At 36.6% G+C, this 144,179-nt stretch overlaps 1 protein-coding gene across 6 annotated transcripts; it reads right to left on the bottom strand.

Annotated features, from left to right (window-relative positions):
• Window positions 1–35,050: 35,050 nt before the first annotated feature.
• On the bottom strand, window positions 35,051–133,576 carry Etv1 (ETS variant transcription factor 1). 6 transcript variants are annotated; one of them, XM_069996168.1, is made up of 13 exons: window positions 133,303–133,576; window positions 131,289–131,420; window positions 130,233–130,320; window positions 128,712–128,759; window positions 119,741–119,794; window positions 75,342–75,471; window positions 72,129–72,317; window positions 67,515–67,762; window positions 51,806–51,872; window positions 49,954–50,024; window positions 46,780–46,949; window positions 40,586–40,687; window positions 35,051–35,452 (listed from the first exon to the last, which is right to left on the bottom strand). In XM_069996168.1, the coding sequence occupies exons 2-13, from the start codon at window positions 131,331–131,333 to the stop codon at window positions 35,231–35,233; spliced, it is 1,434 nt and encodes a 477-aa protein (XP_069852269.1). In that variant the 5' UTR covers window positions 131,334–131,420; window positions 133,303–133,576; the 3' UTR covers window positions 35,051–35,230. The 6 variants fall into 6 exon arrangements, with proteins under 6 accessions (XP_069852269.1, XP_069852268.1, XP_069852270.1 ...); XM_069996167.1 differs by lacking the exon at window positions 133,303–133,576 and adding an exon at window positions 131,847–132,070; XM_069996169.1 differs by lacking the exon at window positions 133,303–133,576 and adding an exon at window positions 131,549–131,605.
• Between the last annotated feature and the right edge of the window lie 10,603 nt (window positions 133,577–144,179).

The raw sequence follows: 144,179 nt of genomic DNA, 5'->3' as shown, positions 1-144,179 counted from the left end.
ATTACTCAGCACCACATAAGCAGAAAAAAAAGCCGGAAGTGGCACTGTGGCTCAAGTGGTAGAACGCTAGCCTTGAGCTGAAGAGCTGAGGGACAGCGCCCAGGTCCAGAGTTCAGGCCCACGACCAGACCTAAAAAAAAAAAAAAGAAAAGAAAATCCAGGCGAGGGGTTGGGTTGGGGGAGAATGATGAAATGGGTGAGATCCATCAAAATTCATTGTACTTATAAACTGATTTGTTGAATAGTAACTCCTTTGTACTTAAAGACAATAGCAAATAAGTAATAATAAAAAAGAAGAAAATTGAAAAGTGAAACAAAAATAAGTTGGATTGAACAATTGCATAATAAGTCCTAAAGTTACATCTTCCAGGGCTATAAACTCAAGGAAGTCTTTAAAGCTGAATGATAACAGTAAATTATAATAAGGTTTACAATTGGTCCATTTTGGACCACAATTTACTCTGAATCACTTTAGGAAAAAGAAAGCATTTCTTTATTTTTTATTTGAAAATAAATCTTTTATGCCACAAAGACTGTAATAATATTACAAGAAACTCCCCTACTTTCTCCACTGAAATTCTCTAGCCACAAACATTTAGACACATTTGTTTTTGTCTGCATGTGTATGATGTATGTGTACATGTGTGAATTTATGCTCATACATGTGTTTCCAACCATCTCAAGGTAGGAATAGGAAAATCAGCATGACCTTTTACACAATTTAGTATTTATTTCCTTAATTACAGTGATAATGTTCCAACAAACTCCTTCATCTTCTTCACTGAAATTCTCTAGCCATTAACATCTAGACACATTTTTTTTTTTGGTTTTTTGCTGGCTAAATGAAAATAACAGCTCTCTGATTTGTCTGCCCAAGCTGGCTTTGGAACCATGACCCTCAGATCCCAGCCTCCTGAGTAGATAGAATTACAGGTGTGAGGCACTGGCATTCAAGGGCTAATCATTTTCCAAAGGCTTCCTTGAATGCATATATTCTATTGTCATTATTTGATGCAGGCTTTGCATTCTGGGCAGTAACACTACAGAATTAGGATTTCTTCTTAGGATATTCCAGTAAGAGGCAAATGACACAAACATCATTTTTCTTAGCTGGAATCTGCATCATTTTCTTCCACTCTTCCCTTTGTTCTTTCATATGTAGGGAAATATTTTGAAACCATAGAAAATCTCATTCTTCATTCAAATTTCATTCCTTAATTTTAGCATCATTGATAAATTTTGACTGAAATATCTGTGGCTCTATGAAAGTTGCAAAATATGAGGTATTCTCATCTGACATAGGTTTCACAACTGATGTAATAATATAGCCAACGATTGTCCTGCTCTTACTAAAAAGACTTGAAGGAGATATACCGCCCACCCAAAGAGATAAAATTAATGAGGCACCTGTGGTTTTTGTTTATAATCCTGGATTCTTAGAAGACTGAGATCTGAGAATCTCCTTTGAAAGCCAGCCCAGACAGGCAAATTTATTTCCAGTTAATTAGCAGAAAAGAAGAGTTGGACGTGGGAGATGAGCCTAAGATTGAAAGAAATAATCAAGTAAGAAGTTGTGAAACTCTGAGTTCACGCCCTATTATCAGTACAAAAATAGAAAAGAAAGAAAACAGGATTATAGACAGAATGGGAAAACACATCAGCACTGCCTCAATTCCTACTTGGCTACTTCAATAGCTCTCTGACACCCAGCTATAAAAGTATCACTTTGAATCCTAAAACAATGAATTAGTATATTCTTGTAACCTAAGGAAATCTCCATCTGTGTTTCTTTCTAATGTGATGATGGCCATTCGTGTTCACAAACTTAGCAGTGACTAAAAGGTTGATTCAATGGCTTTGAAAATCACATTTTAGGAAAAGTTACAAGCAGCCTACTTCGGCTACATTTCCTTGAGCTCCAACAATATTGTTCCACTGTCCATATTCTTCCAGGCACTATCTTTATCTGGAAAACAAGGCATTCCAAAGCTAGAGGCATAAACTATAAACAGGCTGTTTTCATCTTTTGACTCTGAAAGTTGGCTTGCTCAGGCAGTTTTGCTTGTAGTCTTTTGTGCAGTTAAAATAATCGGAGGGCTGGGGTCACATTTATCTCACAGGTGTTCATATTTAGTAAGTGCTATATCAGTCAAGAATGTGGAATCCATGCAACCAGAGAATCCCAAGGAAGCAAACTAAGTGTTGTCTTTGTCTCTGTGACTACAATTCACACGAAGCAGCACTTTTCAATACATTATTTGAAACAGTCAAAACCTTCCCTCATAAAAGAGAAGGGAACATTGAACTCTCAGCTCCTAAGAGGAAGAATGTCAAGGAAGTCTGCCGTTGGCAGTTTTAAATTGCCATAATTGACCAAAGATTCTGACCTTCAGATCTATCCTGTGTCATAAATTCTACTTTATAACTTATTCCACCTTTATCAGATGACACTCTGTTGTATATTAATCTCTAGTATCACCATAGAGTCTTAGTAGGAATGTGATAGGAGTACATAATGTTCTTGATATTCAACATATACGCTCATTAGTTCATTATGGATTGAAATATACTGACATCAAAATGCGGCCTTTCTTCATTTACTATCTGAAATATTTGTATAAGGCTAAATATTTTCTCTTCAATCAATACAAAAAATGATTCTTTTAGATATATTTCAAAATAATGAGTTGTTTCTGCAGTGTCGTGTGTGTGTGTGTGTGTGTGTGTGTGTGTGTGTTTGTGTGTGTGTGTATGTGCTGATACTAGGACTTGAACTTAGGGCCTAGGCATTGTCCCTTAGCTTTTTTACTCAAGGCTACCACTGTGAGCTACAGCTCCATTTTTAGTTGCTTTGTGTGTGTGTGTGTGTGTGTGTGTGTGTGTGTGTGTGTGTGTGTGTGTGTGTTGTTGTTGTTGTTGTTGTTGTTGTTAATTGGAGTCTCATGGACTTTCCTACCCTACCCTGCTGGCTTTCAACTATGATTTTCAGATTTTAGCCTCCCTAAGTAGCTAGGATTAGTGCTGTGAGCCATCAGTGTCCAAACACAATGTCTTTTAATAGTAACAAATTAACTTTATGTTTAATTTTTCCTTTTTTCCTTCTTTGTTTTAATTTATATCCCAAAGAACCCATGAGTACATATATTTATGCTTAATTGATTTACCAAAAATAAGCCAAAATATCTGATAAGAGAGAATAATCTTTTCAACAAATTGTGCAGGGTAACGTCTCCACTTTAAAAAGTTAAGCTCCTACCCTGCATTGTAAGAAGGAATTAACTCAAACTGTATTAAAGTCATTACTATAAAAGGGAAAATTATAAAGCTTAGAAAAATACATTGTGATAGATCTTTGTGACTGGACTTAAGTAGGATTCTAAGAAATGACAGAAAGCACACACAATGATGAAAATGCCATTAAATTGGATATCATTAAAATTTAGAAATTTCATATTTGACATGACCAACCCCACAGGATGAAAAAATATATTTATGCATATAGATATATAACTTATGTGATAACATAATGAACCTGTATCCTAGATATGTAAAGAACTCTTACAACTCAATAATAGACAAAAAAGCCCACTTTAAAAAGGAGCAAAGAATTTGAACCTTAAGGAAGAAATATAATTGATCAGCAATCACGTGAAAAGATACTCATTAATGACTGAGAAATACAAAGCAAGACCAAAAACTTCTCACCTATGAGGGTGACTAGAAGATGATAACAAGCAATGTCAAAGATGTGGGAAAATTGAATCATCACACATGACCAGTGGAAATAAAAATGGTGAAGATTCTTTGGAAAATGATCTGATAGGTAATCAAATGTTTAAATATGGGTTCATCATACAACCAAGTAATTCCTTTTCTAATTATATAACTGCAAAAAATTAAAATATATGCTCACACAAAAACATTTTCATAAGTTCTTATGACATTCATAAATGGGATATATCCACATACTGAGCACAATAGTGTTCAACACATGGATAGAACTTGAACACATTGTGATAAGTGGAAGAAGCTAGTCACAATGGACCACATATTATATGAATATGTGGAGTGTGCAAAGCAGGGAACTCTCTTGAGACAAAAGTTAACAATCACATTTGGAAGTGGCACTATGGCTCATGTGGTAGAGCGATAGTCTTGAGCTGAAGAGCTGAGGGACAGCTCCCAGGCCCACAGTTGTCAAGCCCAACTACCGACCAAAAATAAATAAATAAATAAAAATATTGGGGCTGGGAAGGTGGCTCAGTGGTAGAGCACTTGCCTTGCCTGCCTGAGGCCCTGGGTTCTATTCCTCAGCACCACATAAGCAAAAAGAAAAAAGCCGGAAGTGGAGCTGTGGCTCAAGTGGTAGAGCACTAGCCTTGAGCTGAAGAGCTGAGGGACAGTGCCCAGGCCCACAGTTCAGGCCCCACTACGGGACCCCCCAAAAACAGAAGTTAACAATCACTGGGGGATGGAGGCAGTGGAGGAATAAGGAAGATGATAGCCATAGGTTACAGAGTTTTGTCTGTTGTGATAGTTGAAATCTATAGATACAAAAATCTATAGCCAGGAGCCAGTGGCTCACACCTATAATTCTAGCTACTCGAGAGGCTGAGATCTGATGATTGCAGTTCAAAGCCAGCCAGTACAGGAAAGTCCGTGAGACTCTTATCTCCCAATAGCCACCAGAAAACCGGAAGTGGCACTGTGGCTCTAAGTAGAAGAGCACTAGCCTTGAGCTGAAGAGCTCAGGGACAATGCCCAGGCTCAGAGTTCATGGCCCATAACTCACAACAACAATAACAAAAAAAAACCTATATATATGCATGAAGTTGCAGAGCTTCTGCATGGCAAAGGACATAGTTAGCAAGATCAATAGAAAGCCTACGGATTGGGAAAAGATCTTAACTAGACATACAACAGACAAGGGTCTCATATCTAAAATATACTTGGAACTCAAAAAATTAAATCCCCCAACAACAAATCCTCAAAGAAACAACTGCCCAATAAATAAGTGGGCTAAAGACTTAAAGAGAAACTTCTCTGAAGAAGAAAGAAGGATGGCCAATAGACATATGAAGAAATGCTCAACCTCCCTAGCCATAAAAGAAATGCAAATCAAAACAACATTGAGATACCACCTCACCCCAGTTAGAATGGCAAAAATCAAGAACTCTAATAACAACAGATGCTGGAGAGGATGTGGACAGAAGGGAACCTCACTTCATTGTTGGTGGGAGTGTAAACTTGTTCAACCACTTTGGAAAGTAGTATGGAGGTTCCTCAAAAGACTCCACATAGAGCTCCCCTATGACCCAGCAATCCCACTTTTGGGCATTTACCTAAATGTTTACAAACAAGACCACACTAAAGCTACCACCACAACTACGTTTCTTGTAGCATTATTTACCATAGCTAAGATATGGAACCAACCAAGATGCCACTCAGTAGATGAATGGATCAAGAAAATGTGGTATACATACATAATGGAATTCTATGCCTCCATCAGAAAGAATGACATTGCCCCATTTGTTAGGAAATGGAAAGACTTGGAAAAAATTATATTAAGTGAAGTAAGCCAAGCCCAAAGAAACATAGCTCCCATGGTTTCCCTTATTTTCAATATCTAGTATATGTCTGAGTCAAGCAGAAAAGGTCAGATAAGGTGATGTTAGGAAAATGAACCCTAAGATATGTATTGAAATATTTTTTCTTTCATGCATTTGTTTCTAAGGCATTTATAAGATTATTTCTTTGTTGCTTTGGTTGTCCCTCCCCCACAGTATAATCCCTGCTTTCACTGTATTTGATGTCGGTATAATTTGTGGAGGGGAAGGGGAAAAACAAGTCGTTTAAATAAGGATACAGGTGGACCCGTTGCAGCAATGAGAAGTACAAGTTGTCATGTCGAAATGAACTTTTACAACTTTGGTGGGGGGAGGGGGAGGATGGGGTGGGGGAGCTGGGAAGGGATGTGAAGAGTAAACAAAGGAGGAGGCTACAATGCTTGATAGGAAATGTACTCATTATCTTGCCCATGTAATTATAACGCCTCTGTACAGTATGTTCACAATAAAAAAAATCTATAAATATAAAAATATGTACTGTATACTTTGAGTAAATTGAATATGTTAATTGCTGTCAATAGATGTTTTAAAGAAATTTACTCATGAATGCTAGACATGGTGCTTCATGCTATAATTACAGTTACTTGGGAGGCAGAAGTCAGGAGGATAGTTATTGAAGGCCATCCTGGGCAAAAGTTAGTAAGATCTCTACCAACCCCACTCCCATCCCATTTCAATCAATAAAAGCTGGGTTTGGTGGTTCATGTCTATCGTACCAGCTATGCAGGAGATATAATAAGTAGCAGCATCTCAGTCCAAAGTATATCCCTCAGAAATAACATAAACCCCTACTTGCTCAAGTAGGAGCAAAATATTTGCTTAGCATATAGAATGCCCTGGACCCAAACTCCAATATTGATGATAAATTAAAAATTAACTCATTGTTTAAAACACATTATTATTTGTGCTACTCAAATTGTCCCAAACTTAGATAGCAAGAAAAATTTCAAATGACTTCTTGAGTTTCAGTGGCACAGCTTGACATTGATAGTTTTCTTGATATTTATTATGTGAATACTTTTGTAGACAGATATTTTGCATATCATACGAAGAGCTGGCCTCCAAATAGCCTTGGGTTCCTTCAAATAGGAAATAGTCATGACCAGAAGTTCTTATTTAGGTTGTGTTTTAAGATAAAAGCAGCAACTTTGACGAGACCAGGGGAGTGTAGTTCTGGAGATGGGAGGGCAGGGACGGTAGGGGAAAAACAAAGGAGGAGGCAACAATGCTTGATAAGAAATGTACTTATTACCTTTCTCATGTAATTGTAACCCCTCTGTGCAGTATTTTCACAATAAAAAACAAAATAAAAAAATAAAATGAAAAAAAGATAAAGGCAAGTTGTACATAAGGACATCAAGCTTTTAGTCATCTCTGTCTTAATTTGAATGTCCTTTCCCACATGGTAAAAATCTTAGTCATAAGATGATTAGGGACCTGATATTACCTGATATCACACACCCAATTCTAAAAATAGCAGTAACAATGCTACCACCAACATAATTACCTAAATATATTTCCAAAAATTATTCTTTTTGAGCTTAGAATATATATATATTAATTTAGTTAATTAATTTATTTATTTTGTTGGTCACAGGGCTTGAACTCTGGGCCTGAGTGCTGTCCCTCAGCTCTTCAGCTCAAGGTGAGAGCTCTACCGCTTGAGCTACAGCACCACTCAGGTTTTCTTGTGGTTTATTGGAGATAAGAGTTTCATGAACTTTCCTGCCTGGGCTGGCTTTGAACTGCAATCCTCAGACCTCAGCCTTCTGAGTAGCTAGGATTACAGGCATGAGCCACTGGAGCCCAGCTGAGCTTAGACCATATTGCGTGAGAATTTTATGGTCTAATCAATGCTTTTAAAGTCACATTTCAGTGGCTAAATGCATAGCTCTGAGATAGAACACTTGATTACTTCAATGCTACCCTGGATTTGATCTCCAGAACCCCATATACTCAAATTTCCTCTGGTTATGCTATTAACTGAATATATAATTTAGTTCCATTACTTTAGTTTAAAAATATATGTTTAAAAGTTTAACTTTATTTATTTTTATAATCATGTGACATATTTAAAGCTTTCCAAACTCAGCCATAACTCTAGTTCCACTGAAAATTTAGAAAGCTAAATCAGAATATTATACTTAATACAAGAAGAAAAAGCCCAGATAAAGAAATGGCAATAAAATTGCCATTTCTTTAAGATTGAAAGATAACCAGATGAACTGAGTTCCATAGAGAAATATGTCAGGACTCATGTGGGGCAGAGAAGATACCAGTGAAAACTAAAACATTCATGAATTACTAAGGTGAAAGCATAAAATATCAGGAGCCTCAGATTCAAGAGTGTTGGCTCCCTCTTGGTATCTCTTTTCCATTTGGGTCTCCACCAGCTACTTGACTGGCAACAAGTCAAGGGATGTTCTACAATGAACTTAACCATCCACAGATGTTGAATCTTTACCCATTTCTTTCTGTTTTCACTGAGACTCTATACTCTTTGCAACACTGTGCACAACACTAGACTAGTTTCTGTGTCTTCTTTGGACTTTGCATGCTCATGTTACCATCTGCTTTTCCCCCTCTCTCATTCCCTCCCTTGGGCTTCTGTACTTGTGACTAAATATGCATTTGAAGTGCTAGTTGGTCTTGCTATAGTTACTACAATGTGTTCAACCTTTTCTGACACCAACAGCTATACTTAGGTCGTAACTACTTTGGGATTCTATGATTCTCTGTGTATGAGATATTATTCAGTCTAAGAAAAAAATATTTCGCTATAGAAGTACAAAAACAAGGGCAATGTTCCCAGGCTTCATCAACTTTTCTCCTAAGCCCAGAGTATATTTACATCTCCCTCTAGCTAGAAATAAGTCAATTACTCTAATATTCAATAAACCTCCCTGAACTTCCCTAGTTACTTACTTTAACAGAAAAGATTGCATTGATTTGTTTTTGCATGGCTACCTTTTATGCAAGGATTGAGCTTTGTTATTTTCTCCAAAATGACCTTGACATGATTTACCTGCTAGTTGATTAAACTTCAGTAAAAGTTAAATGAAAGTGACCAGCACTTTCACATCTAAGAATTTAAACTAAATAGGTATAAGAAAAAAAGTACAAATGTAAGTCAGCTTACCATTTATGATGACATAAATAAATAAGTAAATAAATAAACTGATAAATAAGAAAATCAAATTCAGAAGTAATGAAATGTCTAACACTTGAAAATGGGCATAATAAATCCCAGAACATATATACCATTAAGTATGATACTACTTTTAAGAGTTGAATGTACAAGAAGAGTTGAAAACACAGAAAGTTGTCTGAGTCAATTAATCTTGTTATCAGTAGTTCCAGAGTTACTCTTAGGACTCTGGAACAGAGCCAGGCTAGCTACCTTTTGATGATGTATTACAGGGGTATCATACAGTCATTTTGGAAAACTACAAGTAGAAAACAGAAGAAGGTCAGGGCAAAGATCCCTGGAGTTCTGCCCAACTATCACCATCTAATTGTGATTTAGTTTGACTTACTTCTTTGTAAAAGTAGATCTACTCTTTCATCTTGTTAACTTCACTGATGCACTGATGATGGTATTTATAACTCATATTACAGACTCATGATGCTGAATAAAATTAATATCAATAGCCCATCTGGTAACTTCTAATAGTCTTTAAAACTGTGAAAACTCTGATACTAGCTTCAGAAAGAATAACAATACCTGAATTCTAAACTTTCCTTTTCTTTTCTTTTCTTTTTTTGTCGGTCATGGGGCTTAAACTCTGGGCCTGGGTGCTGTCCTTCAGCTCTTCAGCTCAATGCTACCACTTTTCCATTTGAGCCACAGAACCACTTCCGTTTTTCTGAGTGGTTTATTGGAGATAAGAGTCTCACGGACCTTCCTGCACAGGCTGGCTTTGAACCACCATCCTCTATCTCAGTCTCCTGAGTATCTAGGTTACAGACATGAGCCACCAGCACCTGGCTTCAACATATTTTTATTTTTTCAACATATTTTAAAAATGCATTGATCAGGGGCTGGGAAGGTGCTCAGTGGTAGAGCACTTGTCTTGCATGCTCGAGGCCCTGGGTTCGATTCCTTAGCACCACATTAAAAAAAAAGCCGGAAGTGGCGCTGTGGCTCAAGTGGTAGAGTGCTAGCCTTGAGCTGAAGAGCTGAGGGACAGTGCCCAGGCCCAGAGTTCAGGCCCCACAACAGGACCCCAAAAAAAATGCATTGATCATACATTCCTCCTCTAACATTTTTAGATCTAAATGTACCAATTTTGCATGGCCCACCTAAATATCTTAATTTCCTTAATTCCATAATTTAGCAAATGAGTCCATTTTATTTGCTTCTTTATTTTATTATTACTTTGAACTCAGGACCTTGCCCTTTGTTAGGGAGGTACTCTACCAGAGCCACATGTTAAACCTTTTACTGGGGTTACTTGTCCAATAGGGAGTCATATTTGTCTGCACCATCTTATGATCTGAAATACATTTCCTGTTTAACAGGGATGACTGGCCCATGTGATGACATTTAGCTTTTGATTGGGTGAGATGGGGTCCCATGAATGTTTTTCCCTGGGCTAATCTTAAACTGTGATCTTCCTGACCTCAGCTCCTGAGTACTTACAATTACAGGCATGGGCCACTGCCCTGCAAGGAGTCTTAAACCTCCATGGGTTTAGTCATGCCCTTTTTCTTCTTCTTGGAACTGAGTTCCTATTCATGACTCATGGCCAGCCTGTTGATTCTTCCTCCTCACTAACTAAATGAATAACAAAGTTATTCATTTTCTTTTAGTCTTTTATTTATATTGTCATCATTCAGTCAATTTGTTCTCCCTAATTTAGAGAATTGCTGGTTTGGAGACTTCATATTTCCAGTTCATGGAAAGGTAGGTTGAAGAAGGATTGGACTGACATTCTCAGAATTGTTGTGAACTTAATGAATGTGCATATTCATTCTATGCTAACCTACTGTGCTAAACTCCTGTCTTCATTCTTCATTACAAGGTTTCCCCATTGGCCCAGAGCGCGTGATGAATAAATATTGGATAAGAAAGTTAATGTGGCTAGACAAGAAATATCTCATGGCTCTGCACTGATTAAAGATAACATAGAGAGCCCGTTAGAGTCTGTTAAGATGTGATATGCCTTCCACTGATTCATGTGAGAGCTCAACATTCAGTGAATGATGGTCAGTATATCTTTCTTTTACATCCATAGTTTTGAGTAGAAAACAAGATGTATTAGCACACAAGTGACATACCTGCTATCCTTGGGTTATGGCTGGGACAGGAAAGAAGGACATGGGGCCATGAAAAGATACTTGTACAAGAATTCATCAAGGAACAATATTTAGGTTTCTCGACAATGAACCATAAAACTCAAATGGAAGTAGAGAAAAGGAAAATACAAATAATGTGTGTTGCCATATACACTTGTGTGTGATCGGGTTTTTAATTAATTTAATTTTTATTTACTTTTTATCCTTTAGTAGTTGTGCAAAGGAGTTGTCATTCAACAAAATAATATATGAGTACAATGAATGTTGATCAGTGTAACCCCTTTCAAATTTCTCCCCTCTTCTTCACAACTCCACTCCTTCCTTCAATTTTCTTAATTTTGTAGAAGATATATTGAACTTCATAACTGTATTTACTCCTTCCTCTCTTTAATATATACTTTTTTCCTTTTGCCTGTTCTGGGACTTGAACTTTGGGCCTAGTTGCTGTCCTCGAGCATCTTTTGCTCAAGGCAAGTGCTCTACCACTTGAGCCACTTCCAGCTTTCTTGAGTAGTTTATTGGAGTTATTAAGAGTCTCATGGTCTTTCCTGCCTGGGCTAGCTTTGAACTGCAATCCTCAGATCTCAGCTTCTTACATAGCTAGAATTATAGGCATGAGCCACTAGTACCCAGCTTTGATATGTACTTTTAAGACTGAAAAAGAACTGCAAAGTAATATCCTTAAGAAGAATGAAGATGAATGAAATATGACATATTTAGCATTTTAAAAACGGGAACTATTTATTATAAATAAATTAGTATGGGCATTGATGTGAAGAATTAATGATAGCTCATAGCTATCCATGGCAATTGATATGCCTAGTTAGAATGTAGCAAGTAAATTCCATGCCTTTTTCAGAATTAGTACATCTGGAATACATGGATACAAGAATAAAGGAGAGAGATAAATACAAGAATACAAGAATAAAGGAGAGAGACAAAAAAGTCACTGGTGAAGGATAAAGGTATATATACATTGCTGCTCCTGCAAATACAACAAACAACTACTGACTCACCAGAAAGAGAACTATATAGGTTGTTTTTTCAACATACACCATGGTATTACTAACGAGTGAGATATAATAGTGATGGGGAAACTTTCACAAGCTGCATAATTTAATCAGCAGCTATGAGCCATCTGCTAAATTAAGAGCACACAGAAGAGTCCTGTTCATTTTTTAATCTAAGAAAATCTTGAGTCCTGTTCATTTTTTAATCTAAGAAAATCTTGTCCAGTAGATAAAGAAAAAAAAAATCAACACTACTCTGAATTTAATTAGAACAGTAGTAATAGTAGCAGCCAGTATCATTGGTTGACTTCTTGCTGCCTAAAAGGAACTCTAACTCCACTGTGCAATTTTTCTTTACTACACTTCATAGTCTTTAAAAATAGGCAGCTGTTAATTATATTTTATAGATGAGAGAATGGAAGCTCAAAAGGAAAATGGAGTAACATAGCTTTTCACAGAGCACTGGAGTCCGAATCTGATCCCAGATCTGCCTCATCTCAAGTCTGTATCCTTCAGCATTATCCTAGACTCAACAGGAAGAAAGGTGTTTAATCGTGTTAACACATAAGGAACACTTCAAAAACAGTGATGATGCTACTTTGGAATTCGTCCTGGCCTAGGGGACACAATAATAAATGTCCTTCAGTGTAGAAATTCTTGTTTGGAAGATGAAACTAGAAGAGAAGTAAAATCATTCAACAGGCATGATCTATAGTATATCTAAACTTGAAGCTAGTAGGTGGGTCTAATAGGAATAAACATACTTTAAAATGGCACAGGTCCATCTCAAGTAAATAGTAACCACAATTTTAATTCCTAAACAAAGTGGAAGATTTTACACTTAACTATATTGCATACACTGTAGCTCCCACCTCCCTCCATGATTTTACAGAAAATTGACTTACTAAGAACTAATCATTATTAGCTCCAAGGATGGAAATACACATAAGTCCTTGCATATGTGAGTCAATCATGGTGTAATATATTTCCCATGTCTGTGTAATCAAGGGAAAGCCATGGTTTCTTGTTTAGCGATTTGGATGCAATGAAGAGCTCTTTTTCTTCTGGACAGGTCAGTGCATAACTGAGAGAACTTGAACATGGTAGGTTCTTTGCCATTATGAAAGAAGTCAACTCAAAGATGAAGCTGACACAGATAAGCAGAGATGGAAGAACTACAAAATTAGTATTCAAAATCAAGTTGTGCACTTCTTGTGAACTTTTTGAATTACCTGTACAATAAAGAGACTTTATTTAAAGCAGTTAACATTTACTTTTTTGTTGTTGTTATTAAATCACCTTAAATCACCAGCATATAATGTAATTAACACCATTCTACCAATAAGAAATCAAACTTACGTTCTACAATGCCAGTTCCACAGCTCCCTTAGTGCTGTTGTTTCTGTGAGCTGTTTCTTAGGAAATAATGATCAGTCACTTTCCACTATGCAAAATGTTTACTATTTCTACCTATTTAATCAGACATTTCAGTCAAGAGCAGGTTTTAACCCATTTGGTGTATAAAGGATGTCTCTAGCTCTCTGCTCTTTTCTAGCTCTTTCTCAGCTCTTTCCTTCTCTTGTCTTTCCCAGCTTCCTTCTCTTTCCTAGCTCTCTCTTTCCCACCTTTCCCAGAGGCTCTCTTTTCTAGCTCTTTTCTCTCTCTTTCCCAGCTCTCTCTCTTTCCCAGCTCTCCCAGCTCTCTTTCCCAGGCCTTTCCCCACCGCGTGGAGGGCCAAGATGGCCTGGTGCCAGCAGGAACGATAAATAAACTTACCCCTTACCTGAATACCACGTGCGTGATGCTGTTCTTACTCGGCTACCTCTTTTTAAAAACCTAACATAAATGGTGCCGTGACTCGGATAAAGGGCTTAACGTCAGGATAGGTGGGATTCCTCTCTGCTTTTTTTTTTTCCTCTTTTTTCTTTTTTTGTTTGTTCTTCCCTTTTTGCTCTGAGGAATACTCACAGTTCTGACGACCTTTTGAGAACCCATCTGTCTGCTGTGGACACAGCGCATCGATACCATTGCTGGCCTTCACATCCACATCCACACCACTTCTCTACTCTGGTGAGTGAATCTACTCTCTACGGCTCTCTGTTGCTCAGTCTCTGTCCAGACGTGGCGCCACGCCAGAGAGCTCCTACGGCCTTTAGCTGAAAGGCCGGTTACCTCTGAAGCCGAGGACGCTTGGTTTTGGGGGCTTGGCCATTTCTCTCTAGAGGGCTCTGGGGGAAGTGGGGACGCTGCTTCAGCCTGGTCAGCTCTCCTTCACTCACCAGACTGACTCTCCTACTCATTTAATGGGGTGCTGCGAGTCACACCTGAGCCGTGAAACCCCTTTGAAATGCCTCCTGCGCTCCCTGGAAAGCCAGAGCACCTCGTTTTTATGCCATTCTCAGACATAGACAGTTTTTGCCACTGCAATGGTATATGGTCAGAAGTCTGTTTGCTTTCAGGCTCTCTTTGCTCTCTCTGCCAGTCATGTCCAACTTTCCCTATCTCTCCCTTTCTCTTTTCTACATTTTTGCTTGTGCCCTGAAGAGTACGACACAGCCTAGGTCCCGGGGACCCCCTCTAGGTTCCCTCTCAAAGGCTAGCCAATGTAGGCTTGATCTATTTGTTCAGGGTTTCTTTGCATTTTTTTCAGAAATCCACCATCTTGAATTCGCCATCTTGGCCACATGGTGGGTTAAGGGTTTGGCCCCATCTGACCCTTAACCTTCCACCAAGCTTACTACTCCATCTACCTATTCTAAGGTGCCTTGCTAACAAGTTGCTCTTTTCATAGGCCCTGGTAACTGAGGCCCAACTATCTGATGTGCTTTGTTAGCAAAGATGTCTAAACATTGTTGTCAAAATTTTAGGTTTTAAGTTTTGCCTTTTTTGTTTTGTGTTATGTATTCTGGTACTGACTATGTGACTCTAAAATATTGGGCTTATCTGTGCTAAAATTCTCATCACATCTAATGAGTTTTGTCATTGCAGAATATTTGTTGGTCAGTTCTTGAAAAGGAGCAGGTGAGCTCTTCTTATTCTATTTGATCTCCTTGTTGCTTTAATTGGAAATAATAAAGGGCTTTTGTGGCAAAGATTGCAGTTCAAAGCCAGCCCGGGCGGAAAAATCCCTAAGACTCCATCTCCCAACTAACCTGCAAAGAGCCAGGCTGGAAGCATGGCTCAATACTCTTATCTCTAACCAGCCAAACTCTGCAAGTGGTACTATAACTCAAAATGGTTCAGTGCTGGCCTTGAGCAGAAGTGCTCAGGGACAGTGCCCAGGCCTTGAGTTCAAACCTCCGTGAATACTGATTGGGACAAGCCATCCAAGCAATGAGCACCTAGACTCAGCCAGTCTGGGGAACAAGGGACCATGGAGAGGAGTAAGAGGAGATGATATCACATCAGCTACTTTGTGCCTGCCCTTTCAAAATTAACCAGAGCCGGGAGGTCAGTAGAAGTAAGAAGCCTGCCCATTCAATGTCTATACCTGTCTACCTATTAACTGAACAGGAATTTATATTCTTGCCTTTGTCACCTGACTTCTCTACCTAGTTGCCAGATGTCAGAAGTAGCTAGGGACATTTCTACCAACATTTTCATCCCCAAGTCCTTCCTCTTGCCATTATTTGCTCTCTAGTATTTTTTTTCCAGTCCCTCAATGCTCATGAGACTTCTCCAGACTTCATCTAAGGACTCAATCCACCAAGGGACAGCTGCCTGCTGCCTTCTCTGGGAGGAGACCAAATTCCAGCATTTTACCCCTATTGTCGACGCCCCTTGTCAGCAGAAAGTAGCCAGAGAGAATCCACGCCCTATTTCATGATTATTAAAAGGCTGGAATGTAAGGTCCACTCTTGGATGGCTAGCAGACTCCACCCTCCTCACAGCAAAGTCTCCACCCAGTACCTGCAGTACCTAGGCAACTGGGACACCTGGAAGAGGTCACATCTGCATCCGCTGAGGTCACATCTGAATTTGATGTGGCCACACCTTTCTCTGCCCATACCCTAGATAAGGCCTAGCCCAAGCCCAGACGCCCTCTCTCTGCTATTTTCTAGCTCTTTCTCAGCTCCTTCCTTCTCTTGTCTTTCCCAGCTCCCTTCTCTTTCCTAGCTCTCTCTTTCCCAGATGCTCTCTTTTCTAGCTCTTTTCTCTCTTTTATAGCTCTTTTTTCTCTCTTTCCCAGCTCTCTCTCTTTCCCAGCTCTCTTTCCCAGGCCTTTTCCCACCGCGTGGAGGACCAAGATGGCCTGGTGCCAGCTAGAACGATGAATAAACCTACCCCTTACCTGAATACCACGTGTGTGGTGCTGTTCTTACTCGGCTATATCTTTGTAAAAACCTAACAACACTTAGCTTAATAAACTATTTCCAAAACAAAAAACAAAAAACACAGCATGTCTAAAACTGAATTCCTTTTCTTCATGTCCTGCTACTGTCCCAATTCTTCATGACAGTTATACTAGCCACTTAATGACTATGAACAAGGTCTTAATGTCTGCCATGAACTATTTCCTTTTCCTAGAAAACTTACTTCATGGCTGCCTGGGAGCTCACTCACTTGCTTTCAATTTTTTCTCAGACGTCACTTTTTCCAAGATAGTAATTCTATTCCCTATTAATATTGTATGTCATACACACACACACACACACACACACACACACACACACACACACACACACACACACCTTCTGAAGCAGGTTTCTTTCCCAATAGGATACAACACATTCTAACAATGCATTTTTATATGTGATCTTTTCTGCATGCTTTCTACCTCTCCATCAGAATGGAAGACTCATGAAGCATGAATCTCTTGTTACACTGATATATTTCATTCTAGAACATGCCTAGTACATTAATAAATCTTTCTTGAATGAAGGAGTGAATCACTCTAAGAAGTGTTGCAAAACCAACATCAACTCAAAATGGTTTAAAGACCTTAACATTAAACCTGAATCTCTGAAACTACTGCAGGACAGAATAGGAGAGACACTTGAACTAATAGGCACAGGAAGGAACTTCCTGAACAGAGTCCCAGGGTCACAACAAATTGGAGAGAGACTCGACAAATGGGACTACCTTAAAATAAAAAGCTTCTGCACAGCTAAATCTATTGCAACCAAGCTAGAAAGACAACCAACTAATTGGGAAAAAATATTTACCAGCAATATATCAGACAAGGGGTTAACATCCTGTATATACAGGGAACTCAAGAAACTAATCCCTCCCAAACCTAACAAACCAATTACTAAATGGGCAAGGGAACTAAAGAGGGACTTCTCAAATGAAGAAATAAAAATGGCAAAGAAACACATGAGGAAATGTTCATCATCCCTGGTGGTGAAGGAAATGCAAATAAAGACAACCCTGAGATACCACCTTACCCCAGTCAGAATATCCCACATCCACAAATCAGCCAACAACAAATGCTGGAGGGGATGTGGAGAAAGAGGAACCCTATTACACTGCTGGTGGGAATGCACACTTATACAACCACTTTGGAAAGCAGTCTGGAGGGTCCTTAGAAAGCTAAAGATTGACCTCCCTTATGACCCAGTCATACCACTTCTAGGCATCTACCCTGAACAACAGGAACCAATATACAAGGACACGTGCACCTCCATGTTTATTGCAGCACTGTTCACAATAGCTAGGATATTGAAACAACCCAGATGCCCCACCACAGATGAATGGATCCAAAAACTGTGGTATCTATACACAATGGAATATTATGCAGCCATTAGAAATGACAAAATAATGGCATTTTCAGGGAAATGGATGGAGCTAGAAGGAATCATGTTGAGCAAGGTTAGCCAAGAGCAAAGAGACAAACGGTACATGGTCTCCCTGATAAGTGGATGCTAAATCCAAAATGTTAGGTGATACAACAAAACTAACAGGACTTAAGAAACAAAGAACTCCCACTCATCTGGTCGAACCACTACTAAATATCCCCATGCTGCTGATCACATGTATGGTGTATATGTGTACACCGTTATATGTTATAGACTGTGATAGACAATTTGCTCCAGGAAAGTTAGAATGAACTTGTGACTTTAAATGAGCACCATTATTCCACAATACTGTGAAATTTGGGAAATTATGTAATCACTTAATCACAATTAAAAAAAAAGAACCTCGGGGAAGGTAGGGAGGGAAGGGTGAGTAGGGGGAAAACAATGGAGGGGGTAACAATGCTCAATAGGAAGTGTACTCATTACCTCACTCATGTAACTGTAACCTTCTGTATAGTATCTTTACAATAAAAAAATTAAAAAAAAGTGTTGCAAAGAAAAAAGGATGTCACTGAGAAACACAAATGCATATAACCTATATGTTGGCATATAACTTTATTACCTAGATTAAAATTTGGATAATTTGTATCCCAATTGTATCCTGAATTCAGGATAAAAGGAGAAATATGAAGTTTGAGATTGTAAAGTGGATTTTATTTTGCTATCACTTTGCTAAATGCTAACTGAAGTATTCCTAAGACATGAGGAATGGTTTATCTTTACATTGGACATTTTCAAAGAAATATTTGTTGTGAGGCTCTTATCTTCAATTAACCACAAGAAAACCGGAAGTGGTGCTGTGGCTCTTGAGCTGAAGAGCTCAGGGACAACACCCAGGCCTAGAGTTCAAGGCCCATGACCAACCAACAAACAAACAAAAAAATGGACCAGATATGAGGACAGTATGAAGACAGTAAGCTTAGATCTAAAGATTCCAAAATTCTGTAAACAGACACAATTGATTTAGTTGACTGAGTGACCCTCATAGATGGTCCTTGATGGCATGCTAGCTCATAAATCCATCTTCTCTGATTCTCATGTGTTCTCCCTTCACTTTGGATTTGCTGTACAGAACACTTGCACAGTATTTGTATCATGAGTTATGCTAGCACACAATGAACACTGAGTTTTAAAGATAATGACCTGGCTTTTGATGATCGTAACCATGGAAAGCTTGTTTTAAATACTGGAGTAATGAGATTAAGTGTCCATTTTAGAAAAAAAAATCTTGAAAGAAAATTCTGGAGATCAGACAATAGGGGAGCCAGCAAAGACAGCAGTGTGAATATTCTGTCATAGAATATAAACCTGAACAAGACCAAAAGCAGTAGGAAGGGCAATGAAGGAATGGACTATAGAGCATGTTGCAAATTAGGTCTCAGTAACCAACAAAATGAGAGGATATGAGTTGTTCTAAAAAATACCATCTAGAATTCTAGATATTGAAAGGGCCAATTGCCCACCAGGAGAAAAGTGAAGGTAAAATAAGGTAAAGAACCATCATAGTAGCAAAAAATGCATGAGAAAATGGTTATGGGCTCCTAGAGAAAAATGAACTCACTCAAGGACTAATGTAATGACCCAAAAGGCAATATCAAACAAAACTTTAGGCTTCTTGAAAACAGTGAACACAGTGTTTTTCTCTCTGTAGATCTCACACTACTCATTCAAGAGCTGAAACTTCTATAACTGCTAGAACTATTTTCATTCTGTGCCTTTCCATGTGGAGAAGAAGTTACTTTATTTGTTCTGAATATCTGATTTGTTGGCAGAAACATTCTGGTTTCCTTTTGTATACCTTGTCTATCTTTGTTGACCCTGGCTGTTACCACACTTTAGGTTCCATTCTGATCTTTCCTGTTTCACTCGGTCCTTCATCTTGCGGACAGAGCCTGGCCTGCTCTTCCTCTCTGACAGTTCATATGTTGTGCAGCTCCCATTTACTCCTGTACAGCTTGGATGACACCATACTAGAGTTCACTACTTCTCTGATTTCTGTCCAATTCTTGAGGTAGACCACTTTTTTATGAGCCTGATTATTTGTTTCATCCCACATTTCTGTTGAAAAATTACAAGTGTATTTTCATATGAGAGCAATTTTGAGAAATTGTCTTCCAAATGCATTATTCTTATGCTATGATGTGCCTAGGAACCATTTGAAAGTTCCTGGTGATGTATTCCAACTGCAAAGATTCCAATTCAAATTGTGGTCCTTATGAAACATTGGCCCACAGACTATACTCCCTCTCTTTATCTTGCTAGTGAAAGATCTTCAAAATCTTCTCAAAGCCTTATCCTCAGATAGGTTTTCTCAAATCCCTCACTTCCCATCAATGAGGACAATTGGTCAGCTGTAGTAGAATTACTCAGATTCACAGATTTCATGCAAACTACTCTGACTTTGACTCTCATGAATCTTTTTCATGCCAGGGGATAAATGTTAGAGCCCAGCTCTAATAGCTCACAAGGAGGAGTGGTAACAGTATGCACACATTGGTGTCACCATAGAAATGATTGTAACTCACATACTCGGCTAATTTTTCTTGTGTCTTCGGAATTAGGGGATTAAGTATGAAGGAAAATTTCCTAGAAGGTCTCAGTAATCTTAGAGGTTCTCTCTCTCTCTCTCTCTCTCTCTCTCTCTCTCTCTCTCTCTCTCTCTCTCTCTCTCTCTCTCTCTCTCTCTTCCTCCCTTTCTCTTTTCTCTCTCTTCCTCCCTCTCTCTCTATCTCCTTCCCTCCCTCCCTTCCCTCTCTCTCTCTCTCCTCTCTCTCTCTCTCTGTCATCAAGTTCTCATCATCCACCTGAAATTGTCCATCAAATTTATAAGGAATAAATTTGATGTATTTCAGTTATATATCAACTCATCTATAAAGATGTCTCCATATCCACATTCAAACAAGATTAACTGCTCTCATAACTGTACTCAGATACTTATAAGATATTTATAATACAAAATTTCATATGTGTGAATTATAGTCAATGGCCTGTGTGTCTTTCTTGCCTGCTAGATTACAAGTTCTATAGGAGAAAGTGTTATCTTCTTTATCATTTATTTATTTATTTATTTATTTATTTATTTATTTATTTATTTATTTATTTATTTTGAGATATTCTTGATATTTATCAAGTCAGGCTTTGAACTTGCCATCTTCCTGCTTCAACACCTAGCATGAATTTTCTTTGCTACAACAGTGCTTGTCTAACAATAGCTTGAGGTAATTAGGAATTACTTGTTTCATTAAAAATGATAAAAACAACTTTCTCAGTAAGAGTAATGGGGAAGTAAGCCAGACACACACTTTCTGATATTACAGCTTTCATCCTCATTTCCAGCAAACTCTACAACTAAATCTGGGTTTTGTCAAGTGAGTATTACGGTAGTGGCCATCATCCCATTTACAAGGGTTGTCTCTACTACCAGAACCTATATAATGAACACCAATGTTAGTTTCCTTGGAACTCAAAAGGAATAGTAAGAGCCAAAGATACATCCCCTACTACAAAAGCATTATGTTCCCATTCACCATAACTCAAGCAAAGACTGTGCTGTTTTATGGCCAATCACTATGAACGAAGAGTTGAGTATCACTTGAGAGCAGAAGCTAGTAACTGGTACCATTTACCCTGTCACAAGCCTTAGTGTCATGGTCTGAGCTTCAACCATGAGAACAAAGGCAGAAACAGGACTGAAGTTGATTCATGATGGGCATATACACAAAGAACAAAATTACCTTTGTTTTTAATCCACGTAGCATAGTTGCTATAGCTCCACTGATAAAAGACTGTAATGTTGTGCCCTGGAGCAACCATAAGTATAGCTATCTGTACCCCTATAACATCCTTGGACTTAGAAACTTTACATCCTGGGCTTCTGATGGTGAATGTGTATAGAAAGTTTTGAGTTCTGCTGAGAGTAGAGAGCACTTAGAGACACTTAGAAATGCATGCACACAATACCCAGGGAATACAGTTGCTAGATGTCTTATACTACAAGAGAGAATCTTGTTCAACAAGCCTGGTTCAATTCACTGCTCTGGTGGACAGGTACTAACTCACATAAATTAGTGACAAAATAAACCAATTCAACTCTGTGGTTCATAGTGAATTTATAAAATGTGTCACTGGAATTTGAGTCTTTCTTCAACTAAATTATTTAATTCATCAGTTTGTCAAAAATATTCTCATGTTCTTGGCAAACCCTTATTCAGAAATTCATTGCATTTCTACTTTTATGACACATTCTCAAGATAATTCTTTAATCAAAGAATGATATTTGAAGATTCTCTTTTAGAAATACAATGTTTTCTCCCTCACTAAGTTTCCAATTGTCATTAATGTGGATATTAAATTTATTTATTCCCATTTTTTCTAATCATGTTTCCTTGCCTTTTAGAAAATACAGACGGTCTTTTGCTACTTACCCTAACAGATGTTAAACATCTGCAAACTGACTTTATAGCTCTTTTTCTCTTTGTATAACAATACTGTACTTATTTTGATCTTTCATGATAAGTCACTGCTGACACTTCATAATCATCCTTGTTACTATGCTATGATCTCCTTCTGCACTTTATTGTTGTCAGAAAGAAATGTTTCCAGAAAGAATAAATTCTTTCTTCCAGAAAGGACTTCAGTAATATATTCAAAATTTGATGAATCTTGTTCAACCATACCTAATAGATCAAACATTATATCTCTTGAGTGATTACTGACATCCTAAACTAATCAGTAGGTTTCTGCTTTGAATCAACTCATAAAATCCACTGGCATTACTGCTGCATTTCTCTCCATCCAAGATAGTTTTGTGTTCTACATTTAATCTATGCATTTCTCACTTGTGACAGAGTTCTGCTATGTCACTGACCTCTTTGCTTTTAGCAGCACCTCCTAATTTAGAATCAACTGTGAATTTCATTGGAATACTTTTACTGTTTATTTAATTTGGTCTTATATTTAGCTTACACCTTGAGAGTGGTAACATGAAGTATCCACATTCTCCTGTGACACCCAAGAACACAAATCTCAACACAAACAAGCCAAGAGACCAAGAGAGCCTACTTTCTCTTCTCCATAAGTGTTGAATAATAATACAGGCCAATCGGATGGCTTAAAAAATTGCCTTGTCCTGAGACACACAAAAAAGACCATATAAATACATACGTGACAGAAAGAGCTTGAAGCCAACTAAATGATCCAGTGGTACAATTACCTGCTTTCCAAATCAGAAAATAATATCTACAATCCCAAATTCATTTTCTCCTTTCTCTAAGCTGGATTGATTGTACGTATTATCTGAAGTAAAAGAGTACATTCTTAGTTGCATATTTAGTTTTTTAACTCAAATTCAAGAAAGCTACGTGGATGGTTCTATGTAATAAATAAATCTTTTGATTAATGTAGCTCATAATACTGATGTACTTCCAAACTCCCATAGCACAGCTGATTATTATTTCTTTTTTCTTGACAATCTTTCCTTTAACATCCATTCTGGTATTAATATTCCTGATTATTCAAATTCACCTTAGAGTTCATGAGATTCCCTATCAATTTTTTTTAAACTGAAGGTATTACATCTCCTACATTGCATTCATCCATTAATATTGTAAGTCAATTAAAAAATCAGATTTGGTTGGCATGATTTATTCTGTGTAATCTCATGCTGCTTATTGTCCAATGGTACTTAAATGCTAAGTAGTGCTCAATATAAATTTCACCATTTTAGCTTGCTGTTGTTCATAGATCCCCCACCCACCCCCACCCCGGTAAGTAACTAGTTTTTATATCCTAAAACCAAGAGAACAGCAAACTAGTTTTATGGCAGTTCCATTATTTCTTGCATGTTTTTTCCAGTATGTTCTTATTAAATTTTCTTGTTAGTAAACCTTTATTTGAATTTTCCTATAATATTTTAGGAAAAGTTTTCATTAATTAAGTTACATGAAGACTGAAAATAGATTTTTATCTCAAGCATCTTTATTCTCAATAATACCTTTACTATACTTGTATCATTTCTTTTTATTATTCACTTAAAATATGAGAAAGATATAGCTGCAAGGACTGGGAAGAGTTCTGTGGTAGGGTGCTTGTCTCACATGCACAAGATCGTAGCCCATAGACTATAAAGAAATCAATGAAAATATATGAAAGGTAAATTTACAATTACCTCATTAGCTTTTCATATATATAAAACAGATCAGAATCAATTTATTCTCAGGGCTTCTTTCACTTTATTTTTATTTAAGTACATGCTAGCGGTTGAAGTGTGGGCCCTCCACAAAGATATGTAAGAGCCTTCAGAATGGTGAGTCAAAGATGGGAACCAGTACAACAGCAATATTCATAAGACGATATGTTGGAAATAATCTGTGCAACTCGGGGGTAGGGTTTGGGAAGCAGGGAAAGTGGGAGAAAAATGAGAGAAGGGGTTACAAGTTTGATAAGAAATGTACTTATTACCTTACTTATGTAACTGTAACCCCTCTGTATATCACTTTGACAATAAAAATGAATGTGGCCATATTGGGAGAAAGTGTCGTCACAGAAGTAAAATGAAGTCATTAGGATGAACTTGAATTCCAATATGACTGTGTCTTTCTAAAAGAGAGTGGACACAGAAAAATGCACAGTTGTAAAACCATGTGAAAAGAGACATAAAGAAAATAGTCATCTACAAGTCAAGGAAAGAGGCCTACAGTCCTCAGAGGATCCCAATCCTGACATCACTTTGGATGTCTATACCTCAGAGGTCTATACTTCAGAACTGACAGACAATATATTTCTAGTTTAAACAACCATTGTTGCTGCAGTCTTGGAAATTATTTATCTAACCTATATTGAATCATTTGTTCATGTCATTGGTCCTTTTAGACTATACCATCCTACAATGAGATGAGTATGTGTAGTTCTTGCCAATCAGTACAACCACACCAGTTGGTTTTAAGATTTTACAGAAATCAAAACACTCTCAAAGGAAATGGAAGGACCAAAAAGACATACTATGTTCATTAGTTTTTCAATTCTCAAAATGTATGATGATATTCTTTATAGTGTCTTTGAGAAAGAGTAGACATTCAGCAAATAGTTGATATTATTTTAAAGTTATTACATTGAGGAATGACTTCTCTTACATTAGTCCAAGGGCCTGGCAGAGTCTGTATGCCTCTTTTTTTTTTTTTTTTTTTTTTACAAAAAACAGTAATTTCATATTCACTAAATATATGGAAAGACAGCAAGAGTAATTTCTTAGGTTCTTTCTCTTAGGCTTTTAATTTTGGGAAAAGTGATACAAGAATGGAAAGATAGGGAGCAATCAGAAACAGTGACTTTAAGTAGATGGTTAATTATTTTCTGCAAGTAGATTATGTTGTTGTTTGTGCCTGTTCTGGGGATCTTGAGCTCAGGGTCTGGGCACTGTCTTTGAGCTATTTTTCCCAAAGCTAGCGCTTTACCATTTTAGCAACTTCTTTCACCTCCAGCCTTGTGGTGGTTCACTGGAGATTAGAATCTCAGATTTTCCTGCGCAGGGTTGGTTTGAAACTGTGATCCTCAGATCTCAGCCTCTTGAGTAGATAGGATTATTGGCATAAGCAACCAACACCCAGCTTAAGTATATATTTTAAAAGATAGTATTAATCTCATGTCAGTGTTGAGTGATATACTTACTGCCAATCTATGCTTCTTTTCCAACTTAAAATGATCAGAAGAGTTCTGAATTCATTGTCAGGAGGACCTATCAAAATGCATAAATCTTAACACCATTTCAATTCAACCTCAGGCAAACTCACATGCAAATGCGTCTAGGTCCTATCTATTTCTACCATTCCTTGACTGATGATAATATAAAAGGCAAAATTCAAGGTAACTATCAAAAGCCACCATATTTAGAGGAAGGAAGGAAGGAAGGAAGGTTAATTTTATCAGGTCTAGAAAAGATTCTTCTGTCAAGAAATTTGCCCTGGGAGGACAATATGTTGATTCAGTTGTACATGTTCTCTCCAGATGCCCCAAGAAGAATTTATTAACCAGACTTTCTGACTTACACTGTAGGTGAGGACGAATTTAATTTCCAAATTTGAGGGTAAAAGTAAATAATGTTAACAACATCTTTAGATAACTGCTGTAAACTGAGCACATACAAGTTCAAGAGAAACATTCCCAGGCAAACAAGGGTACTTTGGAAAATATCACTTGCTGTATTTTATGCTATAAAATAGTCACTGCAGTGGACAAGTAGTTCTAGAGTAGGAGTCCCTCAGTGTCAGGAGAATCCTGTTACTCATATCTTTTCCCTTTAAGAGCATCAGTGGTAGAGTCAGGGTGGGAGGCTAGTTGTTAGAGGCTGTGTCAAAACTACCCACAGATTTAATAAAATAGGGACTACTGTTGCTTGGCAACACTAGCTGCCTCAATGACGCCCTCAAAATTTAGTGAGAATCCCAGAATGAACAGATACACAGCAAGTAGGCATTTGAGAGATGTTTGCAGTTAATTAAGATGCTCTGTATCAAGGTGGTGTAGAAGTTAATTGAGCAATCTGCCCTGTCTTAATTTTTAGTTAAAATTCTCACACCCTCTGTATTATATGTGGTACACCTATACTTAGTAATTACTTAAATGGGTCATTTTATAGTCAAATGATGATAGAACTTAAAAATCACCTTTTATTTAAATAAAAGTATCATAGATTCCCATTATAACTAGCAATCTTACTTCCTTTGCATAATGGTATAAACCTCATAACTTAACACTCAATGATAAGACTGTATTATATAATAATTGATGTATTAAATCTATGTAGGTTAGTTTTATTTAGTCTGAGAACACAGATCACCTTTTACAAACCTATTTTATCCCCCATGGAATCTACTTTCCACGAGAAACATTTAATCTGGGCTCGTAAAATATACAAGCAGCTGATTATATAGAAGTGTTTAATAGGAATATTTAGCTTTAAAATTGAGAATTTTAAGAATTTGAATAAATGGATTTCTCAACATAGAACAAATTTAAATGAATAATCTAAAGTCTGTTCTAATGAGTGTTAATAACCATTCAGCAAATGATTCAATACACAATAGTTTTCTTCATTATGAATCTACATTATCTAAATATTGATTTTCAGATTTCTCTTTGTTTTGGTTGCAGAAATATTGCCTCCGGGTTCTCCTACAATCAAAAATTTTGTGAAAAATAAGTAAACAGAAAATTGTGTGAAGCCTTTTACTTTTCATTTGATTCCTTCACCCGTTTCTCTCTTACTTTCCTTCTGGGCTTCAACCTTAGGCACACTTGTAGTTCTTTTTTTTTTTTTTTTTAATGTGTTGTTGTTTTTGTTGTTGTTCTTAAGATAGGATCTCCTATTTTAACTTTGCCTGAACTGTTGGAATTGCAAGACTATACAACTAAACCCAGTATTCATAATTTCCTTTTGGGGGAACTTTTTTTTATTATCTTTAAGTAGTTGTACAAATGAGTTGCCACTTAACAAAGCAGTTTACAAATGTAATATATTAAATTTCAGAAGCAACCATGTAAACTCATTTGGATGGCAAGTTTTAGATTATTTGTAATATTTACTACTTATAGTTCAAAACAAGCTCTACATTAAACAAATAAGCCTAAAAGAAAGAACAAATTTGGAATGCATCACATTTGGTCTTGGCATTATGTATTTAGGGGAAAAAATTTCAGTACCTTATGCCTTCAGATGCTACCCTTTCCCTAGTAATCCTGAAAGTTTGTGCATGCTGAATACTTTGGAATAAAGCACCTTAGACTGGCATAATATTTAGAGGAGCAAATTTATAAGGAATCTTTAAAGTGGTGTTGTAGTTCAAGTGGTAGAGTGCTAATTTGAGCAAAAAAGGTCAGGGATAGTATCCCTGAGTTTAAGTCCTATGACTGACCAAAAGGAAAAAAAAAAGGAATCTTTAAGACATTTGGAAAATTAGAAAAAATTGTTTCTCTTTTACTTAAAGAAGTCCTCAAGGTTTTAACTAAAATTAAATGGTGGTAGAGACAGTGCAAATAGGGCTGGGAAGGTGGCTCAGTGGTACAGAGCTTGCCTTGCATGAATGAGGCCCTGGGTTCGATTCCTCAGCACCACATAAGCAGAAAAGAAAAAGCCGGAAGTGGTGCTGTGGCTCAAGTGGTAGAGTGCTAGCCTTGAGCTGAAGAGCTGAGGGACAGTGCCCAGGCCCAGAGTTCAGGCCCCACAACAGACCTAAAAAAAAGAAAAAGTACCATTCTATTTTTGGTTTTTTTTTTTTTTTTTTTTTTTTTTTTTTTTTGGCAGTCATGGGGCCTGAACTCTGGGCCTGGGCGCTGTCCCTCAGCTCTTTAGCTCAAGGCTAGCGCTCTACCACTTGAGCCACAGCGCCACTTCCAGTTTTCTGGTGGTTTATTGGAGATAAGTGTTTCACGGACTTTCCTGCCAGGGCTGGCTTTGAATCGCGAGCCTCAGTTCTCAGCCTCCTGAGTAGATAGGATTACAGGCGTGAGCCACCGGCGCCTGGCTCAGAATGGTACTTTTTACACTTCTGATTCTAATATGTAACTGTCTCCTAGAGTATCTTAAGATTAAAAATATGAATTTTACCTTTTTGAAAATAAGTAGTGATGGGTACACAAAACTATGAATGTAATTGATGTCACTTAATGATGTAAAATGATTAAAATACAGATTTCATGTTAGATATATCTGACTACAAAGTTTTTTCCACAAAGAACAGATAATTTAAGTTAAACAATTTAATTCCCAAGGCTATTTTTAAGAATAAGGAAAACTGTCTCTGTGATTCATCAAAAATAAAACTATTTTGCAGTTTAAAACGTAATGTTATACACATTATAGCACTTTTAATTCCTACCATTTCTGCCAGCTAAATTCTCATTTTATCTATCTATTGTTACTATGAGATACTATACATATATATATATATATATATATATATATTTACTAGTTACTAGCAATGATAAACTATATGTAAGAATGCTGGTGTTACTTGTGATGATAAACTATATGTAATAATGCTGCTGTTGGCAGAGATATAGCATTTATATATAGATATGTTTCTGGGTTTTCTGGTTATACATTTTAAAAGCAAATTTTTATTCCCTCTGAGACACATGGCTTTGAAAGCTCTGTGCATCAAAAGATTTCTGAGAACATCAATATTTGCAGAAGCCATGACTTACACTCTAAGTCATAGAGCAGCCTGGATAGAGTATATGAGTACAGCTGTACCCTCCTCTAAAGAAAAAGACCAAAGTGATACTTGTTCATTCAATTTCTAAAGATTTGTTGCTGCTATTTATTTTGCTGTTTATAGACTTTACTATAAAGAGTGTTCAACTGGTTAAAAAAAACAAAATCTAAACATGTTTCTGACAAACATGAGTCATTCTGAGAGGTGGTTCTGTTATAGGAGATAAATCAAGAAAGCTAGTAAATCCAAGTTATGAATTTTCCTGTGATGGTGACATTTCATAATGTTCTTTTGCTTTTGCCTTTGGCTTCAATTTCTTATTAGACACGCCGTGATAGGATGGAAATAATAATGTGTCATGTATTTGTGGTGCTTGGTTTATAGGAGATGTGAAAATAGTTTGTGTAATTCCTTCTTCCTTTAGGAAGAAGTCTTCTGAAAGGAATAGTTAAGAAGGTGGTGCTGGTGGTTCATATCTGTAATCCTAGTTATTCAGGAGGCTGAGATCTTAGGGTTGGAGTTCAAAGCCAGCTGTGAAACAAAATCCATGACACTCTTATCTCCAGTTAACCACCAAGAAAGCCAGAAGTAGAGCTGTGGCTCAAGTGGTAGAGTACTAGCTTTCAGCAAAAAAAAAAAAAAAAAAAAAAAGCTAATGGAGAGTGCCCAGGTTCTGAGTTCAAGCCCCAGGACTGGAACAATAATTAATAAATAAATAAGTAAATAAATAAAAGAAAAAAACAGTAAAGAGAGCTAACAAAAAACCAGTAAAAAAAATTAAGTGTGCTGGTACCTAGTTACCTAAGTTATCCAGAAAATGAATGAACGAAGGAAATGAAGGTGGTGGAAAGACATTACTCAAGTGATTGAATAATAAATTATTAAGGATAATTGGAAGTCAGTCAACAATTTAGATGATATTCCTTTCAGATGTGTCACTATTCAGAGTGATCACAACAATCCAATATTTTCTGTCAGTTGGCTTTCATTTTAGATTTAAATGTTGAGTATGTTAATATGGTATTATCACACAAATTCCATACCATGTTTTCTCAAACCATAAGTGCAATTTTAATACAATCAGTTCAATCAAAATATTTCTTTCCCATAGAAAAATGCAATTTAGAATGGAACTAAATAATACTAGACTCTATATGCAAAAAGAAAATGTATCTAACATGAATAAACTATTGTATACACAATTTTAATTTAATAATCTAAAATCATCTATGAAGGCATCCAAGTCTAATCAAATTTTCTTGTTAAACTATACTTTTCCATAAACCATTTTTAAAATGCCTGTCAATCCTATGTTAAAAAAATAAAATAATAATAATCCAGCCTTGAAATCACTAGTAGAGCTCTCAGTAAATTAAATCTCCAAGAACCTCAGGAAGCAGCCATATGGACCCAGCTAGAGGAGTAGGGCTCCAAGGATCAAATATATCAGTGTTATGTGGCTTCTGTGTGTGTGTGTGTGTGCGTGTGTGTGTGTGTGTGTGCATGCATGTGTATGCATACCAATCTCAGGGCTTGAACTCAGGATCTGGGCACTGTCCCAGAACTTTTGTGCTCAGGCTAGCACTGTACTACTTGAGCCACTGTTCCACTTCTGGCTTTCTCATGGACTGTCCTGCCTTCTAACCTTGATCCTCAGGTATCAGCCTCCTGAAAAGCTGGGATTATAGGTGTGAGCAACTGGACACCAGCCTGAACCCTGGCTTTTATGCAGTTCTTAATCACAGTTGTGCAATATATACTTTTGCCTTCAGTTTTCTCCTGTCACTATTTCTACACCCTTTGTATTTTTTACTCAATATTCCCCCTTTTCCATACCACACTGCAACTGGAAAAGTAGCTTACTCAGTCTTACACTTTACTTTATTCACTTAATTTTTGGAGATATCAGGGTTTGAACTCAAAGTCTCGAGCGCAATTGCTAGTCAGTATTCTACCACTTAATCCATGTCTTTAGCCATTATTTATTTTTAAAATTTAGTTCTCTTTTTTTTTTGAAAGAAAGAAACTTTCTCTATAATGTTTTGTCATTAAAAGCTCTAACCAGGCTTGCACAAAGTGACTCATTTTAGAAACTCCTATGATCTGTCCAAATAGATAACATTAGACAATAAATTTATTTATCAATAATAATAACTAATTTAATGATCAATATAACTTATTTGTGTTATTGTTCCTTTAATTAACCAGAGACATATTGCATATATTGGTCTCAATGCACAACCAGTAATAATTTGGAAAGGTTAAGATCATAAAGTAATAACTCATATTAACATTCAAAGATTTATTTTAAAATATAATCTGTACTATTTTGGGGGGGGTGGATCGGTCATGGGGCCTGAACTCTGGGCCTGGCTCTGTCCCTCAGGTCTTGAGCTGAAGGTGAGAACTCTACCACTTGAGCCACAGAACCACTTCTGGCTTTTTCTGCTTATGTGGTGCTGAGGGATGGAACCCAGGGCCTCATGCATACAAGGCAAGTGCTCTATCACTGAGCCACTTTCCCAGCCCTTAACTGTACTATTAAAGTTATTATCTCATTCTACTCCCTCCTCCCATTCTACAGTGCCTTTCTGGAGAGAAAAAAAGAAGATTTAACTCATGTTAAAGCTTCATATGACAATAGTAAAACTAATGGAATAGGTGAACATATAACAAGTGTTCAAAATTCTTTACATAAATTAAGGGGGGATATATCAATGGTAAATAAAATATTCTTCAGGATATTCTAATCTTAGCTCCCCCATTTCTTTTTCATCCAGGAAGTATGAATTAACATTGTTTTTCTATACCAGGTCCTGATCTATGGGGGTAAATAGCCACCCACACAGGCTGAATAACAGCTCCCCCAGTACCCTTTTCATATCCAACCCTAATCCCAGAAACATCCTCATCCTAGAAACCGGTTTGTAGTTTGCCTGGCAAAACAGACTTGGCCAATGTGGTTAACAATCTCCCTGAGAAGGTTATCCTCAGTTTTCTGGGTAGATTCTAAATATAATGGCTAGAAGAAAATGAAGGGGAGGGGAGCAGAAAAGTAAAGATACTAATGATTGAAACAGACACCAAGACATGCTAGCAGCTCTGGATGGGAAAGAAGCAAGGACTGTCCCTTAAGCTTTCAGAAAGGACCAGCTCTAGTGACATCTTGGTTTTTAGCTCCTTAATGCTCATTTTGGATGTATTCTCCAGAATTATAAGGAGATAAATTCATATTGAGTTACTTAAGTTGCAATTTGTTGTCATATCTACAGAAAACTAGACATCTAAGATGCTTCTATGATTTGAGAAAGATGCTCTAAACTGTCAGCTTTGTGGATATTTTGTTTAGAAGCATTTGTTTAATTGGTATTTCTTACTAAAATAATCATTTTTCATTAATTATTTGGGATATAATACTATTGGTTGTAATCAATTTGTCAGATATTACCATGTCATCAAGAAGAGGCAGCAAACATTAGTGAGATAGTAGTTTAACTTATTTTCACTGTCATAGGAAAACAATATTTTCACTGGTTACTTTCTAATGTTTGATAAGCCAGTTCAATTTGAAATTCAAAACACAAGAATCTTGCAGAAATCAGCTGCCAGATTTATTAATCTACCTGAAAATTAAAAAATAAAACAACAACCAAACAAAAATGTAGAATGAAGACAGACTTTAACAATAAAACTTTAGATACATTTCTCAAGAATTTATAATGCAATATTTTGAAACCTTCTGTATTGGAAATACACTTAATGCTGGCCAATTACTTGTTTCATCAGTGAGTTACTACTTTTGACAGCAATATACATATAGTTTGTCCTTAAATATCATGTAATCAATACCATTTCTTCCTTTGATCCCTTAAGATAACTCATGGCCCAATTCATCCTCACTGACCAACTAGACTAATTAGGATATTAAAAAGAAATAAAAGAACAAGAAAAAAAGGAAAACAAACAAACTCACTAAGATTTTGTTTTATTTAGAATGTACTTAACGACCCACTTAAAATTTGTCCTTCAATTTCACCAAATAGCCCAATCCTATATCTTGGTTCTCTTTCCAATAAAAAATTTCACTGCTTATTTTTGAATGTTTTTATTCCAAGTGCTGTAAATGGCCACATGAGTAGTATGTTTGAGGTGGGGGAGAGACAAGGAGAGTTTTGATATTAAGGCATACTTATTGGCCCAATGGACCAAATGATGAATGATATATGTTTGTGTATGTGTGTATACACATGTGTGTATATATACATATAAGTATGTGTATGTATATGTAGAACGGTCATTGAAATCACAAGTTACACACATAATTGGAATCAGAAATAATTTGAAGAAATGAATGTGAAGGTACTGAGTTTGATAAGTAGGTTTCTCAATAACTGTTCAATCTAGAGGAACAGCTATGATTTGTGTTGTGTAGGAAAATCAATAGTTGAAGGATTCTCTTATACAAACCCAATGGGCATCATGAAATGCATCCATAACTTTGTTTTAGCTTTGTGTTTAAGGATTTTTTTAAAAAATCACTTTGATATAGATTAAAATAAGCTGTTCTCTAAAATGGATTGAACAAAATTCATGTTCTTTGCTTGAATCTTTTAAGCTACTCAGCGGTACTGTCACATTATTTACTTTTTTTTAATTTTCAGAGTGAATGGAACAACATTTCCTGCTTTTAATATTTTCTCTAAATGGAAAACAAAAAAACAAAACAACAAAATGTTTGAAACTCCAGATCTTTAAATCTTCTCTCAAACAACCCAATCACATAGGAATGTCCCAACCGAGATGACAGATCATGGTCAGTGCCAGCACTACGACACACAGCAACTTCCTCAGGTCCTTGAACAATTTGTGAATAATTTTCCATTTTGCCAACATCACAAAAGTTTCCACAGTTTCCCTTAGCAAGCTGAAGCTTACTCTTCATTTGTCACTGTGCAGAAAAGCTGTTTTATAGCATAGCATAGCATAAGCTATTTTTTTAAGCAATAAATGGTTTGAGTCATCTATTTTGTCCTGAAATGCTATCTGTAGTTATATCTGCATTGCTTATAAATGGTCATAGTAAATTCAGCATGGAAGAGAATATTACAGAAAAGACAGCAGCAGAAGCATTAGCATTCTCTAATATTTATATATGTTATCAACATAACACAGCAGTAAAACGTTTAAATGCATATCAATGGGTACCATGTCTAAAAAAATTACTATAGTACCTATTTAGTGTAGTGGATATTTTTCTTACAGAGTGCTTGCTGTAAGGAGAACAGCATAATAGGTGATTTAGTACAGTTAATTCTTACTGGTTAAATAATGTATTTATGCACTGAAGGAACTGAAAGGAGACAGGTTTTTTTTTCTTTTTTTCTTTCTCTTTTTTTTTTTTTTGTTTTTGCTTCAGTGTGATCCCAGATTTAACAGTTAACTCAAGAATACAAAGGACCATGACATGTAGTAGTCAACTGAAATGGGCTGCAAAATATTTAAAAGATGATTTGTACCTAAACGGCAAGGTGGCATTAGATCGTTGTAATGCTGCTGGCCTGTGACTCAGAAGCCAGAGTCCAAAATCATCTTGTGCCTCCCCTCACATATAGTCATGGTGAATATGCAACTTCAAAGAGAATGAACCATTTTTATGGTTATCTTTTGCAAGTCATAGAGAAAGTAAACAAAACAAAACAAAAATGACAAATGCAGTCACTAAATGCCTTTTTTTTTTTTTACAAGAGGTGCAAAAACAGTCATTTCTAACAATTAAACTGTCATTTACAGTAGATATTTTTTGTACACCTGCAGAGACTCATTAATGATGGGGAAAACAATGCCCAAGGCAAATAGTCTCCAAGTGGATATTTACACGCGCCAAATGAGCTGTACCATAGATAACTAGAGAAAAATGAACATTACCTTATGTTATTATGAAATCAAAGAGACATGATAGAGCTTCATCATCCTTAAAACCAGTAGGAGACCCATCCCTAGCCTAAGTAAAAAGGAATCACCACATCCCCTGCCTATTCACCCACCTTCTTCCTGTTACACAGAATAAATGTTTAGAACCCTCCCGCCCACCCACAAATAAAGTGCGCAGTCCATAACAGACCATAGAATCATGTAACAGGAAAAGCCTATTTTCTGTATTCTTATTTAAAAAATAAAATACAAACGACAAAAATAACACAGAGATTGAAGAGAACTCAGTGATTCTCTGCATCTTGCAGAAAGAGGAGGAGCACGAGGAGGGCCACCCTGCGTGACTGTCACTTGTGCTAGTACACGTAGCCTTCATTGTAGGGGTGCGGGTTGCAGCAGCCGCCCTCTGGCATGTATGCCATGCTCTCATCAAAGTGAGACAGGGGCACCGTATCCTCCTCGTTGATGTGACGCTCCATGTCCGTCTTCAGCAGTGGGCGCTGGTTGTCTGGAAAGGCCATGGAGAACAGGGCTTCTGGATCACACACAAATTTGTAGACATATCTCTCTCCAGCCACCTAATGTGTAACGTGGAAGAGAAAAACCCATCCTCACCATCCCCGTGCACGGGGAAGAGGGGGTGGGAAAGGGAGTGGAAAACATAGTTAATATACCAGAAAAGAGACACTTATCCCAAAACCTCAACAAACAAAACACAACCCTCACTTAGGAACTAGGAAACAGTCCAGTGCCAGTGGCGTGATCACCATGATCACTACTCAGGAGTCTGAGAACTAAGGATGGCAGTGCATGGTGCAAAGCCAGTGGGGGCAGGAAAGTCTAATTAATTGGAGACTTTTATCTCCAATTCATCACCAAAAAGCCAGAAATCGGAGCTGTGGCTCAAGAGGTAGAACATAAGCCTCAAGTGAAAAGCTAATAGCATGCAGGCCCAGAATTCAAGCCCCAGTATTGGCACAACAGCAAAAATAAAACAAGCAGATCAAAATCTTAAGGGAAACACAAAATTATTGACCTTGAGTAATAATTTATTTATTTCAGATATGGGTAGAAAACAGCTGTTTTCTCCTTTTAACATCAAGGTGAACTTAGGCTGTTAACTTTTTGTGGAGGGAGGGGTAGAGTGATGATTTTAATGTAATCATTTCACTTCAGAAATTTTTTTCACACTTGGAAATTTACTTTATTTTGAGGGAGATATCTATAATTTAAAAATCTGTATCTTTAAGGTATGGTGTTTCTATCTTTACATTTCTAAGAGAGTATTAAAATAACAACACCACTACTTCTTACACTACAGAAAGAAAAATGTGTTTTGTTCCTGATAAGACTAGATGGGTGATTCAATGATTCTCAAGGTAAAATTGTTTTTCTTCCTTTTCTATTTTGCATTGTTTTTTTCATCTTAAAAAAAAGAATAGATATATAGCCCTATTTAAATGAAAGATAGATCAAGAGGATAGCATTATTCTAGGAACATCGCTTTAAAAAATGAAGTCAAGAAAGATGGAACTTAAGGATGTATATAAAGTGTCAAATTGAAGTAAGAGGTGTAAAAATAGTGAAAAGAATCTAAAATACACACAGCATAGGAAGGAAATGAGCAAAAAAAAGATGTGACAAGTGTCTGAAATAAAGGACATGTGGTGTAATTTGTAGGGAGAGACATGCCCCAAATTTAAATTTTGAAGTGTAATGCTTTTATAGAAAATTATAAAGAATTTGGATGACATAAACATATCTCCCATTAATGCACAATGTTGAGAGGTTCGAAAGTCTGGGGAAAAGCAGTAGTGGACAGATACATTTGTTGCATTAATTTTGGCAGTAAATCTCTTCTCTGTCTTTTTCTCTCCTTCTGTCTCTCTGTCTCTCTCCCCTTCCCTGATTCCCTCCTCTACCGTGTGTGTCTGTCTGTCTGTCTGTCTGTGTATGTCTGTGTATGTGTGTGTGTGCAGCTTGAGATTTCAAAAGCCTGAAACAATCCCGTTGTAGTCTCAGATTTAGAACAATCTTGTTTAAGTAAAAGAAACCATCTCAGCAAGTTCAAGTAAACTAAATTTTCCCAGTAAGAGTATTTGTGACTATTAGTGTTTCTGACATGAGACATCTTTCTTCAACTAGCCCTCAGATCCCTATCTGATGAACTGGAGATAGAAAGAGTTATGAGACTATGGGAAGTTTCTAAAACAAAGTGTGGTAAACAGAGGATCCCAGCCACAATTCATTTACTATTTATTTTATTCAAGGGAAATTAATTCTGAACTGTTTCAAATGCCCTGAGCAATATCAGGAATAAATAGAGATAATAAACCTTACTTTCTCCCTTTTTCATTCATTGCTTAAAATGAATAAATAAATAATCTCAACATTTAATCAGGTTTTATAACATACATTGCTTAGTTTGCAGCTGCAGAGAGATATCTGTTTTAGGTACTGGATCTTTTTTGACTAGACATGGCTAAAATTAAGTGTGATGTATTAAATGCAAAACTTTTCAGTCTGGGGAATTTAAATGTATAACATGTTTTCAAGATGATACAACCTTATTCTGGTGGTGGTGGCTTACACTTGTAATCCTAGCTACTCAGGTGGCTGAGATCTGAGAACTTTGGCTCATAGGCCAGCTTGAACAGTCAAATCTCCAAAATTCTTATCTCCAATCAATTAGCAAAAAGCCAGGTTGGGGCTGAGAAGGTGGCTCAGTGGTAGAGCGCTTGCCTTGCATGCATGAGGCCCTGGGTTTGATTCCTCAGCACCACATAAGCAAAAAGAAAAAAGCCGAAAGTGGCACTGTGGCTCAAGTGGTAGAGCGCTAGCTTGAGCTGAAGAGCTGAGGGACAGCGCCCAGGCCCAGAGTTTAGGCCCCACGACCGGACCAAAAAAAAAAAAAAAAAGCCAGGAGTAGCGGTATTGCTCAAGTAGTAATATACCAGCCATAAGTGTAAAAAGCAAAGCAAGGCCCTGAGGTCAAGCCTCAGTACTAGCATGGGGATAAAACAAAAAACAAAGCAGCAAAACAACAACAAAAAAATACCAAAAAAAAAACCCCATTCTCTTAAGACTACCTTTACTCACTGGATTGCCTTCCATTTTCCTTTCCTATATACACTATATACACTATATATACACATATATATACACACATTTTATGTATGTTTTATGTATACATACAGAATATATAAAACTGTATTTGTTGGCTTGTACTAAATATTGTGTGTTTAGAATAAGAGGCATCTAAACAAGAGAAGAAATGATGTCTTCCCTTATTATTAATGTATCACAATGTGAAAAGGGCTATATATTAATACTGAGATGGAAATGACAGGAATTTTATGAGACTCAAAAGTGAACAAAGAGAAATAAAAAGGTTGTGCTTCTGAGGAGTAGGTATTTAAGCCTTGTTTTAATTTGTAAAATTTCAAAAGTAACTCAAGAATATTAGGTGCTAAATTATAAATGACCAATTAGGCAAAAAGAAACAATGACAGATAATTATATCATCCAGAATATAACTGCTGTTAAAATATTGGTGTTGATATTTGAACTTTTGAGTTCATTTTTGGAGGGTTTAATTTTTTGAGCTCTAGTATATTTTAGATATGAGGCCCTTGTCTGATACATAGCCAGTAAAATTCTTCTCCTGTTCTATGAGCTTTCTCTTTAATTAGCTATGTCCTTTGTCATGCAGAAGCTCTTTCAGTTTAGTACAATCACATTTATCTAGTCTTTCTCTGATTTCTTGTGATTCTGGATCTTAGGAAGTTTTGAAGTGTGCCTAGGAGCCTGTAGTTTTTCCTACGTATTCTTGTAATATTTTCATGGTATTTGGTATTACGTTGGGGTCTTTGATCCATTTTGAATTGATTCTCGTGCAGGGTGATATGTAAGGATCTTAAATTTTGAAAGAGAAGCATATACATTGTTGTCTACAAGGTACAACAAAAGCACTGCTGTATTGGATCATCTCTCTCTTCTTCTGTATGTACAGAAATTGAGGTTTTAAGAGTGTTTCAGGGGCTACGAAGGTGGCTCAGTGGTAGCATGCCTGCCTTGCACACATGAGGCCCTGGGTTCGATTCCTCAGCACCACATAAGTAGAAAAGCCCAGAAGTGGTGCTGTGGCTCAAAGTGATAGAGTGCTAGCCTTGAGCTCAAGAGCTGAGGAACAGCGCCCAGGTCCAGAGTTCAGGCCCCACAACCTACAAATAAAGAATGTTTCTCATGCGTAGATTAAATTGGTTATTTTTTACTCTTCAGTTTTATATTTGATTTTTTTATATATACTACATATTCCCACATACAGTTTTAAGTCAAAGACCAAATATGGTAATATGAATTTCTCCTTATGCAGTGAAATACATAATCTTGCAACATTTTTTTAATGGCATTATGTTTCTCTTACTGACTTCTAGAACTTAGCTTTCAGAATGCTTCATATATTGACAATGATGACAAGGTTTGGGGATTCACCACACTGGAGGAATGTCAAGTATGTCTGGGACCAGCCACGGGGAAGGATAAATGGGACTGCAAAAATTATTAGAGCCTCTGTTGGTCACGCTGGCTACAAGTAGACTAAAAGCTTTGCACGTATGCCTGTTATACCCTTCCTTATGTCATAAAGTGAAAACCCCAAAAGATCTGTCAGCGACAGTACTCATACTCTAATTACATTGACTGGATAAATCATTCCTAGTAAAAAAAAAAAAAAGTATATATAAATACTTTTATTATGTCATTAGAAGCTGAGAGCCATAATAACAAATATAAAGGTGTTTGATCTTTTTTTTTTTTTTTTGGTCCGGTTGTGGGGCCTGAACTCTGGGCCTGAGCACTGTCCCTCAGCTCTTCAGCTCAAGGCCAGTGCTCTACCACTTGAGCCACAGCGCCACTTCCGGCTTTTTTCTTTTTGCTTATGTGGTGCTGAGGAATCGAACCCAGGGCCTCAGGCATGCAAGGCAAGCGCTCTACCACTGAGCCAACTTCCCAGCCCCAGGTGTTTGATCTTTACTTATTAACTCCTTCAAATATGTTGAGTCATTTATTTGTTTTCTCTACGCTTCCTTTTTTATTTAAGAAAAAGTAACTTTCAAATATGAAAAGGTAACTCATATAAAATAAACTAAGGCTGAATATTTATTTTAAATGAGTGCTTTAGGATATTGAACTATGAGTTGATAAAATCAAGCAACATATGAAACAAGAAAGAAGATTATTATCCTAACAAGAGCAAGAGATGTCTGAATATTTTATAAATCAGAAGAACCAAAAAGGGAAGGGGAATTACATTATCTAAGTTTTTTTAATTTGCATCAGATTCTTTATATAAAAGCATTTCAAATAAAAGCATTTCAAAAATATATACGACAGAATATTAAGTTTTCCTCGAGAAACATATGCAACATCAACACCAAAACCATCTTCAAAAAATATATATATATATGTGTTACCTAGTGGAAACTTCTAGAAAGACTACTGCTTTGTGTGTAAAATTATTACACATCTGTCTTCAGTGCCTATGAACTTGTCAACAGAGAAGCTTAGAATACCAGAACCAAGTACTAAGTATGTGTTTGAATGACTAGAAACCTTGCTGCAGTGTTGCCATGACAGATGTCTTTTAAAGCACGATGGACAGATTAATGTGCAACATTTTAATGAATGTTAATGATAGACTAGTTGCTCACCTTTTGCATGATTCCCTTTTCATAGTAATAGCGAAGGGAACGGCTAAGTTTATCATAGTTCATAGCTGGCCTGTTTTTCTGAATGCCCCAACGCCTGGCCACCTGTCACCAGAACAGAATTATATTGTAGTGTTAGATATTAACTTGGCATACTCCACAGAAATTAATTCATTTATAAATTACCTCAACCCCACCAAAATATGTCCAGTTCAAAGATGGGAAGTAGGAAAACCATCGTGATCTGAAATTCCTCTGCCCGGGTTTAGAGCAGGCAAATAGTGCTTATCACAATAGAATTCTTTGTCACTATTGTTTTGGAGTAAAAATAAATAAATAAAATGGAAATAAGGGGTGTGTTTACAACGGAAATGAACAAGCTGCAATTGACCAAAATGAGGCAAGTTTTCCATTCTGAGAACACTGCTTTTTCCTTCTTAGTTTTTAGACAAAAACTATAGATTAAGAACAGCTTAATGATCTCTTTGTAACTGTGATTTATTGAAGGACTCCTTAACAAAGAAAAGAGAGCCTGCTCAGTTCTGTGCAAGAGAACGGAGAGGCCGTGTGGATAGGAGTAAAGACAGTATACATATTAACAAAATGAACCACAAATAATTTTCATTGCCTAAAGCAGCATCCAAATGAAATTTTGTTGCCAGCACCAAACTGGTGAATTAAACATTCATTCTGGGGACTGTAATTGAATGCTTTAAGAAAGAAGGAAGTGGAAAAGGTCACCATGGATATGAGTCCATGAAGCAAACCTTTGAGCGTAGAATGTCCACTTTTGTTGTTTAGTGAAAATCCTCCGAACATTTTTTAATATGTAGTTTTACCAAAGCAAGGTGTCTGATTAAGGCAAAGCTCTTTAGCAAGGCTTTAAAAACAAAACGAAACAAAAAATACCTTGCTCCTCAACATATGAATCTCCCTCACTCATCCCCACATTGGGCTGGGGGAACACTGAGTACAGAATACTACCGCCTGCTTCTGCTAACCCAGCTGAAGACATTCCTTTCAACATCTTATTAGGCTGAGCAAAAGAAAAAATCTCAGCTGTTGTGAAAAACCCCAAGAGCACATTATCACGTAGGGTAGTGTCTGTTTCTTTATTTCTAAGAGACTCCAAGTTGTTTTTCTAACACATTTTCCTTTTTATTAATTTTCTTAAAAAATAAGTTTTGGGTTTTTTGGTTTTGGTGGTACTGGGGTTTGAAGTCAGCGCCTCACACTTGCTTAAATAGCAGCTTTCTTACTTGAGCCACATCCCATTCGCCATAAAATAGCTTTCTAGTAGGTCATTCTATCTCTCCTCTTTATTAACAATAATCTTTCTCTAGGGTTTTCTTTTTCTTTCAGTAACATATATCTTTTCTATTTTTCTCTTAATTTGTGTTTGTTAAATGATGCTATAATGTCCTCTAATTACATGCATCAATATGTTTTCTTAAGAGATGTAGAATGTAACAGGAATAAGACCATATATCAGAGCCAATAATAACAGTGCAGACACATCTTTATGTATAAAACACACACTTCTTTTTTTTTTAATTGTGAAAATACTGTACAGAGGGGTTACAATTACGTGGGCAAGGTAATAAGTAGCATTGTTGCCTCCTCCTTTGTTTCCCCTTACCATCCCTTCCCATCTCCCCCGCACCCCCCCTCCCGCCCCCGCCAAAGCTGTAAAGTTTGTTTTCCGACATAACGTCTTGTACATCTCATTGTTGCAATGGGTCTACCTGTATCCCTATTTAAACAATGTGTTTTTTCATAAATGTTCTGACTAAAAGGAAAAGGTGTCAGGAAGAAATAAAATCTTTCAAAAATGTATCAGACATCACTGAAACTTTGAGTGACTAAACCTTGAAGGGATATGAAAGTTGTTAGTGTCTCTTAAATTATAGCAATTCCTGTATTCTTATTTATTTACAGCTGATTATTTCTTAGAAACTCTGTGGGATTCACCTAAAAAATGCTCATAATAATTTTTAAAGTTATATTGTAGTCGTCTCTGAAGAAGGAAGTATAATTTTTAAAAAAGATGTGGAAAGGTAATTTTTACAGAACTTGATTGCCAATTATGATGTAGCTAATTCTTAGTCTTATGAGTATTATTCTATATTTAAGAAAATAAAGTAGGTAGATAAATGAGAAAACAGGAAACTTTAAATTAGTAGATATTAAAATGGCAAGACTCAGTTATTAAAACCAAGAGCTAAAATATGAATAAAACTGCAACTGGCTCCCTCCTACCACACCTACTTTTAGAAGTTTTAAGACTAGGAAATGGAGACTAAATCTTTCCTGTCCTTTGAGATGTTAAAAAAAATATATATAGACACACACACATATACACACATACACATATATATAAACATTTTAAGGGAGGTGAAGAGTCAGAGAATTGGAAGGTGTGCTTGGAAAAGTCCTAAAGTCACAGGTATTCGCTCTGTGTTTTGTGTAGTCCTGTATCACACTGTATGGTTTAAAATGGCAAACAGTACTCACAGAAAGGCATTGCCTGAGGATTTGGGAATTTCTATACAACAGGACCATGTGTATTCTTCCACCTCAAAGATTATTAGTCGTTATGTGGAAAAACGAATTTTACAACTTTGATGTGTGGGGGGAGGATCAGGTGAGGGGAGGTGGGAAGTATGGGAAGGGATGGGAAGGGGAAACAAAGAGGAGGCAACAATGCTTGATAAGAAATGTACTCGCTATCTTGCCCATGTCATTGTAACTCCTCTGTATAATATTCTCACAATAAAATAAATAAATAAATAAACAGTACTACAAAAAAAAAATAGATTATACAGGTGACAAGAGCCATCATTTTGAATCTTTATTCCTCTTTCTCATGAGGAGAACAGGAAATATTTCTCCCACTTATTAAATTTTTTTCTCCCCACTCTGCCTTGCTATACTAAAATAACTCCTTCATTTAAGTTAAATTTTATAGCACAATGTGCTATGTCCAGATGAAGTTTCACAATAACTATTCACTCCTCAGCTTTTCCTCATTGTTTTGAAAGCACTCTATTCATTGTCATTTATGTTTAAAAGAGAAGCACTGAAATTATCAGGAAAACATTATCTTGCAATATCAGTGGCATTTCTCCTATTCCTTAATGATAAAATTAACTACACATTTACATGATGTAAAAACTAAAATAAAATAAATACAAAACTTCAAAAAGAAACAGCCAATAAACTGTGTTAATAACTGTATCCTGGGACATTTCCCTAGGATTATTGAATGATTTGAAAATAATACCTCATTATCTTGCATGTCTCAAAAAAAAGGGATATTAAAGATGGTATGTTTGCTAAGGTTATCCAAACACACTAAGCACATAATTAGCACCATTCTGGCATGTCATTTAAAATCATTTTAAACTGAAAGATGAAATACAAAGAAATGAAACCTATGAGTAAATCCAGCATGATGGATTTAGAGACTTCTTGATGGATTGTGCTGATATACACCTTAAAACAAAGGAGGAGGCTACAATGCTTGATAAGAAATGTACTCATTATCTTGCCCATGTAATTGTAACCCCTCTGTATGGTATTTTCACAATAATAAATAAATAAATACAAAAGATCTCCTATGTAGTAAAGGAGCTAAAGGATTTCACAAACTCTTTCCAAAGAAGAAACTTTAACAAGACATTACAGTCATTGTCTGAATGACATCGCCATTGTTGAGTATCTGATTGAAGCTTTGAAACTAATCTGTGAAGTATTTCTAGTCTTGGTTTGTCAATGCTTCACATTTTTGTGGGTCTTGTCCTTACATCATTTAAGTACATCTGCAGAAAAACTAATTTTCTTTAACAGTCAAATTGAACTCTAAGCACATGCAAAATTTAAATACCCATTGAGCCGTGTGTGTGTGTGTGTGTGTGTGTGTGTGTGTGTGTGTGTGTGTGTGTGTGTGTGTCCCTGAAAGGCTAACTCTTTTTTTTTCTTTTTGGTCAGTCGTGGGGCTTGAACTCTGTGCCTGAGCTCTTCAACTCAAGGAGAGCACTCTATCACTTGAGCCACTTCCAAAAATCCAAAAAGCTAATTCTTTAGTACAACAAGAGCACTGATGCAACCTGGATGAGCAAAATTGCACTAACTAGCTCCTTGTCCTCTTCCTATCTCTTTTTCTCTCCCTCCTCTTTATACCCTCCTCTCTCTCTCTGTCTCTCTGTCTCTGTCTCTGTCTCTGTCTCTGTCCCTCTCTCTCTCTCTCTCTCTCTCTCTCTCTCTCTCTCTCTCATTATGGACTAAACTCAGGGCCTTGTACACTTGTGAATGTTGTGCAATTGCCTTGCAATTGAGCTGTATCTCTAATCCTGAAACAGGTCATCTCTTATATAATTTAGAGTACATTTACAAATTATGTTGAATATGTTGATTAATGAACACATGAAATTTAAGGTGTATAGCTAGTATTTATGAAACCAATTACTTTGAGTTCAAAATATTTTCAGTGCTGCTGAACATTTTTTTAACACTGCTGAGGTGTTTAGAACCAGTAGCCAATACAACTGGTCATAATCATGTTAATTAAACATTTCCCACAAAAGCTATGTGCATATGATGTTAAGTGAAATGAACCCCAAGATAAGGACACAAATATTAGTTTTCTCTTTTGCTGTTGTTTCTAACATGTTTATAATGTACCATGTGATTTTGTTTTGTTTCTTTGTATGTTCCTCCTCCATGGTGTAACTCTTGTTTTCACTGTATTGGATGTTGGTGCCCTGCATACACACTTCTCTAATTCGGTAAGGGGAAGGGAAAAAACAAAATGTTTAAATAGGGATACAGGTTGACCCATTTAACAATGAGATGTATAAGACAGTATGTTGAAAACAAACTTTACAACTTTTGGGGAGGGATGTAGTTGTGGAGGTGGAAGGGAAGGGATGGTAGGGGAAAAACAAAGGAGGAGACAACAATGCTCAATAGGAAATGTACTCATTACCTTACTCATATAACTGTAACCCCTCTGTACAGTATTTTTACAATAAAAAAATATAAAAATTTCCACTGGTTTCTTGGCTAATATAAGAGGAAGTAAATTTTGGAGTAGTAACAGAGGAAACATCTTTAATGAGACACAAAAATGTCATAGAACTGTCGCCTTTGCAAGGAGGTTCATAAGGCCATGGATAGATATACTACAATAACAATCATAGCCTTAAATATAAACCTAATCTTGGAGAGACTAAAAATTCAAAATAGACATTTTTTATGGAAATCCCCCTTCATAGAAATATTCCATTTGTGTGTGCATTGCTGGGCAAGGAGTGAGGTGAAGGTGATATTTGTACAGTTGGTCAAAAGTGTACTATTGCATGCCCTAATCTCCCACAGCTGTTCTTCCCCAGCCCCTCTTGGACTTGATATCAGTCCCTAAAATATTCTCCAACTCTGTTGGTAAAATCAGACTGTCAAAATAAAGAATTTAATTTAAAAGAACAATGCTAACATTCAAAGAATATTTGGGATACAGCAGAAAGATCTCTCTTCTCCCACTTAAGGACCATAACATGCACTGTTACAAACCTTGGTAGCCCAGACCTTCTGAATAAGGGCAAATGGTAAATATAAATAATGTGCTGGTTGATTTCCTATCAACTCTGTAGTATGACATTCAATTGGAAATCCCACACAATACAACAATAATTTTAAATGTAGGCACTGTTCCTTTTAAGCCTGTCTGCTGTGTGTGTATGTGTGTGTGTGTGTGTGTGTGTGTGTGTGTGCGTGCGTGTGTGTGTGTGTGCGTGTGTATGTGTGTGTGTGTGTGTGTGTGTGTGTACAAGTGTATACGAGTGTGCATGCTATCTCTAGGGCTTTATTTCAGGGCCTGGGCACTGTCCCTAAGCTTCTTTTGCTCAAAGCTAGTGCTCTACCCCTCGAACCACAGCTCCACTTCTGGCCTTTTAGAAGTTTAGTGGAGATAAGACTCTTACGTACGTCCCTGCTCAAGCTGGCTTCAAACCACTAAATACCTATCATTATAGGTATGCACTGCTAGCACCAGGCTAAGACTTTTTATAATGTAAAATATTCTATGTCTTAGAAATAAAGAAAAGAAATAGTGAGTTCGGTATATGAATCAAATGTATCAGTTTCTTTCTAAATGTATCAGGTATCTTATTTTCTTAACTAAATTCTACTAAACCAACCTCTTCAGGCTCAATCAGCTTAAATTCCATGCCTCGGCCAGTCCAGGCAATGAAATGTGAATTTGAAGGGTCATCCAGAAGAGCTACCAAAAACTGCCAGAGTTGAAGTGACCCCCGTCGCTGGTATGTGGGTCCTTCTCGATACATTCCTGGCTCTTGTTTGATGTCCCCTAAATTAAAAAAAAATAAGTGTCCATTATTAACAGTAATATTACACTCTTTATATAAAATCAGTTTATGCAACAAATACATATCACAATTATGACAATAGTCAAACACAACTTCGTTATAAGTTGCCACGAAATGTAATGTTATCATTAAAGAGATTTAAAATAATTATGTGAATATAAGCCAGAAATCTATAAAACCTTAGCAGACATAATATATCGAAGCAATACAAATGTACACCAGCTTAAAATAAATTCATAAATATCATTTACTTACAAAAAGTTTGTATAATTATCCTTTCGTCATTGGTTTTTCTTAAGCCATACTGCATAATCATATTTGTTGCTGTTATTGTTAATGCTATTATTCACTACTCTTAGCAACACAGAAGAGAGAATAATCAATTTTAAGCTCTGGGCATTTTATTTGTACAAATTAAATTCTGCAAACTATAATTTGCTCTCATTTTTCTGTATCTCTTGTTTGTATTTCCCAAACAAAGTTCATTTGGATTTACTTTTTTTTTTTTTTTTTTTACTGAAAGTCCAATTTAAGAATATATACATAGGAGAGAAAGATGATCAAGATGCATTATGCTCATTAACTGATATGCTGAACTGAAACCCCTATGCACAAATACTTAAAACAGATAATTTATATGTATAGATGGAACTCTCCGTGTAAAACATCTATATTTTAAGTAAGAAAAATTTGTTGGTGTTACATTTGGTCATCATAGAAAAATGAGGGGGCAATGGAGGAGCTAGCACTTAATTCTTCTACTGTAAAGTTGAGCTTTACAACACAACATAGTACTGTGATTCCTGACTATTTACTTCCATATCCAGCCAACAATCTCAAAAATATGAGGAATTGGTAACACTGGGGATTCAGTACGCAGGGCCATGCCAATATATTGTTGTTAATGAGTGAAGTGATTCAAACCAAATATACTGAAGCAAATCACACTAAGTACAAAATTGTTAAAGAAACAAAGACACCTAACTCAAGGGCTTTCTGAAATTTTACTATGGTAAATAGAAATATAAAACTTTGGAATGGCAGGCAAAAACAATCACAATATCCAATGAATATATGTGAAAATGGAACTGGGCAACTTGGGGGGGAAGGATGGGTTTGGGAGAGATGAGCGAAAATGATGGTGGGAGGAACTGATAAAGACTCATTGTGCTCATTAGCCGACATGTTGAATTGAAATCCCTTTGTACAACTACAAAATACAGTAGTAAAAAGAAATATACCTTTTGAATAATTACAGAAGAAGCATTACTTTAAGAATTAAACTAAATATCAGATTGTTCTGTCAATAGCTGCTAAAAATCATTATCACTTTGTCCATAACTAGAGAACAGAGGAGTGCATGCTCATATTGATTTCAAAGACAGTTTTATTTATCTCAGTTTTTCTTTCTGAGATTTATAAATTTTTTTCCCATGGAAGTAACTGAGCAATTATGCAGACAGAGTGAAACACTGTTAAATTTTATAGTTTCTACAGTGCTTTCTGCCTTTAAACGTGACAGATTTGCACTGGCCATATGCAATGAAAAAATACCCTTCTGTTTTTCTTTCTTCTAGTTTTCCATTACTTATAATAAAATGCAAGACAAATGCTATCTTTCAAAAACATGTTTTCTCAGTATAAACTTGAAGAGTATTTAACTTCGGGAATAAATAATCAAGGCTGCTAGTTCCCTTAACTTTTATGTGACTGTGGCCTGTGGATTATAACATAATCTTGTCGACAATTTCCAGGTCCTTAGCAATTTTAACATTGCTAAAAAAAAAAAAAATGTGATGCTCACCATAGATAAAAGTGACTGGTGAAAAAAGCCATTTGAGCAAGTGGAAGTTTTGTCTCAGGAGAAAAGGCTGTGTTCTAAGTATTCTGATGCTCTGTTAATTGTACTTAACAGCACAGTTCACACCTCTGAAACAAGGCTGAAAATCAGATTGTAGAATAAAGCCAAAAGTGACCCCCGCTGGAACCTTGTATAAATTTAGCATTGCTAATGGGGGCTAGGAAACATTTTCCTGAGACTTGCCATTTTTTTGAAAAGTATCAGCATATTAAGGGTAGCAAAAAGCTTAGGAACATAGAAGAGTTTTCAAGAAACTAATTACAGATTGAAAAGCAATCGGAGCATGTACTTTGCTGTTTAAATAATGACAATTAAAACCTCTGAGAGCTCCCAAATCATTACAGCCATGATCCCTAAAGTTTGTGCAATCAGCTAATCAGAGGGCCCCTGCTCGTTTCCTGTTTAACAATCAAAGCAGGAAATAGAGAGACCACTAAATGAATTAACTGTTCACTTTTTACCCAAGCTTCCTCATAAATGCTGGCTTTTGCCACCATTGTCAAGAAACAAGACTCTATCTAACTTGATACACTTTTACAATATCTAGGACTTTTTCTTTGCAACAGTGATAGATATTTTTAAAAATGTAGTGTTTCTTAACTTCCTTTTAAGCAAAGACAAAGTAATGTTACATTGGTAATGTACATCTTCCTGGGGGTGAAGGGGCAGTGACAATCACTAAGTCACTAAATAAATGGGTGGTTCTGTTGTTCTATGCACCATAATGCATCTTTTCATGAACAACGAGAAAAGGACTGCATTAGTCATCAGTGCATCCACAGCAACATTCGCTCTGCTGTGCTTTGTTAATTACAAGATCAGCTTTCAATAAATTTCCAATAACAAGCTGAAATGTGCCCAGCAGGGCAATGGAAAGATCCTCCCCACAAAGCTCAGCAAGAATGATGCTCTTTGGCTGTCTCTCCAAAAATGAACTCTCACATAGAACAACATCAAGGGTGCTTAATGTAGAAACAGTCCTCAGTCAAGTTTAACCAGAATTGATCAATGTTGTGCACAGAAATATTTAAGTAGGGACAGCAACTGTTTTCTGAAACAGAAAGGGTAATGTCTCCACTGGTTCTTAACAAAAATCAAAGCTTGCAACACAGTGACAAACCTACCATCAAATTTTTCTGGGACAACACAGGTGTCATCATAAAACTGCCTGGGTCCCTTTTCAAACATACAGCCTGTAGAGGAGGAATAGATACATTTATTCATGACAGAATATGAAACAAAGGTCATAAACATTTTAAATATAACAACAACAAAAATTGTGGTAAGGAAACAATTCTTCCAGCTATCAACCTAACCCTAGACACATTTGCCTTATGTATGGTATGGGGTACAGTAACATCACCTGCTAATATTTGATGAGGCTCTTGTGGGGGTTAAATTAATTAAAGTGTTAGGGTATAGAATGGTATCCAGCATACAGTGACAGATCAACATCACTTGTCTACATTATTACTGACTCGGGCATAGACCTCATAAATATTGGCAAACCTTTGTTTTATACTGTGTCATCTGCTTCTCCAGTTTCTTCTTAGTTTCATTATTCAATAAGAAAATGAAAATCTTCTCTTCAAAAGAGGAGAATCAAAGTGAATTATTGGTATCCTCCTGAATTATTCCTGAATGGTTTGCAAGGATTTACTTTACTCTCTCACATCTTTGTAGAAGTATCTAGGTAGGCTAACCTCATCATTAATAGCCAAGATACTGAAGGAATAAAGAGAAGAGAAGAAGGAGAGGACAAAGAAGAAAAGGAAGGAAACAAAATATAATTGTCATCTCTCATTATAAGGAGGAAATTTCATTTAACTTAAGGTTTGTTTGGTGTTTTGTTGTTGTTATTGTTTAGTTGAGTCCTGGAGCTTAAGCTCCACCTAGGAGATGTTCCTAAGTGTTTTTGCTCAAGGCTAGTGATCTACCACTTGAGCTGCAGCTCTACTTCTGTTTGTTGTGGGGTTTTGGGGGAGGGGAAATGAGGGGAAAGCAGGGTATAATGGCTTATTGGAAATAAGAATCTCACGGACTTTCCTTCCCCAGCTGGCTTCTAACAGTGATCCTCAGATCTCAGCCTTTGAGTAGCTAGGATTACTTGTGCACAGCTAGCTTAAGTTATTTTATTTCCCAAATGTATCAGTCTCTATGGTGGTTATATACAATTAACACCATCAACCACAACAACAATTACAATGCATTTGTGCAAACATTTAGATCTCTCATATTTTAGACTTATCTTTTTATATTATATTTCAATTTTCTACTTATATAAAATAACCAATAGTAGTCCTAACTTAAAAGGATGCAACTAAGTGAGCTTTACTGAAAAGGCAGTGTTTAGGTCAAGAACATATATATATATATATATATATATATATATATATATATATATATATTTCTAATAATCAAATGAAATAATTTTTGACTATTACAATGCAGATGTCAAAGTGTCTCACAGAAAAGCTTCCCTGGCACAAACACATCTGAAACATCTTATGCAAAACTTCATTCTAAATCACTGATTTTTCAAAAGTGTAGAATCCAAAACACTTAAAAATTAAAACACTTAAATCTTGCTTTACTTCAAAAGACTATCTTAGGCTTACAGGAAGCGAGTATTCTTACATTTTGATAGAATGCAATAAGGTGAGCTAATTTATAAAGCACATGTTCTAGTTTAAAGAAATGCAGTTCTTGGAAAAACAAAAACAAAAACAAAAACAAAAAACAGCACCCAAAACACAGAAATGCACTCTCATCTGTTTGCAGGTATATATGACTCATGCTAACATCCAAATACAAGCTATCAAGACCTGAAAGATCTACAGTTTGAAAAAGATAAAGTTTTTAAAAAATAATAGTTTAGAGCACATAAATGAATTTCTCCCAAAGACCAAGTCAGTGGAATGTATGGTTATTTTTGAATGTTATTTACAAGGAATTTAGAAAATAGAAGACTTAACTTCTGTTCTGCTGGGATGAGCCAGGAAGCCTTCTTGCCTCATGTAAATGGAGTGGCAGCTAGGCACTTCTGAAAGAGAAAGTGACATTGGTCAGAAAACTGTGTGCCATGGGAAGAACACCAGTACCAATAGACAGATCGCAGGCAGATAGAAAAGTTACGGAAATAGCATGTGTGGTTCGCATTTCAGGAAGGAACCACCTTTGAAATGGAAGAATTAGTGTATCATGGTGAGCACTGATTCTCTTGATTAATCATGAGAACTCAGAAATGTCCCAAATCAACCTGGCTAAAGTTCCACTCTCGCTAGAATACCACACAATTGTCATACTGTTCTCCAAACAGTGTCATGAGTTATACATATATCTTAGGACGTTTTTTTTAGAATATATATCCCATGGCATTCAATGGACGACGACGACGACGACAACGACAACGAAGAAGAAGAAGGAGAAGGAGAAGGAGAAGGAGAAGGAGAAGGAGAAGGAGAAGGAGAAGGAGAAGGAGAAGGAGAAGGAGAAGGAGAAGGAGAAGAAGAAGAAGAAGGAGAAGAAGAGGAAGAAGAAGAAAGAAAGAAAGAGGGCTTATTTGTGGTTTATTTTTTTGAAAACTAAACAGAAATGATTATGGAAAGATAAAATATCTAAATTTCTAAAATTACTTTAGAGACAATCGCTATATTTTCCTTAGTTGAAAGATCACTGGTTTTCATTGTGGTAAGAACATAATTTGTATTCTGAGCCAATGAAGATATAAAGCAGACATATAACAATTTCATATGATATATTACCCTGAAAGTGAGACCTGGCCTATATGATGGAAGGATTTCATCACTGAATAAACAAATTTGGTTAATGGCTAAACCTGAGAGACTAATGACTACACATGAATGTCTTTAGTAGCTTAGATATGAAAAAAGTATTAAAGAAGAAAAAAGTATTAAAATTCAAGTTTTCAACTTACTAATTAAGCTAAATGCCTTATGGAAAATCCATTTGGTGTCTGTATTTCTATGAAATACAAGGTTGAGTTAGAGAGTTCCTTCATTTCTTGGATTCTGCTTATAGTGGTGCCAGTTGCTCACATCTGTAAGCCTAGCTATCAGGAGATTTGTATCTGAGGATTCCAGTTCAAAGTCAACAAGGCAGAAAAATGTAATATACTATTATCGGCAAATAACCAACAAAAGGCCAGAAATAAAGATATACTTGATTGTCAGAAATTCAGCCTTGAGAGACATGTTAAGCAAGGCCCTCAGTTCAAGCCCAAGTACGAGCACAAATAAACAGACAAACTGTATATTCAGAGGTATATTCATTATAAAGCTAATGAAGTTTGAACCTCAGGATCCCCACTTTTTTAAGAGCCCTTTCTAAAGCTTTTTACATAACTTTGTAATTTCTTAAAGAATTTTCTTTTAAAATACTGCACAAATTTGAAATTTCCAGGTCTTATCAGTGTATGCCCCCAACCACTATATAAGAAGTACTGGGGCTACAAGAATAGGTAAATATATGTGACCAACTCAATTCTATTACCTGTACAGACTGCAAATGTCTTAAGTTTAAATTAAATTAAATTATTAATTTAAATTTCAAAAGGAAGCACATGATCCCTAAATAATTAATAAATACTATGGAAATAAAGTGACGTGTAAAGACATTATTACTTCATAGTTATCCATCTGTACATGACATTTTACTGTATATCTCACTCAGATGAAAACTTTCCTTGATCTAGAATTTTCTATCTTTAAAGTCATTATGATTTTTTTTTTAGTTTTTACCTAATGATGAATGATTTCTTTTCCTTTTTTTCTTTTTTTTGGGGGGGAGGGGAATGCTATGATGAATATCAACCAAAATATGAGGGGCTTTCCAATCCCAGAAAAGTTTGATTCATGTGATTTTAATTTTTTCAAAAGAAATCTTAATGATAATCGGTAACATTAACAATACTTTAAATATACAGGGGGCTGTGGATTTACCTCGGTGGTAGAATGACTGTTTAAATCATGTACAAGGCCCTAAGGTCTACATCTGGCACTGCAAAGATTTTAAAATAATAGTATAGTTTAGAAAGGGGGGAAATCCTGTAGGATCTATTATCAAACATTTTATTATATTTTACGATGCTTTTTTAATGTAACTATTGTATAGTATAGAATTCTGGCTTTACAAAAGGCAGAAGACTGCTGATATCAACATTTATAAATCAAGGTTTATGGTTACATGGTTATCTTTGAGTTGCCCATTAGTTAGCAATCCACTTCATCTCAACTTTTTTTTTTAACTAATGACCTTCAAATTTATCTTAGCATTATTCTGATTTATTGCAAGGCATACGGTCCCTCAAAGCCACTGTGTCTGGAAGGGACAATGGTAATGACTGCCATCAGCTTAGCAGCTGCTAGGAGGCCAACATTTTGTTGTCGCAATGCTGACACCCAGCCACAAAATACTTTTACTGACTGCTGCACACCTGGAAAACAGCCGTAAAAACAGCTGGCTAGCTCCAGAGGCAGCTTGAGGAAAACTTATACCTCAACTGGATTACATATAAGTGTGACTAAATGCAGTCTTTCCTTTCCTGAGGAGAGAAAAAGAGGAAGAGAAGCAATGCAAACATTCTGTGAAACCCACTATTCAAACCAGAAGGAACACCTTAAAAAAGAATTTTAGTTTCATACAAAATCAGCCTCATCTTAGAAAACTACAGATCTGGCTGGGACTGGGAATGTGGCTTACTGGTGAGTGCTTGCCTAGCAAACATGAAACCCTGGGTTCGATTCCTCAGAACCACATCAACAGAAAAAGCCAGAAGTGGCGCTGTGGCTCAAAGTGATAGAGTGCTTGCCTTGAGCACAGAGAGTCTCAAGAACATTGCCTAGGCCCTGAGTTCAAGCCCCAGGACTGGGGGAAAAAAAAAAAAAAGAAAGAAAGAAAAAGAAAGAAAACTACAGATCAGAGGTCACACGATGGACGCATAAATTTCACTGACATTCGTGTTATCATTGAAATAGTTGATTTGTTCATTACTGTACTTATACTCTAATGTTCTTCAAAAATTCTAGCTATTCATTTGTGATATTTAAAATATACTGATTTAAGACTCATAATAAATTAATGACATGACAGAAATGTTATATTTCTAAAGGTTGAATTTGTGATCTATACTCTTAAAATAACAGCAACCAAAAAGCAATGAAGGACAATTTAGGAAAAGTTACATACATGAGAGTATAACTGTGTTTTGTCAAATCCTACTACTATTTATTATACTGCAGGGTAAATAAAATTAGAAGGTAGAACTTAAAACTTGAGACACTTGGCTAGCATTTACTTAAATTTAGTTTCTCCTTAAAATTGGTATCCTTTATACAGTCTAGAGAAGCCTAAAAAAATAGAGCCAAGAGGTTTATTCCCATAAAGTAACTAAAGTCATGTTATCCTAAAGTGATATCAGTTAATTTATGACTATCAGAGTGGGTCAGACTCTAATCAAATTGTAGAAACATTTCCAAAGTGATTATTCAATCAAATGACTAACAGGGTTAATTAGGAGCCATAAACATTGCTCTGAAGTTCATCAAAGTAATGACTTGCCCAGAAAAATTACTGCTAATTAAATTGCCTGCTGCTTTCATTTCTACCTTATCTAATAAAAAAAATCCAACCAATGAAGTTTGACATTACATTTTAACTTTTGCTAAATGGTCAACTAAGATCCATACTAGCTAACTGGTGACTTCAAAGGAAATGTTTTGTGTCAGAGAATGGAAGCATTATATATATATCCCCTTCTCCTTTGTCATGGAGTAAAACTTACAAAATTCAACAACACTGATGAACTGTAACTTTACCTACACTGTCCTGTAGTACATCCCTGGTTGTAATTTTAGAATAGCTAGTGTTACACAGTGTTTACAAACAGGATTTTGTCCTTACATAGACTTGAATCTTAGATCTGACATTTTGTGGGTATAGGACAACATATTAGTTATTTAATATGCCTACGTCTCAGACTCCTGTAAAATGAAAGCAATGTTAATATCCTTATGGAGCTTGAGAGAGACCAAATAGAACAAACGTGCGCAACGTATTCCACAGAATTTGACACACGGTACTTATTATTAACAACAGAATATTTTTAAGTGATTCTCACACCTGTTTAAACAAAAAGAATCATGATACTTAAAACTAAGAATAATTATATATTAAAATAAAATTCTATATCTTACTTTGCTTCTTAAATTACATCAAGTGGCTGATTTGTTATCATTGTTTTTATTCTGGAATATTCTTCACAAATCTATGAATCTATGGTATAAAATACATTGAATAAACACTATTTGTGATTTACAACATTAAAGCCAGAATCTCCATTACAATTATTTTTTGAATATTTAAAAGTACATCTTCTAAGGGTTTTTTTTGGTAATAGTACTGCCCTTTTGTTTGCTCCTAAATAATATTGGCTTTAAAAAGTTTTCAATTCTGTCTATAAATTGACTTAGGTAAATTTAATTTAAGGATAAAGGATTTTTATTCATTTAGAAACTTGTGGCTCAAAGAGCTCTATAACATCCTATTAGTAATGACCTAATTAACGTGTAGAAGTCAAACTACTCTCATTTGTTACAGAGGAATTGGAGGTGATGAAAGCTGATCTAACACACTGCAAAAATGCAAAGCAGCAATGCACTGCTGTCAGTTTAATGCCCTGGTCAATGGAGATGGAGTTATCAAAAACTAAAATAAACTGACACTAAACTCTCCAATTTAAGCTTTTTTGTTTTATTTTTGTTTTTTGGGTTTTTTTGCGTTCAGTTATAGTAAAGTCTTCTTCAAATTAAGCCAAGCAGAAGAGATACCTCTGGAAGGGAAAAGTATTTGGTCTCTTGACTTGTATTTTAAAACTATGCTGGGAAACATAATAGAGATTTGGGAAGCTGTATCCACGGACCTGACCACAAAATGCAGCTTTGAATTTGCACATGTAATTCTGCTAGGCACTCCTTTGCATTTGCATACTTGCTGCCCAGTAATACAGAATGAAAATTTTCTCTTTAGGCCATCATTTGCCTACTTTTCTAAAAGCTATACCAGACTCTCCTTCCTCCTCTACCTCCTTCCTTTTCTCTCTCCTTTTCTTTTTCTCCCCCTCCCTCCTCCCCCGACAGGGTCTTACTATGTAGACCTATGTTCCTCTATATTCCTGCCTCTGTCTTCCTGTATTACCGGCATAGACCATTCTGCCTAGCTAAATTTAAAGTTTTTCTAGTAGTACAAACATTCAAATGTTCTCATAAGTAACATAAACATTATAAAGGTGTGTTTAAATACAAATCACCCACGGTACCCTTATATTATGCTTTCACATTCAAATAGGAATAGGTTTGGTATAAAAAAATCAAGAAAACTCTATTGGATGGTGTTTTACAAGACCATCTTAAAGGCTACTAAGAAGGAAATTTTCCATCTGTAAAGTAATTGTGCAACACTAACTTCAAAACAGTTCGCCATAGCAATATGTCTAAATCCACAGAAGAAAAAAAAGGTTAATGTGAAGGCAGAACAGTCAGGTTTTGATGAGACCACCTCAATGTCAACTACAAACTTTCAAATATAACATCTTAATTACAGAACAACTATTGAGAAGAAAGTAGAAAAGCTAGAGCTTGATACCTCTTGAGAGTGATGGATTTACTGTGACCTCATTCACACTTACATACAATCTTTCTCTTTAAAGCAATCAGTAAGCTGTGGGTGAATACAATAATGTAAAACCTACAGAAATATTTCTTACATCCAAGTCTAGTACTAAGTCTATGGACAGATTTGAGTACAGAGGGAAAATTGTATTGGACTTTCTATAACTATCATGGAGTTTACAAATCTTAAAAGAAAGAAAGGAGGGAGGGGGGAAAAGAAGGAGTAGGAAGGGAAGTGGGAGGGAGTAAGGGATACACCTAGTTGAATGAAAATAGTTTTAAAACATAAAAGCTCCACGCTGTCAAATAATAGCATATAGTATTGTCTATGAGAAAATATCTCACACATGCACATCCACAAATAAGCAAATCCAGGTAATATTAGCTTATATGGTCTTTTAGAATGAGTTCTGCCCAGATTTTTACAAGCCCATAATGATTTTATTAAACTGGGCTTAAAAGTTTAAAAAGTTGAAGTGATGGAAGCCTTAGTGTAATAGTGACTTGAATACTAATGAGACATTAGCATATTCTCACAGTTAAAAGCAGGTTAAAAGAAAATACATGAAAGAATGTCATTGATGAGCTGCCGCAGCAGAAACAACAAAATTCTGAAGTGGAGGATTTTATTCTGTGCTGAATTGTCCAGTGCTAGAATACACATGATTCTGAAATGAACATATCATGAGGGCTTTATCTTGCTTTCATTTCTCCTTGATAATTTGTTCTACTTGCTCTGAGCATGAATAATACCAGCAACTTTGTTATGACTTTACCTCTCTCAGAAACAGCCACAGATTGTTTTACTAGACTTCTTTGTCATAAGAATATGTCTCTTTCTTCATCTTATTCTCCTAGTCCTAAATAGTGCATTTTTAATTACTAAAAATAATACTGGCATCTTATTAATGCATTCATATTATTTGAAGAAATACGTAAAAATCAAGATCAAAATATTCCACCAAAAATCCTTTATTAATGTCTGAAGCTTTAATATATGCCAGTATATTAAGAAGTTTACAAATCATATTTAACAGCCATATTTGTTCCTTACCAAAGCATTAAGAAATGGGTGCTACTAGCCCCTTTTTTCTAAATAAACTGACTACCAAATTAGTTACAAAACTTATTCCATGGGAGGGGGGGCGGGGTGTAGTTGTGGAGATGGGAGGGCAGAGATGGTAGGGGAAAAACAAAGGAGGAGGCAACAACGCTTGATAAAAAAAAAAGTACTTATTACCTTGCTCATGTAATTGTAACCCCTTTGTATGGTATTTTCACAATTAAAAAAAAAAACTTATTCCATGTGACAGAGAACTCTTGACCCAAAATTTAATATATTTCCAATTTCATACATAGGGGGTAATTTATTTTTTAATGCTAAGAATAAACAAAACAGAGATCATGTAGATAAAGCCAGGAGCTGAAGGGACACACACACGAGAAGGAAGTTACCAGAATAGAGTTCAAACCCATTTGTCTAATTTAACAAGGACAGTGAAATAAATCCAAATGATACACATGCCATTTTTTAAAGCTTTGTTTTGGTGTTTGATTCCTGTCCTCTTTATCCTTGTAAAAATTTCCAGATATTAGAAATAAAGAAATAATTGGATAGAAACTTCACACACACCTTGAAAATAATAAGCATCTATTTATCCTGAGCTAAATTGCTGGGAAATTATTTCAAGTTACTCAGATACTAAATGAAAGCATTTTATGAAATAAAATAGCTCTCCCTTCCTCTTAAGCACAAAAATAGTTGAAGTATAAAAAAAATCATAATCAGCTGGGCACCAGTGGTTTATGCCTGTAATCCTAGCTACCCAGGAGGATTAACATCTGATGATTGCAGTTTGAACCAGCCCAGGCAGAAAAGTCTATGAGATTTTTTTTCTCCAATAAACTACTCAGAAAAAGCCAGAAGTAATGCTGTGGCTCAAGTGGTTGAGGTCTGGCCTTGAACACAAAGAAGTTCAGGGACAGCACCTAAGCCCTGAATTCAAGCCCCAGGACCGGCAAAAAAAATAAAATAAAATAAAATAAAATAAAATAAAAATCAATCTTCTAAACAAATACACTCAAATTTATATTTGTTTTTAAAAAGAAAGCTGTATTTTCTTCCATCTTTTTTCATATTCATTAACCATATATACAAACACATATAGGTTTTACACTGTCTCATTTAGTTTCAAATCTCAGTTCCACTTTTGAAAACACTTCTATTCTCATTTCCCTCACAGTAAGCAACTCCAGGCCTGAGAGTCCTGATTATTTTGCTTGAAAAGAAACTATAAATCGCCCCTTATAAAAGTATACTCCACCCCTTTCTAACTCCCTTTTTCCATGCTTGAACAACTCACAAGTAGATTCTCCTTCCCTTCCCCCTTTCCTGCCTGTAAAATCCAAATTAGACCAACACTGAGGGGCTGAAATGGCATATTTGAATGGAATTCAGACCCACCAGTTCCTGTTTATGTTTCTGATTTGAGAATGCTGTCTTCTCATTCTCCATACATTAGGAACACTGCAAGGCCATAAATAGTGTCAAGTTACACACAAGCAGGACCAATGAGCATTAATCATTACTTCTAGTCAACTGGCAAAGGCAGCAGCTGATGGAACACTATACTCTTCAGCTCCGCATAAATGGACATTCCAATGAGTGAAATTGTGTGTGTGTGTGTGTGTGTGTGTGTGTGTGCATATGCCAGTGCATATGTGTGTGTGTGTGTGTGTGTGTGTGTGTGTGTGTGTGTGTGTGTGCTTCCTTTCAGTTTCCATTTTATGAATGAAACTCCAGGCTCTATAGAGTCCATTCATGTAAGAGAAATGATTACAGGCTCTGCCCGTAGGGATCAATCAGTCATGGGTAAACCTGATATGATTGGTTTAAGACAGCCTTCAGCCTTCCATTATGGACTTAAAATGCCAGTCCCTGTCCATTTGACCTGTGTTAATGCATAAAGAGTAAATCCAGACTGTAGTCTCAATTCTCAAATCAAATCATTCGCCAATCCCACTTACTGTAACTGTAGATTCAGAACATACTGAAGCATTTCTTAGAAAAACCGATATTGTGGAACAAGAGTACTGGTTTGGGAGATGTGGTATTTTTAACTTAGAAATGAAATAGGAAAACTCATATGCCACATACTAAGCAACAACAAGCAAAGTCAATTGGTGAGTCTAATCCATGACCTCTATTATAATAACATCAACTAGGAAAACAGCACTGTCACTTTTCACAACTGGAGCACAATGAGATCTACTAATCCACAAATCACTGGCTGAGTAAAAGAAAACTACCTTTGGATGCTACAGAAGCAGATAGGATTGTTAATATTTTCTAAAGGATCAATAGCTCATTCTTTAAAATTCCCAAGTGATCCTCCACTTGAATTTTCTTTAAGCAATAGTTTAATAGTTAAGAGGAATAAAATGATCTGCCATGTTGCAGAGAGAAAAATGAGGCCTAAAGCAATGATGCTTGGTAATAAAATATAGTCAAGCCCAGTTCTGAGTATGTTATGTATCAGGTACAAAACGGTCCAAGTTTGTGGAATGATAATTATCACTACCCTAAAAATGACTAAAGCTGAAAGTAGTGCTGCAGCTCATTTAGTAGAGGGCTAGCCTTGAGCTTCAGTGCCCAGTTCCAGAGTTCAAGCTTCAGGACTGGCACACACACACACACACACACACACACACACACACACACACACACACACACACACACACACACACACACACCACACCACACACACTCATGCATGCACACAATCTAGAGCCAGGAGCTTCTAATCCTACCTACACAGAAGTCTATGAGCTGAGCATTACAGCTCAAACCCAGCCTGTAGAAGAAGTCTGTAGGATTCTCATCTCCAATTAAGCAGCAAAAAGCCAGAAGTCTGCTGCTGTCACTGGCCCATATACATTACTAAATTATGGTTCATGAAAATATAACTACGCCCCTAGAGGAGATAGGTGGAAACAGTCCAGTCTCTGGTTCTGAACCTTTGAAAGACTGCTTACTATGGCAACTATGGCATTACAATTTAATATTTAACGTGTGCGTTATGTGTGTGCGCGCACACGCGCTTGCATTAGTAAATACTGGGGATGAACTCAAGGCCTTGAGCTCTACTTTCGCATTTTGGCTCAAGGTAGATTCTCTACCACTTACTTGAACCATAGCTTCACTTCCTGCTTTTTCATAATTATTTGGAAATAAGAGTCTCTCTGATTTGTCCACCCATGCTGGATTCGAAATGTGATCCAGAGATCTCAGCCTCTTCAGTAGCTAGGTTTATAGGCATGAACCACCACTGCCCGCTACTATTTAACCTTTTTTGGGGGGTGGGGGTTGGGGGGGAGGGTCCAGTCGTGGGGCCTGAACTCTGGGCCTGGGCGCTGTCCCTCAGCTCTTCAGCTCAAGGTTAGCGCTCTACCACTTGAGCCACAGCGCCACTTCCGGCTTTTTTTCTTTTTGCTTATGTGGTGCTGAGGAATCGAACCCAGGGCCTCATGCATGCAAGGCAAGCGCTCTACCACCTTCCCAACCCCTATGTAACTTCTTTCTTAGGGAATGGATGCATAGATCACTATCCAACACCTTTGCCCACTTTGGCTATTGAAATAGGATCCTATCTGTCATTTAATTTCTTTAAAAAAAAATCTAAATTTCATTGAAGTGTGAGCTCACTCAGTCTCACATAAGTATCAAATATATCCCTCATTTCTGGCAGTTGAAAGTTAAACATAGTCTAGTTTTAACATATTTAAAATGAGGTAAATGTTTTAAAGTATTTATTTTTATCATTTCTCTGTCCAAACATAATTTTCTTCAAGTTAAACAACAACAACAACAAAAATCTTTAAAAATAAAAGTTTCTCTACTGTCCTTTCTTAAAGCACTATGGTGAACTTAGAAGAGGTTGCTGAGATATATTTAAATATGAAAGATGAAAAAATAGTTTTCCTTATATCTATTTTATTTTGGGAGGTTTTCTTTTGCTTGTGTCTTCTTATATAAATGATATATTTATTACTTTTTTATTAAATGAGAAAAACACTCCCACATCTCTTTTAGATGCTGCAGTACCTCATAAGCTTATTTGTGAAAAGTGGAAAGAAAAGGGCAAAAGATTGAAACCCCCTGCTGTACTTAAATTGTAAGTACTGTGTTATCAAGGGCTGTAACATTCAAGTAAGAAGGCTCAAACTCAAAAGTTCACATATGGATTGTCAACTTGTGTTTGCTCTTGTTATTATTCAGCCATTTCTAAAACTGCTATAAAAGGCCCCTTCTTTGAACATCTCAATTCTTAACGGTGTTTGTGGTATCTTTTCATTTTCTGTCAAGTATTTCACCTTACTGGGGACTGAATTCAGGACCTCCTGTTTGTGAAGTAAATCACACCCTATTCCTTTCAGTTTTAGTTTGTTTTGCAGGTAGGGTCTTGTACTCCTGCTCAGGTTCACCTCAGACCTCAATTCTCAGCTTTTTCAGTAGCTGGGATTATAAATAACCAATATGTATGAACAACACTCCTGGTAAGAGGTATATTTAAAAGAAAATAAAGAACTCATTTTAATCCATTCATATTGTTTGAAATTTTATATTTTCCCACTTCATAATAGTGAACCTAACAAGGATAGTATCTCTTAAACACCTGGTAATGTGTTATATGTTCCTCACCAAATTAGGAAAAAACATAGTTTTCGAATCTTAAAACATCTAGCCTTATCCTCCAGATGATGTAGCTAGCCTTCAAAAAACATATGAAAATAGTTCATCCATCCAGTTATTGTAGTGAATGCCTGTAAAAGGATGCAAAAACAATCTGTACTGTTGAATGAAGCCTTATTAGGCTACAGAAGAATAACAATAGTGGAAATAATGCTGCACTCCTTCACCACATTGGCTTTTTAAATGCCTAGTTTATATCTTCTCTCTGTCTTCTGATCCAAGTGTTTTACTCAACTCTTGAATAAATCTTTCTACTCTGCTAAGATAATATTTCGAATTTTTTTATCTTAAATATTCGGCAGTTGAAATTGCATTCCTGTAATTATAATTATCACTAATAGAGCTTCCATTTCCCATGTCATAATTAATGTCAGGCTTTATTAGAGCACAATCATGCTGCCTTTCCTCTTACAAGACATCTTTTATTGTCACAACATTTATGATACATTGAATTAAGCAATAAAGAGACCTACAGGCCTTCTGGAAGGATAACCTTTAGATCAAACATGCTGGATTATGTGACTTTAAAAGTGGTGGGTTTTTCTTATTGTTCCTAAAACACTTAGAAAATGGTTCCTAATGTGCTGTTTGTTCAAAACTAATAGGTAAAGAGGTAAATCAGAGATTCAGGGATAAATACATTAGATTTCCTAGAAAGTTATTTAATATATTCCCAGCACGAATGAAAAAATTAATTATACAAATCAAATATCTAGACATCATACTTATTAGTTGTAATATATGACATACACAGAGGTATCTATTTCACAACAGCAATCTGTTGGCCAGAAAAGTATATTTTCATATCCATAGATTAAGTTTTATAAGCCCTGGTTAGACTTTATTATATTTATTTAAAATCATACCCCAAAAACTCCATCTTTACCACTAACTATTCAAATAAAGAAAACTTGAATCCTAGTTGCAATAATGAAATTATAAATTCAAAATTAAATTTCACAATTTAAAATATAATTAGAAGCCGGGCACTGGTGGCTCACACCTGAAATCACAGATACTCAGGAGGAGATCTGAGGATCGTTGTTTGAAGCCTGCCCAGGCAGGAAAGTCTACAAGAATTTGTGTGTGTGTGTGTGTGTGTGTGTGTGTGTGTGTGTGTGTGTGTGTGTGTGTGTGTGTGTGTGTGTGTGTGTGTGTGTGTGTGTGTGTGTGTGTGTGTGTGTGTGTGTGTGTGTGTGTGTGTGTGTGTGTGTGTGTGTGTGTGTGTGTATCTGATCGTGAGGCTTGAACTCTGGGCCTGAGCACTGTCCCTCAGCTCTTCAGCTCAAGGCTAGCACTCTACCACTTGAGCCTCAGCACCACTTCTGATTTTCTGGTGGACACAAGAGTCTCATGGGCTTTCTTGCCCCGGCTGGCTTTGAAACATGATCCTCAGATCTCAGCCTCCTGAGTAGCTAGGATTACAGGTGTGAACCACCAGCTGGGGGCTATGAGACTCTTATCTCCAATTAAATCACAGAAAACGCTGCAAGTATTGCTGTGGCTCAAGTGGTAGACTTCTAGAATCTAGTAAAAAGGAGCTCAAGGACAGTGTCCAGGCCCAGAGTTCAAGCATCATGCAAGGCAAGCACTCTACCACTGAGCCACCTTCCTAGCCCTAGATAGATAGATTATATATATATATATATATATATATATATATATATATATATATATATATAATTTTATATAGAGAGAGAATTAGAGGCAAAGTGGCAAAAAGTTAAAAGCATCTCAAATATCAAATAGTACTTCATAAATCAGTGTAAATAGGCCATAACTTTAAAATAGAATGTTGAACCATGTTTTTGAAGCTTTCGAAAGACACAGCTGTGCTTTTGAGGGTCATGCAGTCACTAGCTACAGTCCATGATGCATGCATGTGGTCCACCAATAATGCAATTAATGCTTTTCAGAGCCAGGTACCATACTTTGACTCTCATTAGAATCCTTAAATCTCTTTCCTGATTGATTCACATATCCTCAAGAAGTGAGGAGTGAGAGATAAGGACCAAGATTTGAAGCCAGCCTAGGAAGAAAAGTTTGTAAGATTCTTATCTCCAAGTAACCCAAAAACAAGAGCAAGCATTGGAGATATAGCTCACATGCTAGAGTGTCAGCCTTGAGTGAAAATGCTGAGATCCTGCCTTAGCCCTGTGTTCAAGCCCCAGTAGCAGCACAAAAATATATAAGTAAATAAGTAATATAAAATAATTTAACTTAAATTTAATTCAAAATTAATACATTTAAATTATAAATCAACCTAAGTAGATCTTATCTTCCCCATGTTTGAAAATAAGTCATGGGATAATAAACCACAAGTCCCAAATGCAGCATTTAAGGAAATTTCTTAGGATTGATCCTGCAGTAGGATGGAACAAGTGTCTAAGTTGCAGATTATGTCTATCCACCTTTCTGCTTTTCTTTCTCATTCCAATCCAACATGGTGCTACGCTGAAGGGAACTCAGAGACAAGCTCAAAGACACATCCAGACTCTGTCCTCACATCCTCTCATTAAGCTGCCTCTTTGGCCACTATCTTGTATTTACAGAGAGGTGGGGAAAACACAGGAACTGTGTACTCTGTTTTCAGAAAATAAGGCCTAGGATGAACCAACTCAGGCCCTAATTGTGGACTCCCCATTTGTTAAAAAGTTCATGGGTCATGGGGAGATGCTCTCTAGGAGTTAGGGCATGCCTTAAATTACTCGGTTAGTTCCCTTAGTCTTCAAACTTGCCCAGTGAGGAAGGGTGCAACCCAAGAATGGCCAGAGGTTAACTCTCAGTCTCAGAGCTCCCTCTTGTCAAGATTGAAAGAAGTTCATAATGAAGTAAGTGTTCTTAATTGAAGCTAAGAACTCAGGGCATGGAAACAGCTTTATTTCCCCTCAAGCAAAATTGATATAAAAATGGAACAATTATGAGGGAAGCAATAGTCCTTTCATAGAAAATAAAACCTATCTTTACCTTTGAATCCAGACAAAAGGAAATTACAATTTTTTTGAAACATTTCCATGTCTATGACTATCTATTGGCCACAGATACAACAATACTAGTGATAGTATTTTATAAGTGCATGGTGCCCTTAAACATTAACTTTTATTGCATTAATCTTTTCAAAACATCTGAGATGTGTAAAAAGAATATATGCCCTGCATTCTCACATTATCGGGAGATTAGTTAAGTATTTCTTCTAAAGTCTTAAATTTTATGTTGGAAAAACTGATGGTAACATTTGGAATAGATTTTAAGCCTTTCTTATTCTCAGTAAGGTCTCTCTCCCTTTTAATAGACTGTATCTTATAGTACATTCTAGTTCACTGAGCCAAAGTTAAGCTCTATGAATGAATCACACATTGCTATTCCAGTCCTATTATGTCAGAGTTCTTATTTATGAGCTCTTGGAATCTTTGACATCAATATATTTTTAAGTTATATACAAGAAATGCCCAATATAGAAGAAATATTGTTTTATGTAAGCATTGTTTTCAAACAGGACTACAGTCGAAAAATAGAAGGAAAGAAAGAAGGAAGTAGGGATGGATGGATGGAGGGAAGAAAAGAAGAGTAAAAGAAAAGAAAGAAGGGAACAGGGGAAAAAAGAGAGAGCAAAGCAGCTCTGCAGTCTATTATGGGCCTATAATTCCAACTACTCAAGAGATAGTGGCCAGAGGATTTAAGGCCAGCCTGGGCAAAAAGATAGGGATAAGTACATGGTTCAAGTGGTAGAGCACCAATTTAGTGTGTGAGATGCTTTGAGTTCTATCCCCCCAAAAAAGAAAAAAATGTAAGAAAGAAAGAAAAAAAGAAAGAAAGAAAGAAAGAAAGAAAGAAAGAAAGAAAGAAAGAAAGAAAGAAAGAAGAAAGGAAGAAACAGTGGAAAGAAAGAGGAAAGAAAGAGTGGAAGGAAAGAAGGAAGGAAGGAAGGAAGGAAGGAAGGTAGGAAGGAAGGAAGGAAGGGAGGGAGGGAAGAAAATTACCATGCACCCTTTTGAGCTGAAAACACATAATTTTATAAATTGCACTTCTCATTGAAATAGTCTCATTTCTAGACACTATTTTGATTAACAGCATATACCAAAATGATTTGATAGTTCAACCTTCCACTTAGTTTCAAATACAGGATAAATTCAGAAGGATCTCTCATTATAAATAGTCATGAGTCAACAAGTCTGACAATACTATCCAAATTGACAAAGGAGGTGAAATATGCTTTACATAGAATTGCATGGAAGTACAAGCCTACCTGAATCATATGCGAAATCTCTGGGTTCCTGTTTAATCATCAGAGGAGGGGGGAAGCTTTGGCTGGACGCACCGCCAACCATGGTGTTATGTTCATATACTGGGTCATGGTACTCCTGCTTAAAGCCTTGTGGTGGGAAAGGAATGTTTGGCTCAGACATCTGGCGTTGGTACATAGGACGTCCTTCCCTTGGCATTGTCGGCAAAGGAGGAAAGGAATTACAAGGTTCAGAAAGCTGGCGGCGAAATCTAGGGGATAAGAGAATATGTTTCAGATAGATAGTAAACTCAGACTATTCTTTTAAGTTATACCAATAACTTTTAAGTGCGAGTAAACAAAATAGTACTCAATGATCCAAACTATCGATATTGAAAGATCACAGCATTTCTCTTTCTTAGGTTAGCATTATAATTCTTTTCGTTGGTGGTGGTGGTTGTGGGGCTTGCAATCAGGGCCTGGGCACTGTCCCTGAGCTCTTTTGCTCAAGGCTACCACTTTGAGCCACAGAGCCACTTCCAGTTTTCTGGTGGTTAATTCGAGGTAAGAGTCTTACAGACTTTTCTGCCCAGGCTGGCTTTGAGCTGTAATCCTCAGATCTCAGCCTCATGAGTAGCTAAGATTACAGGCATGAGCCACCAGCTGCCAGCTACATAATGATTTTTTTTCTTTCTTTTTTTTTTTTAATTGTGAAAATACTGTACAGAGGGGTTCCAATTAGATGGGCAAGATAATGAGTACATTTCTTATCAAGCATTGTAGACTCCTCCTTTGTTTCCCCTTCCCATCCCTTCCCATCCCCCCCCCATAATGATTTTAAATCATATACTGACTTATGTTTCTTTTCGGATCTATTCCTGATAATCATTTCAGTACAATTCATAATTTAAAGATATGTTGTGAGCAGAGATAAGAGTGTAATAAAGTACTCTGAGTATATATAAACTTTAATAGCTAAGAAGCATGATTCTAAGCCAATTAGTTTATTCATATAACTTCTACATGAAAAGATTCTGAAATAACTATATATGGAAAAGAATCTGATCTCCAACTTCATCCTCTCTTTTAATTCTGTTACCATATTAATCAGCAAACAGGAGCCTTCTTATATTGGTTTTCTTTCCACAACCATCAGTAATGACTGAAATAAGAAAGCAGCAACTTTTTTTGTCAAATCAGCAGAACTTTTAACTCTTCAAGAATGCTCCAATTAATATCAGGTTCAAGTAAGAAATAGAATTTGATTTTATGGGGATTTAAATTTAAGCTTTTTGTTGATTCTTTTTAAAACAGTATAAATATACAGCGGACCACCAAAGGAAGATAAAAGAAATTGCATAAATTTGAAGCAAGGTGGCTGAGAGATCAGAAGTCAGTTCTGAAGCCTCAGCAGAAAGCTAGAGGTGAGTCCTCCTGTGCTCGTTCATCCTTGTTCATCCTGTGTAATGATTGACTGCTCATATAATTCTTTTGTTCCGTGTTTCTCATCCATAATATTATTGACCCACCACAAAGATATGGATTAATTAAAGATTCAAAAGTGCTCTAAAAATGCCCCAAGAGTACTTAAAAATAACCTATAAAACATCTATAAGCAAAAATTAGCCTATTAACCATCCCCTACTAAAAGCATCCTGAGACTTTAGGAAAGATACCATTTAATTTTGGTGATGTCAAATCAAAACAAGATAGAAACTAAACAATGGCAAGGCAATTGCGTTAGCATTTCTAAGAAGACACCATTCCGTGATTCAACTCTAGACTCCCTGGCTGCTATGGAAAGCCCTGAAATTCCACCTACACCTGCAGAAATAAACTTGGAAGCTCGGATATTGAAGAAAAAAAAAAAAACAGGCTGACTGGCACTGCATTCATTTCCCTTCTCTTGCTTATTTCATTAGCCAAAAAAAGAAACAGAAATTATCATTAAGAACTGTCAAGGAGTGAATCAGAAAATTGTAACTTGAAGATAAAATAAGAAACTAAAACTCACTTGTGAAGCCTTAAAAGGCAGTTAATAATGCTTGTACAGAAAGCTTTGCAGGGAATCAAACCATTTGCTTTTACAAAGTCAACCTGATACCAGTTGGGTTCTTGCTGGGGACATACACACATCAAACACATGCTTTACAAGAGACCACAGGGTGGCATTCTTATCAGCCACTGACCAGTAGTAAAATGAAAGTGACTGAAGAAGCTTCTGGAAGAAAGTTGATGGGTAAGAAAAGCATGCTGGTGAACTCGTGCAAAGTGGAGGGGTAGGGAACACAGAGAGAGGGAGAAGGGAGGAGGAGAGGGGGAGGGGGGGAAGAGAGAGACAGAGACAGAGAGAGAGACCGGGATCTTGCTCAGTAGGTTCAGGACAGAGTGCCAAAGGGCTGGCCTGAGGCTGAGGAAAGGAAGCAGAGCACAGGCCAATTGGCCACTGAGTGTTCCCAGAGGGAGGCGGGGTGCTGGGCTAGATGGGGCTATCTGGGAAAAGCATCTATTCCCCAGAGCAAATTTGCCATTTGTAACTGAGTGACTGTCATTTGTTTGGCTACAGCCCTCTAAGAAATCCTCAGCAGAAACATAAGGCTTGGGAGATTTTCCTGGGATTGGCCAGCTGGTACTGTCCTCAAAACGCAGTTGGGGAGCAGTGGGAAAAGACCCTGAGCTTCCCTCTTGTAGTTCCGGGCCGGCTGTTCTGGGTCTCAAATATTTGACTTCAAGTTGAGAAACTAAAATGGATTTGGCTAACGAAATTCCAGTTAGGTCATCTAAAAACGGACACTGCTGTTTATTCGGCAGTCACCTTCCCAAAGAAATAACTAGTCTGCACAGATAGAACCTACGATTTTGGCAGCCACTTGGAGTTTGAGAGGTTGGGTTATGAAGAACTCTGGGAAGTCACCAAAAGTGGACAAAATAACACTTGATTCTATTTTTGTGCTCCTTTTCTTTTTTCCTTTTAGCCCCCACACAATGCACATCTGTTTAGTGGCCCACCCAGCAATACATTCTTTCATCTGTTTACAAAGCTGTTTACACAGATGCACATACCATTTCACTCTGACAAAGCCTCAGGACTACGGGTGAGAAGGGAAAGATAATAGGAGCCATTTCAAAACTAAAGCACAAGAGGCCTAGAGGATGAAAACAAATGTAGAAGTCTCACACTGGGAAAAAAAAAAATGCCTTCATCTATTTCTTCTTACCCAAAAGATTTGGGAATGTGAAATTGTGCCCATCAAATAACTCCTAAAGATCAGGTCTGAGTGTTGATTTTATATTTAGAAAGTTGCCTGTGCTACCTGTTCTGCTTTTTTAAGCTTATCTGGAAGGTTCCTTTGGCTGGGTTAATTTCACAATGGTGTCACAGTCAGATAGCTAATGGAGATAGCTTATGGATTTATTATTCTGGATAGCTTATGGATATAATATTCAGGAATTCTAGTAGCCAATTGTGAAACACAATATTAGGAATTGCAACCATGCAACTTGAGATGAGTGGGGTTGGGAGAGAAGGAGAACAAGTAGGAAGGGGTGACATTGACCAAGATCCAATGTACTCATAAACTGACATGTTGATTTGAAGCCTCTTTTTACAACTACTTAAATTTTTTTTAAAAAATCACAATGTGTAATTTCACTGATAATATATATTTACAAAGGCAATAGAAACCTAAAGCTTGCTTATTCCTGATTTTGCTACATTCTACTACTTGTTATGCTCATAGGGTTATGCCTACTGCATCTGTAGGACGACAATACTGAATAACCTTTTTCCAGCTAGCATTCATGGTTGTCACAAAGATAGCTCACAGCCAGGAGACCCAATACATGTTAAACATGAAATCGTTATCACACCAGTGGTTATATACAAGTGCAAAGTAAAAAGAAGGAAGATGGAGATCTGCTATCTATAATCAGCTGTATATAGTCAAATGTATTTTAAGTCATGTATTTAGGCAATTTTCCAGTATCTGATTTACGTATGTCTTTGTCTTGAAATGTCAAGAATTTTCCACCACATACTTCTGACTAGTTGAATGTTTGAGAGCCTGCCTTTCCCCTAACACTAATTTACTTTGTCTCCTTAATTCAATGTTCTCAGTGTCCATGGTCATGGATCTATTGACATTAAATTTTCATCCTTTGAAAAGGATGATAAACACTTTTAATCAAATAAATTGTATTACATACAACCATGTATGGCTAAATCATTCAATCTAAGGTAAAGAAACTAATTCCATAAGCCATCTGCTAAAATTAGCCTCTTAACTTTACAGAAGTACAGACATATGCTCATAGAAATGGGATGATCTGATTTAAAGTTTAAGTAAAGCAATGTAATTCAAGCAGAGCAAAAGGAAAATGTTCAAATGTCAGAATATAGATTGTTTTCCATTTTAGCAACCAATTTAAATGTTTATAAAAGGCATGTTATAAACGACCTTCTCGACAAATTACTTATAAATATACAGTGAGCAAGCTCTTTCAAATAGTACGTACCTATGTGCAAAATTAACGTGCTCATCTTTAAACTAATATAGGTCTTCAGAATTAGTAATAAGAATCCCCTCCAAGAGAAAAAAGCACAGTTCTAAAAAGAAAACAATGGTATGTGCAGTTTACCTGTGGTCCATGGGGTAGCTGCTGTCTGGTAAGGACTGCGATGGAGGGAGGTGAGCTGGAAAGGCCCGGTCAGGTTTCGGAGTGTGTGTTGAGTTTGGAGATGCATGATGTAGTGGGGACACTGGCGTACTGGATGGTGTTGGGGGGTTGGAGGGCCTCATTCCCACTTGTGGCTTCTGATCATAGGCACTATCCAGGGAACATGAGGAAAAGAGAACAGTTGTTGCTTTAAGCAAACTTTTTTTTTCTTAAGTTTCCAGTCCTGGGAAAAAAGTCCATCTTAGACTTAAGTCATAAGGGAGCTAAAACCTTATCAAAATCACCCTTCAAACAGAAAATGGAATACTTCTGTGAAGTCTTATAATGGTGTAAGACATAAAATGTGGGGGTTTTTGTATATATATAACTATTGGTAAAAGGAAAATCTTTCAATGGAAATAATGCTACTTTTTCCATCTACTCCTTTTGTGTGTGTATGTGCAGGAACTAGGGCTTGACCTCAGACTGAACACTTCTTCATTCAAGGTTGGCACCCTACCACTTGAGTCACACTTCTACTTCGAACTTTTTTGGGTGATTAATTGGAGATAAAAGTCTGAGGGACTTTCCTGCGCAAGATAGTATTGAACTGAAATCCTCAGGTCTCAGCCTCTTGAGTAGCTACGATTCTATCTACTCTTAAGTCATCCATTTGAGTGAATGTGATGATCTCTCCTACATCATTAGATAGCTATTATTTTATAATCTTTCATTGATATTACATTTTAAAACAAGAACAAACAGTAGCTCAATAAGATGGGAGACTATATTTGTTTGCCTTTATCTTTGTGGTAGAATTTTAAGAAAATATATTTGCCTTTTTCAATTTTTTTTAATTAAATGAATGATGGTTGGATTAACTTCCTCACATAGGATAATAAGGATTAATGAGGAGAATTAAAGTGTCTGATATAGTTAAATTTTCTTAGAGCATGAGAATGAGTATAAAATAATGTTATTAAGAATAAAATTCTATTACCATAGCCTAACTTCCACTCACAATTACAGCAGAATAAAATGAGTAAGCTTGATCTTATGATATAAATTTAAATTGCTTTCCTATGTGTGGCTTTGGGGAATATGATTTCACTAATTACTGTAATCTATAAAATGTTTGGTTAAAGGCTGATTTTACTGAACAAAAAGATAATTCCAGTTTGAATCACTGTGTTTTCTTTTAAAATTAAAAAAAATCAAATACTTTTTCTTTAAAAGGAAATGTTTTAATTGACATATTTAATAATTTATTACCATTCCATCAATACAATTGAATTATATCCAATTGCAAAAGTATTTTACCGAAATGGAGTATATGCTATGTATCTATGTCCACTTGATTTTAAAGTAAAGTCAATGATATTCAAATAAAGAACCAGTTGATTGATTCTACCTATGTTCATTATTAGAATTTCTAAATGAAAACTGCTTCTTCTGAAATGTGGCTCATCTGACTTATTTTCATGAAAGAAGAAACAAACTGCTCATTCTCTAACCTAAAATATTACTGTTTCCCTATGAACTGGTGTATTAAATTATATTATATGTAGAGAGATGGAAGTAAGAGAATTCATTATATATGTCATATATCACAGAGAATTATTGGTCCTAAAAAATGTTTTCAAATATCCAAGCAATTCCTCCACTGTTAATTTATGGAAGTGAGATATGTTATATAGAACACAAGTGATTTCAGTCACAGTTCTGATCAATGCTGAGCTGCAGTGATAATTCTGGATCTCACTGCTTCGTTGATAGCAAATTCCTCAATATGTTAAATAACTATGTTGTGGATACTCAGCATCTTACGGAGAAAAATGCAAGAAATAAAACTAAACAATGAAACACTGATCAATATGGTCTTATGTGAACTCAGTATGCTTTCATACTTAGCTGCTGCAAGAGATTTTTTTTTTTTAATAAAAGCTTTGCAGTTTCAACTGAGCCGGCTCATAATTTCAGGCTCTAGTGAAGCTCTTAAAAAAACAGATATAAAAGACAAGTTTTTGAGAACAAATAGAAATAAAATACCATAATAGTAAGTTAGGCGCAAGTGGTTCACACCTGTAATCCTAGCTACTCAGAAATCTGAGATTTAATGATTGCAGTTGGTTCAAAGCCAGCCAAGACAGAAAAGTCAATGAGACTCTCTATCAAAAAAGAAACTATGGCTCAAGTAAGTGGTAAAGTGCCAACCTGGAGTGGAAAGCTAAGGAACAGCTCCCAGCACCAATACCTGTAACCAAAACAACATCAACAACAGAACTAGTATTGGCCAGGAACTATGAGAGGGTACTAAAAGAAGTTTCTTGACTCTTAGATGCTTTAGATAGAAAAGAGGATATATATTAAATGTGGAGAGAAAAGGAACCTTTTAAATCATAATAGGTGATGAGCCTGAGCTAACATAATTTATAAAACCATATAAATATTTGCAACCATTTTTATAAGTTTCCAAACCAACTCCTCTCAGCAACTAAGTTTCTGCTGTAATTGTGGTCATATTCAGAAGTCAGATCCAACTTGTACTTTATACAATTAGAGGCTAATATGAAAAGTAAAAGCAGGCAATTCACGATGCATGCAATTCACGATGAAGAGTTTTCAATGAACATATATGTTATCAAATTTTCTGCCAAATGAACAATGCACTTTTATGGCACCACCCTGTATTATCATTAGAAGAACAACTGGCTTTTTAATAGATAATAGCCTCTTCCAGCCTTATAAACTTGCAGTTTTATTACAAGTGTCCATGAATGTACCAGATAGATCATCTGCAGTGCCTGTCAGATAACTAATGTACTGCTTAGACTTGCCAAATGTTTCTTCTTTTTTTTTCTATAAACTCTTGATCTAAAGTGCATAATGCATTCATGCTAATGGGAACCTTCACAAGCCTCTGTGCCAAAAATGACCCTCTCTTCCACCCCAAGATGCATCACTACAGTAGAAAAGCAACTAATGATTGAAATGAAAACTATTCCTTTAAAATGACTATAAAAGTGTGTGATTGTAGGGCAAATGGTTCTTGAAAAGTCCTGCTAAATGTATTACCTAATTAGCTTGTGATGTAGATGAAGATATAACTCATAAAATTGACTTGAGATTTTATATTTTTTCAGAATTGTTTCTATAAGAACCACCACCCTATATGCATGCACTGAATTGCTTTACCTGACATTGTACAGGCACTTTTCTCCATAGCTGAATTTAAAGGGCTGCTCTTGACTGCAGGCAGAGCCGAGTTCTGAACATGGACTGTGTGGTTCTTTCTTGATTTTCAGTGGTAGGCCATGAAAAGCCACTAAAATAAAATAATTTTAAAAACCCATAAAAATTAAATACATTTAAAAATTAAGTACACTAATATTTGACTTCTCTTCTTTAAAATAGTATTACCATTTCATAATAAATATATATACATATATGGATTGAAGAATCTCTATATACTTCTTTCTGCTTTTGTGTAACAATAAACATGCTTGAATGTCCTCTCTTTACTTAAAGTAAATCAAATCACTAGTAATTTGCTTATCTGATATTAACAATTCTAGAAGCTCAGTTTTCAGAAGGGAAGCTTTGAAAACATTTCAGAAAGATTTCTAATGACTAAAACTGAAAATAATACAACTGAATCAACTGAAGCCTCAAATATAATTTTAAGCACCATTGACATGAAAATATCTCAAGTGCATCAATAGTAATGGTTTGATGGAATGACAACTAAAATATGACAAAGAAAATCCATGGGTGGGACCAAAGGAAAGAAATGATACTTTAGACAACATTTCAACCTCTAAGAACAATGGTTATTTACAAAGCAGAGGTTAAAATACCTGCCTACAGAATTAAAATAACTACATACTAGAATTGCATATATGTCACAAATAACAAAATAATTATTCATCATCATGATATATTATGCTACTTTATATTACTTAATATACGGTTACTATGTTTTATGTATGTCTGTAAGTTAATGTGATTCACTTATACTGAAAATAATATAGTAATAAGAATAAAAACTTTAAAAAGATAGAAAAAAGTATTCTATGAAGCAAGTATATTTTCAGATAAATATTTATTTGTATAGCCTTAAAACAAATAAATATCATCTTATTTCTTTATTCTGTAATATGAAACTGAATAGAAAAACCATTAAATAAGGAATTGCTTTTTAGGAGAATATACATAAGAATGCATTTTTATACTGGTGCATGCCTGAAATCTTAGCTACTCAGAAGGTGGAAGTAAGGAGATCTCCTTATGAAGCTGGACAGAGCCAAATAAAACCTGTTTCAAAAACAGAATAAAAACAAAATAGCTGGGTCATAACTCAAATGGGAGGGATCTTGTCTAACAAGAAAGAGTTCAATCCCTGGGTCCAATCCCAATATCACTTATTTTTAAATATATAATATCCACAAGTAGGGTTAATCTGTGAATCCACACTGAAAGAACATATATTCTGGAAATATATTCTAGTTGCTTTAAACCATAAAATGTCATGTGTGCATTTTATAAAGGAAGATATCACAAGAAAAACGTGGTTTATGGTATCATTTAACTTTCATTGTACTATTACATTATATATGTATACTATCTTCTATGTCATATATAATTTTAACTTAAGAATTAGATATCAAGAACCATCAAAGTTAATGACACTAAACACTCTATATAAGTATACAATTTTGATGTGTCCAATCATATTTTCGTCATAAGAAGCATCCTAGAAAACAAATTTGATAAGCAAGTAACTTTAATTGTCTAAGGAAAATTACACTGAATATTGTGTTTCAAAATATTTTCTTAATGCAGTATGTATAGAGAAACACACCAATGCTAAATATGACTATTAAAGATAGAAAAGAAAAAAAAAAAGAAGAAAAAATAGGAAAAGAAAAGAATTTCGATAACTTTCTCTACAACAGTTATTCTAGGTCAGAGAGTTATAGTGCAAGGACTAGAGTTTAAGTTTATTGGTAAAGTATGTATTTAACATGTGTGAGGCCTTGGGCTCAATCTCCAGCAACAAAATTTGAAAACAAAATAGTTACAATTTCTTTTTTCTCTTTTTTTTTTTTTTTTTTTTTTGTCAGTTGTGTGGCTTGAACTCTGGACCCAGGCACTGTCCCTCAGCTCTTCGGCTCAAGGTGAGCTTGAAGCCACAGCACCACTTCCTGTTTTCTGGTGGTTAATTGGAGATAAGAGTGTCACAGGCTTTCCTGCCCCGGCTGGCTTTGAACCGCGATCCTCAGATCTCAGCCTCCTAAGTAGCTAGTATTACAAGCGTGAGCCACAGGCGCCTGACCAAAAGTTACAATTTCTTAACTTTAGATTTAAATAAATCTTGAGAATCAATTATGATGAGAATCTATTTATACTATAATTTGAACTACAGAAAGAAACCTGTATACATACAATTTAATACAGAATAGGTATTGGATAATTTGGTGAATTCTGGCTCACTTTGTTAGATAACAGCATAGTAATTATACAAAAAAGTTTGCATTTGAGATTCAAAGAGAATTAATATGTAAAATAATAAAATATTTGAAATTTTCTTTAAAGTGTTCTAGAAAAATTATGTGTGAGGAACAGATGAATCAAATTAGAGAAATATTGGCAAATGTCAAAAGCTGATTGATATCAGGGTTCATTATATTCTCTTTATATTTTTTTCCTTAGACAAAGTTTTATTTCCTTGACAAATTGGTTTCCTAGTATGTTTCTAATAATTTAAATATGACTAACACTTTACATTTGTGTACACATATGAATCCAATTTTCTTTTTTTTTTTTGGGGGGGGGTCCAGTCGTGAGGCCTGAACTCTGGGCCTGGTCGCTAGCCCTCAGCTCTTCAGCTCAAGGTTTAGCGCTCTACCACTTGAGCCACAGTGCCACTTCTGGCTTTTTTCTTTTTGCTTATGTAGTGCTGAGGAATCGAACCCAGGGCCTCATGCATCCAAGGCAAGTGCTCTACCACTGAGCCACCTTCCCAGCCCCTGAATTCAATGTTCTTACTTATATTTTTATGATGAAAAGTTTTGTTATATGAAGATTTGTGATACAATTTATTCTATAAGAAAATCATCTCCTTTGTTCATGATGTATTTTTATGTATGTGAGTACAATAATTCTTTTTTTTTTTTTGTCTGTCGTGGAGCTTGAACTCTGGGCCTAAGCGCTGTCCCTCAGCTCTTCACTCAAGGCGAGCACTCTACCACTTGAGCTACAGCGCCACTTCCAGTTTTCTGGTGGCTTATTGGAGATAGGAGTCTCAAGGTCTCTCCTGCCAGGGCTGGCTTTGAACCGCGATCCTCAGATCTCAGCCTCCTGAGTAGCTAGGATTACAGACTTGAGCCACAGGTGCCCAGCTAGAACAATAATTCTTTAAAGAGCAAATAGTATAAGATAAAGCATATGTTATACATTAACCAATTACAAATATAAAAATCATAATACTTATCTTCTTGAAAAACAGTTTTCAACTACTCTTTGAGCATATACAGTAGCCTTTGCACTTTGGATTAGGTATTAGGTTTTACATTTTTCCAAGAAAAAGGAGTAGCAACATATAAGAAGACCTCCTGGGAGCACTCAAAGAAGTAAAAAACATAATTATAGAGCCAGGCGATGGTGGCTCACACCTGTAACCATAGCTACTCAGGAGACTGAGATCTGAGCATTGCAATTTGAAGCCAGTCTGGGCAGGAAAGTCTTTTGGGACTCTTATCTCTAATAAACTACTCAGAAAAAATGCTTGAAGTGGTGCTGTGTTGCAAGTGGTAGAGCACAAGCCTTGAGCCAAAGAAGCTCAGGAACTGTACCCTGAACCTGAGTTCAAGCTCCAGGACTGGAAAAAGTATGATAGTAGTAATATTATACTTGAAAACTCAGACCTATTTAGATTAATAAAACTTGATAAGACCTAAGGACCTAATAAATATCTAGTATGAATAGCATATTGGGCCGGGCGCCAGTGGCTCACACCTGTAATCCTAGCTACTCAGGAGGCTGAGATCTGAGAATCAAAGTTCAAAGCCAGCCTGGGCAGAAAGATCTGTGAGACTCTTATTTCCAATAAGCCACCAGAAAACTGGAAGTGGCGCTGTGGCTCAAGTGGTAGAGCACTCACCTTGAGCAGAAGAGCTAGGGGACAGTACCCAGGCCCAGAATTCAAGCCCCACAACCGCAAAAAATAAAATAAAATAAATTGGCAGGTAAAAACAATACTGCTATGTTTCCTTATACTATATTGTATGTTCTTTATTTGTAAGTATTGGGGTTTGAACAAATGATTTCGTGCTTGCTAGGTAGGTACTTTACCACTTGGGCCATGCCCCCAGCTCTTTTTATTGTAGTTATTTTTAAGATTATAGCATATTCATATAAAAGTACCAAAAAAAAACAAAGGATAAGTAACCTACTAATGAAGTCAAAACCATAAATGATGTCACAGAAATAAAGTTAAAGAAGCTAAGCACAGAAGAAATATAATAGATAACTTCAATAACACAAAAACCCTAATTGAGAGTGTTTGTATGTAACTTTGTTTGGAAGTCTAACATGAAGTCATTGAATACAGGGGACGACTAACATGAAGTCATTGAATACAGGTACTGGTGACTCACGCCTGTAATCCTCTCCACTCAGGAAGCTGAGATGTCAACCTGGGTCAACAAATCAAAGAGACTCTTATCTTTGATTAACCAACAAAAAGGCAGAAAATGGTGGTATGGCTCAAATGATAGTGTGTCAGGCTTGAACTAAAAAGCCAAGTAAAAACAAGAAGCCCAGTATTGAAATGCACATGCATGCTTGCATACACACACACACACACACACACACACACACACACACACACACACACACACACACACACACGATGTCAGTTGGAGTGGATTTTCATATGACTAGTATCCTGTAAAGGAGAAATCTAGACATAGAAACAAGAACACAAGGATAACAGTGCATGAAGAAAGGAGAAATAAAGTTGAAGCTTCTATAAGCTACGGCATATGGAACATTCCAGCAACTGCAGAAGCTGGGGAAGAAGTGTGGAACCAAGTCTCTCCCCTGGCCTTCAGAACCCTGTTGACACCTTCATCTAGGATTTCTGGCCTTTAGAATTATGAGGCCATGGAAGCACTAGCATACTAATCTACCACTAACAGAAGCTCTGATTGATTAAACTAGATGTATCAGGGTTTTGTATATTATAAAATCTATTACTATAGAGGGGATGAATTTGAAGTATGCATGTATGCAATTCATATACACCGGATTAAAGGTTCTAGGTGATTCTTAAAACTGGTTAATTTTGTTGTGTGTGCTCATACTAGGGCTTGAACTCGGCCTGGATACTTTCCCTTAGCTTTTTATACTCAAGGCTGGTGCTCTGCCATTTCAGCCACACCTACACCTCTGACTTTTTGCTAGTTGACTGGAGATAAAAGTCTCATGGATTTGCCTGTCTAGACTGGCTTGGAACCATATTTCTCAGATCTAGGATGACAGGTGTGAGCCAATAATAACTAGGATGACAGGTGTGAGCCAACAGCACCCAGAAAAATTGGGTACAATTTTTTTTAACCTAAGATGCTTGATGGCCACACCTAGACCCAGTATAAGTTGCATACCAATGGATTACGCACCTGACAAATGAGTTCTTTTAAAAAAAAAAATAAAATCTTAGTATCTCTTTTCTTCTGATGCCAATACTCAAGGATGCTTAGAGGTTGTCCAACTCTAGCAGCCAAGAGCTCCTGTATCCTCACAGTACATGTAGTGTGTGGGGACATTTTAAATTGTTGGATATGAAGAAAGAACAGAAGAAAGCCACACTGAAAGCCTTCAATGTTATATAAGGAAGCTCGGGCTATTTTATCTTTCTTACCAGAATGTGCTGGCTTCCTGAAGATCCTACCTCACAAAAACAACTTCACTTATTCATCCTTCCATGAAGGTAGCATGGACTCCCACTGCAGAGGGCTGCATTGGAAATGTGTTGGGTATTTTATCATGGGGCTGAGAGTCTGAACGTCTGCTAACAGGCGGTTTTCCAGCTCATTGGCACGAGCACAAGAGAAAGCAGCACATTCATTTTGTGCAATTTGCTTTACCTTCCCACATGGAGTTGGTGCATGTAAAAGGCTGTTAAGTACTAAATTATTCCTTATCAAATCGCCATCATCTGGAGTCATGATCAACACTAATTAAATTACTTGCACTGAACCCGGCTCCAGCCTGCTGCTGAGGCTTCCTTAGGTACATTTCATTTCACTTTCAGTCCTGTCCTTACTTGGATCTGGAACGGACAGAGCTCCAAGCATCTGCATTGTGTGTAGTCTTAATTAAAGTGAATCTTGCCTTCTTCAAGTGTATTAGATCAAAGTGAGTTAACTCCTTCATTTCATTTATGAAGGAATGATGACTTTTTAAATGATATTATATCTTTATCTCTGACTTCAGCAGTTTAGATCATTTGATCTAGGAAATCTACAGTCTTTTGGGGGAAGGGAGTTATTCTTCAAAGACATTTTCCAAGCAAAATTGTTTATGACCCACAACTCCTCCAGACAATTGCAGAGCTGGGAGGAGGTGCACACTCTGAAGATATATCCTAGTATTTTTTTCATGGATGGGAGCTTAACCTTTAAGACCATATCTTAGGGGTAACAATGACTGACTTCTTGTAATGGTTAAATGTTAAGAGTTCTAAAATACCAGGACTTAAAATGATGTACTTCCAAAATGAACGTAACCACTTCTTAATTCAAAGGTTAACTTAGGGTCATGGTAGTTTATCATTGAGGGTTTTGTTAAAATTCGCAATTGTTTTTATTTTAGAACTATGAACTAAACTATGAGACACTATCTAGCTTCATTTTTTTTTTCCTACGTGCTTTTTTATCAGGCACAAATTTTGTCCTGGTTCCATTGGGTTGCAGAAATACCCTTGTCTTTCCAAGAGCAACTAAGCTAGTATTCAAATACATTTTTGGTTAAGCATAGATATAACAAAAAATCACATTTGACCACCACATATATAGATGAAGAGAATGAATTTAAATCTGCTCATAGTAGAAGAATTCCCTAAACAATCACAACAGTAGAACATTCTTTTGTGTCCTTTCATTGAGACTGTTTTTTGTAACTGCCCAGCTAATGGCCACTCCGCAGACCAAGTCAAGTTCCTGTGTATTTTTCTAGGTAAAGTTGATAGCGTCTCATACATTTAGGAAATACAACATTTTAAAGTGTCAGTTTAGTACTCATTGGAGCCAGAAAATGCTTTGAAAAAGAACAATGCAAATTTGCATAGTGTTTTATAATTTTCAAAGAACTGTAATATTGTCTATATCTAATTCCAAATCAGAGACATTCAGAATCTCTTTCATATTATATGCCTTTCTTCCTTCCCTCCCTCCCTTCCTCCCTCCCTTTCTTTCTTCTTTCCTTCTTTCTCTCTTTCTTTCTTCCTTTTTTTTCCAGTCTAGGGACTTGAACTCAGGGTCCAGGCACTATCTTTTAGCTTTTTTGCTCAATGGTGCCATGCTATCACTTGAGTCACACCTCCACTTGGAGCATTTTGGTGGTTCATTGTAAAAATAAACTCATGGAGTTTCCTATTCCAGCTGGCTTTGAACCATGATCCTCAAATCTCAGTCTCCTGAGTAGCTAGGTGTGAGCCACCCTGCATGTGTTGTGTATAAGTATGTGTGTGTGTGTGTGTGTGTGTGTGTGTCTCTTTTAAGGCATTGCTACAGGTTAGATTCCCCCTCCGCACCCCCCCTTCCCCCCCTCCCGCCCCACCTTGGGCCGTGGGGCTTGAACTCTGGACCTGGGTACTGTCCCTAAGCTTTTCCAGCTCAAGGCGGGCACTCTACCATTTGAGCCACAGCGCCACTTCTGGTTTTGTAGCGGTTTATTGGAGATAAGAGTCTCATGGACGTTCCTGCCTGGGCTGGCTTTGAACTGCGATCCTCAGATCTCAGTAGCTGGGATTACAGGATGAGCAAGCAGCACCCGGTCCAAGTTAGATCTTTAATGTCCTCCAAATGCACATGTATTGAAAGCTTAGTTCCTCAGTTTGTGGCACTATTGGGAAGTGATTAAATCTTTAGGGGGGAGGGCCTAGTGGAAGGAAGTTAAGTTATTGAGAATGTGTTCTTGAACGAGATATGGGGATCTTGCCCTCTCCAGTTCCTCATCTCTTGCTTTTCGGCTGGCTCCAGGTGAATCATCATGATAGGCTGAGCCGCACAGGCTCAAAGCAACATGGCCAAGCAACCAGGAGCTACAACCTCGGGCCAGAATTGTTCTTCTTTTTAAGTTGATTTTTCTCAGGTTTTTTTTTTTTTCACAGCAACCAAAAACTGGCTAATATAATGCATAAAGAAGCTAAGGCTAAATTTTAACAGATTAACAGAGCATGGGGGTTTTGGCTGCAACACAAATTTATATTAATAGACACATGTACAATTTCTCTCGTGCATGAGCACCACTATGACATTATCTGAGATATTTATCCATTCATTTCTTTAGTAAGTAATTAATTTAGCTACTGTGGCTCAGATACTACTCTAGGTGTTTGTGAATGGGGGGATGAGTGGAGAGGAAGTGGAGGACACGCTCCTCACCATCAAGAATTTACTTAGGCTTCCAAAATAATGCTGTTGCTTTTTTTCCCAACAAAGATACTAGCCAGCACTGTCTTCTTTATATTTGATTAATTCATGTCTGTGAGCTACAATATATCTGTACACATGACCTTACTAATATATTCTTGGCACTTGTAGCTAAATGCAAACACTTCTCAGGGCCTTCATGCTTGCTCTTAGGCATTCTGCCTTCTTTCAATTTATGACTGTGACCAAAGGCATTTAAAATTTCACACTACTCATATTCCACTAAAGGAAAAAGTGTTGCTATCCAGCATCAAAAGCTTCTGCTATTTCCTGATAGCCCAAATGTCAGAAGTGACACAAAGGTCTCTTTCTATATGTGGACAGTGAATGTAAACACAGTGCTAAGTGGTCTTGGCTCTAACCTTGCACGTTGTTTTCCTTCCTAACGCTTATCCCGAGAGAAAAATAGAGTACAGATTCTCTGAATACAAAACAATTACTCTAGGAAAAGAAAAGCCTCAAATGCTGTAAGTGTGTCTATACTGGGGCTTGAACTCAGAGCCTTAAGCTAATAACTCATACTCTATGTTGCGAGCCATGCTTGCAATCTGGCACTTTTCTGGTTAATTGGGGACAGAGTCAGATGGACTTTTCTGTACATGCTGGCTTTAAATCATGATCCTCCAGGCCTCAGCTTACTGAGAAGCTATAATTAGTCATGAGCCAGTGGTACTTAGTTAATATCACTTTTTTTTTGGTCAGTTGTGGGGCTTGTACTCTGGGCCTGGGCATTGTCCCTAAACTCTTCAGCTCAAGGCAAGTCCTCTACCACTTGAGCCACAGCACCACTTAGGTTTTCTGTTGTTTTATTAGAAATAAAGGTCGCATGGACTTTCCCACCTAGGCTGGCTTTGAAATGTGATCCTCATATCTCAGCCTCTTGAGTAGCTAGGATTACAGGCATGAGCCACCAGAGCCCAGCTTAATATCACATTTTAATTCTTCTCTCAGCAGAACCAAATCATTGAATCAAATCTATAGTTTTTGGAGGAAATCTAGCTAAAGACTTGTATGTCTTTAACTTGATATTGCAATTTCAGTTGTGTTATGGAAAAACTACCATTTTTAGAGCTATGCATGGTACTACATAGTTGAGAAATATTGTGAAAAGATTTCATTCCCAGGCTAGCATGAGAATAAGGTATGAAGGTCATATTTGAAAAGAATAAGTAAAGCAAGCCAGGCACCTGTGACTTATGCCTGTAATACTTGCTACTCAGGAGGCTGAGATCTTAAGATCTGAGTTGGAAGCCAGGAAAATCTATGAGACTCTTATCTCTAATTAAAAAATTAAAAGTAAATAAATAAAGCAGAAAAAAACTGGAGGTGTGGCTTAAATAGTAGAGCACTTAAGCTGGGTGCCATGGCTCATGCCTGTAATCCTAGCTACTCAGGAGGTTGTGATCTGAGGACCATGGTTCAAAGCCAGCTCAGGCAGGAAACATGCTGAGACTATTATTTCCAATAAACAACCAGAAAACTGGAAGTGGCTCAAGTAGTACAGTGCTCTCCTTGAGCTGAAGAGCTAAGGGACAGTGCCCAGGTCCAGAGTTCAAGGCTCACAACCAAAAAAAAAAAAAAACAGTAGAGCACTTGTTTAGCAAGTGCAAGACCCTGAGTTCAAACCCCAGAATCACAATAAGTTAGTTAATTAATTGTAAAAATTTAGGTATGGTGAACAATGCTGCAATAAACATAGTTGTGCTGGTAGCTTTAGTATGGCCTAGTTTATGGTCATTTGGGTAAAATGCCCAGAAGTGGGATTTCTGGGTCACAGGGGAGTTCTATGTGTATTCTTTTGAGAAATATCCATACAAGTTTACACTCCAACCAACAGTGCAGTAAGGTTCCCTTTTGGCCATATCACCTCCAGCATCTGTTGTTACTGGATTTCTTGATTATAGCCATTCTAACTGGGGTAAAGTGAAATCTCAACGTTGTTTTGATTTGTATTTCTTTTATGGCTAGAGAAGTTGAGCATTTCTTCATGTGTCTATTGGCCATTCTTATTTCTTCTGCCGAAAAGTTGCTCTAAGGGGGGGGGGGGGGTGGAGGATTGAGTGGGGGGAGGTGGGAGGGGAGGCTGGGAAGGGATGTGAAGGGTAAACAAAGGAGGAGGCTACAATGCTTGATAGGAAATGTACTCATTATCTTGCCCATGTAATTGTAACCCCTCTGTACAGTATGTTCACAATAAAAAAAAAAGTCACTCTAAGTCTTTAGCCCACTTATTAATGTGGTGGCTGTTTCTTTGAGGATTTGTTTTTGAAGGATTTAATTTTTTGAGTTTTAAGTATATTTTAGATATGAAGACATTGTCTGTTGTACAGGTGGTGAAAATCTCACAATCCCTGGGCTTTCTATTGATCTTACTAGCTATATCCTTTGTCATGCAGAAGTTCTACAGTTTCATGCAATCCCATTTGTCCAACAAGTTTAACAAAAAATGTATTTATTATCTTACTTATATAACTGTAACCCTCTGTACATCACCTTGACAATAAAAAAATTAAAAAGTAAAAAAGAGTAAAAGAACTATTTTATAGTCTACCATATGGTATTTAGAACAGAGTTTGACCAAATTACAGCCAATAGGCCTCCTGCAGCCTTTCATAAAATATAAGAATATGCTCACAAACCATTTATTAGTACAGTCTCAGGGTATTCTGGGCTACAGTGACTGAGTGGAATAGTCATAACAGAGGTCCCAGGACCTGCAAAGCCTAAAGTATTTTTTCATTTGTCCCTTCACAGCCAACAGCTTTCTGATTATTCCTCAATATGGTACTTAATGAAAAAAGGAGACAGAAGATACAAAAAAGAATGTAACATGGACATCTACTAGTGATAAAGCACCAGCCAACCATGGATATCTACTCTTCATCGACTGTTTAGCCAATACCCTAAGTGTGCATCATCCTGTTGAATGAAAGCACAGGGATATATCCAACCTGGCTGATGAAAAATGACCCAAAACTGAGATGCTAAAACACTGCAAATTTATGAGCTATAAGAAATTTCAAAGCATTTACTTAGACGAAGGTGACATAGAACATGGAGAATTTCTTAAGACCTGTCTAAATATATATATATATATATATATATATATATATATATATACATGTGTATAGGTATATACGTCAAAATAAATCACTCTTTAGATACCAAAGTGCTTAAGAAAGAAAGAAAAAAAAAGATTTCACTTGGCTGTAGTGATTAAGAAAAAAAACTCTACCAAAAAAAAAAAAGTAAATAGTATCCATAAATTAGGTTATTTAAGACCAGACGCAAGCATGGCATGAAAAATGCATACAGCCTCAGATACAAATATATGTAGTTAGTAATCCTCTCCCTAAATGAAAAGCATTCACTTTCAGTTAATATCATTTCAGTTTCAGGTGATAAATGGATGGCACCCACCTCAATTAGTACTTAGTGAAATGCCAAAAACAAAGGGGAAGGTTGTGGACAAATAAAGATAACGGTGTCACACTCCCTATGAATCCATCTTCTAAGACCAGGGGAAATACAGATGGCCCTTGAGCTGCATCCGAGCCCTGCTCAGGGCCTTTATCAGTACACTTACCCCAGGCAAGCCCTCGCTGCCCCCCTGTGTACACATACCACTCACACACCCCAACATCCATTACTGAAGAGCTTAATCTTAGCTATCAGCAGAGTGCCTTTATGGGGCCATTAAACCATTTCTCTTGTTTACAGTGCCTGAAGAAAGATGTGAATTATGTCTGTGACAAAACACACAATAACATTTCTAAACTGCTATCAAAATGCAAACTGAAACACATTTAAGGACAAGGACCCTGATTCAAGGTTTCATGATTTCTTCCATTATTCGCAACATCTGGAAATACAGTCACCTCTATTTCAGAGACCATAGCACAGCCAATTGATAGCTATTTCTTTTTTCTTCAATAAGATTATCTAAGTAGAGTAGCTATGGGAAAAAAGCACAGAAAGTTTTTAAAGGAGTACTGTCAGCACACAGTGATCACCTATCTAGTTTGCCCCTTCATGGTTTTAGTTGCTGTATAGAGCTAGAGAGTTGTTGAAATTGTTTGTTTGTTTGTTTGTGTTACATTACTAGAGCTTGATCTCAGGGCCTCATGTTCTCACTTGCTTTTTGAGCTTAAGTCAAGGGAGACACTCTACCATTTGAGACACATCTCAACTTCTGGCTTTTTGCAGGTTGCACAGATTTTTGTGCCCAGGGTAGAGTCTATCATCCTTAGATCTCAGCCTCCCGAGTAGCTAAGATTACAGGCATGAGGGGCTGGGAATGTGGCTTAGTGGTAGAGTGCTTGCCTAGCATGCATGAAGCCCTACATTCCATTTTGATTCCTCAGTACCACATAAACTGAAAAGGCCAGAAATGGTGTTGTGTCTAAAGGGGTGGAATGCTAGTCTTGAGCAAAAGATGCACAGGGACAGTGCCCGGCCGAGTTCAAGCTCCAAGACTGGCAAAAAAAAAAAAAAAAAGCAGGCATTGGACCCCCCCCCCCCCCGCCCCCTGCCCCAGCCTGGCCCTTGATCCTCTTTTTGAGAATGTAAAACATGATGCTTGGTAGTAGTAACAAGGTCCAAGTTGGGTAGATTCTTACCCACTGTTATGAACCTCACAATTTGTAAATGGCATACTAGGTCCAATTAAATTGTAAAGATTGAGTCAGATTAAGCTTCAGACACTTTGTACTAAGGAGTCCTCAGAGCAAAGACAAAGGTGTAAAACAAGTCAAATGGAGATCGAGATGTTTTGTCACCAAGATGCTCTTAGGTTGCTCCCTGGTTGATCATTAGCACCCTACAACAACTTCCTGAGAGGTTTACAAGTCTCAATGAAACTGCCCATTTCTCAGAAAACAGTATCCTTTTTCATATGAAATGCCTATGAGTTATGGTGACTGCACTATTCCTGAAAATTCTTCCCAGGAGCACACCTGAATGAAGGAGAGCAAAGACCTCGTTCCCCCTGCAGAATCAATGGTCTAAGATTTGTCAACTGAAGATACAGCTGAAATAGAAGCCAAAATTCCTCATAGTCTATGGAATGGACCTAAACCATGAGCCTCACAAGATAGTTATTTCTCAAACGTTCACTTCATAATTCAACTTTCTCTACATTGCAAGAGTGCCATTGTAGCATTTTAACAGTCACCATTAGAATTGGATCTATCCTCCATCTGTTCAAAAAACAATAGAGATGCCAAGATGTGACCAACTCTTACTCCTCAGAAAATGGTCCATCATTTCTGATGATGACCTCAATCAGCGTTAGCAAATGCTTCAGTTTGCTTCAGACTAGCTTCAAAGCTGATTGGTTGCTGCTTAAGTATCTACTTTAAGAGGTTGAATATGGTCCAAATACTTTATGTACCTGCATGAAAATGGAACAGTGAAGCTTGCTGAGACCCTGTGGGACATGGGAAGGGAAAGGTGGAGAATGAGGCGAGCGAAGACTCAGATCAAGATGCATTGTGTACAGTGGGAGAGGGAGGGAGGCGACATTGATATGGATGCATTGTACTCATAACTGGCATGTTGAATCAAAACCTTTCTGTACAACTACGTAAAGATAAAAGAAACAACAAATCATATAAAAAAGATGTATTATATACATAACTGGACATTTAAAATGAAACCTTGTTCAACTAACTGATGATAATAAAAATACAAAGATCAGTTTCAAACTCTTGCTGGTTTAAATTTCTACAAATAATAATAATATTAATAATAATAATACTCAGCAACACCAGTCCACTTTCCTCCTTGAAAAATAGTTGACTGAGCCCTTATCAGCTGTACGTTTAGCCAGGATCTGTGTGTTTATATCTTACACAATCCTCTCTGTCTCCAACTCTATTCTCCAGTATCATTTGCACTGAACTCACACATGTGAGTTCCTTAACTCCTCTTTTTCTTTAGCTTTTTCCTTCCTTCCCTCCTTCCTTCCTTCTTTCCTTCCTTTCTTCCTCCTCCTCCTCTTTTTTTTTTTTTTTTTTTTTGTTCTTCTTTGCTGTTACTGGAGCCTGAACTCAGGGCTACATACTTTCACTTGCCTTTTTTGCCCAAGGCTAGCATTCTATCATTTGAGCCACACCTCCACTTACCACTTTCTGGTGGTAATTGGAGATAAATCTCCTGGCTTGTCTGCCCAATCTGGCTTTGAACAGTTATCCTCAAATCTCAGTCTCCTAAATAGTTAGGATTATAGACTAAGCTATCAGTGCCAGGCTCTTACCCCTTATTTAACATACCTAAGTAGTCATTGGATATGTAAACAAGTAGGCACATGCACTAGTACACATGCATATATGAGCACACATACAACATCTATAATAAATACTACAAAACTCCTGTTTCACATTCCTCCACTCTCCACTAGGATACTATAGCCCCTGCCACGTGGAGTGACTGACAGGATTAAATGTATAAAGTATAGAGTGAGTCTTCAATAATGTTAAGATATTAGAGTTGTTATTTTTCAAACCCAGAACCTCAGAGATATTGCTAGGTATGGAGATGTAACTCCCCAGAAGCATAAAAACAGAGTGGTTAAGACTGTGGAGAAAGTCTTGGCTTTGCTACTCACTAAAAGACCTCTGGGAAATGAAGTGATCTCTGTATAACTCAGTTTCTCCTCTTAGTGACGTAAGTATCACAGCCCTTCCTAATAGAAAATGTGAGGGAATATAATGAGGTAACACACAGAGGAACTCAGAATAGCACCGACCCACAGTCAGCAAATGTTTACTACTACAGTCTGAGCACTTTCTTATGAGATGCCAAACTGAGACTCAAGGAACTAAAGAGATTTATAACATAAGCAGAGCTTCTAGACCTCAGATTGTTACTTCATTTTCTTTTCTGTTTGTTCTTACTCTCCATTTCTCTTCATGCCAACCAACTCCACATTAAGAAGAATAATATTAAACACTTTGACAGAAGGGAAAAGTAGGATAGCTGGATAAAACAGAATGAGCAGCTCGATCAGGAGTCACATTGTCTCTGCCTAACTCCTACCTCACCCTGAACCAGCTGTGACCAGGGCCCGCAGCGTCACCACTGTAGGCTTCTTTCCATTACTAACGTACCAAATAAAGGTGTTAGACCAAGTCAACCTTGCTAGTAGGTCTTGAATTCAGTTTTTTTGGTGTAAAATACCTGCTGATCGGAGAAAGAGGAGGGAAAAGATGGTAAGGATGTACTGCAAGAATTCCAGGGCCACAAAATTCAGATTCCATTTAGTCAAAAGGACCCAGAGCTGTCTATGTCTCTCTACTCATCAAGAACACATTGCATTTTTGAAAGAGTAGTAACTAACATTCATAATGATAACTCTTAAGCACCACAAAAATGTAAAACCAAGTCTGAACACTGTACTGAAGAAAGGAGGGTACATAATGTACATTAGAAAGATGTGCAGGCAGGATGGTTGACATTTTAAAATACTTGAGGCTTTAAAAGGTGTTTTGAGTATCCTTTAAATTTAATTACATAGACCACCTACTTTCCGGTGGATGTTAGAAAGTAAGATATTATTACATTAATAAGACAAAAAGCAGCACCCAAAGACAGAAAGTCATATTCCTAATTTTAAAAGCATCATTAATTGAAAAACCAAGGAGCAAATACACAATGCATTGATTCGTTCCTCTAAATTTTAAAGCCCAAGCTTAATATAATGGCACTTCAGCAGTTGTGGTCCTAAATGCTCCCATCTTCTCCTTCTAATTGCCAGGGGGGAAAAAGCCCTGGGAGGAAACTGGTTCTTCCATCTGGGAAAAAAAAAAAAAGGTAAGAACAAGGCAAAAAAGGCCTAATGTATGAACAATCCAAATCTAATCAGTTTCGCAGTCTGCATTGGCTTCAAATCAGATCTTCCTACCCCTACTGGTCCAGTAGATGGAAAGCAGCATGACATGATTTTTTTTTTTTGGAAACAAATTCTGTACAGTGAGCCCAAACATACAGTACTTCATATCCAACTGGCAGGGACGAAACTGAAAAAGCGGCAGCTATATCTGAAAGGCAGAGTTAATAAATCAAAATTAAGTCCCTGAATCAAGATGCCCATGCAAATCCACACCTTGCAAAACATCTCTTCACTCAATAAATTACTTAAGACCCTTGGAAACTTGGAAAGGATGTTTCACTCAAATTGTCCCTCTTTAAATCCTGAAAGTTTCCCAAAATAACTATGACCTCTATGATTAGTCATGGTGTAGTTTCTTTCAAATAATAGATAAGCAAGTATTTGAAAGGGTTGGGCAGTCTGTTATTATTTCAGACTGGTAGAGGCTGGAAGATACTCCTATCTCCTAACATCTTTCAGTCCAGAGCGAAGCGGTCTTGAGAAATGCTGTGGTAGACTGGCCTACAGAATATCCACACACCCCCCCCCCCACCTTGGGCTGGGAAGGTGGCTCAGTGGTAGTGCGCTTGCCTTGCACACATGAGGCCCTGGGTTCGATTCCTCAGCACTACATAAGCAAAAAGAAAAAAGCCAGAAGTGGCGCTGTGGTTCAAGTGGTAGAGCACTAGCCTTGAGCTGAAGAGCTGAGGGACAGTGCACAGACCCAGAGTTCAGGCCCCACAACCCCCCCCCCCCAAAAAAAGAATATCCACACCCCCAAGGATGCTTCGTCCTGGCTACTAAGTGGCCAGAAATACTGATCCTCCTACAGGAAGAACATGTGAAAAATAGGCTTCTTTCCATCCTGCTCCTGCACCCTTATCTCCCCCAACATCCCAGAACAATTCGTAGGGTATTACCCGCCATCAATAATCTGTAGTGGGGGCTGGGAAGGTGGCTCAGCGGTAGAGTGCATGCATTGCAAGCATGAGGCCCTGGGTTCGATTCCTCAGCACCACATAAACAGAAAAAGCCGGAAGTGGCGCTGTGGCTCAAGTTGTAGAGTGCTAGCCTTGAGCTGAAGAGCTGAGGGACAGCGTTCAGGCCCCATGACCGGCAAATAATAATAATAATAATAATAATGATAATAATAATAATAGTCTGTAGTGATTCACACAAATAACTCAAGGGAAAAAAAGTAATTACGCCTTTTTTTTAATTCAGTGCTGCAAAAAAAGCAGTAATAAACAATAGACTATCAGAGGCAGAAGCTAATATCTAAAAATGTCTTACTTAAAAGTAATAAATGATAAGTCTCATCTTCAATATTTCCTTTTTAATTAACTCACTGACTCACAAGCTCCAATCTAAATTTTACATCAATTATTTTAATGATGGGTCATAATAATTAAGATAATACTGGTCATGAAATTAAGATAATATTCCAGACACAAAAGATGGTCAAATATCAAAATGCCTGTCATCACTTTGGAGTAAACAGTGCTAAAAAGCAGTTTCTACAATTTATAAAGTTGTCCAACCAAGTGAAGAAATAATATTTTATAAAATATAGCCGTTTTCTCTAGCAGTATTAAAATGGAATACATAGTGTTGTAAATGCTTGCTTGCTTCAATAAATTCATTCCTGTGTCATCAGAACAATAGCAGCATAATTCTAATTTTAGAAACAACTCATACGAATTAATTAACATGATCTTTTACCCAGAGGTAAGAAATTGGGATATGGACCATACAGAGAAGACTCTTACTGAAAAATTGAAATCTCCAAATCTATATATCACACTCATGATTGTAGCAAAATTCTATTCTTGTTTCATTTCCCCAAATATCTCTGCATTAATTGTTTCAATACTAACCCTCTGGAAAAGACCTTCCAATTTAGTGATTCTCTACTGCTTGAAAACATTTTCTTTTGAGTCTTTGAATCCTTGCTCTCCATCATAATTTCACCTACTATTTTGAATGTGTGTGTGCCAGTATGGAAGCTTGAACTCATGGTCTGTGTACTGTCCTTTAGCTTTCATTTACCCAAGAGTAACACTACCACTTGAGCCATGGCTCTACTTCCAGCTTTTTTGGTGGTCCATTGGAGGTAAGAGCCTCATAAATGTCCTGGCTTGGAACTGTGATCCTTAGATCTCAGCCTCTTGAGTAGCTAGGATTGCAGATATGAGCCCAGCTTCACCAACTTTTTCTTCACATACTTTGTATGTAAAAAAGGACTGTAATTTGCATAGATTTAAATTGACCATGTTAGCACCAAAGTGATGAACAGGAATAGGTATGAAGTAACCCTCAAAGCTCTGAGCCACACCTGCTGCACTCAGCAACCCCCTGCTAAAGACACAATTCAGATCCATTCAGACATTATTATTCACTTGGCTCCTTGTTCAAAGGAAAAAAAAAATAAGAAAGACCCCATCAGTTGGCAATCAAAGCTGAAAATATGTGCTCAGTACCAGAGCTAAGAGAGTTGCCTGAATAAAGAAAGCCAGCTGGGGAAGGCCAAAAAAAAAAAAAAGTACCTTTCAGTAAATGCCAATAAAACTTTACAGGCTGCCAAAATAACAAAGATGGAGTAATTACAAAGGAAACTTCACAACTTTCCTGACAATAAACACCTAAAAAGAAATGATCTGTCACCTGTTCTCAATTGTTCCAGCTAATAATAATTCTACCTGGGGTAGATCTTGTAAGCATAGTTTATTTATACAAACTAATAATTTGGCACATTTTTTTTTTTACCATTTACATCCACAAATAATTTTGGGGAAGTGTTCTTTTAAAATGTCTTGCAACAGCTAACTCGATGTATATTATAGTCATTTGCAAGATAAATCACTCCTACAAAATAGTTTTATTCCAAAATGTTTTGCCTTCATAACATTATTTTCTTAGATTAAGAATTGCCCAACAAAATCTAAAATATCCACCAGTCAGAAGGTCAGGAGATTGAGGTTAGCTTGAGCTACTTAGCCAGACCCTGTCTTAAAAGTTAAAATTAAAATTAAAAAATTAAATTAAACCCTTCTATTGTTTCTTAAGAATAAACATGAACACCTATAGCACAAAAGCAACACCAGAAAAATAAACTACTAAGTCTGTACTAGTAATTCCAACCAATACCAAAAACCCTTGAAGCCAAAGGTTGAAAAAGAAGAGACAACTAAATAATGAAATCAAGTCAAGAGATATCATGTAAGATACTTATATAATGAGACAATTTTACTTTGAAAAACATTGTAAGATCTTACTGATAAAAATAGTCAGTAAATACACAGGTCACATTCCCACAGCTAAATCCCAAGAAAACTGACATTGTAATGAAGAATTTTTAAATTATGTTAACATAATTTTTTGTGATCTGACATACTTATCTTTTTGTTCTACAAGAACTCATCTCTCATTTTCCACTGGAATCCACTGGCAAGTTACAAATCACAAGTGAACCAAGATGTATCACGACATTTCATAAAATGTTTCAAAGATTTAAAAAATCCACCTCCACAGTCCATAGAATGAACAATAATTGAGTAATATTCTACTAAATACATATCTTGCTAAACATTTCATAATAAGACATATTTATACAAAGTTGTAATTATATTTGACTTATGTGATAGGATCTAGTGTCATATAATTGTACAGAATATCTGCAAATATACAATCAAGTATATTACAGCTATTCAAAAATTATTCGCAGTTATAATTTAAGAATATCCTTTATTCCTACTTAATTACAGTATCACAGAAGGGCTTCTAAAATGTATAGCAAATTATCCTTAAATTTTGTCACACTTTGGAAAATTGTTGATGTGACTTCCTAGATGGTGTTTCAAAGGATTCCTGGTCCTATTTCTCTCTCTCTCTCTCTCTCTCTCTCTCTCTCTCTCTCTCTCTCTCTCTCTCTCTCTCTCTCTCTCTCTCGCTCTCTCGCTCTCGCTCTCGCTCTCGCTCTCTCTCTTTCTCTCTCCCCCTCTCTCTTTCTCCCTCTCTCTCTCGCTCACTACCTTCCTTCCTTCCTTCTTTCCTTCCTTCCTTCCTTCCTTCCTTCCTTCCTTCCTTCCTTCCTTCCTTCCTTCTTCTTTCTTTCTTATTTTCTGGAGCCTCTCCGTTACACTTCCCACAAGACTCCCACAAGCTGAGTTATAGGACAAGTTTCATGTAGAAAGAGCATACTGGCCAACAAAGGCAGAACAATGTCCTAGACTCTTATCTCCAATGAAGTTAACCAGCAAACAGCCAGAGGTAGAGGATTAGCTTCAGTGGCAGATGTCTTGAGTGACAATGCCAAGCCCTGAGTTCAAGCCCCAGTATTCAGAGAGAGAGACACACAGACAGACAGACAGAGAGACCGAGAAAGAGACAGAGAGATAGACAGAGAGGGCATCCTGACATTCTGATCCCTCAGGCACCAACCCCTGTCTGATGGGAATCAAGAATCAAGACACCTCACCTGGTACTAAATTTAACTCCACAGCAATAGTATCATAGCAAAATTCCAATGTATATTTTTTACTCTAACTTGCTAAACTGCAAAGAAGAAATTAGATTAACATGTCAGATATAAAATATAAGGCATACAGGCAGCAGTGGTGTACAGGTGTTATTGGAAAAGAGAAAGTTGCAGCACAGAAGCAATAAAATTTGAACATTACAAATCGGTTTACTTCTGTCTTGGGCAGAGAGTATTGAGCTGACATCAAAAATACATGTCACTTCAGCCTGATCTTGTATCATGCAACTTCTAATGTCATTCATAATGCAAAGAGGCACTAATTGGAAAGTAGCTTCTATATGTGCTTTATAAGTTTCACTTAATATTAGTCACAAATCCGTGTTATATTTCTTAAGTTTAAAGGTGTGATTATTAGTGTAAAGTCTACATAAGTGGATATCTCTTTTTAAATGTATACTCCAAACACTTATTTATTCTACTGCTTAACTCCATTCTTTAAATAAGTATATATATGTGTGTGTGTGTGTGTGTGTGTGTGTGTGTGTGTGTGTGTGTGTGTGTATACATATATACTCATAATATGTATATAATCTTGAAGTAGTTGTATATAAGGGAGTCGATTTACCATGTCAGTTTATGAGTACAATGTGTTTTGATCAATGTCACCTCTCTCACTGGTCTCTCACATCTTTCCTAACCCCACCTATCCCCTAATTCCATTTTCACATATGTACAGGCTTCACTACATTCTCAAATTCTCAAAATTCTATGTAATGCTACATCAGTCTACTTAAATTTAGTGTTTTCAGAATGTTGCATATTTGTTTTCTTCAATGAAAAGTATTATGCTGCCTGTTTAAGATCATAAATTAGTCAGAGGTAATTGTAACTTACAACACTGTTGTTTACCAACATGATGCAATGTATACTAAGACTTACCCAAGCCAGGCATCAGTGGCTCCCTTCTGCAATCCTGCTCAATGCCAGCCTGGGCAGGAACATGTGTGACACTCTTATTTCCACTGAAACTATGCAAAAAACCTGGAAGTGGAGCTGTGGCTAAAGTGGTAGTGTGCTAGCCTTGAGCAAAAGGAATTCAGGGACAGTGGCCAGGCCCAGAGTTTCAATGAAACCCCAGGCACTAATAATAATAATAATAATAATAATAATAATAATAATAATAATAATAATAATAATGATAATAATAAAAGACTTATCCCTAGAGAACATTTTAATTTTTCCTTTATTTCTTACACTATAATTCTTTAGAGTGAGGCTCTGCCAGTCCATCTACTAGCACTCCAGATGTATGTTGGCTGTGAGGTGTGTCAAATACTGTACCCAGCTGTTGCTGTAGCAGCTTATATTAGGACTTCTACACACAAAGAAGATTTATATAGCTCTCTTTGTAACTGATAGTTCCAAGAAACTAAAAAATATGAAGATGAAAGGATGTTCTGCTCTCCTTCCAAATATTAAATAAAAACATCATCATCAACAACAACAGCTTTGGAGAGGCACATGGATGCCACCTGCACAACCACCATATGATCCCAAACATCAGAAGTCTGGTTTGCATTCTCCTCTTAACCCCTTTGAAGTAAATGGGATCTTGGTAAATTGAGGGTGCGCATTGGGATGCAAAGGGCAGTCACAGGAAATCTGGTTTTCCTCTTCCCATCCAATGTGTGCAAAAATTCTTAGTCAGTGACTATTTCCTAGATTTATCACTTCGGGTTCCACTGACAAAAATTATAAAATTCCCCAAAGACATTCATCATTAGTATACATTCATTTTAAATATTGTTAACTACTAGTGTGCCTATATGCTAAAATTATATGTATCAAAAATCTTTATAACATGGATAATAATCTTTGTATTTCCTCTCTCTACTTCCTCGGTATCTTCTTTGTCCTAAGAACTTTCCTGGATAGCTCATTTGTTCTTTGGAGAACCCAAAAATACACCTTGATTTCTTTTGCTAATCTTCTGAATTTGGCTTATTTTTTAAATGGTGAACATACCGTACAGAGGGGTTACAATTACAATTACATGAGCAAGGTAATGAGCACATTTCTTATCAAGCACTGTTGCCTCCTCCTTTGTTTCCCCTTCCCAGCCCTTCCCATCCCTGCCACCTCCCCCGCCCAGCGCCAAAATTGTAAAGTTTGTTTTTCGACATAACGTCTTGTACATCTCATTGTTGCAATGGGTCTACTGTATCCCTACTTAAACAAATGGTTTTTTCCCTTCCCCTCCCCAAATTATACCAACATCAAATACAGTGAAAACAGGGGTTATACCGTGGGGGAGAGACATACAAAGCAACCAAAAAAAATCATCTTATAACTATGTTAGAAACAGGCTTATTTTGACTTATGAAACATTCATGCATTATCCAGTGAACATCTCTGTGTTGAAACACTATTCCCAATCTCCTTGAAAGAGAAAAATTAATCATTGGTCTTCATCCAGTGCAACAGAATCTCTCTCTTCGTCACTGAAATGTCAACTGATGTGCAGTAAGCACAAATATATTGAAAAGATTACTTTCCACTCCAGTCACTACTTAGGCACTATTTATCACCTTGGGAAAACATCCCATGACAACCTAATCTTGGAGCAGGATCTATCTGCAAAGCTACATAGCAAAGTAGATAATAATACAGCTCTTAAGGGAGTCTCCAACCAATGGCTTTTAGTCCAGTATTTAACTACTTAAGTCAATTTTCTTACCTAGATACCGTTCTTACTGGACACCTAACAAATTAGGATTTTGTAAAAACTGAATGCCTTAAGTAATAAGCTGAAGAGTGTCTAATCCACAGAGCACCAGATAAGCATTAGTGATTATCAGCCATCAAACACTGAAATAATGGGTGGATGATCTCTAGGCTCATGCCATTTTTAATACTTCATGGTTCTGAATTTCTTTTCTTTTCTTTTCTTTTCCTTTCTTTTCTTTTCTTTTTTTTTTTTTTTTTTTTTTTTTTTGTCGGTCATGGGCTTGAACTCTGGGCCTGGGCACAGTCCCTCAGCTCTTCAGCTCAAGGATAGTGCTCTACCATGTGAGCCACAGCACCACTTCTGATTTTCTGAGTGGCTTATTGGACATAAGAGTCTCACAGACTTTCCTACCCAGGCTGGCTTTGAACCGAAATCCTCAGATCTCAGCCTCCTGAGTAGCTAGGATTACAGGGCATGTGATTCTGAATTTCTAATTCTAGCCATACTTTATTTTCTTTATGAGGCATTTCTCAACTACTCCAGTTGTATTGATCATTTACAAAAAAAGTACCTACAGAATTTCATGTTTGAAATATTGATGGTCAAATAGTAGCTTTGTGGTAAATACATTAATAATTCTGTAGATAATGATGATTGCTCTGAATTACCTTATCCTCATTATATTCTTACTCTACCAAACCTCTTGGAAAGATGGGGAAAAAAGTATTGGGAAGTTAAAGTGACTTGTTAAGGAAGAAAGTAGTAGATGGGGTATACAACCAAACTTGGAGGATTCCCCAGTCTCAGCTCTGCTACCAACATTTCCTACCTATTGTATATGTACTCTCAGCAGACACATCCCAAATCCTTTGAAGCTTTTTTTTTTCTTGGTGACACTAAGGTTTGAACTAAATGTCTTGCACTTGTTAGGCAGATGTTGTACCAGTTGAGTCATACCCCCAACCTTTTTCTTTAGTGAGGTTCTAAATAGGTCCTCATGTTTTTGTACAGGCGTAGACTTGGGTCATGATCTCCCAAATAGCTTAGACCTTGGGCAGGAACCACCACAATGATTCATTTGCTGCGATGCAGTCTTACTGACTTTCGGCCTGGGCTCACCTTGAACCACAATTCTTTCCATCTCCATCTGCTGAGTAGCTAGGATTACGCATGCATGCTACTCATCCTTTCTGTGCTTTCTGAAGGCAGGAAACATGTTTTTAATTTTTTTTCTTATTTAACGTATTTTTATGTCAAAGAACTAAGTCTCATAAGTAAATATTTAAATATTTATGTATGTTTATCTTGACATTATAACTATGTAATTGATGCATATAATTTCTAAAATGGAATAACTCTAAATTTAAAGCTACAGCTGACAAGTGGCTTGCTCTCTAGAACCTTTTTTTTTTAACTTCATGGGGAGCCACAAACATGATAGTTAAAGAAAATATTAAACTCATTGCGCATATACAACCAACGACACCAACTAGGGAAAAAAAATCTCTTACACAAGTTTGTAATATATATGCTTCTACATATGTAGTATTTGCTCCTTTCAAGTTGGCAACGAAGCCAGGTGCCAGTGGCTCATGACTGTAATCGTATATACTCATGAGGATCTCAGATCTGGCTGGTTCAAAGCCAGCTCAAGAAGGAAAGTCTGTGAGACTTATTTCCATCAAGAAGTTGAGGTGTTGCCCAGCACCAGTGGCTCACGCCTGTAATCCTAGCTACTCAGGTGGCTGAGATATGCAGATCATGGTTCAAAGCCAGCCAGGACAGGAAAGCCCATGAGACTCTTATCTTCAATAAATTACTCAGAAAACTGTAAGTGGTGCTGTGGCTCAAGTGGTAGAGCATTAACCTTGAGCTGAAGAGCTGAGGGACAGCGCCCAGTCTCAGATTTCAGGCCCCACAATCAACAAAAAAAAAAGTAACAGTGTGACTCAACTAGTAGCATGCCATCATTAAGTAGGAAAACTAAGTACTGACACAATAATAATAGTAATATAATAATATATATTAGTATAATATGTAGTAATATAACATTTTTTTAAAGTAGATAGTGAAGCTCAATGAAAAGAAGGCTGATACGCAATAAGTGATACATCTGTATAGGAAAGATAACTATGATGGCAGGATAACTTCACAAACTAACCTTTTTCATTGCTAGATCAAATAGAATCATATTTTTTTTCCACTGTACTGTTTTCATTGCTATTCTGAATCATTACTCTTACTGATGTACCTTTTCATATTCTCTGGCCTGAAAACATTTCGTAAGTTAAGTATATATTGATAATGTCTTATTTCTACAAAGTGAATGAGTTATCCAATATTCTTTATTTGCTAAAAAATCTTCACAAGGAAATAACTGGTTCCCCTTTTACTCAAAACTTTTACTTTCACCTTTTACTAATAAAACTAGAAGCAATTAGCTCAAAAAAATGACAAAAAATGGTAAAGTGGAGAAGGAACATTTGAATGTAGGTATGCTAGACCCCAACACTCACATGCTGCCTTTTAGACTAATAGTTATTTCAGTGAAATATTAATGTTAAATAATATGCTGATGTTAGTAATTCCATTCTGAGGGAAGAAAACTAAAATTTAGTTTGCTTAAATTCATCATGCAGAATCACTTGCTGCACCTTTGATTCTAAATTGCTTTCATGTCACTGTTGATTTTCCTTGAAAGCTAGAAAGACAAGAATCTAAGAGTGATTGTGCTAACTCTTGAGATATATATATTGGGTCAAACGCCTCAAGTCCTCTAGAAGAAAAGTGATTTCTTAATAACTGATTTATTGGACAAGTAGCTGTTTTATAAGGATGATCTGTGGTCATCCACAATTTAAGCAACCAATTCTTTTGAGTGGGCTTCTTTTCAAATGGGCTTCTAGAAGGCCACATCTAAAATTGAATACCACTTCATTGCAAGGAGTATTACAGGGTCCTGTGGATTTTTTATTATTTAAATAAGGACATTCATAAAATTAGCACCCTTCTAATGTAGTTCTCATCTTGATTATTGCTATTGAATGAGAAAAATTTTTTCTTCAGGTTGAGTGAACACTATAATTATTATTGCTTTGCATTGTAAAGGTTGCATCTTAATTGAAAAATCAACACTTTTTTCCTATTCAATGAGTATATCAACCTCAAAATCAACAAAAACATTGAAGATGTGAGCAATTTTGCCAGACTCACAAATTAGTGTGCCCTTGATCAAGCAGAATTCTTAACCCATAATCTTACATGTAAGATGGTAACTGATCCCATACTCAAGCCTAATACTATAATGTACTCTCAGAAGATTTCCAGCTAAACTTTGTTGTGAATAGCATCAATAGGCTTGAACCAACATTGTGAATTCTTTCTGACAATATCATCAACGATGATATATGATCCACATAAAATATGATCCACATAAAATGGTACCATCTGCACAATCATTTTATAGTATGCACAGATGTATTATGCATCTATAGTATGATTAATATAGGTTTAATTCCTGAACATGACAAAAAATAGCATAATACAGAAAGGAAACTTGATCCAAAATGAATGAATTTGTAATATAGTATGCATGGTATGCTTTATATATTTCATATACTATATTTCATACAATATATATATACTATATATATTTCATATATATGATATATATACTATATATATATGAAATATATGCTATATATTTCATATACTATATAGGGAATAAAAGCTTATACAGTGCTTTTTGATGTGCCAAAGATAATTCTTACATATTTCATATAAAGAAACATATTATACTAACAAACATAAGTGCAAATTTATTTACTACCCAAATCAATGAGGGTAAGATAATACTCGTTTCCTCTTTTCATAAAGGAGGAAACTGAGTCCAAATGACTCAGTGCTTACACAAAGTCACACATCTAGTAACAAAAATAATGAAATGCAAATGGCCACTGTTCTGCTCTTCTACAGTCTCCTAGGTGAATTTCATCATGTTTACATTAAACAGCTTAGTGTCTACAACATTAATACTATAAAAAAGCATAAAAGTATTCGTAAAAAGTATTACCAGAAAAAAATGCAATGCCAAATGTCATGTTCAATTAATTTGAGCAAATATTAGCAGATGTTTTTGGCCTAATTATGACTGGGCCAAAGATAAACAGTGTTCAAATCAAAATTTAAAAATTCCCTATTGGGAGCATCAGTGTTTTGTTAAACAAACATTCTGTATTCCTGGAGCTGAATACCTATGTATGCATAGGATTTAATCACCTTTCTACAATTCAAAGCATGAGGATGAAGATTTTCCATAAAGAAATAAGGAACTTGGGATACTGTCTGAGTACACTGCAACCCTGCTTTTCACCTTATAACTTAGAAGAATTCTATAAATAAGGGACATTTTGTAAAATTTCCACACTTCCTTTATTGCATTCTACAAACATACAAATGTATATCACAGCAATTTAATGGACAACAAACTACCTGTCTGCTGGAAAGTACCCAATAGAAAATGTTGCCTGGTCTTGGTGGTACTGTCATGCACTAACCGTAAGTATTAGGGAGCCACCCTAAACTGGGATGAGTCTTGTCAGTGCTGCCTACATTTCAGGCTTGTTTTGTGAGAAGTGCAATGTAGAATATCTGTGAGCCATAAAATGCTAAACAGATATAAGAGATTTGTGTTATTACTGGTCTTGGGTATTTTATCTTTTTTTTTTTTTTAATTCCAGTCTCTAGCACCTACCACAGTGCTTGGGATTGTGAGTGTTTATTGGCTGAACTTATTTCTCATTGTAAGAAAAGCCATAAGACAACAAGAATTTTGTCAAAATAAAGATGTTAAAGTTTAATTCAGGTGGACCTGTTGCAACAATGAGAAGTACAAAATGTCATGTCAAAACCAGCTTTACAATTTCGGTGTGGGGGGGGAGGGGGGTATAATTGGTTGGGGGGAGGGGGGTAAAATTGGGTGGGGGGAGGGGGGAGGCAGGGAAGGGAAGTGAAGGGTAAACAAAGGAGGAGGCTGCAATGCTTGGTAAGAAATGTATGCATTATTCTGCCCATGTAATTGTAGCCCCTCTGTACAGTATGTTCTCAAATAAAATAAAATACAATTTAAAAAAAAAAAAAAAAAAAAGATGTTAAAGTTTAGCAAAACTTTTATTCACTGAACTACACAGTTAATAAGAAATAAAATAGATTCTCCAATATTCATGTGTGTTTTACTATTTATTATTGAATTTTTTCATCAAGGTTTAGGACAGCAGTCTTCACAAACAAACAAATAAACAAAAACATATAGATATGGCGAGAGGAGAGTTACTGTTGATTAGAATTTACCAAGAAAATTTAAGGAAGATACAATATTTTATACAAAATTAAGACAGAGGCAATTGTATGTGTAATCACATGTACTTATTCACACACCACACACACACACATACACACACACACAAAGTCCTATGAATATATGAGAAGGAGTCCACAAACCCATAAGCACATTCTCCAGACCCTCAGAAATCACCATTAAAAGCAAAGGACCTAAATATTTCCACTTTGATCAATGAGGTAGCTTTATCACAAGATGGAATGACTGAGCTTATTGACTAGCTGATAACCTTCTAATGGACAGGCCTTTAATCTGCCATAAAACTGTGAATGAGAGTAGAGCTTTCAGAAAGGAAAACAGGGTTTGATTACCCTGGAAGAAAAAAAAAATGACAAAGGGCGATAGTCTTAGGAAGGCAAAAACATTCAGAAAAGCAGAGCAGTGACACCCAGGGCACTGACTTTTCCTGCAGACTTGTGAATAGAGACACCAGCATCACCTGACAGTCTGGCCCCATTGCCAAGAATTGGAGAGTCAAATCAAATCAACATAATAAGACTGTTGTGTCCATGAAGATGGAGAAAAACAACCTCAAACAGCAGAAAAAGTTCACTTCACAGCATGACTGCCATTTCAAAGGGAAAGCTTACACTACTGAGAGGTTGGCTTCAATACACACCATACATTTTGCTAGGAATGAACCATTTTTAACTAAGTCCTGTTGCCTTAATGGAGCCTGACACAACTTTCACTGTCTCTCTACCAGGGCAGTGAATTCTAAAAGCATGCTATGTTCTAGGATGAAATGTCAGCATAGAAATGTTAAAAATGAGAGCTGGGAAGGTGGCTCAGTGGTAGAGCGCTTGCCTTGCATGCCTGAGGCCCTGGGTTCGATTCCTCAGTACCACATAAGCAAAAAGAAAAAAGCCGGAAGTGGCGCTGTGGCTCAAGTGGTAGACTGCTAGCCTTGAGCTGAAGAGCTGAGGGACAGCACCCAGGCCCAGTTCTTCTTTAACAAGAAAATGGGTGGCAAATACAAGTCTTATTCCCATGACACAAATAAAGAATTCATAATAAAGAAAAAGTCACTAATATGTCAAAGTGTCTTGGTTTGGACTTTTTTAAAACTTTATGAAGAAAACACCCAATTAAGGGCACATAATCTGTTTTTCGTTGTTTTTTGTTTGTTTGTTTTTAAGCCAGAGAGAGTCCAAGCACTTTGGATATCAGTATTTCACCTTTAAGTTTTGAATACTGATTTGGAGGATTTGCTTCACAAGTGTGATACTATAGGTCTAATCTCTAGAACGGTATAGATTAGATAGATAGATAGATAGATAGATAGATAGATAGATAGATAGATAGATAGATAGATAGATAGATAGATAGATAGATAATATAGACAGATGGATAGAAAAATAGATCTACAGACAGATAGGTGTAATATACACTTAACGTTCATATCATTATATTATAATAGCTACCAAAACTACCACCTGAGATTTCCATAAGCATTTACTACTACTGTAGTAATTCAATCAAGGCTGCTGATACTACTACTAGCAGTATTTCTAATACTTCTGCTGCCTCAAATGCCCAAATAGTTCTTCTCCCCCGGGAGAAAAAATATGCTGTGCCTGAAATATTTCAGGAATCAAAGACTATGCATAAACACCATGTGGTGTCATCACAAATATCTCTCAAATTCTGAATAATTAAGAGAAAAATCTTAGAGGAAGAGAAATGCAAGCAGAGTAGCCCACATGACAACTGGAAAAGTCCCCAAAAAGCAGGTCCACCCATCTTGTTTCATCAGAGCCTTTGGCCCAAGAGGTCATCATCTGAGTGAGAAACATCTATTGGAAGATGCTTTTGGTATCTCTGTTGTACTTCTATGAGACTTTTTTTTTTTTCAAATCCTATCTATGTCTGTGTGAAGGACATTTTTTACTAATCAGATATGTTTGCTGTCTCTTTCCTTTTACCTTTTAGGAGTGGTGCTGGGAATTGAACCCAGGACCTCAGGTATGCCAGGCAAGGTTTGAAACACAGAGCAACATGACCAGCTTTCACCATTTACTTTTGTTTTTGTTTTTATTTCTTCGGAGTGGAACATTTATGAAATTTTGTAATTGGTCTAATTACTGGTTGTCCTAGAAGGAAAAAGATATCCACAGACCAAGCAAGAAACTGTGAGCTGGAGAGCTGAGCTGTATAATTTCATTTATCACACGCTTTAGTGATTTGATTCTTTTGTGCCCTGGATTTTTCTTTATATAAAATGAGAACAATACAGAATTCTCTCAGAGTATTTGTGCTAAAACAGAGACTACTGAGAATATATTGTGAGATAAGAGTATCAAATAGCATTTATTAGAGAGCTCTAATCTGATCACAGAGGTCTAGATCTAATGTTACATAAGTGCAAACAGCTTTCCATTATCTCTCAAAGAAAAATAAAACAGAGGAAAATAAAAGCAGATATTTGCATTAGATTTCAAACAACTGAAACCATCTACACATGAATATGTTAAAAACTTAAAAAAGATTGTAAATATCCAAGAAGCTAGTCATTCAATTCAATTCAATATCCAACAAATACCTACAACATTTGAATCAAAAATAAACAGGACATGAACAAACCTTTTAGAAGCCAATCAAAAGAGGATTAAAATTGGAATATATATATATATATATATATATATATATATAAAGCATTTTTCCACATCGAAGTTGATCATTCTCATTAAGATAATTGAAGAATAATGACATTCGAACTGAGTATGTTCTGTGTGTAGCAACAGTTGATGTTATAATAGTGCATAGGACTGGAGCTAGAGCTCAGTGGTAAAGCACCTGCTTTAGAAATGCACATGGTTTAGAAAACCTAGACAGGCCAAGTGCCAGACATGAGCAAAGTATTCAAGAAAGGGCATGTGGTGCAGAGTTCAAGTTCTGGTACTAAAACATACATGGAAGCATGCACATATGTGCACATACACACAGCAAACAAGAAAGAAGGACTGAAGCATATTTTCTGTAAAATCTAATAGGAGGAATATAATCAATACTCAATAAGTATGGACAGCTGCTGCTTTCCACCCCCATGTGCACATCACTCAGTACTGAAATTCAGTTTAGATGTAAGCTCCATCATAGCAGATTTTTTTTTCTGGCTGATTCAACAATGTGCCTAGAACAGAGCTGAGCTGAAAAAATATTTTGTTTTATGAATCAACCTACAGGAGCATCAGTTCAGACTATAGTACAGCCATATGTACTCAATAATACATTAAACTAAAATCTTTCAAGTAACATGAAATTTTTCCACTGCTGAATATTCATTTGTAAGTCACAAAATCAAAGACTGAATATGTCTTTTTTGTAAGAACACAGTCATCAGATATTAACTACAGAAATATGGACAAAAATGGGCTATCGATGTGCTTCAATGTAGAGAATTTGTGTAGCATGAACAAGGAACTGGGTTTGATCCTAGAAACCATACACACACACACACACACACACACACACACACACACAATCAATCAATCAATCAATCAATCAATCAATCAATCAATCAATATAAGATTGGGCTCAGTAAGATATAAAAGGAATTATTATGATTCAAAAACTTTTTTTACAGGATATTAAAATCTCTAATAAGACTGTAACACCAGTAGCTATGAATAACTGTGAAACAAAGTTCTGAATAACCTTATTGAAGCAACTACAGATAAAAAGGAGTATCTTTGTTCAACCCTAAATTTTAAAAATATTCAAAAGTTTGCATATAAAACCATTTACCAGAGTATCTTTTCTTCCCTATTTAAAGGTTAATAAGCCATTTTTATTTTTAATTTCACTACCCTTGATATATTGTCAATAATTACCCTAAGCTACTATCAGACACAAGCAATTCTTGTTGGGGTATAATTCATTAGATTTAAAAAAGCAACCATATCAAACTAACATTTTTACTTAGTGAGATATTACCCAAATGAAAATTCAATAACAGGCAAAAGCAGATATGCAAATCTTAAGCAAGTGTTTCTTGTTATATGAGGGAAAATGGGGGAAAAAATAACAGCCCTTAATAAACACTGAGTATATGATTATGACATAAAGTTCCGCATGACTAATTTGCCTATTATTTCTTCTTTATATCTGATTTCATGAAGTTCAAATATTCTATAAAACAGTGTCATTACTTTGGCCTTATTTTCAACTGCTGGTATTGTGTCACCTTTGTATATATCACAAGAGATGCGTGTGTGTATTTATGTTAAAATCATTAAAATATTGGGGGAAAAGGCTAGTAGAGTGTTTGGCTCTGTAAATAAATTTTCATCTTCATCCCTTACCTAGATTTTCCCGACAAATATTTTTTGATGTAATAAATCCAATCAAGGCATAACAATATAGTTAAATATTGAGTGGATTTCAATTAGAGGCACAGATCACTTTTCTTAAAATAATTTATTACTAATTATAGTCAGGATGAGTGGAAAATATTGGTTGACACATTTTTCTTTAAGCACTTTAGAAGTCAATTGCTAGGAAGGTTGATACACTAAAGGCTAAATTAAAAGAAAGAAAATAGGAAAGAAAAGGCTAATGATTTGGTTTGAAATACATTCTTTTTACTTTAGTTAAAAGAAAGAAAATAGGAAAGAAAAGGCTAATGATTTGGTTTGAAATACATTCTTTTTACTTTAGTTGTATAAAAACCTCAGTTTTACATGGTTTTGAATTTTGCCTTGTCTTTCTTTCTTTCTTTCTCTTTCTTTCTTTCTTTCTCTTGTTTTCACCTCGTTATCTTCACAAGACAAATGGTAAAATGAAAATACTTAGCAGTATCTACTAGAGCATAATTTAACATTATGACTAAAGACAGGTGTCAGTGGCTCATGCCTGTAGTCCTAACTACTCAGGAGGCTGAGATCTTAGAATCAGGATTCCAAGCCAAACAGGCAAGAAAGTCTGTGAGACCCTTATCTCCAAATAACCCACAAGAAGCCAATAGCTCAAGTGGTAGAGTGCTAGCTTTGAGCACAAAACCTCAGAGACAGCCCTGAACATTTTTCTAATGTTTATTTCAGGGTGCAAAATGTATCACAAGTTTATCATATAGCCTGTACCTGAGGGAGTAAGCTTCTTCTCAAACTAAAATTAATACAGATTTAGTGACATGTCCAAAGAATATAGATTATTTCTTCTATTAAACTTAATGGACTCCTAGATGTGGGGCCTGAACTCTGGGCCTGGGCACTATCCCTCAGCTCTTCAGCTCAAGGCTAGCGCTCTACCATTTGATCCACAGCGCCACTTCTGGCTTTTTTTTCCTGTTTATGTGGTACTGAGGAATCGAATCCAGGGCCTCAGGCATGCAAGGCATGCCACCATCCCAGCCCCAATACAAAACTTCTTGAAAGATGGAGTCTATTTGCCAGTATTTCCCCTTTCTAAGTATAAACCATGCCCAGCACTACTTATCTTCTGAAATCAGATGAGATGGGCATGTTGTAAGTGGTATTACAGCAGAATTGCTACTGATTTGGCATTTTGGTTTGAAAAATGCATTCCTTATGAAAAAATCCAGCACCGAACCCAATTTCTACCTTATTGTAATGCTGTCATAGAAAGAGAGCACAACTGCCCCAATCAATGGAAGAAGAGACTGTCTTCTGACCAAAATCTCTACCAGAAAAACTTGGCACAGGGTAGGGACATCAGTGCTTTGGTTCTCTCTAATAAGCAGTGGACTATTTACAATTTACTAATTATGCTTCTAAATTAGAAATGATTTTTGTATGACAGACGACTGTAATCGGCAAGGACTCTCAAAGCTAAAAGGAAAAAAAGAAAAAGAACAGAAAAATGTCTTCAGAGTTGGAAAATACACAAAACTTTCGCATAAAGATCCAATATAGTTTTAAATATAGTTTTTCTATAGACTTTATCTTCTGATTCATTACTGTGCTTAAACATATTTTTCAGAAACTGATTATGTCTCATATAATAACTTGTGGACCATGGAGAATAGCAGGGTCCATCTGCTTAATTATAAAAGGCTGATATTTCTGTCTTTATTTTACAGTTCAAATCACTGGCAGCCTAAGCAAAATGTTTAATCTTATGTTCCATGGAAGGCTGCATCAGAGTCATATGACTTCTAAGAGATTTGAGAGCAGAATTTCAGACCTACAATGTCAACTCTCACAGGATAAGAAATTCTAGAAATGAACAAGTCTCCCAAAGATTTATATTTATGTCTGGAAGAATAAGATTACTGAACTCAGGTAGAACTCAATACTGTCAGTAAACTAATTAAAACCTATTAAAATGCTTATCAGTCTTAAAAGGGCAAGAAGTCAATTTCAGTTTGATAAATCAAGATGTTATAGTACCAGAATTTTATTTATAACATGATACAATTATAAAAAGTTTATCACTGGAAAGAAGGATATGGAGCTATAAGCAAAGGGAATAATTTTATGAGTGTCTTAATAAAACATACAAACCCAAAAAAGAAAAAAAGGAGGGAGAGAGTAAAAAAAGAAAGCAAAAGAAAAAGAAGCTAGGCACTGGTAGCTCACACTTGTAATATTAGTTAGTCAGGAGGCTATCTGAGGATTATAGTTCAATACCAGCCTGGGGAAAGAAAGTCCATGAGACTCTTATCTTCAATTAATCACTTGAAAACCAGAAGTAGTGCTGTGGCTCCAAGTCCTAGAGTGCAGGCCTTGAAAAGAAAAGCTCAAGAACAGTGCCCAGGTCCTGAGTTCAAGATTCATGACAAAAAAGAAAGAAAAGAGAGAAAGAAAGAAAGAGAGAGAGAGAGAGAGAAAGAAAGAAAGAGAAAGAAAGAAAGAAAGAAAGAAAGAAAGAAAGAAAGAAAGAAAGAAAGAAAGAAAGAAAGAAAAGAAAAGAAAAGAAAGGAAGGAAAGAAAGAAAGAGGGAGGGAGGGAGGGAAGAAAGAGAAAGAGAGAAAGAAAGAAAGAGAGAAAGACAGAAAGAAAGAGAAAGAAGAGAGAAAGAAAAAAGAAAGAAAGAAAGAAAGAAAGAAAGAAAGAAAGAAAGAAAGAAAGAAAGAAAGAAAGAAAGAAAGAAAGGAAAGACACACAGAGGGAGGGAGAGAGAGAGAGAGAGAATAACACAAAAGAAACAGATTAGCGCAGTTTCAGTAGTGTAGTGGTTATCATGTTCACCTCACAAAGGAAACAGACTCTTCCCAAGTTTTCAGAGTTCACTACCTGGATCTTAGACATTTGCCTAAGGTGGTACTATTCATCCTTGAAGTAGACAGGATAAGTCTAAATACAGTGATATAGGTTATGCCTTAGAACCTTATGTATTAAAAAACAAAAACAAAAGCACAGCACAGTATTAAATTCATCATATCAAGTCTTAGTAAGAAGAAGTAAAGTATTCATTATATAGATAGATAGTAACAAAATGTGCTTCCTAGGCAAGAACTCTACAACTTCAGTCATTCTGCTGACCCCGTATGCTTTATTTTTTTTTTTTCAGATATAGTCTCGTGCTTTTGCCTGAGGTAGACCTCAAACCAAAATCCTCCTACTTCTTCCCCATGAGTAGCTGGGATAAGAATCATGTATCACACCTTCCCACCCAGCTTGTTCTTTGAGATAGTCTCCATACTTTATTTTACTTTATTTCATTTTATTTTGCTAAGCTGGTTACAAACCTCGATCATCCTATCTCCTCTTTCTAAGTAGCTAGGCTTACAGGTATGAACTACTATGCCATGCCTAAGAAATACAAATCTTAAATGAATCTTCAATTCTGACCAAGTACATATTAGTAAAATAGAAATTGTAGTTGGGCTCTAAGTAGACCTTTCTGGCTTCGCTTAAAAACAAAACAAAAACAAAACAAAACAAAACAAAAACACTTGAAAAGCTAGGCTTGTACTAGGAGTTAAAGTGAGAGTTGTGAGAACTTACCATATGAATGATCATGGCTCAATTACCAGCAACTCTCCCAAAAAGACAGAAAGAAAGGGGAGGGGGGAGAAACAGATTTGAAACAGTAATCTATTGAAATTCATTTCTTTTTGTATTTCATTGCAAGTAGACAGAGACAGATATACACAGAGGGAAAGAGAGAGAGAGAAGAAAAGTCAAAATAATTTTTAGGGAGCCAGGGAACTGTCCCTAACCTTTTTGCTCAGGAGTAACACTCTAACCCTTGAGCCACAGCTCCACTTTAGGCTTTTTGGTGGTTAATTGGACTTCCTGACCCGCAGGCTGGCTTCAAACTGTGATCCTCAGATCTCAGCCCCCTGAGTAGCTAGGATGATAGTTGAGAGCTACCACTGCTTCCTGGCAATATTATCCTTTAAAACATACATCCAAGAATAAAAAAGCATAGTTATACCTTCCATCTACAAGAAGAAGGTACCATCATGTAATAATAGCTTTATATAGGTGAATCCTCACACTGTTTTGTCTAATTTTTGGACATTCCACTAGTATCACAATACAAATATCAGGTACATAGAGAATGTACAGAATATTTACCTTGATACATACACTAAAGAGCCATGGTTATCATTCGTTTCATACCTTCATTCTTGTTTTTGGTTTTTTTTTGGGTCCGGTCGTGGATGTGAACTCTGGGCCTGGGCACTGTCCCTCAGCTCTTCAGCTCAAGGCTAGCGCTCTACCACTTGAGCCACAGCACCACTTCCGGCTTTTTTTCTGCTTATGTGGTTCTGAGGAATCGAGCCCAGGGACTCACGCATGCAAGGCAAGTGCTCTACCACTGAACCACCCTCCCAGCCCTTCATACCTTCATTATTTTATATATGTGTATATTATATATATATATATAATATACATATTTATTTTTATTGTAAAGATACTGTACAGAGGGGTTACAGTTACATGAATAAGGTAATAACTACATTTCCTATGGAACATTGTTACCCCCTCCTTTGTTTTTCCCCTACCATCCCTTTCCTCCCTACCTCCCCAATTCCTCCCCCACCAAGTAGTAAAGTTCCTTTACAACATAAAGTCTTGTACATCTCATTGTTACAATGGGTCAACCTGTATCCTTGTTTGAGCATTTTGTTATTTCCTTTCCTTTCCCCAAATTAGAAAAAAATATATGTACAAGATGGAGGGAACTGGAATCAAATACAGGGAAAACAGGGGTTATACAATGGGGGAAGAAGATACAAAAGAAACAAAAAAAGACGTAGTACATTATAAGTACATTGAAAACAACAGCCAGGAAGATAAAACCTCTTGTGTCCCTCTCTTGGGGTTCATCTCGCTTAGCATCACATCTTATATGGTCTTATATATACAGCTTTTGACCTGTTCTGCTTGTCTGGTAAGATTATCCTAGACTTATACTAGTTATTGCAAATAAGGGAAACCATGGGACCTATGTTTCTTTGGGTCTGGCTTACTTTACTTTAATATAAATTTTTCCCCATCTTTCCACTTCCTAACAAATGGGGCGGTGTCTTTTTTCTGGTGGAGGCATAGAATTCCATTGTGTGTATATATATATATATATATATATATATATATATATATATATATATATATATATATACACCACATTTTCTTGATCTGTTCATCTACTGAGGGGAATCTGGGTTGGTTCCATATCTTAGCTATGGTAAATAATGCTGTGATAAACATAGTTGTGCTGGTAGCTTTAGTATGGCCTTGTTTGTGATTGTTTGGGTAAATGCCCAAAAGTGGGATTGCTGGGTCATAGGGGAGCTCTATGTGGAGTCTTTTGAGGAACCTCCATACTGCTTCCCAAAGTGGTTGAACAAGAACTTTCATTCTAACTGACTTGCACCTCAGTGTGTTGTTTTTAGAGAAAGAAGAGGAGTTACAGGATCCATGCTGTTGGGGATTGGGCCCACTTGAGCTGTACCTGCCAGCATTCTGAGAGAGTATGAAACGTAAATTTGAACATCAAGGTTCGATCATATGAATCACTATAGAAAACAGACTGAGATTTACTAATGTAACTAAATGTTAATAAACAATAAAAATACATAACTATTTAATCAAGAAAATATAGATTTGAATTTTAAATATGAGTTATAAAAGTTCTGTTTCCATGCTAATTTGTAGGTATTTCAGAAAGATAAAGTTCATTTGTGTTTCAAAGTCTCTGAATTCTTCCATGAAGGTATATATTTCTATTTCTTCAAGCCAAAGTCTATCCTAAAGCAAATCCATATTTCAGCGAAGTGTTTTAAGTTATGAAAAATATATTTGCAAAAAATAAGCAATTTATTGAAACCATTTGTTTCCTGGCATATGTTTGTAAAAATTGTTTGTTTTTGTTGTTTGTAGTGTCTAAACTTGCTTCAAAATGCAGCATTTCTCAAAAGTTAGCAAGCAATAGTATTGTATTACAGATTTGTAATGGAAATATTTTATCAATAAAAAATAAGAAATGCTCAGGAAAGTTTTTAGACAATTTCCAAGTGTTATAATTTTATCTTCCTTTGATCATTTTTGAATGCTGTGTTCTTCAGTCTTCTATACATATTCAAACATGTTCTAGTCTAATCTATCCTGGGATTCAATGCTGAACAAAATTTTGCTATTCATTCGGCTAACTTTGGTTGACATCAAAGGACTAAAACAATAAAAGCAAAAATAGAAGAATCTTATTTCATAGAAGTATGTAAGGAAATCTGATTATTCACATTTGAGAAAGTAATCCTGTAGAATTTATAGACAGGCCTCACAGGGAGATGGAGTTTCTATCTCTGCCTAGATTTATAAACTGTCTATCCAAAGAAGACAAACACCACTGAAACATTTATAAGAGGCATTTTGAAGACCATATCTTCTCAATTCCAGTAGCTGATAATCTCCATCCAGAAATCTACCTAATAATTAAAATTCAATGCACTTCTCCTCTTTTAAATCATTTCCCTTTTGCCCTCCATGTAGTGCAGTGAAATTAGCCGATCAGCACTGTTAAACAATAGTCTAATAAAGTCAACAGAAATATACATTTCATCTTTCTTTTTATCAGGCTATGCCAAATTCAGTTTACCTTTGTTTATATTTTTCTCCCCCAGATACTAGAGCTTAGAGCCAGGGCCTTGAGCACTTGCTAATTTTTTTCTGCACAATGCTGGTGCTGTACCACTTGAGCCATATTCTCATTTACAGCTTTCTGCTGGTTAATTGTTAAGACTCTACTGTACTTTCCTGCCTACGCAGGCTTTGAATCAGGATCCTCAGATCTCAGTTTCCTGAGTAGCTATGATTACAGGTATGAGCCAGTAGCACTCAGCTATACATTTCTTTCATAACAAAATGTTTTATTCCTAAGTCCCATACATGTTTTATTCACAAGAAAATAAACATATTTGTTATATTATATAATTCAGTAAAATAATAGCTACTTTGGTCTAAAAAATGTGTGCTTAAACATTCATTGTTTCATCACTTTTTCTCATTGTTTCATCACTTTTTCTCAGTTATGGTTACATACACTGCAACACTAACACATCTCTATCTTAAAAAGGGATCCATAATTCCAAAATATGGAGAAAACAAATACTTAGAAACTATGATTATGATAACAATTTCCCTTGTTATGTTTCTAGAACATTCCAGAAATGTTAAATGTATTTCCTGAATTGTCAATGAGTTCATAGTCTTAAAAGATAGATATATGCATCCATATTATTCTACAAGACAGGAGCTTCTAGTATCCAGCTAGTGTTGTAGTCTAAAGGTAGTGAGAAAGGCTAAGGAAGACTTGAGTGAAGTCTAAGCTGAACATGAAAAGGGCAGATTTTAAGCCCAGAAATCAAATGTGAAAATTTACAACAAAGCAAAGCTAAACCTGCCCGAAACTGATCTGCTTGAATTGAAAAGGTTAGAAGGATTGAAAATGCAGCGAATGAGAAGGGACTGGGTGCTGAAGTAGCAAGAGTTAAAACATCAAAGGTAGTCAATTCCTGATTAGAGAAGAATTTCCTGAACAATTCAAGAAACAGGACATTGTCCTGTAGGAAAAATTAACAAGGCCAGATGGCACTTGTCACTGCAAAGAGTTGGTTAGAAGAAAAGCAAAGGCAAAGAAATCAAGTAAATGCTGATTTCAGCTCAGGCAAGGCAGCATGTGGGTATGAAGGAAGTAAGGACAGAGTGGAGGCCATGAAATGAAGATAATTTTTGAAAAGGAAGAATCAACAACTTGATTCATGATTTGAAGCCTATAATAAAGAACTGAGGTGGCTGAAGACACATCTTAGATTTTTCCTAGTGGATAACAATACCATTAATTTAGGAAACCAAACAAAGAATTAGAAGAGAAATTTTGGTCAGGAAACAATGGATACAACATTGCGCTTGGTGGAGTGTAAGTTGTAGATAGAGTTTGTGTTTCACAAAAACACCCAGCTGACAGTTGATGAGGTAGTCTAGAGATGTTGCCTTTATTTTCTGGTTTGCAAGGATGGATCACCTAGCTGGAGGTGAGAACATGGAAAAGAGCTCTTCACAATTACATTGAGCCATACAGTAACCATTATCCACATATGTTTGAAGTTAAAGTACTCAAGATTAACTAAAGTTAAAAGGCCATTTCAGTAGTTCACAAGGCACATTTCATATGTTTAATGGTCCATGTGACTTGTGTTTACTCCACTGGTTAACAACAATGTAGGCCATTTCCAACAACACAGAGTCCTACTGATGAGCATGGACTTGGAGCATGTAAAATATAAGAGAGGATTTAGAGACCTTCCCCCAAGAAAGAAGAAATACACAAAGAGGAGAGAAGTACAGTAGAATGGAGTGAGGGGAACTAATCAAAGAAGGAAAAAGAGAAATTAAAAAGTCATATCACTGTGACCAATACAGAAAATCTAAAGCAGACAAAATACTGAAAAACAAGATAGTATAAACCACTACCTCTAAGTGACTTATTTTTCCCCAACATTTGATCTTGTATTAAAAATGTGGATAGTATTGCATTGGAATCATTACCAGTTTCTTCAGATGTATAATGAATGACTCAAGCAAACGAAATATTTTACTCAGATGATAGTTTTACCTTTTAGGAACTATCTAAGTGACCTACAGGAAGAGAAACATTGGCAATATGGCCCGTTGCCTTCCCATATTTTAATCAATAAGGGAGCTCTTGTGTAGCTACCGTCCTTAATCCTTGTTCTTCAGAGAGTTTTTAAGGATCTTTAATTAAAATCTATATTACTACTGGATATGTTTCTTGAAAATATATGTCAAATACCAGCATGCAGATATCTAAAAGCACAAAATATTCTATTCTCAGATCAAAACTAAAGTTAATGGAACAGTATTTAGAAGGAAATGAGAGATGATTGTTTTATAGGCAGAAATTTCATTTGTTTCTGGAAATAGTATAGTAGTGCAACAATGTGAATGTGCAAAGGTCCACTGAAGACTACACTTAAAATGATCGACTTGTGTGAAGCATATTTTACCACCATATATATATATATATATATATATATATATATATATATATATATATATATATATATGTTTACAGTCAAGCTGAACTAAAAGTTGGAACACAGAGCCAGGAGCTGGTAGGTAGCACCTAAAATCCTAGCTATTCATGAAACTGAGTTTCACAGGGTCATGCTTCAAAACCAGCCCAGGCAGAAAAGTCAGTGAAACTCTGTATCCAAAGTATTCAGCAAAAAGCCACGATGGAAGCATAATTCAATTAGTAGAGTCCAGCCAAGTCAGCAAGCAAACCAAATGTGAGACTCTGAGTTCTGACTTCAGTAAGATTAAAAAAATACAGATAAAAAAATACAGGTAAAAAGATGCATCATGGAAAGAAAATCTCCAAGATACCTCTCACAACCTCTGGGAAACTGGAACATAACAAACAAAAGTTTAAAACATTTCCAGCAAGTATCTTCTACCTGAAGTAATGTAAGTATCTGTAACATTGAGGTGATTATGGTGTAAATATGGGCTTTACACATTGTAAGGAAGCACACATCTCTACTGTTGGTTCGGCTTCATCTGAGACTATAAATGGTCTGGTATGCAATACCAACAGAATAAAGAGGTGTTAGGCCAGTGTCATAGTCAGTGTGGCATGTAAACCTTCCTCATTATAGCCAATGTCACGTTCCACTTTTGGTTTTCTGCTTTCCATTAACCTTGGCCCAAAATGATCAAATGAAAAGTTCCAGAAATAATTTGCATTATTTAAATTACTTTTATAAAAATATATTGTCATAATTTTTGTTGTTTTTGTTTATTTCATGTTGGCATTAGGATGTAAACTTAGAGTCTCAGGCTCTCCTTTGGCTGTTTTAGGTAAGCTGGTATTCTATCACTTGAGCTTCACCTTCAGTTCTGCTTTTTGCTGGCTAATTAGACATAACAGTCTCACTGTATTTCTGTTCTGAATAGTTTTGAATCTCAATTCTTAGAACTCAGCCTTCTGAGTAGCAAGGATTAGAAGTGTACACCACCAGCCCCAGGCTCTTCTATTTTATTATTATTTCTTTTTATCTGTAACTTGTGCCTGATTTATAAATTAAGTATGAGAAAAAAAAGCATAGCATATGCTGCACAATGTTGTCCTGAACTATGCATAGTTTGAGACGTCCGCAGAACTTCTTGGTACATAACCCTGCAGAGAAGGCAGGACTACTGTAGCTTCTTTCCCTTACTCTTTCTCGGGTCAGTAGCTACAGTTAGCTGGGAGAATGGCAAAGTATAAATATCAGCAATAAACCCTGGGGCAACTATGTTTGTGCTCACTTGGCAATTAAGGGAGGGCAAGTATCCCATGAATCACTCCTCGTGTATTCTCTGACAGCAAGACTGTCATGTAGTCTTGGGAGCAAGGTCAGAGAAAGGACACAGGAAGGACCCTGAAACAGACCAATGGCTGCTTCCATTTGTGTTCTCACACCTACAAGCAGGAAATTTCAAGCTAAAAATGAAATTAAAAGAGGTAACATAAAATAGTACCCTAATCCAATGAACGCTTGGTTTAGAAGCTTTTCCAATTTCTACAATAACTAATTTCATACAAATTTTAACTCTGTCTCCCACCAGCATGCAGACTTTTCCTTGTGAACGAACTGGCAAAATGGAAGTAAACACTTGCACATTCATGGATCACACCCTGGTCTGTCTCCAAGGATATGCACCAAATATGGAGAACAGAAGAAGCATCTTAAACAACTTGGTTTTCCCTGCCCACTTCTGGACGCTTTGTTCAGGTCGTACAGTGACTCAGCTCATGTGGCAAGCTGACATCTAAAATCGCTTCATGATGACAAGCTAAAACAGACATTGTCTCAATGTCAGAAGGGGAAACCAACCAAAGAAAAAGAAGGAAAGAAGACAGAAAACAGAATGGAGGAAAGGAAAGGAAAGAAACAAGAAGTGAATCACATTACGTATACTTACAACTTTCAGCTTGATAGTCTGGCACAAACTGCTCATCATTGTCAGGTACCTGAGCTGAAGAAAGAAAAAAAAAATTGAATTAAGAGAGGAACTGCCAAGGCATAAGGAATGTCAAATCAGATCTGTCAGGCAAGGTCTTTTTAGGCTGAGATCAAACCTATGATTACTTGCCAATAAGCTCCTATTTAAAATGGCCTTGACAGTCAGAACTACTTAGGAGGGAACACAGAAGGGCCCATTGATGTGAGCTAGAAAACATAAATATGTCACAAATATGGTGGCAGGTGTAGTCCCTATCAATTTCACTTGCCAGATAGAAATAAAAGAGCCACAAAATAAAAGAAGTTACAGGATTTCTATTTCCTGCAGCGTTTTATTTTGCAAGAGTTGAGCCAAAGGTATTTCAATTCACCACTGCCAGAGCTTTAGCAGCCCATCTAAATGAACAACATGATTCCTTTCAGTCTTGTGTAGCATGCACACACATCTCTCTGCATTTTTAGAAATGATGACTTTTGATATGTTCCATCCCTGGCAAATTCAACTACTATTATTTCAAAACATTTGCTTTAACTTTAACCATGGAATGATAGAAACTTTTAAAAATGACAAGATCTGCCAGTAATTTGGGTCACATATAACCAAGTAATACACTGTAATAATTATAATTATCATAATAAAAATAATAAAACAAATGCCATATTTTCATGTAAAATATTCTCCTGGTTCTCTTCAGCACTAACAAAAAGACTATTCCTAGTTCATCAGTTTTAATGTCAAATGAGTTCCTTATTTTTAGTAAAGGAAAAACACTGAATAGCAAGGAGCTAAGGCATTTAACAATGACCAAAACTCAATGCTACTTTTTCACTTTGAAAATTTTTTCATCACAGTTGATTGGGACACAGAAATAACCCATTGCAAACTGCACATTAGAGAAATGAGTTTGGATAAATATATATACCCTTATGTATACAAATTACATAAAAGGAAAGTTAGATTCATTTGAACATGGAAAACATAATTAATTATCCTCTTGATTAACTCTAAGTATGATTTAATTAGCTAGTATAACTTCACTAGTATTTTACAATTACTTTACTAACATTGAAAGTTTTTAACGCAATCAAGTTACATTGTAATAAACATCCAACCATTCTATTCTTTATGTGAAGTGCTTTTTTAAAACAGAAATACTTGGCAGAGTAAAAATTTATGTTACATTATTAAAACATAACTATCTAATTGCCTGTTATTAAAGGATAAGCAGTTTGACACTCAACTGTTTTCTAGCAACTTCCTCACAAACACGTAAATTTTACTTTATTACAGAAACACCACTTTCTCCACTACATGAAACTAAATGAAGAATAATATCAAGATATAATGAATGCCTATTTGATCGGCATACATAGAAGAAGGTTTTCTCTTCATGTGTCACTGTATTTGATACTATGGTGGTTATAATGGTATTACATCTAGATAACTAATAGATCTGTGTCTTGCTATCTATGTAACTGGGTAAATTATTTAAACCCACTAGTTTAATAGTGACATTAAAAAGTTGTATTTTATATTTTGATTTTGGTAAGGATTCCATAAAACATTTAAACAAGGTAACAGATACGCAAATATTTCTTTTCTACAGTCAAAAACAAAAAAAAAGTACTTTCATAATAACTTAGCTTATTATCCCAATGTCTAGTGACTTATACTAAAGACAATCTAATAAGTTATACCGGAGACAAGAAAAGACATAACAAACTGTCTTTTGACATTACATAAGCTTGATGGTTCCCATAGACTCGTAAGTTATCGGGGAAGTAATACACTTTAAATTAAACATCAAAAATAATTTAAATATTTTAATATATATTTAGGAAGTAATAGCAAGTAAGCAATTAAATTCTGCACTGTCCCCACTATAGCCAGATGTTTCAGAGTTCTCTCTAAATTAAGATTTAAACATATAACTGTTGAGGTGTTAAATGATCAACCATGGCAATTGTGCTTTTAAAGAAATCAAACATTAAATATCTCACTTGCAGGAATAGCTTAAATAGTCAATGAATAGCAAAAGCGTATTTGTAATTGAAAAATTTAGTATGAATAGACTACATGCTACTTTTTTTTTCCTGCTTATGTCCTAAAGCAAAGTTCCAACTCCACAGTTGCAAGTACAACCTAGAAGTCCCTGATGATATGTATGTATTGGCAAATGAAGGGGATATAGAAACTATGCCTCACAGATACAGAGAAAATAGCTGCATGCTAACAATCTGTGTTAAGAAAATTAAAAAAAAAAAAGAAAAAAAAGAAGGATAAGAAGTACTATTTCAGTATAAAAATCCTTTCCTTAACATTCTGAATAAATACTTCACACTTATGCTTGAACATATTACAGAATTTTAACAAAAAACATATGACTCACATTTTCACAGAAGCTGATCTTAAGAAACTGAATAGACCAAATGAAGCAGCATGCTACTTAAATAGACAAAGGCTTAAGTATACCTCTAATTTCAAGTTGGAGTAAAAGGAAAGAAAGCATTTTAACTAAAAACACAAGTTGGATCTGGGCAAGGAAAATATGACAAAGTATTGCCACACTTGTATCATTCATTTCCTTTTTTTTTCTCCTCCCCTTTAATTCATGAGAATTTTGTGAAGAAGCAAACTACAGCTGCCTGAAAATTTGTAGTGATCCATACTAAAGTTGAAAATTAACAATGCAGGCCAACCCTTTAAAAACGTTTTTTTTTTCCTGCTATTATCTCTTATAAACTATGCTTAAATGATCACCTTTGGGGAATAAAAATGTTTCTCTCATGTAATTAAGAGGAAGGAGAAGAGAAGGAAAGGAGAAGATGAGAAAATACATACCAAAAGACCAATAAAAGGCTTTCAAGAAGATTAAGCATGTAGATTGTATTGGTAATAGCTGAAGCGGCTTTATCGGTTCATTGTACATTAATAGACAAGTTGCCATCAAGTCTCAGGACCTCAGCTTTAAAAGGAGAGCATCTGCATGCTCAGCTAGATTTGCTTTACCTAGCTTATTATCCAAGGTGTTCTTTTCTTTTCCTTCATTTTTTCTACATAGCAATACATATTAGGGTAAAGAAATTTATAAAAATATTAATCCTGACCTAAATGTCACAGAAACATCAACCCTCATTTTTACTTCAATATCCTTTTCTTAAGTAATCTTGCCTCAGGGATGGACAATTTTAAATACAGTTTGCCTTTACTTTACACCTATTTTTAACTTTTAAATAAAACCATATTCATTACTTTAAAAAAAAAAAGTGACCCGTAAAAAAATTTTCAAGGTTAGCTACAGGCAAATAAAAGATCCACTCATTTTTGCAAGCTAACTGTTTTTCTTTTAAAACTAGGAACAAGGAGAAAAAATAGAAATAAAACAAACATCAAGTATAAAAGGGGTTAATATTTAATTAAAACCAGTTCTATCCACTGTAACAATGACCTGGAGCCAAACAAGGCGGAAGATGTATGAGTCATTCTTTCTGCCAGTGAATGAGACAGCTGATCTCCTCAGCCATTCCTCAAGACAAGCAGGCAGAACTGGAGTTCTGCCCCCATTCACAAAAACACAGTCCAGCCTAAGCCATGTGGCCCAACCACAATCTTTTCATGTCACACCCTTCCAGAGAACTAACGCAAGTAAACTTGAACTTGCAGTATAAACACAGTTTTATTGCTGGGCCTCAGATAGAGCTCAGATCCATTCAGAAACATGTTTAAATAAATGGCAAGTTTATATACATGTCTACATATATAGTGTGTGCGTACATGCATGTGCACACGTGCACATGCACGCCCACACACACTTAACCCTTCCTGCTTTACTGAATAACTTGTGACAGAAATTTGAATACACAGAAATAACAAAAGGAAAGTAGAAAAACAGGAAAATAAAAGAAGGAAAGATGGAAGGAAGGAAGGATGGAAGGAAGGAGGGATGGAAGGGAAGGAGGGAGGGAGGAGGGTGGGAGGAAGGAAGGAAGGAAGGAAGGAAGGGAAATAAGTTAGAGGAACAACTCTGTAGTAGATCTAGTAGATCACTTGTTTAGGATAAGAGAGGCCTGGATTTGATCCCCAGGACTACAAAAAAAAAATTAAGGAATGTCTTTCTTTTCTTGCTTTTTTTTTAACAGCTTTTATCATAAGAATAATGGAATACTGTGGAGCTTTGTAGCATTTCACTCTGAATCAAAGGGCTAGAAACAAACTTTTCTAATGACATACAAGTTTTTTTTTAAAAAGCAAAACAATAAGAAAATTAATCTTTGCACGAAGGTACTTACTTCTAAAATAGGCCTCAGGCCATGGGACAAAATAATCTAGAGTCCCCTACACCTAGTTTTATAGCATATCCGGTTTTAACATGAAAACGACTGTACCCATGTAAAAGCATTAATTAATGCCAAAGTATAAACATATTTACGCAGACAGAAAAAAGGGGAAAGGGCTATTTCCCATGACAGAAACACCTTTAACACTTTGTAAGTTCTTTGGACGTGTTGTCAAAAAAAGAAACCATGAAGTTTTAATTGTCTTGAGTCTCAAATCAGCTTCAATTTCCAACTAAATTGACCTATGGGGGCTTGAAAACTGAATGGAAACTCAGAGACAACTAGCTGTTGTTTGTAGCCAAATACTTTCTCTAATGCTACATGTCTGATTATTATTAATAAGAACTACAAGATTGTATGCAAGTCAAAGAAATAAAGTTAAACCCCCAAATGCAAGAAATTACACATTTCCTGTGACTGAACTAGACAAATCCTAGGAACATTTATTTGACATTTACTAGGATCTTCTAGCAAAACTACATCAAGCTACATCAACTCCAGTTTTTCCATTCAAATAGAAAATTTACTATTTTGTAAAACCAACTTAGATGAAAAAAAATCCATGTATTTTAAATGAATGCTTAGAAAGAAAACACATTCACTATCTTTAAAAGTCCAAATCAGAAGTCTTTAATATTTACAATTTTCCTGATATACTATATACCAGTATACACACAACAGGAATGAACTCTTCCTCAAGTCTAAGAATATTTATGGATTTCTGAATTTAATGCTGAATTCTCACTTCCTGTTTTGTGTAAACCACTCACACACACAAAATGTAGTTTTTAGAGCTTTTATTCTTTACTTCACCTTATGTGGCAAAAAGAAAGTAAAAGACATAGGAGCCCATATGTGATGTCATATTCTATGGAGAAAAGAAACTGAATTTGTGAACAATAAAAATAAGTGTCTAGTGGCTCTGTATTATAGATGTAACACACTATGTCACAACAGCATACATGGTTTCTGAAATAGTGTTACAATGATCTTTATTAGGAATTTAGCATCAGTCTTTGAACCTTATCATCATTTGAAGATTACTTAAAAACAAAAAGGGGAAAAAATCTTGCAGTAATAATATAGTTGGGTATAGGAAGATTGTCTGTATTAAACCACTAACAAATATTTCACTCTGATGGCAGCAAATCAAGAGCTAACTTTTCCTTATAAAGTTAAGATCTAGACCCATAGCAAAATAACAGTCAAAAGTAAACGCTTTGTGTTTGCATTAGCTTTATACTTGAATTGATAATTTCTCTTTAAGCTCTGTGTTTGTAGGTAAACTTGAAGAAGCAAGCTTGAAGAATGTAATCCTTTTCTTAACTCAGTTACTTTTCACATCCTTCTATTTCTATCCCTGATGTTAGAAGTCCCACCTTAAGTATGACATTTTAGGACGCCAGTTACCAAAACACTAAAAAACTGATTTAGGACCAGAAGTTACTAAGGTGTTGCTAGAATTAGGTTTGAACTTATTTTGTGGGATCACATAATTCTAATTGCCCTTCTGTCAGTAGCAATCTATTTCAAAAGTCAAAGAATCAATAAAGAATTGTGCAACAATAATATAAAGTAGCTATGTTAAAATTTATAGTAGAAAGATCCTCTCATTAAAAAAAAATCTACTTCCATAGTCTTTAAAACATTAGGTTTTCTATTTTCCTCAGAATAAGATGATTATTTTAAGCAGTGGTATATATGGTTAAAACTTTTAAATTACAATGTTAATGCTTGGAAAGTGAAATTAATGTAAAGTTAAATTCTTCACAAACACATTTTAATTCCTTATATGAAAATAAACTTTGGAGGGGAGGCCAGTGAAATGTTTTTCAGAGGACTTCACTGAATTGAAAATACTAGCTCTGGTTCCAACCTCAACTCAAATAGCCATGTCTTATCTATCCCAACTTCCCCTTAGAGATAAATCCATAATATAATCTACTTATGACTAACGCATATGTCACATTTAGTATAAATTATAAAAGTTCTTGCAGGATAAAACAAATTAAACATGCTAAGCTGTATCACTTTTAACTAGGAACTTCAATAATTTTTTTTAAACATGACTATCATCACAACTAACTTGAGTCTCTTGTCTAATAAGATTGTTTTAGACTTATTTAACCCCCCAGTGAGATTCTAACTCATGAGAGAACTTGGTTAATTGCCAATGATCTTTTTTAAAAAGGTCAAGATGCCTTAGATTCCATGGTCACTTACTTGGCTTATGAAGATCATGAAAAGAAATATGTATATGGTTCATAGTGTGCCAATTTAGCAATGTTTTAGTTTCTGGATATCCATAAGGATATATATGGACAAATTTAGTTACAAATAAACTAGGGTAATAGGGATCCCTCCTTACCTAATATTGCTCAAGGAATTGGATAAGTTAAGTTAAAATATGTGGGCCAAAAATGATTGTATTTAATTGCTAAAAAGAAACATAAATGTGGAACCCATTAACAGTAAGAAAAATTATTAAATTATACTAAATTTTTGCTTATATCATGATTTGCTAAATTAATGTAAACTACTTTGAAGATGTTTAAATTACTCTAACATGCAATCTTATTCACAGTTTGTAAATAGTTGTACACCTGGGTATTCAATAAAACACTCAAGATTAATTTCTGAATTTAATTAAGCTTATGAATTATTTTCTAAGTAAAAGCCTATGTTCCTCCAAATATATTAGTCATTTTCTAAGCTCATTTCAAATAAATATAAATTTCCAGATTTATTGACAAGAACGTTCATAATCATGGATAAGAATATCTCATACAGAATTTTCAAAGATAAATTCAGATTAATTATTCAAATCATTTGTCTAAGGCTATAAAACACAAAACAAGTCAAAAGTTTTAAGAAGATGTACTAAAACTGATTATAAAATGGTAAGTCTACCACAGATTCCTCAGTTTAAAATTCCAGAAACAGAGTTGCTATGCATATTCAAATCTTCTAGAAAGTACTCTGACTTGGAATCAATCAGAATTAAACATTTTAAGAACAAACAAACCTTCCATAACAATGAAAACAGGCATTTTAAGTTATTTAGGGTGAGTAAATTCTCCCATAAATATAAGTCCTCTCAACATGAATCTTTGCAAAATTGAGATAAAAGTTAACAAAAAGTACCTCTGCAAATTTTCCATGAAAAAGTAATGTTCAAATATATGGCTCATGTTCTCATAATAAGTAATCTATTGCAATAAGTTTCAGTTATAGACAAGCAAAAGTGACCTTTAAATATAACCCAAACTTTCATTAATACTTACCTTTCATTAACATCCAAATACAATACAGTCACACTTTCAAAAGACTATTAAGCAAGCTATTTGACTTAATGATTCATAAAGATTGTGAAAGCTTTTTGGAGAGCTAAAATATTATCAACACAAAAAAACTTACTTTACATGCTAAAAGCAACTTGATCAACTGTATTCAAGACAACCAGATGAAACGGATATAATGCTTCAATCAGCTTAAAGTAACACCACATCACTTGAGTTAAATTCAGAGACCCTCTCTCTACTTTTAGCCATCTTCAAATTTGTTCCCAAATCAGGTTTCTTATAGAATGTGAAAATACAAACACAATTACAATTAATGCTTAAACATCTGTAACTTTCCCTTTGTGTTCCTCACATAGCAAATCATAAAACTAATGTATCATTTAACAAATCAAATCCAAAAACAGAATTTCAAATCATAGAGACCAACAACAACAACAAAAATTCCTCAAATGCAGGCATTTCTGAAAATGTAGAAAGCTTTAACTGAAGCAATCTTATGTTTCCTATATAGAAAGTTGCACAGAATAAAATTTCAGCAAAAAGAATTCCAAATTCTTTTCAATGTCTCCTTGACATAGCAATTAAACCCTAATAAAAGTGACAAAATAGCAAAAGTCAATTTCAATAAACATCACATTCATAGTAATACATGATAGATATTATTTTAATCTTCAAATCCCTCCAAGATTTATTTTAAACCCATAGATTTACTAAGTATTGAATACACACCAAATGTTCTGTGTTGTGAGCAGGGCGGAAAGAAGACACTTGCACTTAAATCTTGAAGCATCCCGTCCTGATGAACCCAGAGAAACTAATTTCTGCCATCAGCAAAGTCCTCCACCAGAACACCAAGTAATGACATGCGCTGCTCTAAAGGAAACAGCAAACCAGCCCGGCTCTGGCTCTAGGAGGTCTCTCGAGGTACAATAATATAAACCTGATCAATTGCAATTAAAATCTGAACAGAGGCTTAGAACTTGAAGTCTTGGTGCATTAGTTCTTGCCAAAAGCAGATGTGATTGTGAGCTGGAAGCAATTTCTCCTGGTAATTTGTGATGACACTGGGTAGTACAGCCCCAGAGTCCCCAAAGACAAACTCATCAGAGGCTCTAATGTATGCATGACACATGAGGTGGCTCTTTTAGAGCTCAATTAATTGGGCTGAACATTAAGACAGCAAGTTCAGGACTTCTTTTTTTTTTTCTTTCTTTCTTTCTTTTTTTTTTTTTTCATTTCTTCAGATGCTTCCTCCCGCCCCCACCCCTTTTAAGCAATTTGTTTCCTTACCTTCTGCCAGCCATGTTTCCTGTAATTGACTTAGATCTTGAAACAGTTCTAAAAAAAAAAAGTCAAAAATATAAACATAAGATTTGCAGAGCTTTGGGCTTCATTAGATGGAAATGTGTTTGTCATGAAATTGGCATTAAGTATTAATTTGAAGAGAGGGAGTTGATGGAAAAGAAAATAGGATTCTTATTTAAAATATCTTAATAATCCTACCAACTTTTGAAGCCCATGAGGCAACACTTTAAGAAATTCTCTAGCTAAGTAAATAATAGTCAGTTATCTTCCTCTTTTATTTTCCTCCTTAACAGTTTAAGAAGTAAGCTCAGAAATACCACCCCCCCAAAACAAAACAAAACAAAACAAAACAAAAACAAAAAACCCCACTACATATGCACTAAAAGTCACAGAAAGACTGAAGTAGATGGTGGTCTATTGTCAGTAAACTTGTCTTAAATATACTCAACTTTTGCTAAAGTGAAAAAAAAAAGTAGGGGAATGATTAGAAAGACTGGAGAACCTTTATTACTGTCTTTTGAATCTAATACAAGATATTAACAGGACTTGGGTTCTCGGGAAGTATGCTTTTCAGGTCTAAAGCTTGAAAACTACAGGGAACAACTTCAACAACTCTAAGTTCTTAAAGGAAAAGTTTTGCATTAATGAGTTTTTTAAAGCATAAGGTAGATAATCCTCTAGTCCAAACATTGTATCTTGCCATATAGGGGAGAAAGGGAAATATCCAACTAAAGTATGAAGATTTGGGGTTAGTTCCTGAATTCAGTATACATAAATTTAAATTTCAAACTGAACTTTGATTTCAAAAATATCAGAGTATCTTCAAGTCATTATGAATGCCCCCATATGGTTGAAATAATATATAGATATCTTATCAACAGTTCATGAAAAATCTGCCACCTAATTTCCAAATAGTACAATTACTAATTAGGCCTTAAGTAGGACTCAGTGAACACTTTAAGGCCTCTTAACAAGATGTTATGACTTTACAATGTAGTCATCAAACTCACTCATAAAAAAAAATCTGATAGCAATATGATTTCACTATACAGTAAATGGAAAAAATCAATCATTTGTATCATTTAGCCTGTAATAATGTTGAGAGAATATAAGCAGTGTACCTAACTGCTTATTTTGTCCTACTGTATTGGATATTTTAAAATTGTTATCTTAATGTAGAAGATTAGTTATAAGCCATATGGACAAGAATAAATATAAAAGGATGATTAAAGAAGAATGTCACTGTTAAGTTTTTATTTCCTCCTTTGTGGTAGGAACATAAAATATTCACCAATGCAAATTGACCCATTATGTAAATTGCTCTGAGTAAAAGTCTCAGTTAAATTCAGTAATTTCAAAATTGCTTACTTTTAAGATAATACTGAAGTGTTCCCTTCCTTTCAAGAGTAGAAAGTGTGTAGGTAAAGTGTATTTGTGTGTGTGTGTGTGTGTATGTGTGTGTGTGTGTGTAGGGGGGGGGGGTTCTGCTCAAAAATCAAACCTCACCTTCTGAGTCATGAGCCAGATCTCTGTTAATGAATTTTCTTTTCCTGACATTTGTTGGTTTCTCGTTACAATTTCTCCCACGCTGACTCTACAAAAAGGAAAGATAAAAATCCTTTAATAGAATCCTTTAAAATAAAATCCTGTAAAACCTTAGATCTCTCTCTCTCACACACACACACACAAATATGCATACATAACATAAGCCTACTGATCCTCTCTCTGAATAGACAATGTTGATAAGATCACTTCTAATATTCATTTTCTGCCTTCATTTTCATTTAAGGCTGGAAATTCAGCAGCAAGTGAGTGATTTCCCAATGCTGATCTTAACACTACTGTTTATCAGTCATATATATTCATGGTATCTCAACATCCAAACATTAAGCTCTAACACTTAGTCCTCTCTCTCTCTCTCTCTCTCTCTCTCTCTCTCTCTCTCTCTCTCTCTCTCTCTCTCTCTCTCTCTCTCTCTCTCTCTCTCTCTCTCTCGTTGGATGAACACTAGATTTAAATGCCATGAATTTTTATTCTCTCAGCACCTCTCCCAAAAGAAGTAACAGGAGAGAGAGAGAGAGAGAGAGAGAGAGAGAGAGAGAGAGAGAGAGAGAGAGAGAGAGAGAGAGAATGAGAGAATGAGAGGGGAATAAAAGTAACAAAATCCAGAATCACCCCGTGTAAACAAAAAGTGTCAGCATTTGTCTCAACTTCATTCTTTTCCATGTGGCAGAGAAACCCAGCCACAAACTTTGAGGCCAGCTGCTGCTGCCCTCCCTCTCCGCTTCCACTCATGAAGGGAACTTTAATCCGGAAAAAAAAAAAAAAGAAAGAAAAGAAGGGGGGAGGGATATTAAAAACAAAACTATGCCGTATCCAAATCACTGAAAGGTAAGCTCATTTTGAAGATGGGACTGCTAGAGGCAGAGTCGCCCTACAGTGGCAACAAAGCAGATAAAGTATCTGCAGTCCCAACCCCCTGCCCCCTCCCTCTCATCTCTCCCCACCCCACCCCGGTCGGAGTCAAGTTTATAAACAGCAACTTTCAAACGGAGCACTCACTGGGGTGACCACGTAAGGCACTTGCTGGTCATAAAATCCATCCATTCTGCTGCTCTTCGCAAATATTAGCTCAGTGTTTTATATTTTAAGCATTTAGCTGGAGATTTCCTCGGGATCTGGACTTCTAGCAACCTAGAGGGGAACAAGATGGCTTTTAGGCTTAAAAAAAAATCATGAATGAAGCTCTTAAATTTGCATAGCTAATTACCCTCTGACAATCCCATTCACAAAAATAACCCTCCCTACACCGCCTCCTTCACCTGGATCCAAACAGAGCTAAGAGAGTTCACAATTTACGTATTTTTTGGTAGTAGTAATAATCCGAACAAGAGGCTATGTATTTATTTACACTCTCGATGTTTCCCTGGGCGATCGGTGTGCCCCGGGCAGCTCAGATTCGTAAACGTGTGCAAAACTAGCAATGGCGATCAACGAAGACTTGCTTTACACCTAACGGGACTAAAAGAGACGGAGACACCTCTTTCCTACGGATAGTTTTTGCAACCCACAACCATGCAATTATCTGGAGAGACAGGAAAAGTTGCTGGAAAGACCCACCTGAAGGCCACGCTAGGAGAACGGCTGCAAAAAATTCCCTCCAAATTTAATAAAAACATTAATTATTGCCCAGCATTTCCCCTTGGAAGCCGAAAGCGCCTCTGACAGAGCTCAATTCGGTGGTTTTTCCTCTACTTCTCCTCCAGGGGCCTCCAATCCAAACTGATGGATCGCTGCCTCCCATTGGCTCCACGTCTCTTTCACAATATCAGATTTCGGGCTGTCAATCAGGCGGCTGGCTGCCCCTTCCCGCGGGTCGCCTGCGCCCCTCGGCCCCATCCAGGGCTCTGCCTGCGGCGCAAAGGTCTGCGCCCTGGAAAGGACACGGAGAAAATCGACTTCCTTCCTAACTCGCCGCTTATTGTTAAGGCGCCGGGGGTTGCTGAAACCATGTCTAACCGAGGTGCCAGATCTCATTACTTGGTGTGTTTGGTCCACTGTTGGGGCTGATTCCCTTAAAAACATTGTTCCACGGTTCAGGTGTAAACTCAGAGGAGGGATCCACAAAGTCCGAGTCTCCCCAGCCTCCCCTCTCCCACCCCCACACCCCGATCTCCAGCCTCTCTACTCTTGATCCCCCTAACCTCGCCCCCACTAACCTTTTGGGCCACGTTTTTCCCTCTCATTTTTCAACATTTATCATTACCGTTGCTTATCAAAAGATTTGTTTTAAACCCATCCTCAATTAAAACCAACTCACGGGACAGGAAAAGAATCTGTGATGGGAGTATGTGGAGGAGGGGGTATTTATTAGGAAGGGCGAAGTGTATAGAGTCACCTAGGCGAGGAAAGTATAAAACCCCCGGTCTTCCCCACGTATCCGTAGGAGAATAGGTATTCTCGCTCCACGGCGGGGGAGGAGGGGAGGAGAGCGGAGGGGACGGGGTGGCCGGGGTGCCCCAGGGACCCGCACGTTTCCTGAGCTTTTGTTATGTATACACGAAGGCGGAGGGTGTCGCTTACTGTACCAGACGCTTTCACTTCCTCTGGAGCTTTGAAACAGCCAGAGCCCAGAGTTTGGGGGCTAGCGGTCAGAAAGCTCGAGTTACAAGAACAATAACCAGGACATCTAAGAAGTGAGGACTGCCAGTCTAAAGCCGCTTGCCAATGGAGTTTGGGAACCCCTAAAACGTTCCCGAACCAGCTAAGAGTCCAACTGGGAAGGGGAGGCCTCCGATGGTAGGACCAGGGAGGTCCCGCAGGGCTGAAATTCACCGAGGATCCTGATGGCGAACCGAGCCGGTGACCGGAGTACGTTTCCGGCAGCTGTGCTGCTCGTGGGAAACGTGCTGCAGTTCTCAATTTCTGTTTCAAAGTTTCTTTCCTTAAATGGAGCTTTGTGCAGACACATTAAAATGGAGTGTGAGCGCACCACTCCGTTCGGGACCCACGGAGGAGGGGCAAGGGCTCCACTGTCCCGAAGATCAGGCCTGTTGATTGGGAATGTAATGAATACCTGGACGGCCCGCACAGACACTGTGCGGACACGGCTGAGCTCCGCGCGCGCCTCCACCGGCGCTTTGAGCGGGAACTCTCATTTTAACCCTGGCACAGGATGGAGTCCGGGCGCAGCCCGGGCCTCCAGACTGCAGTAGTGGAGCTCTCCGGCAGTGTGCTTTGTGAAACGCAGCCACGAGCGGAGTCCGTAACCAGGGCGCCCCGCCTCAGGGTATTCCCGGGATAACTAACCCAACCCCAGTAATCCCAGCAAGTTTCCAAAAATCCTTCCCTGCGGCCGCAGCCTGACTGGTATCCGGGGCAACCGGGAGAGGGTGGAGCTGCTGGGTAGGCTCTCGGGAGGTTCTCTCCACAGCCAATAACAAACCGTAAATCCCCAGCCCATTGTTGTTTATAGCTGACCCCGCAGCGCTCCGCTAGGTGATTGGCCGCGTGAAGAAAGGGGGCGGAGCGCATCCCGGCCCCCGCGGCCACCTTTCGGCTCCATTCACAAAAATCTCGGCCTCTCCGAGTCACGTGGTGGGGGGGGGGGCGAGGCGGGGCAGGGGAAATGACACAACAAAGGCCCAAGCTCCCTAAACCAAAAAGAACTTTTTATAGCACGCTCTCTCCGTGTTGTCCCCTCGGTGCCACCGTCCCTAGATGAAGGAGCTTTGGGTCTGGGAGTAATAAAGAGAAAGAGAGAGGGGAGAGAGAAAGAGAAGAGAGGGAGACAGACAGACAGACAGACTGACTCACGTGGAGCTAATTCCGGGGTACAAAGTCTAGAAGAAAAGCTGCCCCAAGGACGAGGCTTGAGGGCTGTGAGTGGAAGAGAGGTTTTAGGAAGGACTGAGACTTTTTTGCTTGCTACTTCCTCCAGTCAGCTTTTGAAAGTTCAGAAGAGCTCGACGGTGGAAAGCTTTGAGTTTTCTTAGTGTTCTCCATTAACGAGTTCTGAATTCCGTCTCACAAAGTCATTTTTTAAAATCTTTCCGAATATTCTACTCCCCCAGCTTCCGGGCCCCCTCTCCTCCATAGGATGGAGCTGAGTAGTGAACCTGGCTTTTTCCTCCCTCTTGCTGGGGCTTTATACTAACCTCAGTTCTTTGAAAGGACCCCTGTCTGGTAACTATGTGAACTTCAACACTACTTGAAAATGATCCTCTAAAGTCCAAAGCAGTGATCTTTTTCGCTCCAGCTCTGTTTTTAAACAGCATAAAATGTTGAGAGTATTTGAGAACAGTGACCAGATCTCTCCTACATTCTTTTCCTTGATATCTCTGAATTTACCTTCGGGTCTTTTCTTTGCCTTAATACTTAGGAAACCCTACCTTTGAGCATGGTGCCTGTTTATCTTCTATGCTTGGTTCTGGGAAAAACCTAGGGACCCAGTGACTAAAGACGTTGGAAGGGCTGACTGAATATGTATTTTTAAGAAAACATTGGAGTGGTGGAAAATGTATACAGAGACTGCTAGCTGTTTTAGCCACAAGAAGAGAAAGTCAAAAGTTCCCAAAGTTTCCACTCTTTTTGAGAATGTCTTAAAAAAAAAATACGTTTTGTAAATGCCAGTCCTTCTTGAATGGAAAATTTCTTTTTGGCAGGATGTCAGGCATAGAGTGGCAGAGCAGAGGCCAGCAGCTTTGACATTTATTTACTTGTATTTTGAAATCCCATTTGGGCTCTGAAATAAGATCTTGAGAGAAAGAACCCCCTTACTCCAACAAAGTCCATTTTTGAGTCCGGAAAGTTTTTAGCTTGCATATAAAGCTATTTAAATCTTTATAGCTCCTTTGCTGCTATTTTATAAAGTAAAGTAATATTCATTAGAGGCTTTTCTGCAGTTAACTTATGGTATTACACTGAAAATGTACTTAAATGAATGTAAATAAGTGAATTTCTAAAAGTGGTTTAAGGAAAGAAAGTTTTAGTATAGTACTGCTTGTTTAAAATGGTTAATATGCATGGCTCAAGTGGTAGAGCACTCGCCTTGAGCTGCCGAGACTACAAGCCCCACAATTAACAAAAAAATAAAAATTAAAAAACAGGTTAATATAACGAAAAACAAGTGATATTGGCTTGCTTACTATTAAATAAGCTAGTAATGTTTATAATTTGTCTTATTAAATTGCTATGTAGAGTAAATATTGTTGGCCTAGTTTGCACAGGGGTTTATCAAGTAGATAGATAATAAGCCATTAAATGGCAGTGATATTGTTGGGCTCCAGTGCCTCACACATGTAATCCTAGCTAGTCAGGAAGCTGAAACCTAAAGATTCATGTTTAAAGCCTTACCAGGAAAGATAAATCTGAGAAGCTCTTGTCTCTGATTAACCAGCAAAAAGCCAGAAATAGAAGTCTAACCTAAGTGGTAGAGTTCCAGTCTTGAGTGAAAAAGCCAAGTAAGTAGAGTAAGAGACCCTGAGTTCAAGCCCTGGTACCTATGCAAAAAGAAAACAAACAAAACAGTATTGGCATTGGAAATGAATAAGTGAAAGTAATTCCAGAGGAAAACTTGAGAATACTAATACAATTGTGAGACATCATTCTCTCAGTGGGCTGGCTCTCTGTGGAAAGGAAATCAAAAATTTTAAGAGGAAAGTAGAGCCCAGCAAAAAGGTAAAAGAAAATATTCCCTTTCCCACCATTGTTAAACTGCTGAAAAATCTGTAAACTCTTGTCAATACAGCTTATGAAGATGTAGTTTTAAATTTTTTCTTAACTATACTAGAAGTCAAAATGGAAGACATAAAAATAATATATTTAATCCATCAAGTTGAAAAGAAGTTTCAAATCTGCAGAAATTTGGGTGAGACTATATGTTAAATCTACTCAACATATCTCACTGGTTGAAATATAACCCTTTTAAAGTTAGGGTACAGTAGCTATTATGCCCTAAAAATTATAATATTTATCAAATCTTAAAATTAAATCCAATAATCTTCATTTGAAAATTCTAGCCTGGTAAGTAAGGGAGTATAAGGATTTATAAAAGGAGGAATCTAGAAGCAACTCAATATGTATCAGTGAAGGAATGGTTTCAATAAAGTACCATACTTTCATGTCTTGGAGCGTAGCTATAATTATAGGCCTGTTAAAGAGCATGCTAAGAAACTCTTGTTAAAAAGTCAACTTCCCGGATGTTACCACATTTCTGATTCAGTAGGCTTGAGACTGAGATGAGGTGCAAGAAGCAGTGTAATTCCATTGCAGATAGTGTTGCATTGTTTCTCCAGTAAGAATCACTGGGTTGAATTTCAGTCAGAAGTGCAAAGGGGGACCTGCCTGTTTTAGTCACATATTTGGTTGATCCACATATTGTAGAACATCATGGGTAATTCACTGACATTCCAATTTCAAATTACATATAAAAATCCAAGCTTTAGCCAGTCACCGATGGTTCATGCCTATAATCCTAGCTACTCAGGAGGCTGAGATCTGTGGATCGTAGTTCAAATCCAGCCAGGGCAGGAAAGTCCATGAGACTCCAATTAACCACCAGAGAACCAGAAGTGGCTGTGTAGCTCAAGTGGGAGAGTGCTCTCCTTGAGCTAAAGAGCTCAGGGACAGTGCCCGGGCCCAGAGTTCAATCCCCATAACCAACAATAACAACAGCAACAAAAATAAATAAATAAAATAAAAATTCAAGCTTCAAATATTGCCAGAAAAAAATCTGGGAAAATAGTAACACTGGGCCCAACTTTCCACATGACAAATCCTGTTGCAAAGCATCAGGAAAGGGGTGAGTTTTGTAGGCAATCATCAACAAGAAATGACATGTCTTCAGGGGAGTCATAAAGAAATGTTGTAATGGTCCACACTTCCAATCTGTGTTTGTCTTGCCTATGTTAACTATCTGACCTCAATCATGATTTGCATATGCCATCTAGGATTTATCTGTGACCTAGCAGATTAAATGGAAACAGAACATGTGTTAAAACAAAAATAAATACTGTATGCCCGGGAGGTGTAGATATAGTTAAACACATGGCACACATTTTCCTAGGTTTTTATTTCACTTTTCTTCTCTAAAAAAGTTTTATTAGATATTTATTGTATTCCTGGATACCTTCCTGTCATTTAACACTATAATGTGCACCTTTTAGATCCTATGGTCCTTTGGAAGGTCACACACAACACTATTTGGGTTTTTTGTTTTTTTTTGTCGGGCATGAGGCTTGAACTCTGGACCTGTGTGCTGTCCCTCACCTCTTTAGCTCAAGGCCAGCACTCTACCACTTGAGTCACAGCACCACTTCTGGTCCTCTGGTGGTTAATTGGAGTTAAGAGTCTCATGGACTTTCCTGTCCCATCTGGCTTTGAACTTCGATACTCAGATCTCAGTCTCCTCAGTAGCTAGAATTACAGGTGTTAGCCACCAGCACCCAGCCAGGCAGAAGAAGTTTTGTGTATAGAAGAGTCATATATTCAGGTGGTTATGGAGCTTAAGTGATACATATGATTTAAAATAACTAATAAGGAATCTCTTGGTAAAGTGAATCATTTCTATTTAGAATTGAAGCTATTTTTAAGAACTGTAAATAATAGGTCAACAGACTTCCCCATCTTTTCCTGTAGTTGTTTTGTGGACTTCAGTGAAAGACTCAAGTGTAGTTGCTCTGCTGACTTCAGATTAAAAGTCAGTTAGTTCTGGGTACTGTTCTTTCATACCTGTAATCCTAACTACTCAGCAGGCTGAAAGCTGAGGCAGGAAAAGTTCATGAGACTCTTATCTCCAATTAATCAGCACAAATATGAAAGTGGAGCTCTGGTAGAATACCAGCCTTGAGCCAAAAAAGCTAAGGAACAGCTCCCAGGCCCTGTATTCATGTCCCAGTAATAGCAAAAACAAACAGATGTCAGGTTAATAATAAGACAAAAAGCTTCAAGGAGTTGGTTGTAGAAATGGAATTAATTTTGAATGATTTAAAGTACTACTAATTCAGTTTGTGTTTTACATGTACTAAATATTAGGAGAATAATGTTTCCAAGCTGACATTCCAAAGCATCTCCTCCATAAATTATTTCTACAATGAAGTTTCAACCTCAAAAGAAGTATTAGGGAAAACTCCTTCTTGTGCGCTCTCAAAGCTGATGTTAATCTGTGGTTCTATATTCTGTGATGATCTTCATCATTTAATAAATTCCTTAGGACCCATAAACACAAAAGGTGTTTATGCATTTTGTCAGACAAATAAATTAATGAATAGGTAGCATATGTCTGTACAGTCTCTCTCCAAACTATAAACAAATTAAAAATATTAATCTAAGCAATATGTAGGCAATAATTGTTCTAGAAACAAATAAACAAACAAATGAGGACTGAAAAGGCCAAACTATCTGCATCTAATTAACTTTAAGATATAAGTTTCTTTTCTTGCCTTGCCCTGTGTTGTATGTAGTCCCAACCACTGAGCAGGATAAAGTGGGAGGATCATTTGAGAGCAGCCTGGCCAATTAATGAGACCCATGTATTGAAGAACAAAACCACACCCCCTCCTCCACAACACACAAACCACCACCACCAAAAACAATACATCAAAATCAAATTCTGGAGAATAGATCTCAACTGCTTTTCCCCCAATTTCACCACTATCACCACACACACACACACACACACACACACACACACACACACACACACACACACACACAAGCTAACAAATTATAACACAAAAGGTATTAGATAATGTTCATTTGATTGTGGTATATCATATTCATTTTATGAATACAATTCTTATTTGTCAATCATATCTCAATAAAGGTAGAAAATGAAGAGACAAAAATGTTTGCTCTTAAAATGATCGTTGAAAGACAATTAAAACTTCACTGAGCTAAGTAAATTTTTCTAATGTGTAGGTTTATTTCTTTTTCTTTTCCTGGTTTTGGCACAGAAACATATTCTTTGTGATTTCTAAGGACATGTTGTTTATGTGACCAACAGTAAAACTAGCTTAAATATAGAATTCAGAACTTTGCTTCCTAATGGTTGTTCTTTTATTTATCATATGAAGGGCTTATGTTTTATTTTCTCTCCTTTTTTGCTGGTACTTGAACTTGAACTCAAGACCTCACACCGTCACTCAGCCTGCTTGTCATCCCAGCTGTCTGTCTGCCACTTGAGCCATACCTCCACCCTTGCTTTTAGGAAATTGGTGATTTGGGAGATGATGGGAGTCTTACAGACTTTTTTTCCCTGGCTGCCCAGGTCCCAGGCTCCTGACTAATACTGCTAGGATTATAGGTGTGAGTTACCAGTAACAGGCTGGTTTTCTTACCAATGGCTGTGTTAGACTCACTTGGGGACTGGGAGAAATGTAAAAGAAAGTTTGTCATCAGACAATCATGGATTTCAATTTTGGATCCAACTCAGGTGAGATTTCTTTATCATCTCTTTGAGTGTCAGTTTTCACATCTGTGTAGTGGACTAAAGCCTATTTCTCCAAATTACTGCAAAGAGGAACTAAGCAAACCTATTTCAATTACCTAGCTGAATTGGTACTCTATAAAAGTTGCCATTCTGGTACAGTTAGAGCTTTTCTCTAGTATGTGACAACATATTCTCCTGCAGGCTAGGCTTCTTTGGCCAGCTGCCATGGAGATCTGTCCATACGATTTTCTGGCTGGCTTTTAGGTTTATGCTTGACACAGAGAACAGCCTGACTTCCTGCTCCTGATGAAAAACGGCATTCTGGCTTTCCATCCATGAGGGCTTGATTCCTGGCCTCCAATACAGACAAGAGACTGTCTGCTTGCTCAGACAGGGAATTAACACATCAGAGCCTTGTCCCCAGTCCCTGGTGGTCAGCTGACTTGAAGCCTCTCACAGCATACCATTATCTCACAGTTTAAGATCTCCTCACTGAGTTCAAAAGTCTAGCACATCAGGAGACTTACTCTCAAGAAAGTAAAACATAATGATTCCAAAACCAAGCAGTTTCTAAAAGGGGGCAAAAGAATGGCCTTGTGTCCATCACTTCCCTAAACCCTAGAAAGTTCTCTCCTGAATAAGGGTCACCAATGATATTTAAGTCAACTTCTTGGTATTTGAAGAACAATGTGTCTTTGAACTCTGTAATAGTGATTTCACTTCTTTGTGATCTTCCTGAATTCCCTTTTATATTTAAAATGTTCCTTTTGTCCTGGATTTCTTCTCAAGCTTAAAAATAACCATTTGACTACAGGCATTTCATGTGAGCACATCAAAGACAGCTACAAATCTTTTTTGTCTGTGTGACATACTCTAAATAAAACCCAGGAGTTTGTTCTTGGTTCCCTTTTAGATTTTGTAAGTTGAAATTACCCCTGCTCCAATTGTGTCAAATAACATCAATGTTCATTGGCTTGCCAAATATATTTGGGAACAACTGGGGGTACCCAGGAATAAGTTATTTATGAATGGAAGTCTTACCTTTTTTTTAGGAAAGATTCTTGTGTACTGCTTTTGATATCATTGAAGTCAGGCAGCACAAGGGCACTGAGGAGAGGAACTCCATTGCTTCAGGTGTGTAGATGGGTAGGACTTTAAAATAGTCTATTTGTAGAAAGTCAAAATACACCAGTCTCAACCACTCTTACTGAAATCTACTCTTAATTCTTAAAATAGTATTAGTTGTTAAAATAGAAGAAAGGCCATGACATTTATTATAAATAGCTCTTGTTATCTGACTCATTCCTGCTATAATAGGGGATCTGAGTGCAGGGATGCAGATAACTTGATTTTAGAAGAAGAAGAGGGATTCACAGCACACTTAGTTTGTTATCAATGTTATTTTTAGTTGGGTGTCATCAGCACACTAGAAACCCTGGCTACTCAGAAGGCTGACATAAGAAGATCTAGATTGGAAGCCAGGCCAGGTTAAAAAAAAAAAATCTGAGAGATTTTTATCTTTAAAAAAACCAACAAGATGGTAGAGTGGAGGTATGGATCATGTGGTAAAGCACCAATCATGAGCAAGAAAGCTAATGGAGACAACAGGCCCTGAGATCAAGCTCTGGTATTGGCACAATATGTAAGTAAATATATAATTAATCTTATATCCTATATCTGATCATTGATCAGGAACATTCAAAGTTATTTTATCTAACTTTTATTTTGTGTGTGACTGTTTTGGGACTATAATCTCAGGGCCTGGGCACTCTCCCTAAGCTCTTTTCGTTAAGACTAGTGCTCTACCACTTGGGATACAGTTCCACTTCCAGCTTTTTAAAAGGTATTTAATTGAAGATGAGTGGCGTGGCCTTTGCTGCTCAGACTGATTTTGAAGCTCAATCATCAGATTTCAACCTCCTGAGTAGCTGAGATTGCAGTATGAACCTCCAGTGCCCAGTTCATTTTTTTGTTCTTGATATCTATGAGTGGTTAGACACAAAAGTAGGCCCATAAGGCTGGGGATTACCTAGGAAAACTAGGAGGTTGGGGAAGCTTTTGGTCTAGCAGGGCCATAATGACAAGCTCAATATCTAAATCCACTTCCTCTTAAAGTTAGGTAGTGACAACCACAGAAAACTTTGCTAAGCCTTCATTGAAGTCCCATGTACTCAGCTAAACTCCTCCAATTTCTCTATACTCTGGAGTTCCAGAAAGGATGGGGGGAATAAATGGCCTTGTAGACCACTAGTCCCTTTCCAGTCAGGTGACCCTACTCAAAGCAGGGAAGGGAGTTTATCTTCAGGAAATAAAAGAGGCATGAATTCTGCCAGAAAGATAGATATAAAAATATTATTTTGATCCTTTCAGAGCAATGAAAATAGAACATAAATTACTACCTCAAGCATCTTTTCTTTCATATGCATGGTGAATATATTCCATATTTTACTCATTGTAAATGTTGATGTATTAAAATAATGGTCAACACCCAATCTTTGATAAGGGAGCCAAAAACATCAGATGGAAGAAAGACAGCCTCTTCTCTGGTTTGTTCAAATATTGTGGTTTGTAAGTGCATACATTTAAATTTAGTTCTTGTTACCTGAAGGAGAGCTCTTAGCATTATTATGAAGGCCATGCTTGCCACATTGGTAAAATGGTGGTTTCAGCCCTGCCCCGAGTCATTTAAGACCGTGGGGTTGAGAGAAGGGTGGATGGGCACGACTGAGCAAGTGTGGAAGTGCTTTGAGCTACGCCAAGTTCCATGTGAAAGTGGATGTGCGTTCCTCCTCCAAACCAAACCCCTGCTTCCCACACAGTAGCTGACTTCACTTACTGCCCTAAGTGTGTGGCCCTGCTGAGCCGCATGGTGACTAGGGTTTCCCAGATTTGCTCTGAATTCAAGGTTGTAATGCAGCTGAACTGGAGGCAAAATGGGGTCGAAAGAGGAAAGGCTATTGAAGACCTTTCTCCTATTAAGAAAAAATACTGGGGCTGGGAAGGTGGCTCAGTGGTAGAGCGCTTGCCTTGCATGCCTGAGGCCCTGGGTTCAATTCATCAGCACCACATAAAGCAGAAAGAAAAAAGCCGGAAGTGGCGCTGTGGCTCAAGGGGTAGAGCACTAGCCTTGAGCTGAAGAGCTGAGGGACAGTGCCCAGGCCCAGAGTTCAGGCCCCACGACCGGACCAAAAAAAAAAAAAGAAAAGAAAAATACTGTCCCTTAGAGGTACTCCAGTACCCTTGGTTTCTGATTTTTTTTCTTCAGTATTGAGTATGGATTCAAAGGAAGAAGTCAGATGACACCTGACTGCAAAAATGTTTATAAACAAATGAGTCTAGTCTTCTTACATTTTGGTATAAAGCTGTGAACTTCATAACTTTGTAAAGCAAGGTATAGAGCAAATACAATAAGAGAATAAAGTACTTTTACTAATTGAAAAAAAAAAAAAAAGAAAGACAGTCCCTCCAAAAAATGATGCTGGCAGAATTAGCTAAACACGTGTAGAAAACTGAAGTTAGAACCTTATATATCACTCTGCACTAAAATCAATTCCAAATGGATCAAAGACCTTGAGGTAAGAGCAGATACCCTGAAAATGTTACAAAAAGGGATAGAAGAAACACTAGGGCTCCTTGGCATAGGTCAAAATTTCCTAAAGATCCAGAAACACAACAAATCAAGGAAAGGCTGAATAAATGGGATTTCATTAAACTTTGGGGCTTCTGCATGGCAAAGATAAGCAAGATAAATAGAAAGCCCATAAATTGGGAGAAAATCTTCACAAGCTATACAACAGACAAGGGCTTCGTATCTAAAATACACTCAGAACTAAAAAAAATTAAACCCTCCAAAAATGATTCCTCAAAGAAACAATCACGCCATTAACAAGTGGGCTAAAGAATAAAAAAAAGAGACTTCTCTGGAGAGGAAAACTGGCCAATAGACACATGAAGAAATCTTCAACATCTCTGGCCATAAAAGAAATGCAAATCAAAACAACATTGAGATTCTACCTTACTGCAGTTAGAATAGCTATTATAAAGGAAACAAATAATAATAAATGCTGAGGAGGATGTGGCCAAGGAGAATGCTACTACACTATTGGTAGGAATGTAATCTTGTTCAACCACTCTGGAAAGCAGTGTGGAGGTTTTTCAAAAGACTAAACATAGAGCTCACCTATGACCCAGCAATCCCACATCTGGGCATTTACCCAAATGGTCATAAACAAGGCCACACTAAAGCTATCAGCACAACTATGTTCATTGTAGCATTATTTAACATAGCTAAGATATGGAATCAACTCAGATGCTCCTCATTAGATAAATGGATCAAGAGAATATGATGTGTGTGTGTGTGTGTGTGTGTGTGTGTGCGCGCGCGCACGCGTGCGTGTGTGAATTCTATGCTTCCATCAATAAGAATGACATGGCCCCATTTGTTAGGAAATGGAAAGACTGTGAAAAAAAATCATATTAAATGAAGTAGGCCAGACCCCAAAAAACATAGACTCCATGGTTTC

Source organism: Dipodomys merriami, unplaced genomic scaffold, assembly GCF_024711535.1.
Source record: "Dipodomys merriami isolate MVZ:Mamm:240054 unplaced genomic scaffold, mDipMer1.0.p SCAF_5, whole genome shotgun sequence".
Taxonomy (NCBI): Eukaryota; Metazoa; Chordata; class Mammalia; order Rodentia; family Heteromyidae; genus Dipodomys; species Dipodomys merriami.
The sequence above is the reverse complement of the archived record's forward strand: the minus strand, read 5'-3'. Positions and strand labels throughout refer to the sequence as shown.

Bases quoted from the DNA above. Each gene is read 5' to 3' on its own strand.
- Etv1 (XM_069996165.1), bottom strand. From the start codon at position 131,021: ATGAGTGGAAGCGGAGAGGGAGGGCAGCAGCAGCTGGCCTCAAAGTTT. The intron at 130,321-130,901 runs GTGATTCTGGAT...TCCTTTTTGTAG, and splicing joins ACACTTTTTGTTTACACGGG to AGTCAGCGTGGGAGAAATTG. The intron at 40,688-46,779 runs GTTGGTTTAGTA...TTCTGGTGACAG, and splicing joins AGCTGATTGAGCCTGAAGAG to GTGGCCAGGCGTTGGGGCAT.